This window comes from Cyclopterus lumpus, chromosome 3 (genome assembly GCF_009769545.1).
Source record: "Cyclopterus lumpus isolate fCycLum1 chromosome 3, fCycLum1.pri, whole genome shotgun sequence".
Lineage (NCBI taxonomy): Eukaryota > Metazoa > Chordata > Actinopteri > Perciformes > Cyclopteridae > Cyclopterus > Cyclopterus lumpus.
Window position 1 is genome coordinate 20,255,281 of NC_046968.1, and position 111,493 is coordinate 20,366,773.

Here is a 111,493-nt window from a genome sequence, read left to right on the forward strand (position 1 = left end):
TCATTACCAAGAGGCCACTTAGTTCTTATCAACGTGCTTCACCCAGAGCTGCAGAGCTACTCAGCATCTTGTTTTTGCATCTTCAGTTTGGGGGAGCCAATGTCTGGCTGCGTGCCACTTTATTTCTTCTCCTTTTTTTCTGAGATAGAGGCTAATTTGCACTTAGAATTGTCTATCCATTTGTTTTTGAATAACGTAATCACAATTTGGGGGGATTGGGTAGCTTAATGCATTTGTAAATTAATAGACTAAATATCACTGCAGAACAAAAAGAAAAGCAGGAAATTCCACCCATTCTAGGGTAATTCATACTGCTGAGTGGTACATCCACCTCCCTGTTGATGCAAGCCTGACTTTTGAACAAGTTGGATTTTAATCTTCTCAGAAGTAATCCTTGATTGAATTTGAGGGATTACTGAGGGCCTGGCAGATAAAGGAGAGCAACCTTGATTTGGCGTCTGTCTATCAGAGACCATATAATAAAGAGAGAGAGAGAGAGAGAGAGAGAGAGAGAGAGAGAGAGGGTGATGCCTGTCACCAAAGACAGGGACTGAGATAATGAAATGCCATTGATTTAACCCCTACCTGTCACATATATATTTCCAGTTGGGAATGGTTGGCCTTTGCTTTATCTGAGGCACAGTCATGCAAAACCAGTCAGTGAGTGACAACATTTCCATAATAAAGTGTCAGAGTTTTGTCAGGATGCAGCCTCAAGCGCTCAGCGGCTGGCTGGGTTACTGTCATCGCATTTCTGGGTGTTAACAGTCAAAATATCGGACAAATTCTCAAAATGTCACATGTCACTGAAAGCAGGGAGCTGGAGACTAATTATTAATGTCATCTTCTCCCCTGCGGGTGGGAAGACGGGCTTTGTGTAACGCATGAGAATTTGTTTTGTGTCACGATAATTTTGATTGGACGTCCAGAGCAGAAGTTGAGGCCAGGCTGGTTTTCGAGCTTTTGAAGGTAAACTACATGAAGTGTCCACAGCTTTTATTATTCTTTTTGGGGGCAACAAAACAAAAAGAGAAGAGATTAAAATGAATGGTCGAGTCTGGTTGTGTTCAAGTATTTGCCTTCTTACGTAATCCCTTGTAATTCCCTTTGTGGTGGACGCTCTCATTGTCATTCATTGTTTAACGGCTGCAGGGCAGCCCTGAGAAGAGAGAAGAGGAACAACACTGACACACCAGAGACACAGACCAGGAAAAGTCACTATCACAATCTGACAGAAGTGGCTGTGAGATGTGAGTCTCTTCCCTTCTCTAAGGCCATATCATTCAAAACACATTTGATGAATACTTTAAGAATTTGTTTTTCGAAAACAAAAATGCACACTCTACTCTACTCTTAAACAATGTTGACGACGTACTGTAGGCTATATATTATTTTTTCTTGCTGCATTTTTGGCCAACCTTTGCATTTGTGAACATTTGTGATGGGACATACTCATTACCCTTTTATTTAGTGTAAAACAACTATACTGCTATAAATTGATAACAAAAACAAATGTTGTGGAACTTTCAAATTACCTTCACAATATTTGCATAAATACTTGTAGCTCTTGGCAGCAAATCATTTCCAATAATAATATTAAATATAATATATATATAATATTAAGGAGGAGGAAATGAGTGACCATGTGCGTGTCATGCTCTTCATACACAGCCCGCTGCTGCAGGCAGCGCGTGCTGTGGGAGGAGCTAAAGTTGAGCACCCTGAAAGCCACCCGCCTCTTCAGTCCGGAGTAAAGGAGGCTCGTCTTCAAACGCTCGGATGATGGACTTCACTTCGCGGACTCACTGACGGACTCTTCGCGGATTTAACTCGTGTTACGTTCCTGTTTGGTCGACAGTTTTGTCTTTTTCTTCCAGCGACTGTGAAGACTTGAGCGGTGACCGAGTCTTTTCTTCTTCTTTTTTCTTTTTTTTTATTGCGCCGCAGCTCGTGGATAGTCTTTTTTTTGTTGCCTGCCCCGTGTTCTTCGTTTTTTTTTTTCAGGTTTCAACACCTTTCCATCGGCGAGGTATGAGACTGAGTGAATGAATCACCTCTAAGTCAAGTACGTTCGGGGTTTTTTTTCTGTGGGGAAATATTGCTTTGTGGGCGTCTTTAGGCTGACATACATTTGTTAATTGCGGAGGCAATTTATTAACTTATGGGAGCTTTTAAGCCTAAATTGAGTTTTTTCTGAGAAACTGCCAGTGTTTTGCCTCATGATAGTCGATATGAACCCATCACTGTAATGTCTTCCTGTAAAAGCTCCACAGTTTGTGTTCTTCATCTCGGAGCTACTCTCATGTCATTTCCATCAAGGACGTGCTGAACGAGGCTCTCACGTGCAGCATGGCCTGCTTGCTACTGGGCAAAGCTTCCTCCCCAAATATGATTTAAAAAAAATCGTAGTTAAAACTAATTAAATTGCAGCATTATCATTGATTTGAAGCACTGTTGGGAAATCTGCATGCATACAGCCTGAAGTACCTGTACAGCTGCTTTTTGCCTTCAGCCCAAAGAGAAGAAGCATTTCTGTGACTCTGCTTTATTTTCACCAGACGTAAAGTAACATTGGCAAGATTGCTGCTGTCACAGGTCTGTGAGCTCCATGTGCAAGCTAATGGAATTGACTCTGTCCAACTTTACACTTGCTTAATGATACCATGCTTGTTTCCTGTAATTCTCCTCCAAATAGCCGCCTCCCCTCACCTCTGCTGGCATCTGTTATGCCTCCCATATCACTTTGCATTGCTATGAAGCAAACACGGATCCACTCTGGATAAAGCTTCCCCCCCACACTCGTTCTCTGAGGCTCAAACCACGAGTGCTTATAAAATTTGGACGTTATCCTAAACTGATTGACCAAATCTGCAGGTTATGACGCAACGTGCGAGCCAAAGCCTGATTCAGTGTTTAGATGATGCTCACATGCTTTGTGGGAATCTGGACTGCAAATGACCCGTGAAACAGTCTTTCCCTTTTGGGCCTCTGCTGTTCTTCTTCTCCCCTTACCAGAGTGTGATACAGTATCAGCAACACTGATGGTCTCTCCCTCTCTTACTGTAAACAAACCTTCTCTCTGGAAGTACTTGAAAAAAGCATCTTGTGTGCTTCCACCTCGTCCTCCCTCTCTTTCTCTGAAAAACACTGGCACATGCACACACAGAACCCCCGCCCACGCAATCACGCACACATTCAAACACTCAAAACAAACACACAGACTCCACCCAGCACTCCACCCACTGTAACAACTTCAGAGGAATGGTCAGCATGTGGAGAGGTTGTGGCGAAAGAGTTGGAAGGGGAGGGGAGGGGAGTGCACTCTGGTTGTGTTTATCCCCCAAAAGGTTAGTGATATCCCTTGTAGTGTCCAGAGGGGCTGGATGTGCTCGGTACAATCCGATGGGAACTCGAATGTTCAGGATCCCTGTGCTGCGACCTGGGAAAACCGTAATTTTTAAGGCCGTGAAGCCAGCCAAGCTGCCTTTCCATCGGCCGAGTTGAGTTAGTGCAGATGGGTCTCGAAGTCTTTGTTGTCCGAGCCAGATAAAATGAGCAAAGTGTAACACAATTTGTAGTTTTTTGTTTTCGTGCAGCTAGAACATTTTTCAGGGAAAAGAAAGGCACATCAGTTTGAAGACTATGCAAGAATTCTTGTTGCGTTAATGCATCCTAAACTGTGAAAAGTCACACCTTTTGCTTTTTACACATGGGCGATGAAGTTTAATGGTTCACATTTGCATTCACTAAAACCTGACTGTAGCTAGTTGCTGACTGTCTCTGCTGTGTCTACGCATAGCTTTGTCTGCCAGTTGCAAGGCATTCATATTCAGTGTGACCTGCGCGACCTGTAGACAGGCCCGGCCAGGCCTAGAGGGGGTTCCACGTGGGGCCAAAGGAGGGCTCTGAGAGCAGGTGACGCCTGCAATTCATTGCCCTAATTTGCCTTTTCTACCTTCCTCTGTTGCCTTCTTTTAGCCCACTCTGGCATTACTTTACAAACAAATCTGTTTTTGATAGTAACAACAAGTGTTCCACTTGCATTGAGTCATCTGTAGGAGACTGCTGTCATGCCTGGTCATCACTGTTCACACGGGACTTGAGTCTGTAGCTGCAAGTCCACACACGCTCCACCACAGGGTTAGTCTTGAAATACACACTGTATATCTGCTTTACGCTGTTTACCAAATGTATCTAGCGTGTGCATATGTAGAGAGCACACCACCACTCACTGACTGTGGTTTCTGCTTTGTTTACACTCGAGACTCAACTCGGATATCAACTTTAAACTTTAAATTAGTGCCACGAGATTTTCAAGTATTTGATTAGTTGTGTTGTTTTTAGAGAAGCGTGTTCACACTCGCTTAATAAAGTTGAGGCGTGACAGACAGTTTAACTGTAGCTGGGCGCAGCCTGTGAGGCAGCTTTCTATCCCTTCAGTCTGTCTGTCTGACAAGCGTTCGGCAGAAGTGCCCTCCTCATCAACTGGGATGAAGCCGTAACTGAGGTGGCTGTCTTTGGATGGAAATATATTATGTAACATGTGCCTCTTCAGAGAGAAATTAACGTCTTACCCCCGTTTTCCTTCTCTGTAGAGAAAAAGAAACTGTGATTTAAAAAAAAAAATGGAAACCAGGCTTTCTGTGTGTCTGGAATGTTTTTTCCTTGTGACTTTGCCGATTACTTTATCGTCTATTTCAATTGGAGTAATATGGATACACAGTTGTGTTTTTGTTTTACCCCCAAGATTGTCTTTATATTCAGGTATTTACATAGGAAATTACAAAATAAAACCACATTATTTTTCTATACAAAGAAAGAACTTGTATTCTTATTTGTGGCCCGAGGGGGAAACTTGTCCTTTATTGCTTAGAAGAGATAAGCAAGCAACTTACTGAAGGAAATACAGCAGTTTTATTTCTTTTTACAATATTCTTCCTCTTACCTGTCATGCTATTTATCATTCTTGATTGTTTTGGTGCGAGTTACTTAGTTTTGGACAGATATCTGCTATCTCTTGAACATGATAAGACTCTATGGCTCTCTGCTTGACCTTGTTGAGTTCCTGCATGAAACTGCTCAAAACAAGGTCTATGGATTATCTTGAGTAACCAGGTCATGATTTCTGGAGACCTAGCAAAAAGTGTTTTTGGTGCTTTGAGTGCCTTTTTTATAGTCCCATACTATTCACAAAAGGCAGGCATCTCTACAGCAGATATCTACAAAACTATGCAACTCGTATCAAAACAATCTAGATGGATAGATGTCAATACGGGTGAGAGGAAAAATATGTATTTTCTGTTTTGGGGTGGACTTTTCCTCCTTTTTTAAATTTTTTTTAAAAGCTTATATTGTAACACATTAACAAACTTTGTTCTTCCATCCATGTGTCCACTTTGATAAAATGTATATAAGGGATTATACGAAAATTATTAGGGGAGGAAAGGAGGTCAGAAAAAGGGGATTTATTTTTGCTGTGCACCTGCAGAATACGTGCAGGTAGGCAACCAGGCAGGTAATATATTGACGCTGGGGAGGGAAACTTAACTTATTGAAAAAGTACATTTTCATTAGAAATAATGTCAAGCCCTGTATCTAATCATCTCCAATTATTTCCCTAACACGGTTAACTGTTGCAGGTGAATGAATAAATGATGATGGCATTCCTTATCTGTCCCGTGTATCGCCTATTATCAGTGGGATTGTTGCCAGGAGGGACCACACTGTGGACCTATTACTTCCTTTATTGGCGGAGACAAAGACGGTAAACAAAGCAGAAGTGCTTCAGCTGTTCCTTTTGATGTCGACATATTTGCAGAGTGTAAACCGCCAACATCCATGAGGTGACAAACCAGACAAACGGCTCGGACAAACTGTGTCATGTTTCCTCTTAGGATGATAATGAGGACAGTTTTTTTGTGTTCAAGGCCTGTCATTCAGATCATCCGCGTTCATACCTGAACTGTGTGGGTCTGACAAGGTGAACCAAGGGCCAGAAACTAAATATTGTCATCTGATACACTTTTAAATCCTATCGCCCCGCCTGTCAAACCGAGTTAAGAAATGAGGCCTCACATCGGTTTAACTGCAGGGATTATTCGTGCCCCCCCAACTCGATGTTTAAGTCATGAGATGAATTGCGCACTATGGATCGCCAGGTCTTTGGATTTGATGGTGTAATTAGCAGATGAACTGTGATGCTAACACAGCGTGGTCCAGACCTCACAAAGGCCTCTTTTCTGTGATTGCATGACTGTAAATCTTCCACTCTCCTTTTTCACGCCACAGGGTTTGTTCACAAACGTGACTGACATCATCATCATCATCATCATCATCATCATCATCATCATCAACTCAGCAAATTAATGTGATGTTGTCCTCTGTTGTGGCCATTTGCAGCTTTGGTGGCAACAGTGTTCACTCTACCTCTGCTACAACGTCACAAGGAGACCAGAGTGGTAGAAATAAATGTTTTTTTCCCCCTCTGTCCTCACTGCTGACGCCTTTTTAGACTGTCATTAAGTTGCAGTCTGTTTGGATTTAAGCAAGCGGAAATCTAAAGTCCTCTGTCTCTATTTTGTTATGTTCCCCCCAGAAGCAAAATGTTTGGCTCTAATCAAGAGGATTTCCTGATTGGTCAGCGCACTTCATTAGTCTAAATGGATCATCATGTTTAAAAGTGTGAGCAGCTTTTCAACCAAGATGCACATAATAAACAAACGAAGATTAGGGAAATCTGTTTTCCAGTGAGTTTGTAGTCTAATAGTGATCATTTTTAGACGAGGCATTTTCCCTTACAAGTAACTTGCACATCTCCAGAGATTCCCAAATGTTTTCGCAACCGGGTTGTGATCAAGTGGGACTCTGGAAGACGATGCCTCCTAACCCAACTGTACTCTGACACTCGCAGCTCATTATTGACACTTTACAATTCTTTCAAGAACCGATCTCCCACTGTTCCCCCGTCGGGCTTGAATAATTTGAGGCAAGGGCAACTCTTTATCATAGGGAATAAGGTGACCCCAACTCACCGTTAAGCACTTATCTCCTCTGCCAGTTCTACTTCACTCACTCGTTTGAAACGATAATTGCTTCTGCCTGCGTTGCAACGCTGAGCAGTATGTGCAAAAATGTAAAAGTTTGACTATTCCAGCTTTGGATCACTCTTAAAGCGGCATCACTCTTTGCTCTTGATTTCAACAGTGTGTGTGTGTGTGTGTGTGTGCGCGTGCAGAATGTATAGCAGATGTTGCAGAAAGTCAAGTCCTGTTGTCAACCTGATGAGAACGCAGAGGGATGTGGGATCTAAGTTCATCAGTGCATTTTAATGAATGTCTTTGACTCGGAGACACGGCCATGATGGGATCATGGGAGCGGTGCACGTAGCGTAGTTAAACAATTAGCACAAACCTGTCTGGTGGCTCAGGGTCATGCAAAGCCAATTACTGCATATGCAATGTCCAGCCGTGTACCCGATTATCATAAGGAAGCTTGAGTCAGTGGGGTAATATGCATTCCAATAACTTGATCATGAGCAGATGAACACCTACACCAGGTTGTCTTACTCGCATTAAGATTGCAGTTTAAACATACCTCGACTCAAATCTTTGTTTTAGTACAAAATGGCGTTTATTTGAGTATTTCCTGTTAGCAGAGCGACCGCACATCTTTTTGGACAGTGATGCAGATCATCCAGAAGCAGATCAAGCAATTCTACACATTGTGTGTTCCTAAAATAGATCATTGAACATGCAATCAGTTATCTCCAGTTTAGTAAGTACATGTTGCGTCTGTTATTCGAAAAGGAAACTTTGATCCATATACACTTAAACCAGATGTCAGATTTAACCATGAGTCATTTTGAGGTCGTGGGAAGCGAGTGGCTTATGACCTGAATAGCCTCCAGCTTCGTATGAAGTTTGATGCCTCTTGAGTAAGATCCTAGTTTGTAATACAGTATTTTCCTATCATTGTGTTGTTTTGAAAGTCATTAACTTTTGAATGCACCAGGGACATACGGCAGCAGGATGCATTACAGACAGTCATCAATAGAAAGATGATTCAATGAATAATTGATAATACATGCAGGAAACGTCAGTATCCTGATATTATCACACAAAATCAATAATTCAGTAAATGCTGTTGGTTTAAATTCTCATAAACCTTTTGTATTACTGTCAAATAAACGCAGGATGGCAGATACTGTTGTTGCCAGAGAATAAATCCCACTATCTTTTAGATTTCTGCCTTTTCCGGCACTAAAGTGTCATTTGTATTTGCATCCAAAATATATATAGTGAGTCTGAAATCTGTAAAGTAGTTTTTGAGATATTTCTATTTCTTATCTGTCTCTGTAACACCCTTTAGGTTAAGAACTGGAGAAGTGTGTTGCAACAAACATTATCAGCTGCTTGCTATCGTAAACAGAAACATATTTGCATAAAGGAAATGGAGGGAAATGTTAGATCAATGGCTCTTGATTAGGTGTCAGATCTTTATTTATTTTTTTGTGCCATTTGTAGAGATTTGTCTCTTTTCACAGGAAGTTTGCGTTCAGGGCATCAGGATAATGAATCTGTGCAGCTGTCTGATATCATAGACGTGCATAGAGGGTTTTGTTTTTATCCTGGGTTAAAGTCTCATCTGTTGAGTACTGATACACAGACGCCTCGGCTGCTTTCTACCTGCAGGGTAGAAATTATATTTAATAGAAGAAGTGTTCGTGTCTGCAGAAAACAAGCTGCTTTTGCGCAATTTGTAATTTACATTAAAATAAAAAAAACTCTCCTGTAAAATGTTTACAAAATGTTTAGCGTCTGATTTGCCGCTCCAATATGAATTTGCTTTAAGAAGCAAAAACAAAACTGTCTGGCTTGAAAGATGTTGTCATAAGGGCTGTATTGTGCTCCGCTTGTTATGACAAAGTTTTTCATATTAAAAACTACTCGAAGGCCTCCGAGAGGATATCCTGGAGATTTGTCTCTGATAGACGTGTTACCTGTAAGCTGCTGTACATTCCCCCGAACGCAATGAGCCATTTTGGCACCAGTGTCGACAAACTCAAAGTTATACAGTTCCAGTTTTATTTTTAACCCAGTCGTGATTTATTTAGGAGTCTGCTTTCTTGGTGCTGCGAGCAGTCGCTTAGCTTAAACCTTCCTCCTTTACTCCCCCTGTACCATCCCCAGGTGGGCTGGATGAGAGGAAACGTGGAGCCCCCTGTTCCCCCCCCTGTACTGGCGCTTTATTTCATAGACTGTTTGAAAATACAGAACTACTTTACCTTCCACCCTTGACTGAGGAATCCACTTCAGAGGTTTAGTATTCAAATACTTAGTTTACAAAGTCAGAGGACCTGTTTTTGTTTAAAATTATCTATTTATTTGATATCTATCAGATGGATTCAAATCTCTGCCAGTTTAGTCGTGGTAAGAAGTATATTTTGGAACTTAAGATGCTGTAAAAGTGGAATTTAGTCCAGTAAACGTAGAGCTAGCCAGAGATGTGAAGGGTTGTGTCAGCAGATCGCTCCGTCTTTAGCGGTCACTCCCTAATCAACCTTTTGTCTGCAAGCTGTTCCGAGTGAGGCTTTCACGGAGATTCGTGAAAGTAAAACTGATTTCATGGCTCCTGAGGCTCATTGCTGCAGCTGCAGCTAGAAAAAGACCATAATAGTTGTATTTTCAACATATAACCGGTTATATGCACAGTTTTCTTGGCCTTTTAAAAAAAAAAAAAAAAATACTAGATATTACAGTATTCTATGCAGATTTACAGTCTGGTGTCACCGGTTGAAATCCGTTATCTGTGGAGAGTGAAGCTCGCTTGGCTTTAGGTGTACGAAGGCCGTTAGCGTCTACCAGAACAAGAGGAATTTTATTTATTTACATTTTACATATTCAAACACTTTATAAATGGGAAATGGACTTGTAAAAACACTTTCCTAGTCTTCCGACCACTTCACACATGTCGACATTCACCCGTTCACACACTGATGACAGTATAGCTACCATACAAGGTGCCACCGGCCCATCAGGTCTAACTAACATTGATGCACCGTGGGCACAGCTACGGGAGCAAGTTTGGGGTTAAGTGTCTTGCCCAAGGACATATCGACATGGACTAATGGAGCCGGGGATCGAACCACCAGTCATCTGATTGTAGGACGACCCTGCTCTACCACTGAGCCACAGGCGCCCCTATCTTATGTACTGGTGAATCCACACATTCAGCACAAGAGCTGAACCTTGGAACAAGTGAACGGACGGGACATCGAGAAACTAATTTAAATGTTACTTTAGATAAAAGATGATTTTGCAGCTTGTGCTTAGTAATACATGAATAAACAACTCAAAGTCTATGAAAGGCCAATCATCGATTATTTTGGGACAATGGTTTACCTTCCCCCCCCTGCCATCCGCTCAGTTGAATTTAAACCAATCATGCACTGCTCACAGACTGCTATAAGTGAGAGTTATAATGGCAGACACAGCAGGCAGTCTCTGCCTTGTCAGTCACCTATTGAGCTCTTTTCTGCTCAACATAATGGCTCCATAAATCTCTCTGAATAGTGACCGGCACCCATGTTGTTTTTAGGGTCAGACTTGAGAGGGAGGGGGGGGGTGGGGGGGGGGGGGGGGGGGGGGGGGGGGGTAAGACCTATCTAACATTATTGCAAGGCAAGGACAAGTATTTGATCCTACAATTAATTCATTTTGTAGCCCTTTTTGTATATGTATTTGTAGCAGTTACTGACTTTCAGTTGCAGTCTTACAAAGTCACCCTTAAACCTGGCAAAAGAAATCGGAGAGCTGCCTAATTAAATGCAAATGCTTTTATAGTTTTCTTTCTCTCTGGACTTTAGACATGCTCATGATACTGTTAATGGATTGGACGTTGGCCTAATCTAGCCTCATGTCGAGCTCTGGGATAGCGCTCTCATCACAGGGTGCTGCCCAGCCGCTGATTATCTCCATAAGTGCCTCGGTCTGTGCCAAAGACTAAATGAGAGACGAGTCACTTTGCGGGGATGAGTTATTGGGAGCTGGTCGCCGAGCACAAAGCCCAACCGGTTACACAAAGCTATCCAAATGGTTAGCATTCACGGCGCTCCTTATCCCGTGAACTTGTCTTGACCTGGCAGAGTGTATCGTCCAATGTGTCTGTCACATCCTGTCTCTCTCTCTCAACAGATGCAGGTATTAATACGGAGCCTCCAGGGTGGTTCGGAAGGTTAATGAATCTGCAACCTTAAGCAATATGGCACCAGATTCACCCTTCATAGATACACGGGGCAGCAGACCTTCTCCTAGATGAGCAGATGGGTCCCGTGGCACTGACCGTAGCGGGTCGCCTGTACGGTAACGGCTCTAGTTGAATAGAGCTCCAATCCTATAAATCCTATAATTGTTGCTTCTAACTAGATCATTTTCTTTGGTTGAGTACTTGCTGTCAAATAGGATTTAATGCTTATTAATATTTAATACGTTTTCTTCAGATCCATGCCTCAGGATGGTTTAGGAGAATTTGACTAGAATACATGTATTTGACATGGTATTTAAGGTAAAATAATGGAAAAGAAAACAGGATAAGTGCGACATTACATCAGTTTACCTGCCCTTCGTGCCATTTGTGCCCTTGCTAAGCCCCCGTGAATCTGCCTCTTGGGTGTTGACTTGATCTCGTCTTCCTCAGGTGCTGGCTTCAGTTATCTGAACATTGTATGATTCACACCCGTGAGTCTTCCTGTAATTTGGATTCCCCAGATACCTTAAGTTTCCCAGTCTGCTGCAGGGGCCTCTTCATATTGACATAACTCTGAGTACGACTGAGCACACAACTCTTTTTGTTCTTGCTTCTAAGTACAATTTGTGTTTTTCTGTGAAGAGGCACCTGAGAGAAGTTTTCGAATCCAAGAGACGACAAGGTATAACATGTACTACAGGAATGAAGATCTATTGAATTCTTTTGTAAGAAACTGCTTCGTGGTTTTTCACACAGCAGCTTTGATTAGGTTACTTCACACCTGAGAGTCTCTCCCATTTTCAATAAGATCATCTCTGAGGTATTTTAATCACCTACATTTGGAAAAATAGAAAGAGTAATGATTGTTATAGCAATTTGGACCACATCATCGCTCAATATGCCATTCATTCAGGTCTTTAACACTCTGTGAAGTTACCCACCACTCATCACTTTTTATCTTGTGCCCATAGTGGCCTTTTATTACCACCAACAACCTTTTAGGGCACTGAAAGGTCAATATAAATGTGTTGCGATAATTATTTATGCATAACTGCATCCCAGAATTAGACAAAAAGCTTCCTAATTTAGTACCAGCAAACCCTCAGAATAGCACCCCTCTCTTTTCATTAACATTTAAAAGACCTCTGGAGTTGCACAAGGATAAGCCCTGGGAACATGGAGACATGGGGTGTGTGTGTGTGCGTGTGTGTGTGTGTGACACACGCTGGGCTGCCATGCTCGTTGTTGCCGTCTCAGCAGGCATGAGAGGCACCAGCCGAGGAGGGAGGGAGATGTTACCGGATCACGGACTCGTGTGTTAGCCTCCCACTCGGCTGGCATCGGCGTAGCAGCAGCAGCCAAAGCAGGCTGGTGGTGAATTGCAGAGTGACACGGGCATATTGGTCCACTGGTTGAGACCCCGTGGATGGACGGAGACACGGGTGTGACAGCGAGGCACAGATGCAGAGCCCACCTACCAAAATGGTAGATACCCAGGTGTTATGTAAGACAGACTGCTTGCCAGTGAGCGACAGTACGAGCCATGAACCCGCCGTTCAGTTAGCAAGCTGCTGACGGTGCCGGTCTGACGGTGCCGGTCTGAAGGTGTGTTAGACAACTGCTCTCTAGTCTTTGCACTGGCAGGGAGCCAGGGCTGTAAATCTCTGTGTCTGTCTTTCTGTTGTTGTATGACCAGTTTGATCAGAAGTTTAAAATGGCACTTTCTCGGTGGACAACCTGGGGCCATTAGCTGAGACCCACTGTAAATATTTGAATGAGGTCCTGTGGGAGTTGTAGGAGTGATGTAAGCTCTCAACCAGAGACGCCATGTGCTCTCCAGTGTTTACTTTTTAAACGTCACCACCTACGTGAGAGCTGACGGGGGAGACATCCCGTGCAATAAGTCGTGTTCACATATTACAGGAACAGGCTGTGCTTTGTTCACTGCCATCTGTACTCTTAATATATTGGTAGAATCATGTCACAATTAGCAGCTTAAAAAGACAGATTTTGCACTCGAGTTGGTGGAGAACAACAAAAAGGGAATATTGGACTTTCATTTGGCATATACATGTGAATCTCCGTTAATGCTAATGTAGCTTGGTATTAGCTGGATGTTTAAAATAGCAACTGTTTGCTAATAAGTTCACCATACCAACCTAAAAGGTTTGTTGTTGTTGTTGTTGTTGTGTCTACAACTTATTTATGCTGCCCCCAAGGGGCCAAGAAATCTGCTGTTCTACTAAGAATTTCACAGTTTATTTTAATCATAGATATGATTATTTTTGTATAGTTATTTTAATCGAATGTCCTGCGTTTGTTTCGCTACGAGGGAGTAGGACTTATTTCAACTGTTTTCCCAGAAAGGCAACACCTTACTAATTACAAGATCTCAGTATACAACTACATAACCGGGACCTTATCTGCACACTCATGCTGAGGCCAATAAAAGTCAGAGAGCAGTTGTGTTCACTGCTCCTCTTTGAGACACATTACAGACTTGTCTTGGGAGTTACTGTTCTTTCATTTATTTCCCAACATAGCCACAAAATTAGAGCCAAGATGCCATATTATCTTCTCGGGGATCTCTCGGCGATTGTTGATGACAGCGTAATTAAATACGGGGATTAAAAAAAAATCCAACATGCGTTTTATCTCGGAGAGAACCGCTGTGGGCTTCAGTGCAAATTGGACATTCACTGAGACTTTAAAGTTTGTGAAACCTTTAAGCTCCCTCATGATGTGTGAGCTCAAGTTGGCTGGCTGGTGGTCTGTGTGGTTCAGTTTTTTTTCTCTGGCAGTGTGGTGAAAGGGTAAACGGTAGGAGCATAAATATTTGTTTTTGTCATCAAGGCTTGAGCCGAAGCCGTCATCAGCGTGCTATATTTATATATTAAAGTCTCAGGACAGAGAGGGGAGGCGAGGGATTTGTGAGCGATACAACACAGTAACTTTTGAATTCTCAATTTGTTGTTTGCATTAAAATCCGAACCATTTGCCAGACTGAACCGCATCCAAATGTATCAGTTCTTTTACTTTTGTAGTTGTGGGTTATAGCGTCAGAAGTTTGATCTGGATCTGTTATCCTAGCTTGTGTTTCATCTTTTATTTATATATATATATATATATATATATTTTTTTTTTTTTTTTTTTTTACGTTCTTGAATCAAACATAAAGAAACAACTTCTCTCTCTTCTCTCCACAGAATCAAAATGACTTTCAGTGAATGGCCACTGGTGCTGATCTATCGGAGAGCACTATGAGTAGATGACAACAAGCAGTCTTTAATCCAGAAAAGACTCCTCTTCTCTGTGTAAAGAGCCTGCTAACCGTGTGTGAGGACCACTGGGAGTACAAGCATCGAGTCAAGGACACGTTCACTCCCCTCAGCCTGCAGGAAGATGGGAGTGAGAAAATAAAGATCTGCACAGTCAAGGGAGGCTTAATGAATTCCAAGGAATTTTAAAACAAACTGTGTGCATTTGCGTACGTCTGTGTGAGCGGATCAGGCAACCATGTGGACATTAGCTGCGACTGTCCACTGTCTTCTGGCTGCTGCGCTGCTATTGGCTATCTGCCTCCAATCACTGACGGCGACTGAGGATGATGTCACACCACGCATCAGCTTCTCTTACAGTAAGTACAAAAATACTTCCATTAGTCATAACAGACAAAACGTGTCAGCTAAAAAAAAAAAGTCAGACTGATCTTACAGTTTACGTGTGTCCTTTGGCCAATGTTGGCTACGTACATCTGAGAAACCTGCGCCAGCACATTTCAGCTGACATAATTAACTGTCGCTAGGAAGGAGTAGCCTGCTTCTGTCGACCTCTGTAACTTAGGGCGGTAGCCTTTAGCAATCGGTCAATTCCACATGAAATTAATGTAATTTAGGTCCACGGTGAACAAATCCAACAAAGGTTGGTGAAGCAAGCGTTGCAGCAATGCACTCACAGACACACGTCAGAGAACACAAGTGCCTGCAGGCTCAAATGTACGTGTGCCAACTTGAAGAGGCCGGAACCACAAGCAGCGCCTCTCATAAATGCATGCAATTATGTGTTTATTCCCCGCAGGTCTTTTTTAATATCAGCTATCACTTGTGTGGCTCCTCAAAGTGTTACTCTGGTGAAGACAAAAGAAAAAGTGCAACAACTTTAGGCCTGTGTTCTGTAGCACATTTAGTCTACCTTTCGTAGTTTGTACCTTTTTTTTTTTTTTCTTTTTTTTTTTAAGCACTTGGCTTTTTCTCCATTTCTTGCTGCTAATTGACTCGCTGGTGTTGTACAGCTGAATGCAATAGTTTATCTCACAAATATAAACTTAATGACTCACCTGGCAAATCCACTGATTGAATGGAAGACCTTTTTTTTGTGCACCTCACTTGAAGTAATTAATCCACATAAACTGCAGCACTCCTCTTAGTATAACGACTGCGGATTAAGCTTTTATAATACAAAAGCATGGTGCTGTTTTTCACTATTTGCTCATCTAACAGATTTTTGGTAATTTATTGATGCATTCTGGGAGCGTATGACAAATGAGGGCAAAGAGAAATATGGATGCTGTTTAGAAAATTGACTATCAGGGAAGTGTTGCTAAACCGCCATTTCTTTTAACGCCCTGTGTTGTAGCTGTTGGGAAAATAACAATTTACAGTTGATTCTAAAAAGTGGCTCTCTGGCTCCTACAATGTATTTGTCATCCTGTCCTCATCTTTGTTTTGCAACATTGCTCACGCAGGCAAATATGCCGATCCAGCAGCCACCAAAGAACCCGTGTGGATGCAGCGGTGCGTCGGCTCCTGTAAACACTACCTGTCTGAAATGGAAGTTCCTACTTCTGAAAACAACAATCTAACGCTTGTTTTCGTCACCCCTCAGCCAACTCCGCGAGGCGTGATGCAATAATTCAGATGCACCATCTCAAAATTGGCATCGCTCATACCCAAGAACAACTTGAGCCATTTCACTTTTTTTCAAAGAACTAAATGGATAAATTTTGGCTCACGGCTGGTTCCCAGCAAAGTGTTTTGCAAATCACTGATGTTCCTCCCCCCCCCCATCCCTCCCACCCTTCCTTTTTTCCTTTGCTCCACTCGGCATTCATAATCTAAATTTCATGTTTTTTGACCGCAGCAGTTAGTTATTGAGATTTTCTCAACTGGAGAGCGTAAGTAGTAGTGTGAGACAACATGCTTTTCAGCTGATAATAGGGCGTAGAAAATCGCATTTAAACCTCACCGACGCTGATCGTGTCCTTTTCATTAACAGTACGGCTTTGCATAAACGGGGTCTGCAGCATCACTGACATGCTAAACGTTTCCTATATAAACTAGCCTCAATTCAACCTGCGCCATTGATGCAAAACATTTAAAGCAGGTCTCTGCTGTAAACCTCCGTTCTGGTTTGTATAGTCTGGAGGAAAGGAGGGGGGGGGCAAGACTGTTTTCGAGAGAGGACCCTTGCCTCAACATGGCCTTTTTCCTGGGAAGGCGGCCCTGTTTCTTTTTATCTTCCTTCCTTCCCTCTCCTCTCGCTCCTTCCTTCTCTCCTAATGAGCAGGCTAATCTCTCATGTGTAGTGAGTGAGGGTTTTTGTGGTCGCTGCAGTGGGAGAGCCTTGTCTGTTTTTCATTACGGCTCTTGTGCAGAGAGACGAGCACAAAGGATCATGGGACTTGGAGCAGCAAGCATCGGTTAGGCATGCGCCATGTATCACTGTTGATTATCAGAAACGTCTCAGGCAGGATGTTACTGTCTTTCTCCAGATATGTGCTGAGGAGATGATTTGTTTCTCCTCTTTTCTATGTCTTTCACTTGGAACACGACTAACTCAAGTCCTGCCCTTACTAAGAAAAGTTTACATGAATGAGCTGTTTTTCAAAGGTGTGGTTCAAGTGCACAAACTGTATTGCATGCCACTCTTCCTCTGTTGTGATTCAGCAGTGCACCTTATCTTGTGTATTCAGAATGACTTTGTCCACCAATCTGGTGTTTATCCGCAAGGTTTTTCTCAAAGATTGGGCATCGATACAGACACACCTTTTTAAAAAAAAATATCCTGTACATACTGAATGCGCTTTTTTTCTCTCCCCGCGACAGGGAAATTTAGAACAATATGTGTTCATCAGAAATAATCAGTCAAATCTGAGTCTTTTATCGGGCCAATTTGACATAGTGACAGGTTTCCTGCAAGAGAGAAGACATTTGGTACAACAAAGCTCACGTCAACCAGATTGTAAACCCAAGTGCATCCAGAGACTGTCAGTTACTATTGTATTTACAAGTTTGTTGTTTGTTTGAACTGAATGTATAACAAAGGAAATATTCAGATTTAGAAGGAAAGAATTTCAGTTTTTATTACATTGACGCAGGCTGCGAGTGAAGAAGCAAATCCCAATGCTCCTTTTTAAGCGGAGCTTCGGAGCATGCTGTGTATGCTCTGTAGTCGGTGTCCGTTCCTGTTTTACGTTTGGTTCATGCTCAGCGAATATTGTGCGCTTTCTCTCATGCATGCTAATCCAGTGACCTTGGCAGTGTGTGGATCGCAGTGTAGAAACAGAGGAGGGGCGGGCGAGAGGGGGGGGGTCAAGCCAAATGCTCGTGACATGCTCCGATGCCCACCTAAAACCCGGCAAGGACACGCCCCCGATCCTGAAAGAAAAGCGGTTTGAGGCTTCCAGCAGAGGTGGCACTCACAAGTGCCTGCATACAATGCCATAACGGCCGCAACAATGCAGCATAATTACAGCACATCAACTCGGTCAGTTTCAGACGCTTTAATGGCTTCATCACTGCACGCTCCAGGGAATGTACAGAAAAGTTCCGTCTTTGCAGATTTCAACCAGGAACATTTGATTTGAAGACAATGGCAAGCAGCGAGGGATAATGGTGCCGCTGTTAATTAAGATGGACAGAGAGGAATGTGAGGTTCAGAGAGCCATTAGGTATTTTTTGGGGGATTGCTGGGATGCATTGTGGATTTGTCCATAACTAAAATGTTCCTTGCCTCATCGCAAGAACATCTTGCAGCAGAGATTTGCTGTTTTTACAGTAACTGACACAAAGAACCCCACCTTTTTTTTTTTAAACTGAATTGAACTTGTATGATGCAGCATGACTGATTTATATGGTTTCTGTGCTTCTAGCTGTAAATCAAATAAGTAAATCAAGTCACACATCACATTATATTGTGTGATACACCCCAAAAAAAGTCTGTCACACTTCAGTGTCCACATTCCTGTAAAAAATCATCTTCTTTTTGTTTCTATAAAATACAGCATAACGGTGCTTTTGATGCCAAGTTAAGTTCAAATGCATCCAAAACGGATTAAAAATGATTGTTCAACTATCCAACTGTCAATACATACATTTTCTTTGTATTGCAGAAGTAATGCTGGACTAGGTCATTTTTTGATCAACTTGTAAAACTCAACGTACTAAGTTCATACACATAATGAAATGTATCAATATTACTTGCCATCATTATCTGAAAACAACTACCCAGTCCATTTGAGTTGAGGCAGAACTTAAATGGTTAAAAGTAGTCGTCTCGTGTATCTTTTATTAAAAGTCTGAACTTTCCTGATTTAGTTTGTTAATGCTCTCTGTGTGTGTGTGTGTGTGTGTGTGTGTGTGTGTGTGTGTGTGTGTGTGTGTGTGTGTGTGTGTGTGTGTGTGTGTGTGTGTGTGTGTGTGTGTGTGTGTGTGTGTGTGTGTGTGTGTGTGTGTGTGTGTGTGTGTGTGTGTGTGTGTGTGTGTGTGTGTGTGTGTGTGTGTGTGTGTGTGTGTGTGTGTGTGTGTGTGTGTGTGTGTGTGTGTGTGTGTCTTGAAGGATTCAGTTACAGTGTCTGATTTTACAGAAATCCTATCAGTCTGATTTTTTTTTTTTTAGTACAGGTGTAGCACTCATTAATACATTGTCCCCATAAATATGGCCACGCACGCGCATGCGTGTGTGTGTGTATACCATTAGCAAGGAGCGTAAAACCTATGTGCTTGACCACTTCTCGTCCTCACTACTTTACATTGTGGTGGATGAGTAGAGAGGAGCAGACTCTGTGCGCCTGCTCTTCTCATCAAGGGCCTCTCCAGAGACGCACGCACACACACACACGCACAAACACACACACGGTAGAGGTTTGTGTCTGCATGCTGTGGTCACACTTAAAGGCCTTCAACACATGCCAGTCCAAAGTGAATGCACTTAGTAAACTGCACATAGCTCCACTCGTGCCCTAAAAATCGACAAGTGTGCAAGCTAGCAAATGGCAGAAGAGATTATCGAAGTGTACTTTGATGGGATTCTAGCTGTAGCAGAAACCATCTGTAAGCATGTGAAAGCCAGCTGGATCTGGATTTGGCCATTTCTTTTCTCTTCAAGTCCACTTGGCTGAGCCATAGGCATAATGTCATTCATCAAGGCAATCTTTCTTGGTGTGCCTGTGCTTTCTTTTCTTTGCGTAAGGCCATAAGTACCAAAATATAGAACACCCGAAGTAGAGGAAGGTGGTTTAGGATGTGGAAAGTCGGCTACCTCGCTGAAGTTAAAACATTTTAGATTTTCAACAAGAGCAACAACTCTTTTGAGCAGCTACTTTATTAGAAAGAGCAGCTGGTGTATCTGTTCATTTTTGATGAAAAAAAATATGCTTCACAATAAAAGTGGTTTTGTGTAGAAACGTTGAGTTTGCTTTCGCGGTAACTTAATACAGCTGTGATACAGCAGTGCTGGAAACAGGAATGCTGGATTACACTCATGCATCGTTTCCTGTGGATCTCTTTGCGTGAATGCAATTGTAATTCCTCCTATGGGAGAATAGCGGGCCCCGCCACTAACAAGGAAAACTACTACTGAAGGATGTTTTAATATTTAAAAAAATGTTAAACCGGCAACAGCTGGAGGGAAGGGAGGCTCAGGAGAACCAGAACCAGGACTGACCGGAGTAGACTGTCGGACCCTGCTGCAGTAAAATACAATGTTTTCTAAAGGGACTCTAATTCTACCGCTTTCCTCCACAAGGTTCTGTGAAAGTTTATATAAATTAAAGTTCCTTGTCGTAACTTTAACGTATTTTTGGAAGCTGAAAGAAGAATAACTGGTCCACCTTAGAGGTCGGCCAACCATAAGTGCGCCTGAGCCAGATTTCCCAACTTTGGGTCTAACCCGATACACTTTTATCAGCAGGTTGCAGGAGGCCGTGTACCAAGGCGCGGTGGTTCATGAGTTCAGTCATCGACAAATAAACTGTACACATTGTACTGCTGCTTAAAATAAAAAAATTACATCCCTACAACTACTTTAGGAAATTACAGAATGAAAATACATTGAATCGCTAATGCTTTGAAAAATGCTGACTTTAGATAAAAATGAACCGATTCTAACTTAAACCCCATTAACACGCTCGGAAGGCTCAACGAAAGTTGGCAGATTTAATTTTCCCTTTTTTAGAGGCCCCCCCAAAAAAAAATCTGCGTCAGATTGCTGTGATATCTACTGTCTTTAGAGAGAGGGTAGGAGGAGGATGTAAATAGAGAGAGAGAGAGAGAGAGCGAGAGGTTGAAGAGGCTTCCCACACATGACGAGCACAGGCACGTCTATTTTGAATTGTATGTGTGAGGAAATTATACCAACTATCCGTCTCCCTCTCACTCTGTTTCAGCCTGTGTTTGAATAACCCACTCAGATGCCACATGGAGTGTCTCGCCTCGCTAATATCCAGGATTTTGTAAGCTTTCAGCCGTGATAGACCACTGTGCTCCACTGCTTTGAGTGTTGGGTGGGTGCGTGCCAAATCTAGAGTGCATCAGGATGACACCTAAGAGCCAATAATTACAGAGCAGCGCATCACGTCTCTGTCAGACCCTAGTTTTCTGCTTTTTAGAGGTATGCAGCGTTTGATTCACAGGGGACATTTTACAGTATTTCATCGAATTTTACAGTGCACACGGGTGTTCGACATTGCTAACAAATATTCAGTAATTTCATTTTTTTTAATTTTTTTTTTTTTGCTGTTGCCCTGATTCCGAGCCTGTACATGTAACCATGTGGCACCTTTTTTTGCTGCATAATCCTCACACGCAGCAAACACTGCACTTACACACGGTCGGGCTCTGGTTATTATCTGCAAGGTGCAGCTGTCTCTCAGTATGATGTATACACTCTGGCACACACACAGCGTGCACACAGCATTGCAGCAAAGCCACACCATCATTCCCAGTGCTTACCCACAACACATCACATCTGTGAGCCTTATTGGCCCGGCCTTACAGATACTGTGGGTGTCGCACTCCAACTGATTCAGTGCTGTCAGCTTTTATTTACAGCCTAGTAAAGTGTGATTGGTCTCGGTCTTTTGTATCTATCAGGTTTTTAGAGTTTTTACTCGCTGTACATTTAATGTGAGAGTTTTTAAATATAACAGAATCCACTCACGTAACACCAGTGATTTCTTTGTTTAGTAAAATAAGAGTTTTACGTGCATTTTGCTCCAGCCCAGTCTGCCTACTCGTCATAGGGTGGTCTCACTGTGCAGACAAACTCTGCTGGCATACTGCAGCAGCTCTTGGTTGCCGGTAGTCACAGACAATGAAATAACCAGCACTTTTCCCACATGTCACGTGGTTCAGTGCCGCGATGACCTTGAAGCGACTCCTGTCGGCTTGTGTTCGGGAGCTCCTGCGCCGCTATCAAGTCCGTTGTCAAATCCTGTCAAACGGAGAGCCTTGAAGCGGTGCACTCTTGTGTAGCATCCGCTTGCAAAGGGCAGAGATGGATACTGTTTTTTGGGGGGATAAATGTGTGTTGTGCATGTAAGATAAGCGGAGCTCGGTGTGAGATTAATATCGACTGTGCTACACTCTCTTCTCCTTTTTTTTTTTTCCCCCCTTTTTTCTGTCTGGCTGCAAGCAGACCCCTCTGTCCCCGTTGCCCCCTTGTCTTGTGACTTGGCTCACACTGCTTTAGCAAATCTGGGGCTTGTTTACAGTCTGAGCTTTTAGGAGGGCCTTGGCAGGCGTATAAGCAGCCAATCAATCGCCCTACCCTCGGAGTACTATTAAACCTTCGAAAAATAGTTTGATCTTTCTCTGAAATATGATGCCTGCCAAAGTGCTGGCATTCATTTTATTTCTCTGTGACACTGTCTGCAAGCTCTCACCCTCTGATGATATCTTGGTTACCTCAATGGTGAGTGAGCGCACACTGAATACTCTCAGCTATGATGTGAATGAAGGGATTCAGAGGAAATCTTAATTGATGTCGCTGTGCTATTTTGGAGTTATCTGGAATCCTAAAAAAAGATTTTGTTTATGCGTCTGGAACATTTACTTATTTTGATGATTCATAAGCATTTTACCTCAAGAGCACTCACTTTTATATCTACACACATACAGCTACTTATTTGTGTCAAAGTATGACGAAAATAAATAGTATTTCCAGTCAAAGTGGATCCAGCAGCCGTATAAAGCTTACTGTATATAAATAAAGACAGAACAATGGCACGCCTGGCTCCATCTGAAGGTACCAACACCTCTAAAGCTCCCACATTTAAGAGGTTATATCTGGTTTAAATGTAAAAAAAATGTTTTTGTTTTCTTAGGCATCTTTTTGAGTCATTGCATGTTGCATTATCATTAAGGCCGGTCACATTTACACTAGCAACTGTATGCGGAGAATATCACACACTGTACATATGGGAGAAGATGTGAGATTTCCCCTTCACGTGTCTCTTCACGTTTGTAGCTGTTCATCGTGTGTGTGTGTGTGTGTGTGCACAGATTTAGTCTGATTCTCTCAAACATTTCTGTGATCACGGAGCAGTTGTTCTCTGAAATCCTCCGCGCTATGATTTGTTCCCGCCATCACAATAAATGAATACACTGCCAACATTAAATTTCAACTAATTAATTGCTGATGAGTTATTACATGCCAGTGGAGAAAAGACATTCACTTCCTAAATGTCAGTATGTCATGCAGACCCTGATCAGCCCTCAAACAATGCATATTTTGAATTGTGCGGCTGCGCTCTGGTTTGAGACCAATGGCCAATTTATTTTGCAGCTTGCAGGCATTCATAACCACACATAAATGAGGCAAATATACACAGTTTGACTTCAAAGAACCTGTGCTACTAACTAATTCAGCATGTTGAAACTGGCAATAAAGCAGCCATCCTTATGGAAGGTGTGACGTGATGAGCATTAGCAGAGGTTTTGGTGACAGCCGACTGATTAAACAGGCGGGTGATGAATGGACTCCGGTGCCTGGCTGTGAAACGGCCTGCAGATGCCCGGCATTCTACTGCAAGCATGTCAAAGCACACAGCTGATCAGCTGCATCGGAAAGTGTAAAAGATCTCCCAAGAACCAACTGCTGTACATGAAAAAGGGAGAAAGCCGTGAGTTTCACACAACTTGACACAACTGACGTTTGTTACTGGCTTGACCTTCTGCTCTTCCATCTCGGAGTGCTTTGAAAATAAAATGTTCTTCCCTTGTCTGCATGTTTCTTTATAGGTCAACATCTCAATCCAATCTTCCTGGTTACCACTACTCCCACTCAGTCACCCGACCTACACACACACACATATACACCCTGCCACTAAGTAGCCTCGGACTGCTCTCCTTTGCTCGTTATTCCATTGTCTGTCTAAAAGGATGTCACTGTGATTTATGTCAGAGTTTTAATATGCTGAGGGAAGGCTGTTTTTTTGGTTCCAGTGAATAGCCAAAACTCAGGGGAGCCATGGCAGTCGAGCTATGATATGTTCCCCTGTTGAGAGGAGAGATGGCACTCCTTTGTCTGCCATCGGCAGGGTCCACTGGGACCGAGTATAGCTCTCTTTATGAGCATTTAAGACCGACTTAATTCGCATTGAATCAAAAAACAGTCTCTACATTTTTCCGGTCCTGAATGACAAAGGGAAGTCTTTATTATTTTGTATCCGCTCACTGAAGTTTAAAGCCAGGCCCTCCTCTTCATTAACTCCAGATGTCACAACGTTTTAAACAGAAAGAGGGCTGTTGATCTGGAAAGGGCCTAAGATTTGATTTCGGACAAGATTAGGTGTGTGCAGCTGGTTTTCACTCCCATAAGGGGAAATGGATCATCTGCCAAAAGAGCCTTGAGTGTTGGAGGAACCATTTGTTTGTGAGCATATTGGAAAGTTTAGGTCATGGGTTGTAAACATTTATTGCTGTTTACTGGCCCCATTTGCATTATGCCCCACCTGGTGTCTTTTTTTTCTTATCAGAAGTCTCTAAATTTTGAAAGCAGCTTGCTGGTTGCACACAAGGGAAATGCTGTCTGTTAACGGTTTTAACTGCAGCAAATAGTGGTGATGACGACTCCAGATACGAAGCGGTAATCTTATTTGGAGAAGCAAATGGAGTCCGTGACCCCCGGTGCTTTGGCTTGGGGAGCACATCAAGTGTGTTTAATATGTTTGGGGTGGGAGGCAATAGATAAACAAAAATGGTCAGAAAACTGCAAAGGGTAAGTAGTATGGAAGCACAAATATTTGATTGCATATATCTCATGTCTTTGGTTGGTTACCTCAAGAAGATTGTTGGTTGTGTTGAGAGATATATATATATATATATATATATATATATATATATATATATATATATATATATATATATATATGTGATAACATCCACCGACTTGACTATTGTTTCTCTAAGGATCACAATACTTGAAGGTCTTGAATAAACCATAATCACAACTTCCTGGAGCCTCTGCTGGCTTTTATATGAGGTTGTTTAAGCAAGTTATCCACACAGTAGGTCAAACTGAAAATTGACCAGTTGTCAGAGCCTTTGCCTGTTGCAAAAATATGATCCAAACTTCTTAAAACTCCGCTTTCATAGTGGCATGCAGTACAAAAAATAAAAACTGCTGCTGATGCCTCTGTAGTAGATGATCCTGGCTTGTTTGTTGATGCCAAGAGAATTGCCTTAAATTAAATGGATCAACGTTCAAGTTGAATCTCTACTTCAAATTACTACTAAAACTACTACATTTTAGGCTTCAGGGAAGGGAGCGACGTGGGAAAAAAAGTAACTCATTTGACTCGTGGCCCACTGCCAACGGCATTTATTGGAAGAGGGTTGGCGAGCAGTGGAATGAAGGGGTTTTAGATTGGCGTTGAGTGGAAGAAGGTTTGGTTTTTTTGACACTGCTGCCAGTGCAGTGCAGAGCAGAGGGAGCCGGCCAGCACAGGAAAGTGTGGACGTGGCTCACAGGCGTTCTCGTGGAGCTCCAGTAGCTGCTGGCTGCTGCCGTGCGAGAGGGATAAACCGAGAGGACGGGAGTGAGGCGTACAGAAACGACAAGGCGCTCAGTGAGAGCGTCCCTCTCTTGTGTCATAGATTGATTTGACTGAGGCTCGCCACGATGTGTTGTGCTGTGTGTCGGATGGGATGTCTGTCCCCTTGTTCCCTGTAAGAGTTGTGGCTTTCTGTGAGCCCTTGACGGAGACCCACATATTTCCTTGGAGGACTGGAAGTAGTAAAACACGAGTTCAGATGTTGTTACCTTTCCGATCGTATATATTTGTGTTTGGCCAACGCATTGGAGTGGGAGTTGTCTCGTGTTCATGTGGTACTCAGTTGTGGTTTTGGGGTTTAATAATGTGTGTTTATTAACGTAGCGCTACCCTCTGAACAAGTATTGGTTTTTTTTGGATTCAACATACAACTCAACTTCTGGCCCAGCATACAACTTGTTAATTCTCCATTGATATATTTACTTTAATCCCTTTTTAGTTTTCAGTTTAACTTGTGGCCTAATTGTTGTTACGCAGGAACCTTTCATAGATAATGATTCACATCTGGTGCATAGAGCCAATTGGTTGATGACGACTTCATCGATTGGCTAATAAACAAGTCACACCCACAGCCTTGCATAATAATAATAATAATAATAATAATGCAGCTGTTTTACTTGTTGTTGTACAGATGTTTTTAGTGCTGTCAACCAATAATTACAAAGTGGTGATCTTGTCACCTGAGAACGCTTGAGAGTTGTATGCCAGGAACCAGATTAAATTGACCATTTATAGCATGTTGGATATGAAAAACTAATCATACAAATTATTTTTTCAGCATCATCACACAATCAATCCGTTTGACAGGTATTTTGTATCAAATAACAAGAATAAAACCTTTTTTTTCTAGTCTTTGAAACCCTCATACGTTCCTTTACATACATTTTAAATCTTAACACTGTAATATGGAAATCTTTGATTGTTTTTCTCCCTGCAGAAGGCAAAACAACATTGTGTGTGTGTGTGTGTGTGTGTGTGTGGGTGTGTGTATGTTCTTGTCCTTCCAGGACTATCGGGGTATGTTCTGTACCAGTCGGTTCCTCTCTGTTCTGTCCTGCTATCTGATGATGATCTGTGTGTTTTTTCCTGCCGTTTCCCCAGATGCAAAGGAGAGGTCGGCCAAGAGATTCTCAGTGGACGGTGTCTTCAATTACACCTCCTTGCTGCTCAGCCAGGAGGACGACATGCTGTACGTGGGAGCCAGGGAGGCGCTGTTTGCCCTCAGCCTCTCGGACATCAGCAAGACCAAGCTCCAGAAGAACGTGAGTATGGCAACACGCCAGGTGGATTATGAGAGGAAACATTGCAGCGTAGATAATTTACTCTCACTTCTGTTGTGGTTATAAATGCCATTTGTAGACTTATTAAATAATAGTTTTTTCTGAGTTAATAATGCAGTTTGTAAATACAAAATATTCAGAATGTGCTTTTCTGCATCATCAAAGGCCATTTTGTTTATTTCCATACATTTTGATATTGGAGAAATGGTCCTCAGCAGAGTCAGCGTGGTCCCCTGAATATGGCATGACTTATTAGGGGTTCCTTTTTCATCTTCAGCTGACGTGGGGCACTCCTGCTGGAAAAAGAGAGGAATGCAGCTTCAAAGGGAAGAACCTGGAGGTGAGTGGCACTTTTTCTCTGCTCAAAATGGCAAATTCAGAAAATGCCTCGGGAAGATACTCGCATAATGACAATATTGAGATCGTGGATTTTCCTTCCAAGGGTGTTTGTTATCTCTTCTCTGAATCGTTTCACTCTCGTCGTGAGAAGATGAAATGAGCATTGAGTGCTGTGTTGACAAACCTTTCCAGCAGATACAAATGCATTCATCAGGTGTGCAGACTCGCCAGGGAATTGTTCTTTTCTGTGCACCGCTTCTCGCTCTCTGTCTGTCTGTTACCTTGTTGTCATGCCAGCTGTTGTCTCCCTCGGCGACAAACCTTGGTAATCTTTATACTGCGGTGTACATCTCTGTTCTGTGTATTACAGAAAGCCCACCAGGCAACTGCTGTGTGATGCTGGGAGGTTTTCCCAACTGCGTTTGAGAAAAAAAATTGTATTCTTCATTTTTCTACCTCCTTTCTATCCAGTTTCACAGTTTCTGAAGTGTTTGTGTTTTTTATTTTTGCTCTGACAGATTTACTTCTGATTATGAACGCCAGTATTCCAGGCACTGATTTTAAGGACCTCTCCAGAAAAATACATCCAGTTGTAAGAATATCTTCTGTGGACTCATGGACCTCACACTCTCTCTCCATTTGTTCCCCATCCAGACTGATTGCTTCAATTACATCAAAATCCTCCTGCGGCTGAATAGCACTCATCTCTATGTGTGTGGCACCTATGCGTTCAGTCCCATTTGCGCCTACATAGTAAGTAATTACTGTGTGTGTGTGTGTGTGTGTGTGTGTGAGTGTGTGTGTGTGTGTGTGTGTGTGTAATCAAGCCCCCTTTATCCACCATGTCCGTATTGGATCTGCTGTTATCCAAGCGTAACCAAATGCTGCTGAGGCACTATAGCCAGACTAGTCAACAGGGGGTACACAAGCTGTGTGGTTTACAGCAAGAGGGAAGCAGGAGATCTGTTTATCTAGCGGTGGAGTACATCTGGAGTGATGGTAACCGGCAGCAGGATGACATTGATCTCCGTGATGGGGGGGGGGAGATCAAGCTTGGCGACAGCTCTGCTCTTAAAGTGAGTCATTAAACTCTCCCCTTTGACGTCGGAGTGAAAGAAAAACACGGGACGTCTCTGGATATCACTTGGCAGGACTTTAGGCCCTGAACTGGGATTCCGAGTGTGTGTGTGTGTGTGTGTCATATTAACATTTCTAAATGTTTTATTTTTATAGCTCTTCTCAAAACCGTGTCAGAGGGTTTAACAACAGAGTAACAAGACACTAAAGCCAAGAAGATACACAAAAACAAACAAAACAACCCTGAGAATAATAACTCATAATGAAGCAGCTTGGGAAGATGTTTCCTGTCTGCTTAGATTGAATAAAACACATTATTGCTATTGCTGCCAATTGCCTACATACATTTTTGTTCGTGTCTATATTAATGTAATACTCACATTGCCATATGTATATTGAGTGCTTTATTGCTCAGTGTAATTGTTCCTCCTCTATACTGGCTGCAAAGGTATCGCTTCCATAAGCCATTTCAATGCAAGTGATGTAGAACGAAATCTGCTGTCCTTGTTCTGTTTTTAAAAATGCATTGATTTTAGCTGAAGCTAATAGAAATCATCATGAATCATATCTAGATAACAACATATCTGTATTTTTAGTACCAAATCCCTATTTCCTGTTTCAAATATAAGGATGTCTATTTTTGAAAGAACAGATTGACATTTTTTTAATGGCTTGATCCTTTTGATCCTCCACTTTACAGCTGAAACAATTGGGCGATCAGTCTAACAAAATAAAATAAATTCTGATAATCAATTAATTGTTTAAGTATCAAGCAAAAATGCAAAACATTTGCCGTTTCCAGCTTTTCAAACATGGGACCTTGCTGCTTTTCTATATTCTCTGTGACAGTAAATTTTCTTGGGGTTTTGGACTGCTGGTCGGATTAAACAAGTATTTCTGAAGACGTCACCAACGCTTTCATTTGACCCTCCCAGCTTGATAGATGCCATTATGTTTCAAAATCCCTGCCTGCTATTTGTAGACGCAGACTCTCCGTTTTAAAGCCCAACCCTGAGATTCTGTCATTTCTTCTGAGAATTGCCAAAAGAAGCTGTTTTCAGAGACTGAATATTAACTTGCATACTTACTGTAGATCTCCGTGGCATATAAACTTGAGTAAACAATATCTTATGTACATTAAGTCCGATATTGAATTTAAAATTTTCTTCCGGTGTAAACCATATTAAAAACTACCTGAAGCCCGATCTTGAGAAAAATTCCTTTGTGCCAGGCACATTTAAAAGACCTAATCTTATTTTTATTGTCAATGAATCTAATGAAAAGACGAAAAACAACACTACTTAAGTGTGTCCCTATAATGCTTTCAGCTTGCCTCACTCATGATATACATTTTGAGTTTCTTTTTGATTATATTTTAATAAAGGCTTACAAAAAGAGATGAAACAGCTGGTCGCTGTAGTTCTTTTGCAAAAAGTCTATTTTGAGCAAGGGATTAATACACATTAGCGAGCATTTATGCCAACAGCAAATTGCATGCAGGGTTGACTCAATATACTGTCGCTGTGTTCATAGAAATAGTAAACGGTGAAGCTCGGTGATGTGATTTTAGAATTTTGAGGAATAAAATACACTTTTCCTTCTATATCTGTTCAACAAGCCGAGTCGTTTTTAGAAGTAATTCATGGTAATAAACCAGCCTTAGAGCTGCTATAAGTTTTAATTTTCTCGCAATGAAAAAGTAGAGTTGCCTATGACGTCCAGTACCCAGACAGACGGCTACTGTGTGTGCAAAGTGACCAACCGTGCTGTGTGGTGTGTATATTGTAGTGTGGTGTGTATATTGTAATGCTGAAGTGGAGAGTGAGCTTGAGGTCGCTGAGCTCACTTTTTACCCCAAGTAGAATTTAATTGGACTGGGCCTGAGGGACATTTTCTTGTCTTGTCTCCAGAACACGTCAACATTCAAACTGGAGAGAGATGAAGTGGGCGAGGTCGTGATGGAAGATGGGCGCAGCCGCTGCCCCTTTAATCCAGAGTATAAATCCACTGCCATCATTGTTGGTATGTCGTCATGCACTCATTGTTTCCCTCTTCGTGTCACTCTATCCATTTGCGGTCAAAGGCATTATTATGATGAGCTGTTTATGAAGCTGCTTTGATTCGGTAAGGAGTCACAATGTGCCTGCTAATGTTGTTTGTCTGCGCCGGACACCAACAAGCAATTAGTGAATAATTGAGCTGGAGATGAATGGAAATTGTTTTTTGTCTAATCCCTTAACTCTGTCTGCTCTGTTGCTCTCATTTCACTCTAAACTCTAACGGACTTCATCTGTTATGAAAAGCTCCCTGTACACCATTTCTGTGTACTCTATTATATTTAATTAATGGGAACATCTAATTCTTAATAAAATAAATCTTGCAATTGTTTCCTTTTTTGTTTTTGTTTTTTCTTCCAGATGGTGAATTGTACACTGGTACGGTCAGCAACTTCCAAGGGAATGAGCCCGTCATTTACAAGAGTTTGGTTCAGGGAACCGCTCTGAAGACAGAAAACTCTTTAAAATGGCTGCAAGGTAAACTCCATCAGACGGCAGGCAGTTTTGTTTCCCCTCTCTACTCATCTTCCGTTACGTAGTAGCGATCATTAGCGAGGCTCGGTCGCTAATGCAGCAGCCGAGGAGCCCGACGAGCGGTCCTGTCAGTCGCAGCACGTGCACTTCAAAACAGCCAAAGTTTACTGTGTGATCTCTGTCTTCTCTTTAAATTTACCACGATGCAAAAAGTGATGCGACATTTTCTTCCCTCTTGCGTAGACGATCAAGGCGTCTCTCTAACCACTTTGTTTTTAAATTCTCAACAGATCCGGTCTTTGTCGGGTCAGCTTACATCGAGGAAAGTCAGCCAGTAGGAAACCCTGTGGGAGACGACGACAAGATTTACTTCTTCTTTAGCGAGGCGGGGAAAGAATTTGACTTCTTTGACAACACCATTGTGTCGAGGATTGCTCGCGTGTGTAAGGTAAGACACCTGCGGTCGGGGTGAGGTCATTACATAAGAGGTCCATGCAAAAGTAGCCTAGAGTTTCCTCTCCTTAATCCTGATACAATTGCACTAAAACAAGGCGGGACGCTCCCATGTCAAAGCACGTTTGGTCACATTTAACCGTATGTCACGCTTGTGTCGATGCAATGGAAATATGTCACTGGCGCGGTTAAGCTTTTTCTATTTGACTGTGCAAACATGTTTTCAACAGATTTGGTTTCCCCTTGCTTGAATCATCTGCTCCTACTCACCACGCCCCCCTCCCCTCCCTTTTTCTCTGCAATGTCATCTCCTCCTCTCCCTCCATCTCCCTCACAATGTCAGCCTCACCCGTCCATCCCTCCAGCTATTTGCCTTTCTCCACCAGCGTCTTGAGCTTTGCAGGCATTATTAGTATTCAAGGGTGCTTCGCAGCAATATGAAATGCTTTGTCCACTCTACTATATGGCCGGTATTTGTTGCAGGCAAAGCACACAAACTGGAGCAACTGCAGAATTTACTTGCATCATTTAAACTGCTGACGTCATTCCTCCTCCTCCTCCTCCTCCTCCTCCCTCTTCTTCGAGAGTTTAGTTTGGTCGATCACCTTGAATAATCAAAGGCAGATTTTACCCCTTTTCACCTGGAATCAGATCAATTAAACGGCTGCCTGATATACATGCGCTCGGCACCCCTCCCTGACTGATGTCTCTTGTTCATGGAGGCAGTAATGTGAGTAATCGTGGGGACAGCATGTAATCTTAAGTGACAGCTTAATGACTTAGTCCTGCTCGGCTCTGGCACTCGATGCTGCGACACCTCCCGCAGCCAGCGGAGCACCTCCTGGGTTCTATATATGGAAATCGTTGACAGAAAGGCCCCCAGACTGTGGCAACTTGCTGCAGATGAACCGTGCCATAGAGACAGAAGAATGGCTTTCTCTACTTTATGAAGCGCCTTTATATCTCTGGAATGCAGCAGCCCTCTTTTTCCTGACTGACGTCTTTTCAGATGCTTTTCGGTGGCAGTACAGACTTGATGCAGGTGGTTTGTTCCCTAATGAACTGGAGAAATGCTTCAGAACCTTCCCAAATCAATGTATTGAGATGAATGCATAGGACATTCACATATTGACCTCAGACCGCACAAAGCTGTGTAGGTTCTTAAGTAGGACTAATTTTCCATGGTTGAATTATTACTTTAAAAAACAGACGTCAATGATTGTTGCCATGGAAACATCAGAGATATCCTGGGGGTTAGGTGGCTAACGTAATCAGTCAGTCTTTATTCGTATGAGACTTGCATTATACTGACAGCGTGGTCTGTCTCAGACACAATTTCCCCATCCCGTATCTACAGTTCCCATAATGCTTTGGGGTATGTTAACAGAAAGTATAATGTTGCCATGCATTCAGTAAGTTGCGCTGTGGGCTACAACTTGAACTTCATGGTAACAAGCCTGGATTTATTTACATCTTTGCACATTTGTATATAAAGTATGCCAAATTAGCTATCAGCTGTTTCTGTTTCCAATATGCTCATATGGATGGACAAAAGACTATCACTGGATTACTTTTATAATTAAGAATGTTTATGTGTGATTGAAATCGGATATAATGACATCTGAATGTGCAACTCGCACTGAATCTACAAATATGCATATCATATCTGTGCATTTAGATTTGACTGAGTTATGACTCAGAGAAGGAGACACAAATTGCTGCAATCAAGCTCTGAGGGTTTTAAATTACCATAATTGCCACCATGAGCGGTGTGCCGCCGCTGATCATGTTGGTGAGCGGGCCAAACTACAATAACTAACTTCCTGTTGTTTTCACCGGCATGCACTTGTCCATCTCTGTGTCTTTTCCTCATATCTCTCTTCTTCAAAATTGGAAATTATCCATGACAAACCAGCCCCTCAACTACTACCATATTTACCTTTTATTTTTCTCAGAATGTGTTTTAGTTACCTGAACACGCGCCCTGTGTCCTCCTCCAGAGAGCAGAAAGTGCTGAACTAAGATTAGAGTTGAGGTAACAGCGAGGTATGAAGGCATCTCCCTGCTGGTGCTTTAGTATCTATAACACACTCTTGCAGACTGACAGAAAAACATGTCCTCCCTTTTCTCTCTGTGTGCCAGGCCAAGGCCAAATGTGGTTTGAATGTGCTTTAATTTTGATAATCTGAAACATTTCCGACGTGTTGGTTCGTCTTGTGCTACACATTTCGCTACCTTTTTTAAAGGTGGACGAGTTTCTCGTAAGATGAGATAAATCAAAGCCCTTTCCAGTTTTTTCATGCAGGTCTAACTACTGTTTTACTTTGGCTTGCCAAGTAATTCTGCTTCCGAAGGTTTTTTTTTCTCCCCCTCTCTCCTATCTGTCCCCCTCCTTTCTTCCACTCCCTCTTTCTTGTGTTTATTCAGGTGTGCACACTGAGGGACTGTGGAAAGCAGGCAGATTCTGAACCTCGTGTGGCACCGTTTTCTTTACTTCTCGTTCCTCTACTTCAGGTTGACAAACAGGAGGAATCTGAAACGTGAAGTTCAGATAAAAATGAGAGGGAGAGAGAGCGATGTAATACAGCACAAAAGAGCAAGTATGTTTTTGGAGGACAGCTATCAGGGGGGGTAGGGGGGGGTCGATGCTATTGAGAGTACAAGCGGAGCACAGCAACAACAGCGGTGAACAGCTGAGAGAGCAGGAATGTGGTCTCCTCATTATGTCGACGGGCTACTACCACAGCCGAGTAATTGGCTCCCAGGCCGCGCGCGTCTGTCCCGCGAGGTTTCACCTCGCTGTCGTTGAGCAACATGATTGTTTGTGTGTTCGAGTGCACAGAGGAGGAAGTGGGAGAAGAGAGTTTTGCATGTTATTATCTCCTCAAGGGTGATTCACTCCTTAGGCTGTTATGTAGGAGTTGTTCTGGGTTTCCAGAGGCCGTGCTGATGAGATAGTTTGTGTCTGAGGCCGGAAAACTGTCTTGAGATTGGGCGCGACAACTTGTTTTGGTTGTGTTCTTCCTCCTCCTCCTCCTGCTCCTCCTGCGTTTTCCAGCTTGCTTGCTGTATTTGGGAGGAGTTTCTGTCGGTGTGTGTTTACAATCTCTTAGATAATTGCTAGCCCTCGCAAAGTTGTCTGATGACTGTTTACGTGAATATTGAGTGACGGCCTTAAAAGGTCTGAGTTCCTCTTTTTTCTCTCGGAGGAGAAGTGAACCACCAAAGCTGGTTTCAAAGCTGGAATTAATAATTAGCCATTGTTTATTTTCCATTTCACCATCTCCTCTCCTTCACAGAGCAACATGTATTTTGTGCTGAGGCATCTTCTATGTGGACTTTTTTTGTTGCCCACATTTTATTGTCAAAATGTCCTTTTTGTAGTTTTGGTTTTAAGGCACCACACATATGCTGCACCAAAGGAAAGGATTGAAATACTTGGATTTGCATCAGAACAATAAAATCTTGGTTGGTTGTGATTATTTGTCCAGTTAATTTCCCTAAAGAAAAAGGATCATAGCTGTCACAGTAACTACTTTCAGATTCCGTCACCTCAACAGCACCCTCTAAAGCAGAAAGGAAGGATTGCAGCCGCAGGTCTTCTCTGACCTTTCTAGAGCGCTAATATATTGCAGCATATGTAACGGCTTCCACTAAAAAATAATATTTTGCTTATTGTTACTCATCTTGGATGTTAGAGCTTCAGTGTGCATCATGATATATGCAACTTGAAGCCTCTACTGTACACTGAGAGGAAGTAGGAGACATCTTGTGTTCAGCAATTCAAATTTGGAAATTAAAACTATTTGCATAAGAATTGAGACTGATGTTTTTTGTAGTGTGTTTTATTATTGGTAGTATTTATAAATATAAATAAACATGTCTGGGGGGGGGATCTTCCTACGGTGGGTGTTGTGTACTTCCTTCACCCTGTAAATTACATGTTCTGTTCTTCTTCTCAGGATAACTGTCAACAGGGTGTTAATAAATGAACGTTTCATTCGACATAAAGCCTTCTGAAACATAATGGAACATACTTTGTTTGCAGGGGGATAAAGGCGGCGAACGGGTGCTGCAGAAAAAGTGGACGACCTTCCTAAAGGCCCAGCTCCTGTGTTCCCTCCCCGATGACGGCTTCCCCTTCAACATCATCCAGGACATGTTTGTCCTGAAGCCCATGGGGGACAGCTGGGAGAGCACCGTCTTCTACGGCGTCTTCACCTCCCAGTGGTAAGAAGCGCTTTCACGGTGCCATCGAGGCACTCGGATGAATCTGACTCATGGCGCTGTTTCAGTTTGAGTGTGCATGTTTATGCACAAATACACAGACCCCTTTAATCAACACAGCTCACACACACCATCTTGAGACAGTTTTTGTATAATATCTGCACTCAAATGTGGCAAGTTGCCTTTTTCTTACTTGGCTCCTCTTGAATTTAGAGCAGCTGTAGTGAGCTTAAACACTAACACAAGTTCATGCAACCCCAATGTCTAATTAATGTTTCATCAAAATAAAGGTTTTAATATGTAGATCATTCAGGCGCCCACTCAACAACTGTTCTTCACTGAGGAGTTGCTGCTCCAGTTTCCTGAATAAAATGACAGCTGCAAAAAGGACGTATTGGGTAAAATAATGGTAACATGCCATCAGCCACGGGGATCTTGAGTTGCGTCTGTGTTCACAGGTACAAAGGAGCGTCGGGCAGCTCGGCCGTGTGCGCTTTCACCATGGCACAGGTGGAGAGAGCCTTCAGCGGGCGCTACCGAGAGGTCAACCGGGAGACTCAGCAGTGGTACACATACAACCACCCTGTGCCAGAACCACGGCCGGGAGCGGTGAGTGGCTCCGGAAACTATACAATTCAACTTATTTTGCGTCACTCTGTGCATCTGTTCATTCAACAAGTATTTCTCTACTCGAAATGGGTTAAAAAAAATTGTACCCATCACAAATAGCAGTTTTGTCTTCATACGGACAAATATTGTAAATTAGTCTCCACCAAAACATTTCCCCCGTGCTGTTCAACTAGTGAGCTTGATGTAAAGCAGATGTTCTCCTTTTATTTTCCAAAAGTAATGTCTTGATGATGTTCCGCTTAACTCTTCACAAGTCCCTAGACAACTGCTTAAAAGCTGAAAACTAGTACTGATAACTGCTAGATTACTATAAAAACATCCATATCAGCCAGGTCTGCGATTGTACATAACCATAGTTTCCAATGATACCTCACCCCAAACTTAATTCATAAGTAAATAAAGGGTATATACAGGTCAATGCAATATCCTGTCTCTTGTATTTCCACGTCTACTTAAATAAGCAGAGATTAATTTTTCATTTCTAATTTATTCCCCACAGTGTGTGACCAACCACGCCAGGCAAATGGGTATCCAGTCGTCCTTGCACATGCCTGATAAAGTGCTCAACTTTGTCAAGGACCACTTCCTGATGGACAGCGTAATCCGCAGCGCTCCCCTGCTGTTGAAACGCAGCGTGCGCTACACACAGATCACCGTGCACAAGATCCAAGGCATGGAGAGGGCCTACGACGTGCTCTTCATCGGGACAGGTACAGTTCATTACACAGCAATAGCAAGTGATTTATTATTGTGTGGGTCTTCCCATAAATCTTTGAAAAAAGTAAAAGTATGCTTTTGTAATATCATTTGTCATTTTAAAACACTAGATGTTGCTTTTATCCCCCACAAACTGTGACTTCCACTCGTCTTCTGTGTCTTCCAGACGATGGAAAGCTCCATAAAGCCATCAATGTCAACGATAAGATGCACATCATAGAGGAGATGATTCTGTTTCCTGAGCCTCAGCCAGTGCAACACATCGAGCTTGATCCTCAGAGGGTAAATCACAACTCTTTCATTTCAGGACACACCCAGAACCATTATTGTCATACGGTTTTGTGTCAGTTTATATGTGATGTCATGTTTACTGTTTTCACACGCATTTTCAAGTTATACCAATAATGTGGAGCAGCTAGATTTACCGGAGAACAAGGTGGCTGCGGAAATGTTCTTTCCAGCGTGGCCGTTCTGTCGAGTTTTCCTTTAGGTTATGGCACCGTCTGGAAGAGTATTTCTGATCCTCTCTGGCATTTTCCCCAGAGCTGAATTTCATTACCTGTCCCTCTTTATTACATAACGGCCTCTCCCGGGCCAAAGCAGGCAAACTGCACTCTAAGATTATGTAATTCTAAAAAAATCCAAGATCATTTTTGTGTGTATATTCTTGGCTCCAAATAGAGATATGAAAGACAGACATAATCCACATGATGCCTATCTAATATAGTGGTAGATGGCCTCAATATAGACTGCCCTTTTGGGAACACGAGGGTGAGCGGTACGTCAGTATCAACGTCACATTCATAGCATTTAGCATACATTTCTGGATAAAATGTCTTCTACACAATAATACATACTGTTTGAGAAGTGATGCAAAAGAATGAATACAAATGGAGACCGTGTTGTGGAGCAACCACTTTATGTTGTTGCCATGTGTTTTTGACTACAATCCAATTCCCTGGCTGGCATCAAGCAAAAGAACAGCTGGCCAGAGTTAAAGCTTTGTTTCGGTTTTATTCCGCTGTTAGTCTGAGGTAATTGTGTTAGCATGGTTTCCCTTTCTGAATCAGAAATAAGTAACCAAAAGCAGAAGTTCTGTTTGGCACTTTGACCTTTTTGATGCGAAATTTGTATCACGCAGACTCTCACGCATTTCTTTTCTTCTCTTCTGCAGGGTCTGTTGTTTGTGTCGTCCAACTCTGGGCTGGTGGAGGTTCCTGTGGCCAACTGCTCCAACTACCTGAGCTGTGGAGAGTGCGTGTTGTCCAGAGACCCGTACTGCGCCTGGACCGGACGTCTGTGTCGGGACGTCAGGATGGCTCCACCTGACAGGTGAGAAATCACACCGCCGCAAATCTCTAACCCATTCCTAAACATTCACTTTTAATTTGTTCATCTGCCTGAGCTCACAGGCTGTATTTGTTTAGTCACTTGATAGATCTTTTTTTTTCTTCTTCAATAGACATGTTTTTTGACATTCCTTAATAGACTTGTATAAATGTATTTTGTTGGATGTATGTTTTTTTTTACTGTCCTTGGGTATACCTCCACTATTAAAATTGTGACTGTTATCGTACGGTGAAAATCTCATACCATTGCAGCCCTAGTTGGATGTAAACATGCACCCAAAACAAACGTGTGTAAAAGCATGCAAAGCTCCTCATTACGTGCTTGAACAGAAGCTTTTAAAAGAAGATTGTCCTCTTTAGTCATAGTGACGAAGCTCTCCTCACAGCTGTTACAATGACAGACCTCGGGAGAGTCAAATGAGTGCACCCATCCAAGGTTCCTCTCATTACAGTCGCTATCCCTCACCCTGTTGTTGTGTTTGGTATGCTTTGTCTCAGTCACTGGCAGCAGGATGTGGAGGAGGCCGATACGTCAGCGATTTGTAACAGGACGTTTCCCAGCACCAGATCTGCCAGACCTGCAGCTTCTCGTGAGTGTGTTCTCTTTGTCACGTGATCTGTCGCCTCACCGGCAGCACGACAGCATCAAGCAGTCAGAGAAGAATCGATCACATGTTGTTGCAGATGTATATAATGACAGGTCAAAGCGAGTGCTTCTGTATGTAAGAATTCATGTATATTTCAAAACTGTACTTAATGCAGTGATGTAGTTACTGCCCACTTATAAATGGCTCCTCCTCCAACTCTTTTAAATCACTTGCTTTTTTGGCATGAGATACAGAATAGAAAATGTAATGTAAATCTTATAGGCCTATGGACAACCCATTAAATATGAAGCTCCAGCCAGGAAACGGTTAGCTTAGCATAAAGACAGGAAACGACTAGCCTTGCTTTGTCATATCGTCGTCGTCGTCGTAAACAAGTAGCGTATTAGTGTGCTTGGGTATCGGTAGGTGGACGTTGTTACCTCAAGACAAAGCAAGGCTAGCTGCTTCCCTCCATTTCCATTCTTTTTGCTAAGCTAAGCTTACAGTTTCGTAGCTCTAGTTCATATTTCACAGACCGATGTGAGAGTAAAAACAGTTTTATTCCATATGCAATTAGGCTAGTACAATATTTCTTGAACTGAATTTGTTTGCACTTTGGAGCAACATAGTTTTTTTGTTGTTTTTATATGTAGGTGGCTCCCAATGCAAGCTCATTATAATCCCAGCCAACACGTTCAGAGTCCTGCCTTGTAAACTGCGCTCCAACTTGGCCCAGAGAAGGTGGCGTTACAGTGACGACGCCAGCCAGTTCCTCTACGCAACACCCGAGGGAAACCTGGTCGTGGTGGCGCAAGCCGACAGGATGGAGACCTACGAGTGCTGGTCAGAAGAGGAGGGTTTCCGACAGCTGTTAGCCAACTACTGTGTGAGGGCGGAGCCCCGCCAGGAAAGCACCACCCTGATTGGTCACTCGCGCACACCACACATTGAGCCCGAGGAGACCATCATCCTGCCGGGCGAGTCTCGTTCTGAGCAGCTCCACACAAAGACGTACTGGAACGAACTGATTGTGGTGTGCGCCCTGCTGGCGTTCTCCCTGGTGGTATTCTCCTTGTTCGTCATCTACAGGAACCGAGATCACATGAAGTCCATGCTGAAGCAGGGCGAGTGCCCCAACATGCAGCAGAAGAAGCCAAGGATTGTGGGAAAGCCTGCTGAGAGCCTGCCCCTCAACGGTAACACCATCCCCATCTCCACTTCTGATCACAAGGGCTACCAAACGTTAAATGACAACTACATCTGCAGCACGCCCACCCACGAGTCCTCGCCGGACAACAGCAAGAGCTTCTCCGAGTCCTCCGACAGGCGGCTGCTTAACGTGAAGGAGAGCCACGTGGAATACTCCCCGACCTGCCCTCGGCCCAGAGTGAGGCTCGGCTCGGAGATCAAAGACTCCATTGTCTGAGAGCACAGTATTCTCGAAAAAGAGGCCACCCTGTATCTCCATGAAGGATGCAGGCCACCGAGCAAAGGAGAGGAGACCCTGACATCCCTCTACGTCACAGCACATCTTTTATTTTCGTCATCTTTTGTTCTGTGATCAGTGCAGAGGTTATTTACATCGCTTAATCATTTCCACTCCATAGCCAGAGGTTGTTCTGGTTTGCTGCATCGGGCGGGAAGAGGAAGCAGCATTCCACTTTGGTTTTAACCAGGACCAACAACCATGGCAGCTGCTCAGAATAGTTATTGCAGTCTTTGTTTGAGTCATCCTCATGGCCACTAGTGTGTGTGTGTGTGTGTGTGTGTGCGTGTGTGTGTGTGTGTGTGTGTGTGTGTGTGTGTGTGTGTGTGTGTGTGTGTGTGTGTGTGAGCATAGGGCTGGGCAATATGAGGAAGAAAAAAAAAGCTTAAAGAGAAGACTTCTTCCTATATCTATATTCATCACAGTATCTATTTAGGTATGCAAGATCCAATATTAAAATGACTAGTTAATGCCTATCACATGATATCATATAAACAATACATTATAAATATTGATAAGTTTCCCAGCCCTGTTAGAGCCTGTGTAACCTTTTTAGATGCTCTGCAGAAGATGGATGCTACAGAGGCAACGCTTCAGTTTTGTATACACACCAGAACCAGGCTACAGCTACATGGTGACCTAGAGTTCAGGTTTAGGAGAATATAATACATGCATTTCATAGTCATTATGACCCACACATTATGGAGGCAAGTCAGAATCACATTTGTTCCCTTTTGCTGAATAAATGTCATGACTGCATGAGGATCAAGCTGATGAAAGATGAGACAGAGGAACAAGAATGAAAAGGATTGAAAGAAAGATGATCAAAAAATGTGATCATATGTCCAGGGCCTAAATACTGACATTTACCTCCTGAATGTATATTGCTGTTCAAAGGTGTCATTCACACGTCACTGCACCACGGACAATTTCGGGAAGCCGTCGCTCCACATCTCTGCTCGTCTGAGACAGCCCTGTACGTCAGTATTGACCTGCAGGTACCATGATAACACCGTTGACCCTGTTTTTGAGGCGAATATGGAAAGATGACCTCAGATTATGTCAGTCAAGGTGGACATTACAAGCACTGAGAGACAAGAAGAAAGAAAGAAAGAAAAAAAGGTGACGTCCACTCCTCCCATCATCAGGACAGCCCCGAAATCCTCCTGTGCACTGTGCCAAAAGACAAAAACGACTCGATTTGTTCGATCTAAATGCAATAGTGCCATTCTGTTGTGACCACTCCCATGCGTTGCAATAGCATTGATCACTGTCCAAGAGCACACGGGCCCCGAGGTGGGTTTCACGAAGGTAAAATGGCACAAATAATAAACAAATGTGAAGCGCAAGGTTGGACATTTCTATTCAGACTGTTAGCTCATAACAAAGACTGTTTGTGTTGGGCCAAAAGTAATTGACTTTCAAAGGATATGGCATGGAGGTTACTTTATGTGAAAACGTATCTTGTGGTGAGAAAATATTCCAGTTCTCCTTCAGCCACTCTTAAAGGAGTCTAATACCTTCTTAGTATACACTGAAAGAAACCGGTACAACCAGGTTTGAAACTATTAAGCGCTAAAAACACAAACTATTTGGTTAATTTGAGTGCTAAAAAGTCCCAGAACAACCAATAACAACTGCCACTGCAGTGGAGAGATGGTATGTCATATCGTCTTATTAAGACTGCACGACGTAGTGATGCAGTTGCACAGAGTGCTGTATCAGCTCGACATAACCCTCCCCCACCAGGCGACGTCTCTTACATGCATTGATGCCCACACTCACTCAGATGTCATTGCGACGTTAACGTGAAAGCACAAGTAATCAGGGTTTTGAGCACGTCGGTAAAAATCCGCTCGTACTCTTAAAGAAATGCAACTACTGAGAAACGGAAGGTGTGGTTGCTGAGGGAAATACTTCTTTTTTTTTTTTTGAAATCTGCTCTTGCAGGGACCAGTGTAGCCATTATGAACACACACTTGCACCCACATTGCTTCAACTTTTGAGACTTAGCAAGCAGAAATTCCCAAAGAAGTAGGAAGCCGATGGTGTCGTGTAACTCGGAGTGAGACATTTACACAGCCATAGGGACAATATGGCACCACGTGTCTTGGAATACATCACCAACTCACTGTATTGATCAAGTACGCCTACAGTATACAGTATATTCCAGTGTCCTACAGAATAAATGCGTAGCTCTTTCCAACACTAAGCAGAGGATGTAATGCTATGTAACCGCTACAAGTTGACACCGTGCACCGCATACTGCGCAACAGTGATCAGTGTTTCCTTGTTTTCTTTATTTTTTGTTGTGTGAGTGCGTGTGCGTGTGCGTGTGTGTGTGTATATATATACAGTATCTGTGCTTAATATTGTGTGTTTTTTCAAGGGACCTTGTGCAAGATGTGTTGTAGAGATAGTCTTGAAACTAGAGAGTGAACACTGCTGATATTTAGTTTTCATAGTGCTTTACTGCCGACTCCAGCATACATTTCAAATTGTGCACAGAGCACGGCACATGTCTCATCATGTTGGCTGGTTTTTATCAAGCATGTCCAAGCAGGAGGGGCATCTTGTTTTTATTTTCATGCCAAGCTGAATTACAGGGGTGGTTTGATCTTGGAGGAAATATGCTTATTCATGTTCCAGCGAAGAGTTAAATGAGAAAAGCGGTGCCACTTATGACTGCTCGCTTAATTTGAAGGTACCTGCAGCAGCTGGCAAGATTCTCTGGAAGACTTCTCCTGTTGCTAGACACAAATAAGTGTATTTCCCCAAAAGGCCTACCCATTGCTTTAATCTTGTCTGCTGAGACTAACCAAATAAACAAGAGTATAAGATGACCCGAATAAATAAGACTCTAAAAGCCTTGGTGCAATAGCATTGTTTGCCACCATTGTTGTTTTCTAGACCATAACATGTCTCTGGAGGAGACCCTGCTTCAGATGCTTGGTGGATAACCTCACGACGTATTTTCAAAATGCCTTTAGGTGTCAAGTTGTTCTGCCTTTAGCCGCATGCCACATCGTACACTACCCAACAGTGATGTGGTAGCAGGCGTGATTGTAGCCCTGCATGGGCACACTTCTCTCCACAACACGGGTCAAACAGTAGATTTACAGATACACCCAAGCCACCAGTACAGTGAGACTGGGAGCTGATCAAAATCCTGTATCATTCTGCAGTTTTTGCTTCCGTCAGAAGCGATACTGTGCACATGGGAAACCTGTTTCTGAAGAGGTCCATATTTAAGAATGATATATTTGTAGTAAATTTAGACGTTTCAGTACCATTTGACCTTCACAGTTAATAATGCCAAAAAAGGTAAATGCTATGAATATATATATATATATATATATATATATATACACACATATACACTAGCTTTTCATTTAAAAGCAAATAATGCCATGGTGATTGATGCTTCATTTTGAGTGGCTCCTCAGTAATCCAACATACTGGACTGGACTGGACATGAATGTAGCCAACTATTACATATTTTGTAGAACATCTACCGCTGTCTATTTTCTTAAAAATGGCTAAAGTAGGTATCCATCGCAACATCTTTCTAGGATTTTAGTCAAACGGTCAAACTACAAAGAAATGACACCATCGAGGTAATTAATCCTTTGTGCTGCACAATGTAGTGCTGCAGTAAAATGCAAGCCAGCTCCAAATCCTCCATATCGGCTCAGCCATGAGACGCACCAACAGCATTGCCTCAGCATACTGAACACCATAAAGCTTAGTGGACTGAATAACTATTAGACAAATGTGGTCTTGCCTGCATGATTTCCTTCTTTTTTTTTGTATTTGTTGTGTACAAATAACATTGTGAACTGTATTTTTTTGTATCATTGAGATTGTGACTGTTGTTTTTATTATATTGTACATAAAAAGCACTTTATTTTAATTTTTTAAGATAAATTAATAAAATACATGTTTTGACACATGCACGTGCGTCAGTCCATTTTATGCTGTTATGTGCGGTTTAGTCCCAAGGATAGGTGTATGGTGTAACACGGCATAAATATAAGCTGTAATTGTTAGTATCCCTTTTGGATTAATAGAGTTGCAGCCCAAAACCTTCTGTAGACCATGTGAGAAGATCTGAACTCTCCCTGTCTGACGCTAATAGAGTGGAGCCAAGCAAAGTGGCCGAGGCTTCAGTAGAGGCATGTTAGGGCGGAATCTTCTAATTGGTAAATTTGGGTGCATTATTGGGTTTCTGTGCCAATTGAAATTTTCCCAGGAAACTGAAACTATTTTTTACAGTTTTTATTTAGAAAAAAGCAATCAATCAGACCCCTATACATGTTCCCATTTAGAGAAAAACCATAACCTATTGCTCTATGAGGACAGATCATGTCTATATTGAAGGCCAATGCCTGAAGGAAGAGTACAGTACCACAAGGAGACACAGACCGTGTCTTCACAGGTAAGGCAGCAGAGGAGACGCTGGTCGATGCTGGAGGAGTGCAAATGGACCTCCGCGCCGTGCAAGTGAATGCAGACGGTTGGATCAGACCCTGAAAACATCGGCGTAGCCATTAGCAGCGTTGACATACCCTATATGATCACAAAACAGCAACGGTAAGACATCATTTATGGTTATAGCTGTAAAAGGTGAAGTTTATTTTTTCTGGTTCAGTCTTGGACTGTTGGAAGCGTTCTCAATTAGAGTCTCAATTAGAGGCTCAATTAGCATGAAGTTAAAAAAAGTGGCAAAATCGCTCCCACCGTCAGATCACTTTTGTGTGTGTCTCGGTTGCTCGGTGTTGGAATTGTGTTTCTTTTAGGTTAAAAATGGTCGTCGTGAGCTTATGGTTGTGTTGGTGTGCAGGATGAATATGTGGCTACATATTTGGTGTCTGTTGCAATGTAAAGTAATGAACCTAAAAAATGATTCATATGTTTGTTTGTTTTTATAATTACTGTTGTTGATTCAGTAAAGATTATTCTTATTGTTTGCTGATTATGGTGATGAGATGGTCACTAAAAGAAATACCGTAAACACAAAAAATGATGGATATATGAGAAAGGCTTGAGCCCCCCCCCCCCCCCCCCCCACAGTTACAGCATATCCATTTAGTCATGAACACACATGATTTGAGGCAGCCCTGTCATAGACGTCAGATGTGTGAATCAATAGTTATTTTTAGAACACTGTGTGTAGTTGCCAGCCAGTGCTGAATGATGTTTACTCAGTAGGGACGGAGAGAGGATGACACAGAGGCCGTGTGTCACACTGCCACACAGGTAAAGACTGGGTTTGGTTTTCTTTCCAGGGTCACCCACCAGCACTGTCCTCATTTCAAACTAGATCTCACCCCACGGTTGTTTGAATATCAAGGGCCTGGCCTCACTCACAGTTCATACATCTTTGAAATGTATTATTTCTACAGTGATTGAGTTTCCCTCATCTATTCTCAGATGCTCGTGGGCTGCATATCACTGACCATTTGCACGAGACATCTGCAAACATCCAGCCTGTTTTGGATGATTCACAATTTACCGTATTATATTGAGGTCAGGTTACAGATGGTCTGTTCTGAGAGAAAAGTGTATCATCTGTCGTGGGTTTGCAATGACGGATGTTATCTGACCATTCCATGATCCTCTGTATGGTAAAGTGCTTTTAAAGAAAGAGTGCAGTTTTTGGATTTGAATTCTGACCATCTGGACTCATAAACAAATACCAGACTCTCACAAGAACCAGTTTTATTATCAGTCCCTGACAACATCAGAACCAGGTTTATTAATCATCCTTCACAGATATTTACACATGCAGTCAAATGTAACACATTCGGCACATTATAGACCTCTTCACTGTCTTACCATAATGCCTTCATTCTCACATTAAAATTGCTACATTAATACGTTTCTATCAAAAATAACAGCTGGTTATGGTCATATCTACTGTGAAGCCCACACTGTCACTACCTGCACTCCGGTTCTGATGTCAATGCAGTAGAGCCTTTAACTTGCGTTATTTCTATTGGCCAGCAGGGGGCGACTCCTCTGGTTGCAAAAAGAAGTCCGATTGCATAGAGGTCTATGATTCAGTCTTGATTTATTACCATAGTAAACATTGTAAGCATGAGTTTATGGTCTCAATCAATAGTTTCTAGACTTCTTCAGTACAGCATGATGTTCATTTTGTAAAGTATGGTCCCATTTAGAGTAAAATAGATGATAAAGCAGGGTATGCTTTAGAGCATGGCACCTTTGTGATACAGCGGTCTGGGAGTTGTCTGTGTTTTTGTCTGACAATATTAACCCTTTCACAGTGTGTTTTCAGTTCATGAAAGTTGATTGTAACTTTTTGCTCGCCAACAAATGGGTTTAGATGAAGAGTAAAGCCAAAAGAGGAAGATGTGGGAGTTCATGACATCGTCAGCAGCTCTTCTCTGTGTAAAGTGCTTGGCCCTGGCATAACATTGTGTATTTGTTTTGTGATAAACAGTTCTGATTTACTTAATGGGACAGTTTAAATAAAGATGAATGGTGACTTGTTCCCAATCTACAATGCCAATTATCTAGATTAATTTGGTAGCGTTCACGTCTGCTGTTGAAAAGGGCATGTGAGACCAGAGTGACGGGCTGTACAGAAAGCAAGCAACATTATTAATTTTTCCTTTTGCAGGTGTGTTTCCCGAAGCAACATTTTAATCATTGTCCTTGATAGAGATCATTTTCAAAATATGTTGTTTTGAAAATGTCAGGTGGTGTATGGCTCTATTTCCACACACTACATGTGTGATGATTAGCGGGGCCTTGTAAATATACTTCTCAAATAATCTTAAATATAGGGCCTCGTATTTTCAACTCAATTCAATTCAGTTTATTTTGTATAGCCCAACATCACAAATTTGCCTCAGAGGGCTTTACAATCTGTACACATACGACATCCCTGTCCCAGGACCTCACGTCGGATCAGGAAAAAGTCCCTGTATTTGAATACAGCAGACAGACAATGGATTCAGTGTTTAGTACACAATGTATCTTGTATAAGATATCTTTCCAGAGGTGTCACTTCAGATTTGTTTCAAAGACCAGCCAGAAGTAACACTAATACACACAGGTATGGATTTATACAACTTTGTGATTGGGCCATTAATCCAAACCCCCAAAACTAAATCAAGAGAGTATAAAGAGATGAGACAGATGCTCCTACTGACATCCAGACATTACTGACGGTCTGTTTGTTCAATTTAACATTTGACTCCACTTTTCCCATCCACCAATTGTAACCTTGAAGCCAACCTGAGAAATTACGTATGCATGTGCTTGCATCAGGATTTGTAATTAAAATGTATTATTTACTTTACACGCTAATGACTAAGTGCACATTCGTGGATGTGCGAAACCAGAGTCAGGGTTCTGTTGAGCCTCAGACCCAAAACCTGCCTCAACACGGAGGAAATGTTGTGCAGAGACGGGACAGAGCTCTGTGAATAAATCACACCTTGTTGATGTCCCAACACTCATGCTAAGACGGAGAGCAGTTGCCAGCAGGAATAATGTCACAGCCTTTACTCGCAGACTGCCCATGTGTGTGAAATCTTGAGCGTTGAGAGGACACCCAGAGCCGATTGGGTGACCTCCAGCCTCTTTCCTCCGAATGACTCTGGGTTAATAAAAACAAAGATATTCTTTTTTTTGCCCCCACACTTTCAACCCGTTTCTGTCTGTTTTTCTCTTCTTCTGTATCCAGTGAAATCTTGACATATTCCCTCTCTTTTGATTGTCTGTGACAGATTCCATTTTCTTCCAACACCAGCCGCTCATCTGCTGTCACCGACCATTTGATGAGGAGCAAAGATGGTAATTTGCTATTTATTATTAACAAATCACTACGCATGTGGAAAGCGCCTTTTGTTTGCCTCAGCCTCGAAAACAATTACAGTCAGCTGGCATTTCAGCTGTGATTAAGTTGCATATTTCATGGCAACGCTTCGGTGATGCTGAAATTGAAAAGCAGATTTACTTTTCACAGTCAATGAAAGGAGATGGGAGATCTTTTAAATCAGTCCAAACCCAACTTCCCAGGTCACACACCACCTCATGAACTGGTTATTCACATGATAGTTCATTTTATTGAATGGATGCTGATTTTAATTCATCTAGTAATAATTACAAAAACCTCTCCTAATTAAAGAGAAACATCCTCTAAAATAGAAAAAAGAGTCCTTAATTTATCTTGCTTCAATGTTGATTTCAGAGTATAAGACACAGAGATACTTTGAGTTAGTATAGTGTTGTGTCACATAGTAGGCCAGATATAGATATTTAGTCTTTATTGTCCATGGGGGGGATTTGTTTTCACAGCGTGCACAAGCTTGTGTCAATATACCAAATGATTTGTGAGCGGTTTAAATTAATTTGTGCTCTTTTTATATTAGAGGAATCAATTTAATATTTTGGATAATATGCTTATTTATCACTTACTCTCATATCTGCATGATATATATGATTTTAGCTTAGCATAAAGATTGGTAACATTGGGAAACAGTCAGCCTAGCTTTCTCCAAAGTTAACGAAATCCACGACGAGCACCTCACTAATTAGGATGTTATATATATATATATTTGAACAAGTTTAAAAACTTGAGTTGGATATTTTAGATGTGCCCGACTGTTTCCTGGAGTCATAGACATTCAGCTGAGACCAAGAAATAAGCCGGCGCATTTCCCAAAGTGTCAAAGCATTCCTTTAAATTCTTATTTGAGTCTTTTTACTCCCTTTTTTAATGAGGATGATCAAATTCAGCAGCGTTTTGGATGAAGGTTACCAAATATTGCATGAACTCTTGGATTATAAGCGTGTTTTTTATATTTGTCAGCTCTAAAGCTCCACGATTAATTGCACATTTCATGTGGACAACGACACATTTGCATTATTATACTGTAGGTGTGCTAGAGCACACATTCCTCTGCATGCATATACTCACAGGATCTTGCATGTGTGCATTTTGCTTTCCAAGAGCTTAGCGTATTCTCTCTTTCATGCAGCAGTCAAATGAGCTTCTGGGTTGCCGTCATGAGAAGCATTCATGTGTGAAAGGGTTAAGAGGTGCAAGACCATTAAAACTGAGTGAAGCAAATTGTCTTCATTCCTCTACGTACACACGGCGGCGTCGATGGAAACCATGTGCTGTGAATGTGTTGGAGGTTACTGCACTCACATTGTCAGTCATGTGTCCTATTGCTCATTGGAATTTTAGTGTGAAATTATATAGACATTTGATCATAAAATTACAATTTAATTATTAAATATTTACATTCATCAAATAGAAATAGCGTTAGGTGAAAATGACAGCAGTCTAATTAATTATAGTTGATGTGTGTACCTCCTGCCTCATTAGTAACAGGGTGTCTTCAGGGTGTGTTCAGTGCTCCGTAGCTCCTACGGGAGAGGTTGTACCAGAGTGTGTTCAGGGTGTGCGCTTCTGAATGGGGGGAAGGTTGGCACTGGATTGTCTCTGTGGTCTTGACTGTCCTCTGTCGTCTCTCCCGGTCCGGTTTGGTGGCTGATCCACCACAGCACACAGTGATGGATTTCTGTTTAGTATGTGACATAAAAGTCCCAGATGAGCAGCACCGCTATGATGAGACCGTTTCTGTGATAAGGCACTCTGGGCCGGCTACATTATTTATTACAGTCATCATTCATCGTCCAAGTGGTTGCAGCAGTGTCACAGATTTATGCTTTCCAGTAAACGAGCAGTATTAAAACACTGTGCTGCCTTCACCATCAGCTTAAAGAAACCAGAGGAGTGCATGTCCAAGGCTATATTTATCAACCATATGATGATCATGATAGTCTGGCTTTATTTAATTTTTCTAATATATATATATATATATGTATATATATATATATATATATATATATATCATTTCTTTTTTTAATCAGTTTGATTAAGATAGTGAATCAGAATTAGTTTTATTGGCCAGGTATGAGTACACATACCAGGAGCTTGACTTGCTTATATTTGCCCTTATTATGCACTGAAATGGAAATACTGCAAAAACAAGGACAACACATTTAGCTATTATATCAGTGGGTGAAAGAAGATTAATATATATAAACCTGTGTCTATATACTGTGTGTGTGTGTGTGTGTGTGTGTGTGTGTGTGTGTGTGTGTGTGTGTGTACGTCTGATATATGATACATTACGAGTGGATTTGAACAGTATATTCACTATACATTTTTATTTGGCAGTGATGTGGACATGTCAGAAAGGCCGTGTACATATAAATGATAAAATATGAAATATATAGTGTCATATAACTAATGTTAAGTGTTCCTCAGAGTGACGTCCTGTGGGAGGAAACCGGTTGTTGTGGCGTACAGTGCTCCGTAGCTCCAACGGGAGAGGTTGTAACAGAGTGTGTTCAGGGTGTGAGCGTCTGAATGGGGGGAAGGTTGGCACTGGATTGTCTCTGTGGTCTTGACTGTCCTCTGTCGTCTCTCCCGGTCCGGTTTGGTGGCTGATCCAAACCACACAGTGATGGATTTTTGCAGTCTGTTTAGTATGTGACATAAAAGTCTCCAACCCCAGACCATAGTGTTATTGTATATGTGCCTCACAGACCCTAAAGAAGACACTCCTCACCACAGCAGCAGTCTGGAGGAGGTTTAATCTTGGGAAATTGTTTTTTTGACACTCTCAGAGACTTTTCAGTCAGCCCACGCACGTGATAAAAATGTAGTTCTCTAGCAGTGGCCATCCAGAGACTCCCACCTGAGCTCCCGAATACAACCACAGTGTCACACTGTTGGCTCCTGACCTCGTAATTCTGGGGTAGCGTGTCTGGGGCCAGATCGTGTGTGCTGTGACTGAGCTCTGAGCCCGGTGGGTTTCACTAGATGAGACTACTCGCTAGACTACATCAGAACAAGACATCTAACCTGTGGATATATCCTGAAACATCATACACATGTAATGTTCTTCTAAGTAGGAATGGGATGTCCCATCAGACCGATAGACCTTTTCTGGTGTCTTTGACCCAACTATTTAATTCTCTTATTTTTAAATTCAGATTTCACTTGAAGGTTATTATGGATATACATTGACAGCTACTATTTTATCCACATTGTACTATTACCTACACTTAGTATTTAGCTGACACTGACTGGATTTCTGAAGTTCAAATGTAAATAGGATTACATGACTCCATCCATCCTTGCTGTGGGTAATGTATGGCCGTATTTAACATATAAAAAGCTACAGTACATTGTTGTCCATAATCTCCCCAATTTGTTCTTTGACACTGGACTATTCAACATCTTAAATAGCATAGCAACAGCTCTGCTACAACAATACATTTGTGCGCAGTGCTCCGCTATCTTAACAAATTCAGCAGAGAAGGCATAAAGAGACGAGGCTTCTTGTATGGATTTAATTAGACGAGCTGACGCCCGTCTTTTCTTCGTATTGTGCATCTCCCATTACCACTGAGCTCCTCTCTTCGTCTGCTTTAAGAAAACTTGCCAGAATCCACAGTCAAGTCTGTTCGGCCTTATGCTTGAATTTAAGTGAGATCTCCCCAAAGCTGCAAGCAGAGTATCATGGATGATAGCGGATAAGGTTTGAATTGTCTCGAATTTAAGCATTTGCTGACTCTGCTTTTGTTCCCTTATCACTATTCAACTCTTCAGCTACTTTCACAGATATCTGAGATTGAAGAAAGCTTAGCATTTGACTTAATTATATGCCCTGTATCTGAGAACTGAGGACACTAACTCAATGGATTTAAGTAGGGACACAGCTTATTGACTATAAATAGGCTGAGCTGTAGCTTACTGAACACTATGAAATATCAGCAATATGCACTTTGTGCTTATGTCGGAGGACGACAAGTCATAATGCAAATGTTCAGCAATAGCATATGCTCGCTTATTTCAATAGTATTAATGACAAGTTAATGAAAGGCTTTTTTTCCTCTTCATAAGACCCTTTACATTTTGAATTGACACATAACGCCCAAACTGTATGTGCTCAACATAATACTCCATTACCAAATCAGTCAAACACCATTTATTGGCTTCACCATTGTGATAGATCCAATGGTCACCGGTAAGAATAGTTTTTAATATACCTTGACGTGTGCTTCCACCTAGTGGCCAGAATGCCATACAGCAGTATCATCCTGTCTGATGGACTACAGCCTCCTGCCAGAGGGAAGGGACTCGAACAGTTGGTGTCCAGGGTGAGAGCAGAGGGCTACAATCTTACTGATGCTTCAGGGTCCAGATCCATGTTGTTGCGCAACACTGTTGTACAATGACAAATATGCTGTACTTTGTAGAGAATACTATTGAATGTGAGTATGTCCACGTGTTCGCCACCTGTCAAAAAAAAGGTTCCTTAAAGGCACCAAAATCATCATAAATCAAGCCAATGAAATAAGAAACATACCAGTTTGGAAAACAACAGGTGTGTTGTATGTAGCAACTTAATAAAGAAAGAAAATGCCTGTGACAACACTGACTTTGACTTTTTAAGATTTTGGTAAAAAATGGTTCTCCCTGTGCCAGTTTCCTCTCAGTAGACGAAACTTTGTAAGGCTGGAATGGCCACTGAACTATTTTTCAGCAATGCCTTGGCTTATTTGATTGACTACTTTAAATCTGCATTCATGAAGAGAGATCATAATAAAAATAAATGGTTGTCCATCTTTGAGCTAATTGGCTGAGTGCATCATGACAAACTATTTGCGATTAAAGCCAATGACTTCCCCTAATTTAACAGAAACTGGTATGTAAATAAATGAAAAATTAGTAATAATGTTTTTAAGATTTTAACTTGTCTGTCCAGCAAATGCTATTAATAGATTGGACTGTTTAATTATGTGCCTGGAGGGCCTGGGTGAAAGTATGTCCATCACAGCAATTATCCACCTTTTGTTTGTTGAAATCTATACGGTTGCAATGCATTTTATTAGAGTTAAATTTCTATCTGTAAAAATAATATGTCTTCAGCATTCATAATAACTCAAGCAAGCATGAACTAAAAAGATACACTTTATTTGAAACCAGCCGGGGACATTTTTGTACAAAAATACACAACTTATGTAGGTGCTTGTGTCAAGAAGTGTTCTTCTTTCTCCTGCTGCTTACACCACTGATGCTTCTATGCATGCAGCACCAACGTGGGACAACCACGAGCAGCTTGCTCAGTCAAAAGTAAAAATAACAAATCCAACAAGCAATGTCATTTGTCATAGGAAAGAATGTAGGATCCTAGATTATTGAGGCTAGACAATAATTACCTTATTATAATTATCAGGAAGAATGCTAAACAAGATATTTTATTGAAGCACTGAGCTGTATTTGTCTCCGACTTCATTCTTTACTTTGACTTGGTTTCTTCTTTTCCTCCTTCAGCCGACTTTTTCTGCTTCTCTTGCATTCTCTCGGCATCCCTTGGGGAGGGAGAATAGACTTTGGTAGGACAGACTCTACTGTAAAACACATTAGGCACACCCAATAGTTTATTGTCATGCAGAGCTCTGGTTACCTCTGCTTCCGAGCAGCAGCAGAGAGTCCATCGTCGCCCTTCTTCCCTTTACCAGCGTCATTTTTTTTGGCATTCTTCAGACGTGCCAGCTCACGTTGGTTTCCTCCTGCATGACAGACAACAGGAGAACAAACAACAATAAATAACAGAACAAATAACACTTAAATGAGCAACTCTAGCTCATGGGGATAAGTGGTCGTCCCATAACCAGAAGGTACCCAGTTCGATCCCCACTCTCCCCATAGTTGCATGTCGACCTGGCGCTTATCAGCAGTGAATAAAATATGACAATAAAACTCTCTGGGAATAAAACACCTCCATTACTCAATAACTAAAAACTATTCCACACATTGTCAAGTGTCTACAAGACATTATTCAAAGTGGCACATGGTCAGTTCACATCATACGACTGTATGGTGGCAGAAAAAAATATGCTGCAGAAAAAATAAAAAAGCAGCCGACGTGGCAGAGAGGCGCTCGAGAGCAGCTTCATGTCAGAACAACAGCACAGAGGGCAGCAACGCGTCTCCTCGTTTTACGGACAGACGCACCACTCTGAAAAAACAGAGACAGGCAACAAAGGAAGAGTCGCGTTTACGGAAATAAAGGGGGGAAATTGATACACAGATATCCGTGTTATGCCCCTGGTAACTATTGATTTGCAATGGGCCGAGGCCCAGACTAACAACTGGGCAGTAAACGACCCATCGTTGTTGACAAACGTTCAACGCACGCTATGTGAAGTTCAGACACCGCTGTGTGGCACGCGCTACAACATGAGGCCACCGACCCAACTCCCTTTCACCCGACAAAGACAGTACGTCCGTCGGTGTGCGTGATTCATAAACCAAGGTGGCAATACTGGCACGAATTCCGAGAAACAAGTTACGTCCACTCCAGCAAATAGACGGAACCCAGGTCGGCGGTGGCCAATGGCTAGAAAACAACGAGACACACTACATGCAATCCAACAAAGTACACGGATGCCTTGCAGTCAAAACATCTATCGATACCCACTGGTCATTTTGGTAGCCGCCGCTTCTTTCTTCCGAAATCCAAATAGTTCAGCTCAGCCAAAGGGCCCTCGGTTCCCTTCTCGTCGCTCCAGTCGCTGTTTCGCTGCGCCTCAGACGCTGCCGAGTAGACGCGAGACTTCCGGGCGAGAACCAGAACATCTCTCCCAGATTGCACTGCGCATGCGCGAGACCATCGTCTCTTTAAAATGACCAAATCGATTGCTGCACAATCATGAAGACTATCGGGTGGGTAATACATCGTCCGAATCTTTTAGCTACATAAGTAAGAGTATGAATAGCACAATCAGTATACAACCTTTTAAATGCAAAGGCACGTGTTCAAAAAATAATTAAGTAGACCATGATATATAATAGTTATATACATAGAATAGAACATATAATTGATACCTTTTACATAATTTAAAATTCGGTAAAAGACTACTTCTGTTTTTTCAAGCTACATGTATATCATTATGCTAATTATCATAACATCATGACTATAACTGCGGTCAATTACAATTTCATAATTGATTGTTTGTTGTGCATGTTGTGTTGTATGGCTCCAGCAATCACACACGCCTACTGAGTCCGAGGCCTTGGTTGAAGGAGCCTGGCACTGTCGCAGAGTGGCTTTTCTTTCTCCCTTCCGTCATCCTGGGTCAACGGCAGCGTGGGAGACGCATATCGAGGAGAGGCGCATAGAGGCCTCCATGCTTAGTACACGGTTGCTTTGTATCCAGTGTAAAACAACTATTCAGATTAATTTGATTTGCCCACGAGTGTCTCTTCTGTTACTTTGGCCACATTATTAATGTAGATTCAATAAACTCAATTCAATGGGAATGTAAATCACACTCCACAGCTAGCTCCTTAAAAGCCTACTCCAGATAAGCCAGCAGGTGGCAGGCCAAGCCAAAGTAAATTTAGAAATCGAGGCGTGCACGCTGCCATGTGCATTTGACACACAGAAGCTAGGACTACCAATCATTTAAAAAGTATATATTAATACAAATATCAAATGCTAAATCAGATAGATTGCATGCAAGATAACTGATGATCAGCGCAATCAAGTGTGTTTCATTGTTGTGTATTACACCAGACACAACCCTGGTCAAACAATAACCAGAGGAACTGATTGTCTTACTGTTAAATACAAAATGCTTAAGCTTAAATGTGTATAACAGTTTGCTAAAATCACCATAGCATGATGCCAGTGATAATATTGATGTATGGCCTTGCCCTGAGTTAAAGTGTTGTATTCTGTTCTAAGAACCACATGATGTTTTCTCTTACAGTTTCGGTACAGGGATTTTATGGACTGTCTGCCAATTAAATAAACTAGATGACTGAGTCATGTCTGCCCATAACTGAACTACTACCCAGACACAGAAACTATGAATAGAAGACAACTTCCTGTGTGCCTAATTCACCATAGGCCATACCACAGTCAAGCAACTGTATCAGGAGTATTTTACAAGTCAGTTTCATCTGGAGGGAGACTTCTGATGAGCTGACAGCTCCATTTGATTCAATGACATGACAATTTTAAAAAAAATTTAAAAGTCAGCATAACACAACAAAACCCAATAATAATAATAGGTGTATGTTTCAAAGAAGAACTGGAAACATAAGTTTACAGTTGTTGAGATGATAACAACTATACATCCTGCATATTGCATCTGGAAAATATATCCTCCGTGTTCATTGTGGTGGAAGTGAGCTGTAGGAGAATGAAGACAGGGCTGTGTTTCTTTGCTGAAAGACAAATACTGTATTTTAAGGACATAATTACTGTTTGAATACAATGAGCAATTCAACTTGTGATTGTCTAGCCAACAGTCTATTTGGGTTAAGAAAAAAGGTCTTCTTTGAATTTAATGATATGCTGTAAGTTTCCTCTGGTCCGCAGCCCTCTGGATATAATATATAAAGATGTTCAGCTAAAAACTTAATTGAACAGATAAAAGGTAGAGCCCAAACGCTCGTCATGTTTCTTTTCAAAGAGGTCAAAACTATGTATCCTCAAACATAATGAACAATCATTTATACATGTCGTTGTGACTGGCGGTCACACATCCTTGACAGGAATACACTATAAAAAAGTTTTTTTATGTGCTGCTTTCATTGCCACAAGTGCACCATATTTGGCAAAAACCTGACCTGACAAAGACTGCAGCTCAAACTGCTGTAAAAAGTAAGAAATGCAGCCACGTGGTTAAAAGGAGGAGGATGTAAATAATAATCATAAAGTTCTCTAAATTATTTGACGGATTTAAACCAATCAATACTGAAACCCCTCTGTGTGTTGTTCTAAAGCACAGTTACAAACAACATATGTTGTAGGACTTGTTGTAAAATGTATAAACAAGACTCTGAGTCTAAAGTCATGTGAGCAGATCTGTGATGGTACACAGCTGCACTTTGATCTAAAAGCTAACATCTGTATGCTAACAGGCTGATATATAGCAGGTCATTTTATTTGACACAAATTTACTCCACATTTGAATGCCTTCACAGCGACACGTGTACATTTTCACTTGTTACATGCATACATTCTTTTCAAAATAAACATCTGTCTTCACAGGAAACTATACTCCGCTGGGTTTAAGCAAGAAAACTACTTGGTTAGGTTGAGAAAAAGATTGCGCAATATTTATATTAAGACATATTATGACCACTGACATCTGTGGGATAATCCCTTCCGGATTGCTCTGACTGGTCAGGACATTAATGATTTCCATTACCCATAAACAGTACATTTTATATACTTGCATACAATTTTATTTGGTTTATTTGACACATTTTCTCAGAGGATTGTGAACAGGACTTGACCATGGATCTATTTCTGTGAAAGGGACACATATTACTCTATTTCTAGCTCAAGTCATTCATAAGTGGTCAGTTATTCCTGACTACCTTGTATTTTAGAAAGTGAGAACTGAAGTAAAAAGAGGATGGAGTGGATTCAGTGGATTGGCTTTTTCATGCGTGCTGGAGCATGACGACTTTAACAGCGTGTTGAACAGCATGTCAAACACTGCGGTCAGTTTATTGAGCTGCTGGCGACACAGCACAGCAGGATGTCTGCCTCTGACTTGTTTTCCCCACAGCTGCTTTCAGTGACAGCATCCTGCTTCAAGCTAACTATTTTAGTCTCCACGCGCAATTATCACCACCTGGTAATTTTGACAATGTTGACTGCTTCTGCTTTCACAAAGCCTCTGAATGTTAATGCGGTCCTTGTGCGACTGCAGTTGTGTCTGAAATGTAATCAAATGGAGATGATGGGGAGGAGAAACTATGTTTTTTTTAATTGATTTCATACTAAATGTACAGGGAGATTGTATATTAACAGTAAGAGTCATTGCCCTCTCATTACCTCTAGCCTTTGTTCATACTGACTACTTGGTGACAGATATTCACGCGATCACATGGAAGTAAACTGGTCAGTTTAGGCCGACAACATGTTTGATTATTAAGTGTATATATTATGTGCTGTGGGATAATTGTCAAAGTACTGATTCAAAAGCAGGAGGATTTGTTGTATTAAGGGTTATTGTGTTTGGACAGCTGATTTTTATTTAATTTGTTTCAGTCTAAACAGGAGATAGATGAATCAGGAAATAGTGGAGTTGTTGAGTGCTTATGATGCGAGGACAAGACAACCCTCATTAATTTCTCCTCCAACATGTGATTGCACCTTCTTCATGGCTGCTCTATTTGCAGCGGTCTTCGCTGACACTGATCATGAAGTGGTTGAGGCACTGATGTGTGGCAGTATAGTGTGACATGGACGTATGGTGCATTCCTCTCTGTCTCATTTCACCGCTGCCATCCATCACGCTGCCAGAGTCCTTTCTGCAGTCATGAATGATTGATGGGACTTGCTGATCCCTTCTTCTGCATCGCCTTAATGTCCCTTGTGTCCTGATTGTTGGAGCTAATTTTGACATTTGCCTGTGAAATTATTATGTTGTCCGTTTGCTGTTTTCTTTGATGTATGGTTCTTCTCTACTGTAACACCTCTGTTCTTGCACTGTTGGAACTGTAAATATGTTCAAAGGTTATAGCTGTATTTGGTCTCCTTACATTATTATTTACTGCATTTTTTAACCAAAGTAATGTGCTACTTTCCAAAATGCTCAAACTTAATCACTTCTCAATATTTAGATATTTTTAAACCATTGACTGTGCGCATTGAACATGTTCAAAATGAAAATGTTCCTGAAAATGTAGATGAGTCGCAATGTAGGTGGTATTAGCTTCATGTAACTTTTAAATATACTTTGTGTTTTCTGCAAAATACTGTAGTTGAATGTAGTTGGATGGTTAAACATACCAAGTCTACAGCCGTGCTAGCTAGCTGTGCTGTGAGGTTGTAGTTCACAACAGTTCCCTTAGCTAAATACCATCATCAGCAGGTTCAAATTCTGAAAATGACAATGGCTACATGCTGATTTTTAGCAAGTAAAATGTTAACCATGATCACCATTTTAGTTTAGCGTGTTAGCATGCTAAGATTTGCTAATTTTGGGGGAGACTGATGGAGTTTTGGTAGATCTTTGATTTAATGAGTATAACTTAAAAAAGATTGTATGATGCCAGGCCAAAAAATATATTGTTCAGCCTCGTGCATGCAAAATAAACAATCATTGTAAAGATCAGAGTTGTCAAATTGCTCAGGTCTTTTTAAAAAAAAAACTATCTTCCGTAATCAAGCTGTAGATAAGCACATATATGACCACATGACAAGACTAAATACAATAGAAAATGAACATACAGCATATTAAATTACTGTGAAGAGGTTTTTAAATTTGCTGTTTCTTAAGGCCGGTAAAAAATGTACGCAGCTCTCATGGGTATCATCACCTACATTATGCAGTGCAGGGATTAATTTCACCTGGCTGTGTTTTACTCTGCAATGAACATCATGTTTTTAACCCAAAAAAACATGAAAAGTGGGCTAATGCGTTACTTTGACAGTGGAAATGGGGCATGTTTGCATGTGTGTTGGCCTCTTTGCCAATATGAGGGAATTACTTGACAATATAGAGATTGGCTGATGTATGGATGCACAGCCTGAGGGGATGGAGTTATTGATTACAAAGAATAATGTATATAACCTTCCGTTAGATCATGTGATCACTTTGAGCTTTTTAGTCTTTTACTTAACTCAAGACACAGTCGTAAAGAGACGAAAAGGACCAAGACATAACGGAAACATCCCTGTTAATATCAAAATATTAATGTGAACAATAAAAGGTTGTCGAGTCAGAAACTCAAAGAAGCTTTAATCCATCTGTTTCTTTCACTGATTAAAGAGGGAGGTTTTGCAGCCAGACTAAATGACCTTCTCCCATTCATCTGGAGTATTTGTACTCCCTCTCACCTTATTTGCTAGAAGCCAATTCAGTAGACCCATTGTTTCCCCTTTTATCTGAAGTTGAGCGGCCTTGCCTGAGGCGAACTAGTCAACTTGACCAAAGGTTATTTGGGGACAAAAGACACGTGAGCATCAAGGTAATTTCTCCTGGAGTGCAGATGTTGCCCTGGTTGACCCTGAGCTGTGGAAACAATGAAGCACAAGCCAGCAGGTTTGGAACTCAGGCTGGGTTGAATTTATTTCACTGACAGCACTATGCACGTAAGTAGCTGTAAGCACAGAGAAGATTTCAGTCAGGTGCATGAGAACAAAAGAAAATATGTGAAAAAGGCTCTTTGAAAAAGCCAGGGTCTCACACACATGAATGTGACTCAGAGCGATCACAAACCCAATGCCTATGACAAGAGCCGTGACACCAAGACAACATTGTGAGATTAGCAGGAAAAGTAACAAATTCAATTTGATCTGCTGATTCACTAATCGGTTTCCCCTCCGTCAGATTTTACATCACTACGTTGCAGTGTGCAGCTAAACGTGATAGCGTGTACTTTTGATGCAGCTTAATTGAATGTTCTTTCACTTGGCGTGGAACAATAGCAGTCATCAATGGGAGAAAATGATGGCTTTATTTCTCTAAATTTACAGCAGACGCACATTCCGTCGTCTTTTGTATCCTCGTTTAAGTAACTGCACCAAATGACGGAGTGGGCCACATAAACTGTAAACACAACAGGCTGTTGTTAGAAAGTCCCCGACATTGCTACTTTGATTCCTTGACTAAAGGGAACAATGCCTACAGACAAATCCATAAGGCTGTTTTATTGATTTTCATTAAGCCAAAACCGGACTCATTACGATAATTAAATAAAATCATGACATTGTCCAGATGTGTTTTCAAATGGTTGCCACGGTAACACAGCCATTTCTCTGTTAATGCCCAATGTCCAGGATTATAGGGATGACTAGATAACAGTGGCTGGATCAAACCAAGTGCCTCTGACATGGTTGCCTGGGCCAACATTAAATTGATTTGGGAAATGGGATACATTTAGACACAAACATCCTCAATATGTCAAAAATAATACCATGTCGGCTTTTATTTATTTGTGCTAAAAAATTTGCTTCGTTTTCTACTTAAGATGTCTCTGTTGTCATCTCCGTCTCCCTGCTGTTGCACGAGCTCACCACTGTCTCCTGGCTGACTCGTCTTGGTTGATTCCAGCGACAGACGATCTGACGAACGGCTCCCGCTCTGCATGCAAAGTACAGAGAATTATTCCATTTCTGTGAAATCTAGAGGACGAGCAGTGACGACTCACTGAAAATACTCAGTATGCAGGAGATGACACTGATTCCACTGAGCTCATCAGTGCGTCTCCCACATGAAATGGCTCACAACTATTGGATGGATTGCTGTGACATTTGGGGAATCAGGTCAAAATATTTTGGTCAGGTTTATGACCAAAAAACAAACACTACATTCTCATCAGCCTCAGGTGTTCTTCCTGTTTACTGCTACTTACAAATATTTCAGATTTCTTGAAGAGGGGTTATATGAGGTACTTATTCATAGTCACTGCCCTCATCAGCAGCAGTATGTTGCCTTGCACAGGAGCAAGGCAACATACTGCTGCTGATGAGGGCAGCAGTTTAGAATACATGCTGCTGATGAGGGCAGCAGTTTAGAATACACAGCTTAACCTTGCCGTTAGACAGCCCTTTCCAACCCCACTTAGAAAATCTGGGCTATTCCTTAAACGTGCATTTGCATGCTAACACCTTAATCTAAGATGGTGAATATTGTAAACATGTCTGCTAACCGTCAGCATGTTATCACTGTGAGAATGTTAACCTTAGCATTTAGATCACCAGTGTGCTTAAAAGGCCAGGTGTGTATGTAACGGTTTCAACGGCCACACCTGAAGGGGGGCGGGGAGAAGTACAAGACATTTGTGTTATTATAATGTATTAAGAAACATGTGAAGAAAATCATTCAGACAAGAAAGTTAAAAGTTAAGAAAATATGTATTGATGTATGTTTATTTTAATTATTCACTTTTTCCCCCTATATTATTCTTTGGAAAAACCCAGACTTCCAATCAAGCCCAGCTTGAGGAGCAACAAGCAAAGACCAACAGGATCGCATCAGCTCTGAAAAACAGACTGAGCAGCTGTTGAAGCGTCATAGCAGCGAGTGGCAGGAGGAAAATACTTCCCTCCTTCAGGCCTCAGAAAACATCCAGCAGACTTTGCACCAACAGGAACAAGAGCGGCAGACCAGCGAGAGCTCCTTGAAGTCCCAGCTAGAAGATCTTCAGAGCCAAGATCCCCAACACGCAGAAGAAGAAAAATAAGTGGTTCAAACGCTTGATGCCATGCTGGTGATTACAATGCTGAGGAACGTAAAACCCATTTGTTATTGTATACTTATGAGGATTAATCCATGTTAACCCCTAAACAGCCCTGTCAAACAGCTGTTTGAGGGTTCAGATTTCATTCTACACGTGGAAAGTGAAGTGATTTCACTTTTCAGGTGTAAAACTGAAAATAGTCCTCATAAAAGATACAATCACTCCACACAACCCACCAGCCATCACCAGACTGGGCATCTGTTGCTGATCTGGGTCTATTAGGCCACCTTCAGCAACAGACACACAAATAATAATACATTTAAAAATGATGTCATGCTTGGAAGTCGTTGTTGAATATTTTTAAGTTGTACTGCTGTCAGAGTTAATCTTTGAATGTGTAATAATAAAAAAAAGTAATGTATGGATTAAGGGACAACCATTGATGAGTTCTCATTTGCACCCTATAGCCTGAAAATAAACAACAAGTCGGCTCAACTGATTTGACATGTATCCATATATAGTGTTCAAGGAAATGCAAATTAATATTAGAAAACACAAAGAAAAGATAACTATCAAAAGATTATACTGACATTTTTAGATAAACAAATATATATATATGTTCCCCACCAGGTACCGATTCTAAGTTCTGATCCATAAGAATTATTATGAATTAAAAAAATGTGATTGGTCCAAAATTAATGTTTTATTTATCTCTGTGGCAAATATCTGAATTTTGGTTGTCACTTCCAACGAGGCTTGTGAGCCAACAGTATAATGAGTTTTGTATCTCTTCGACTACAAACAATCTGATAAATGGCGTGTGGAGTGTGACGGTGAGCATTTAGAGAATTCAAACGGCTCTTATCATGGCGGTCACTTAGATACTTCCGGGTCATTTCACTCAGTGAGGAACCATCCATCCATCCATCCATTTTCAATACCGCTTATCCTCATTAGGGTCGCGGGGGCGCTGGAGCCTATCCCAGCTGACATAGGGCGAAGGCAGGGGACACCCTGGACAGGCCTTCCTAAGCAAAAAGGAATATTCGACCGCAACCAGAGACAGACACATGGATCCCAATGTCTAATAGGGACTGGGCCTAATGTCCTAAGGCCCAAACCCTGAATGAAACAAGTGTCACCTGAATGTTTGACAGTTCAATTTGCTGCACAAACTCAGCCAATGTCTCTCCACTTCCTTTCTTGGACTTGTAGATTGTGACAAAGCGTGATGTGTAATGGTCCACAGCATCAAAAAAGTAATTCTGCAGGTTTGTGATGGATATCCTGTTAAACTCTGCAAACACCTAGAACACACAGCTAAAAAAAAAAAATAGTGACTAAACCGACTTGGACTATTGTATAAACTATCTGCAAACAAGAGCTACATTATTACGCTGTTCATTTAGTAGGTCAAAACTCAGTGGATATGGGTGTTTGGCAAAGGAAATATTAAAATGATAGTTGGGATTCTTACCGATATAATGGTATGTGCTGCTCCATGCGAGTGCAATACATCCATCACGTTTAGTTAATACATTACATTCTGTGAACACACCACCCATGGATCACCAGTGACCTGAAAGTTATTCTTAATTGTCCACACCTGGGTGCAAACCGCGCGTTTCAACAAAACCTTGTTTAACGTCGCCTTTGCAGAAAAGTACGTTTCATGCTGCGTTCACTTGTAACTCGGGTTTTCCGGGTGCTCAATGACGTGCGAGCAAAATGCGTTCACTGTGTCAACTTGAAGAAAACAGAACATTGAGGACTTTCCACTTTCGTTACGGGACAATTAAATTAGGTCATGCAACCGTCAAAACACGCCAGAACAAACTGTTACTTTGTAAACACTAGTAGGCCTAAGAAGTGGTATTTTTGATCGCCGAGTAAAGTTATCTTTTTTAATGTAAGTCAGGGCAGTTATTATATTTTACAGTGTACTGTTCCTCGTTGCGCAAAATATAAATACAAATGTTCAGCATGAACTTACCAGTGTTCCCAAAAGAGCGAGACTATAAGTAGCATCCCATATGTGGGAGTCTCCTCCATGGCAACTTGCCTTCACCAGGCCTCAATTAGCCAAGTGGCAGGACACATGGGAACCCATACCCATCTCGAGAGAGAGGGCTCCTGAGACCACAGCAGAGGGAAGTGAGTACAGCAGACTGGTTCTGCACAGTAAAGCCCATTATTGTTGGTCCGAGGAGTAACACATATACACAGTGTCTTTTCCCTGAGAGGACACGTGCAGACAAATATTATGAAGGGTGGAATTAGATGTCTCTTTCTGCTTTAATCTTGATCCCGCTCCCAGGGCGCTTCAGCTGTAAGTGTGCAATGTCTATAATGACGAATACTTAACACAGTCTGTGTTGTGTGGGAGTTCATTATTTCAAGCCATTTTAACCATTGTTTGTATTCTACAAAGCAGATGCTAGACACAACAACGCTATTAGCATTTAAGGATACCCAAAGTAGCTTTTGGTGTGAAAGGTTGAATGTTATAAAACTGCACATATCTAAATTAACTGTAAACTATAATCTTCAAACTGTGCACATAACCCTGCATTTGAGTTGATACTGTATTGTGAAAATCAGCATTTATTTCGAGTTGTGTTTTTGCTGATATATACAAAGTTAACTTTACGTCCTTTCAGCTCTGTTTTGGTGAAAAATATAAAATGTTGTGTCTGCTTAATGATCCTCTTTGTTCACTAGCTAGTTGCTAACTGTAACTCTATTGTTTGATTCTGAGCAGGAAGTGGACAGCAATGTTTTTAAAGACTAAAAATGAAAAAATGGAAACAAAGCTGACAAAACTAAACCAAAACAGTAAAATTGTGGCCTATAAAACCCAAACAATGAGCTGACAAGCCCTGAGACGCTCTGTAGAAATGAAGGGAGTCTTGTGATAATAATCACTACCATCAATTGTTAAATGAAATAATATTGATTATTGCAGCTTTAATTAGCCATTTTGTATTTCTGGCCATTATCATTATTTCAATGATGCATGAAACATGTACATTAATCTATTTAATATAATTGTGTCCAAACATGTATTTTAAATCTGTGTCCAGAAGGTACCATTCACTGTCTTCAGCTGAACTGATGTCAATATAAAATTGTAACTCAGATCCAAAACAGGTTGACCTTATGTGTTTCTGCTCATTTGTGTCCAAGACTGACTGGAAGAAGAGGAGTAATGTGTGCTCCATCCCGCTGTCGTAATCATGTTGTGCTGCATGATGTCCTTTGTGCTTTGTGGCACAATAGCTAGTTCATCATCAGCTGGATCTGAACTTTCACAAACATACACAACTTGTTTCTTACATTGTTCAAGAAGCAATAATCCACACTCAAAATCCTGAAGAAGATATATGTGCAAGATATGAGGCTGACATTGCCCTTTCTTCCTCAGTCTTGTTTCTTTTTTTGCACATTTAGTCTATCCGTCTTCTCTCTTTCTCTCTCTCTCTCTCTCTCTCTCTCTCTCACACTCCTCTAAGTGGCATGCAGCTGTGGCAATACGAAGGCACCTGCTCTGAATAAGATGACATCTGTGGCCCGAGTGAGTCATCGAGACCCGAAAGAGCTACGGGGAAACTAGTGGGTTGAATGTCTCTAGCCTTCCACCACCCTGATCCCTCTCCCCCATAAAGCTCAGGATGAGACAGCTCCAATCATCCAGCTGAACAACATTCACAGAGCGAGGAGGATATTAAACTCTGAGTTAAGACACTGTGAAACTATTTTGTATGTCTCTAGTCCTTTGACTTTCAAGTATGATTACCTGGTCACAGTATAATACAGCTCTTGACAAGACAAGGACTTTAATCAAGCTTCAAAGGAAGTAGCATCATGTGGTGAATACACACATATACACACTCAAAGAACACACTTTTTTTCTAGTTCTTAAAACACAGACATGTGTGAGTCAGCCAGAAGGCTTTGCTCAGATGTTTTACATGCTAACCCACTGAGCTAATAAGGGGACATGGAATAAGTTGCCTTCTAAACATCTGAATGTTAGAGATGTCATTGTGAGCTTGTTAGCATGCTGACGTTAGCATTTAGCTCAAAGTATAGCATCACAGATCTGCCAGGTCTCCCAATAACAAGTCATGTGTTTAAATGACACTTAACTGTGGCTCAAATTGTGTCTAATCCAAAGTTGAACCAGTTCATTAGTCATTTGAGACATACATAAATTCCTCAAAATTATATCGTAGATGTAGTATAATACAGTTACAGCTTACATCCTACTTGGATTTTTAAGGCATTAGATTGTAGTGTAACATTCTGGTCACTATGATCCTGCTCCTTCAAAACTGTAGACTGTGATGGTCTTTGAACTGGCGCTTTGAAGCCTTGAGTTTGTCATCTTGGTTTTTGGTCTTGTTTTTTGGCAACCAGAAGTGATACGACGGGGTAGAGTGAAGAATAACCGAACAATAAAAGCTTACAATTCACTTTTACGAACTAAAAACACGCTGTGAAAGGGTGAAAGTTGTAAGACAAAAAATTCCAGACCGGACAACATGTCAATCACAAGCTAGAAACTCTCTAAAGCATGTCCTGCAAAACATGGTTTCATATCCCTTGATATATATGCTTCAGTAGCCTGGTGTCTGACTTTTATTGGATCGCTCTGTCACTGTGCCCTTGTGGTTATGGGAAATCAGCTCCTGCTCACAATTACCCAATCCTGCTCCAGTGGCAGGCGCCATTCATTGTTGTCTATTGTATTTGTGGTGGCAGAGAGCTGGTTAAGCCAGACCAGACTGATATTTGAACCAGAAATTGTGCAATTATGTCAATTATGCTGTAAATAGACAGACATCAACCTTCCAGCTATTTCTGAAATTTGCAAAGTGTGGTTGGTATTCACTGCTTGAGTGTTTGCGTGAAACGGTTTGAAGACAGAAAGAAAACAAAAAACAAACGATATGGATGAATCTTAATATCTGTTTTATGATCATTGTTTAAACCTTGATGCCTACAACTCTGGATATTTAAAAGTGTTGACTACGTGGAGACACAAAGGCTCTGCAGATCACTGAGGGTGTGAGGATGTTTTCCAACCGAGAGCAGCTTTTGTTTGGCTGCTGTCTCTTTTCATGCGTGGAATGATCAGTCACACCTGTACAGTCACAGTAAAAGTAGTGGCAGTAAAGGTCCTGGGATCTCAATAAAAACACCAAACACCTGGGTCTGCTTAGCCACGAGTGTGTGTATGTGCATGTGTGATGGCACGCGCACACACACACACACACACACACACACACACACACACACACACACGCACACACTTTCGGTGGGAATGAAGAGTTGAATCTAAAGTCTGATTATGTTTCTTTGTGGGAAGGTTTGCACCCACCTTCACTTTGAAGACAGTAAAAATAAATGTGCAAATCTCCGATGTGAGTATAATACACGTACTTTGCTGAGTAAACCTTTAGCCTTTGTTCTTGGACCCAAGTTGAAGAAAACTTGATATGGATTTTGTTATGCTTAAGATAAGGTTTCGTGCCGTCTCATCACATTCCTTAAAGGAGTAATTTGTCGTTTTGGGAAACAGGCTTATTCTCTTTCTTGGCTCGGATTAGATAAGAGGATCAGTACCACTCAAGAAGCTGGAGCAAGCAGATCGTTAGCTTAGCATAAAGAAAGAAAATGGGGAAGCAAGTACCCTAGCACATAACCCCCCAGTAAAACAAGAAATTGTTGTTTTTACACTGCGGTTCTGGTACACATTAAACAAACAAAATCTAATGTGATAATTAGCCGCGTTGGGGGTAGTAACGCGGGGTAACAACAAGATTACATTTTGTTGGAACAAGAAACGTAGTTTGCAATTCAAGTAATCAGTTATTTAGTTGTTTTTTCAAAAAGGCAATCTGTTACAAGAGCATCACAGTGAAATGCAAACTGTGCCTGGGGGGTAAGCGTCTGTCACTCCTGCCTGCAGAGTCAGAGATGCTGTGGACCAGTGGTTCTCAAACTGGGGTCTAGGGACCCCCTGAGGTCCTTGAGGGGGTTCCATGGTGTCCTCAGTAAAATGTTTCAATATAATTCCACCCAGAAGTAACACAATGACAAAATGTATGACTACTTTGGTCATCGGTTTCATACACTTCTTGTAGTATACATCTAAAATGACAAACTTCAATCAGATGGGGAGCCCTGGGACAAAACTATCACACGGGGGTCTTATATTTGCCAGTTATGGGGTACTTGATATATGAAAAACTACGGTAGTTGTCCTCTGGACAATATAACCAGCATGTGCAAAGACACAGAAGTAGACTATTTAACGAGTTGGAAACACTGTAACTTAACAATTTACATTTAAAAGTAGCGTTCCCTGACACTGATAACTAGTGACATTTAGAGGTGCAGCTTGTTGGATTTTAGAGCCAGGCTAGCCGTTGCCCCGCTTCCAGTTGTTGTGCTAAGCTAAGCTAGCTGTTCAGCTTCATATCTACTGTATAGTATCAGTTTTCTCATCACTTATCTATTTTACAGAATACCAAACTATTCTTTTAAGCTAACAAATATTGCTTAAACTTTATACCGTGTTTGTTCTGTGGGCCTCGGACTACTTACAACAGCCTTTAGTGAGACATGGAGAGGTCTCGTTGCCATTCTTCTGCAAACATGCCTTGAAAGTAACACACTGCACTGAAATTCCTCCAACTCTGAATCACAGTCGAGTGTGGCTTAAAGCAACAATGTTAGGATTTGAACTCTCAAGCTTTACTCATAAAAACAAGTAATACAAGTTTGCATCAAACACAGTCATAAGTAACTTTCTTTTACCTGTTCAGGTAATTAAAACAAAACAATGTTGATTTACATTTTTCTTTAATTTTCTTTTATATCTTAAACCAACATTTACCATTGGGTCTCAACTTTGAGGGCACATTCCTGTGCATGGACTCATGAAGTTTCAACCAGCAGTATTCTCTAGTTTCATGACCAGAAGCTACTTCCCAGTAAAATAAATACAACAAGACTGTTTCACCAAATACTCTGTAGTAGAGTTGATGAGTTGTATTATCTACAAACTAAACTCACCATTACATTTTAATTATCAACCGCAGCTAAAAATGTGAGAGAGTTTTTGTTTTTGGAAATATTTGAATCTTCTTCACATCTTAGAATTAAAGCTTACCTTATAGCATTGGACAACACCAGTGTCATAATGTTTTCTTTTATTAGGTTGAAAATGTATTTTTGTTTGTATCAAGTTTAGTGCACATTGATAAAAAAGCTAACTTCAATTATATAACTGTTTTTAAGTGGAGGCCTTAGCCTCATATCGTATCTTGTCCTTTATAAAATGCTGAATAAAATGTAGTGTAAGAAACATCGCACACAAACGGGTTTAGTGTGTCTCGAAAAATGTGATAACCTGTGTCAGCTGGGACATTTATCTGACTTTTGAAGTATCAGAGTATATATATAAATGTCACATTGCAACTTCTTGCTGAGCTTTTTTTAGTCCAATCTATATATATATATATATATATATATATATATATATATATATATATGTGTACCCACAATATATATACAACTATATGTGTATACACACATCAGAGTATATATATATATATTCAGAGATCCTTACATGTGCATCTGGGAAATGTTGATTAACTGAATTATAGTTCTCTCACAGTGCGTCCTTTTTGACTTTTTGCCGCCTCTATACGTCAAAGAAGGTCATTAAAATAAAGGAATACTTAATAGGATTTAATTAATAATGCTGAAGAACAGTACCATACAAATCAATTGTTAACTTAAATATTCTGATGAAGCAGCTGCAAAAAAAGTCCATCCAAATTTTGGGCTGGTGAAACTTCGATGCCAGACAAACCGTTAGGGTCTCACGAAAAAGCTGTTAGTGTGTCTAACCCGATACCTTTCCCAAATTCATAAGTACTTTTTCACTCTGCCAGATACACCATCTCTGCCAGCTGAAATAACAATGTGTCCGCACGTGTGTATGTGTGTCTGTGTGCACATACACGCTGGAATATAAATGAGCGCACTGCACACTCACTCAAAGCCTCAGCCTTTGAGTCATTTGTACCGTCTTTGTGGAAATCTTCACAGTGACTTGTGCAGTGATGAGTACTGCGTTCATCCTGTGTGTCATTGAATGCATATGAAAAACACGTCACGTGTGTTTACATATGCAGTATAAGTATGTGTGTTTGTGATGACCACATTCTATAGATAAACAATTCACATAGAAAACGGTCTCTCGATGAGAGATATAGATATAGAACACTTCAAAGTTGTAAACTGTGATGTCTTTAATTAGTATACTATTCTTGCATTATGTGAAAAGTGACGGGAACAGCACATTTATTGTGCGTTCTCCACAGTCTACTAACTAGAGACGCTGATTAGGTTTGTTTGAGTTTGTTAGAAAGTAACTCTAGTCATAATGGAGTGGAAATACTGTAGATGAAGAGCAACTAACATGTAGATTGTGCAACATTTGGTGATGGATGCTACAATCCTATTTGACATATAATGGCTTTACAAATGCTACAAACTACAGCTTTTTTCCTGCCATTTTGTTCATTAAGTACACTGAAGTAGCTCAAACTAACTGAGAATGCTCCTGGAATAAATTCTTAGAGCTATATTCCATTCTTCTCTTTTGGATGCTGAGTAATAAATAAGGGGTTCTCTATTCACACCATTGCATGTTTCTTGGCTCTGCAAAACTAATACACAATCTCTTCACAAAGGTGTTTCGTCATTAACATCCATAACCTAATGCAGACAAAATGTCCTGTTGTCCTTCTCCCACCCATATGTAGACATGCATGTATGGTACATAACTCATTTCATAGACCATTATGTTCTCCTCATGAGGCGTTGATGTAATCTGTATATTCCGACCTCATGTTATCAGCCGCTTACAGTTTCTTTAGCTCACACCGCTCTGCACTGAAGAAGAGAAAACACGAAGGGCAATGATACAATATGAACAAGCTGCCTCTTACCAGTTGCAGGTGTCCCGGGAGTCACTGACCTCAGGTGTGAAACGTCACTCCCATGGGATTGGTGTGCATTAGCGGTTTCCCATGCAGCAGATGGCAAGCCACAGAGACAATGAGTGGATGAGACAGACGAGCCAGGTAAAGCAGAGGGAGGGGCTGACACGGGTTAATCTTGCACTGCTTGGATGTTGGAGGAGCAACTTCAAACCTACATGCATCAGTGGGGGAAAGGACTTCTGTTTTAAGTACTATTACAGAGTATGGAGTCACTTCTGGAGCTGAATTGTCATATATTTATTATAAACCAAGGTTTATTGGAATGTAGAGAATTGCGTGGTAGTCAGAAGATACAGGGTGTTTCCATATCTCAGATTCACAGACATGCATGGTGTAAAGATTCAGCACCACCTGTTCTCTGTTGACCTCCAGTAACCCCTCCCCCTCCTGTTATGTACTTTCATTCAGGGAGTAGCTTAGCAATTTAACTAAATAGGCTTACATGTCAGACTCATCTGCTTCGCCAACCTCCACCTTCACTTGTGCGCTTTCTCGCAGTTGTGCAAACACTTAAGTTGCTTGGATTTGCCGTTATTCAGCGTGGTCATGTTTGCTGCATGAGACACATACATTCAAGGATTATCTTCACAGATAACGGCTTTACCCAGCATCAGTTTGAGGTGCTCTGGTTTCTGTTGGTTCCAACAACCAACGAGAGAAATTAAAGTTGGACAGACTGTCAAAAATTACGATAACTAAGCCCTTTAACCCCCCAGGTTAAGCATCTTTTTGTGTCAAGGATTATTCTCAACTTGACTACTGACCCACTTTGTAAATGTCCCTTGGTTTTCCTTTTTTTGCTAACTTTAGGATTTTATTCCAAAATGTAAAACTATAGATATTTGCAGTAATGATCTAACTGCTGAACATGGCTGCTCCCATAAGCCCACAGTAAAATCAGTGCATATTTCTTATGACAAGGATGCGTAGAAATTCATCATCATCAGTTACAACACGCTACATTCAGAATGTAAAATTAACTTTGACCTTTTATATTTGGTTATCACTATTATATCACTGAATGAGACTTCTAACACTATTAATATTGGGTTTTAATAGTGTGTCTTTTCCCTGGAAGCCAGCCTTTCATAAGGTTTACAGGCAGTGTGGCAGTAAATGTCCTTTACAGAGCAATTGACACACAAAGCATATACGTGAAAGGTCAACTGAGCTCCTTGAAGCTGCCAAAAAAACTCTCCGACACACTTTTTTCAGTTTACTTAATGTCAAAATTGTCATACAACCATATTAAATGTTACACTGTTTTAGGACTAGCTGTATTGTCTGGAAATAGGCAAGCAAAAAAAGTATGAATTGGGTAGTCTTGGTATAGTACACATGATAAGCTATACTGTCTCCACCATAACTGCAGAATTAATGTTTACTGCTGTACGATTAATACATTCAGTGATTGTGGATCCACAGCAGTGGCGTGAGGGATAGTTATTCCCATCTTCATCATTATTTGAAAAAATATAGGGTAACTTTTACACTGACACAGTGTTACTCTTGTGCTATGACTTGGATAACATACAAAAAAGCTCACTAATAGGCCGTATTTGTAGGCCAAGCCTTGCCTTGTTTCATTAATAGATCATTATCCAATTAAATGTTGGCCTATCATTAAACACACAATGTGGCACATTTATTATGATTGGCACATTTAACATATGATGAGATGTTGATCGACTTGTTTGGTCATTCCTAACCTAGTTGACTCGTCATTAGATAACAATGTGGTGACCCAATTCTCACCAGGTTTTACATGCATCATATTGCATTTCCCAGGTTTTGAACAAGGAAATTTAAATCAATGGCAAAGCCTCTTTCTACCTGACAAATGTAAGTGTAATATTTACTCTCCCTTTAGCTTTGTTTTGATATCTGCGAGGTAAACGACCAGGCTCTTTAGCAGTTTAACGCTCAACTATGTTCACCGTGTCGCTATTAACTTTATCTTCCTGCTATTGGGTCCTGGGCAGGTAGTGTATAAGGGGGCTTTTACCCCTATTTCCTTAAAAACAGCTGTCTGCCGCTGCTGGTAATGAGGTGAATGAGATTGGGGGAGACAAACCAAAACAGTTGAAAGCCCAAAACAATGAGCTGAATGAAGCTAAAATGCTCCGTAGAGCTCAGGAGAATCGGGTTTGTCATCAGCACTTTCACATAATACATTGTCATTTGACCCATTGTTTGTATTAGAAAATGATGGGGCAGATCTTACAGGGAAAAAAAGGAAGATTTAAATCCTATGCAATAATCCTCCAGATGCTTTGTCAAGGGACAAACCAGGAAACAAATATGGAGATCGACAGAATAACGATATTTTGGATGATGATTTTTTTTTTTCTTCTAAAGAAACAAATAATTCTTTAGATATTACATTGGCAGTAAACGCCATGGCGAAGTGCAGTGTACAGTCTGCTGTGCTGTGCTGTTGTTGCCGTGGCTCCGCCCACCCCGTGACGTTTCAGGGAGAGTGTTGAGCCGAGAGAGGAAAGCAGCTTTAATTGCAGGGCAGAGAGAAAAGCCAGCGATGGCTTCGCTCAGGCAGGAGCACCACTACGGGCTCTCCTGTGGAAAAAATAACAAAAACAGCCCCAACAGGACGCTGTACCATGTCAAGCTCACCGACACGGCTATCAGAGCGCTGGAGGCTTACCAACAACTCAAGGTACCTTTACCTCGGCAGTTTGTGTGTGTGTGTGTGTGTGTGTGTGTGTGTGTGTGTGTGTGTGTGTGTGTGTGTGTGTGTGTGTGTGTGTGTGTGTGTGTGTGTGTGTGTGTGTGTGTGTGTGTGTGTGTGTGTGTGTGTGTGTGTGTGTGTGTGTGTGTGTGTGTGTGTGTGTGTGTGTGTGTGTGCGTGTGTGCGTTTGTTTGTGCGCGCGCGCGTGTGTGTTTGGAGATGATTTTACTCTTGTTAAAGTTGTCGGCTGAGCTTATTTGTGTTTTCAAAAGTTGTCTCACTGTCGCAGTTTTGTTGAATTACTTTTGTATGGATAGTTGTTTCTCTTTTTATTTATTTAGTTTTAGTAAGCTATAAATAAATAAATAAATGAGAGTCGCTCCAACTAGTTTAGAGTCACCTCTGAATCAATTGGCTCCATCGCTGAGGAGCATACCACGACTGAACCCTGTGACTGTCGGGAAAGAGGAGCCCGTCAGCTGTTTGCTGGGAAGCCGTCCTTGTGCTTCAAAGTAAAGCAGAGAGCCTGCATTCTGCCAAATTGATTGATAAGTAGGCTATTCTCATAATTAGCTCCAGTAGATAGTATTAAAAGCACACGGGCATCATTGAGTGCGTTACTTACGTGTAAACACATAACAGCGTATATTTTTGTTATCTGGACTCATTTAGATTACAGAGCTGTGTTAATGCGTGGAACTAAGTCACAATAAATGCCTTTTCTCTTTCTCTCACCTCAGATCTCTTTACCAAGTGAGCCATCCATTTGTTTCAAAGGAAACCAAGGGGTAAGTTGTGGTTTTTATTACTCTTGTACAAGTTTAGCGAAGTGTGCACTGTGTTATGTTGTTAAATCCAGCAACAACTGATGAGATCAAAATGCAGATAACCTTTTTTTAAACCAAGGGATATTCATCCGCATACACCAAGGCCTTAGCCCAGTTCTTTAAATTGATGGTTTTGTTAAGAAGGCAACATATCACCGGGACATTAAGTTAAGACGAGCATATGCCAAATAATTTCTTAAATTCTACCAACTCAAAGAAGCTTTCGTTCATCACCTATGGCTGTTGACTCGCGCGTCCCACCATACCGCATTAGCGCTGAGGTGGGAGCTTATAGCTGGACATCCCCAACAGATAGGAGGCATGCAGGTTACTGGGTCAGACTGGTGACTGTGGAGAGGCTTTGTTAGGTCAGTGAGCGGTGCTGGGAAAAAAGGACACACACACACACATATACACATAAATATACACACACACACACACTGACAGAGGCAGAGTCTGCAGTAGAGAAAAGGAGTTATCGTAAGTCAAATGAGGAGCCTTCAGTGACGGAGAATAACTTCGTGCACCACATCGTTCTCATTTGTGGAAATGAACGTTCAAATGAGTGTGTATTCACTGCATGTTGTACACTTAGACACTCTAGCACCAGTGATGCTCTTGAAACTGAATCATAATCTGCCGTATCTGGCCTGAACTATGTGTGTTTTGACTAAAGTCGGGAGCAGCTGTGTCCTTGGGGAATACTTTACTTTTAAGTCAATTCTAATTGCATGGGCTGGTTGGAAAGAGTTGCAACCCCCTTCCTGTCACGACAGGAGGAGCTGAGTGGTGGTGAGTTTTGTGAAGGGGCTTGTGTGGTTAACAGACTGGATTAAACCTGTAAGTGTGTGTGTGGTCTTGGAGTGTGTGTTGCTCATACTTGGGCTGAATTTGATGCTCTAAGGTACACAAGTTAGTTTTTAACTGAAAAGAGTGTCCATACTATTATTATGATCTGATGGGTGGGGCTTTCTAATTAATCCAGGTAGTTTCAGTAGAGTCTCAACACAAGCTCCAGCATAAACTGCCACAGGACTGTCTGCCTGAGAATTGTTCCCTGCTCGGGGTGTTGGAGGTTAGAGGTCAGTTGGTCAGCTGCTGGTTTTTTTTCTTTCATTTTTTGTTCTGGCTCTGTATATCCTAATTGCAAAGGCATGAGGCCTTCACAGGAATATGTGTGGCATTAAATTACGAGAAATCCATTCCACAGCTTCATAGTTTTCTTCCGAGAAGTAGTCCGCCATAAAACATGGCTTTATGATTGGATTCAGACCCATTTTATCTGAGAAACTAATGCCCGTAAAATGAAGCGCGTTTAAATGGACACGCATCAATCTAGTCTATTTAGTAGGTCACTGGCTTTGTCCTGAGTAAAATGCCTTTTAACAGAAACAATAAACAGATTACATTGATTACATGGTTCTCAATATGGATGAGACTCGTGAGCTAGTCAAATATATCACAGTGCTGTTTTAGATACTGACTCAAAACGTGTTTGGAGACTGGAGGCCTGTATCTTAGGTATTACACCGTGACAGTCCATCTTTGCACCACTGCTTTTTCACACTCTGCTCCCTGTGGCGCCAAGAGCTTGAGTTATTAGCCAAATTAATGTTTAGAGGTAATCACAGGAGGCATAATGCTCTTGATTACAGCGTGAGGCATCATGAGTTTGCATTAGCTTTCCCTGTGTGTCTGACTCAGACATTTACAAGTTCGTGTGTGTGTGTGCGTGTGGCTGGCACAATTTTGCTGCAGTAATAGCTCTGCAGATGACACGAACTCTGCCCTGCTAATTTTCCTGGCTTATTCCCAGGTTGGAGTCCCACTTTTTCTCTCTCTCTGTGTGTGTGGAGAGAGAGCGAGAGAGAATACATCTTGTATGCCTAAGTGGTGTGTGTGAGTGACGTACTGCATGCTGTGCATCCGCATTAATTTTGATGCATTAAATGCTTGGATTCGTTTGCTACTGCGTGGGTGTGGCAGGTTGTTTTGTTTTTTTATCTCTGTGTGTGTGCGTGTGTTTATGCTGTGTCCTGTGTGGTCTAAAGCCATGATTTATTCATGTCCCACCTCCCTGTTTCTATCCTGCCTCCTCTGCCCATTGTGCAGTAGTCTTTTGCCCGGCAGGACCGAAGTGGATACCCCAAGGACCCTCTCTCTCGGTGTGTGTGTGTGTGTGTGTGTGTGTGTGTGTGTGTGTGTGTGTGTGTGTGTGTGTGTGTGTGTGTGTGTGTGTGTGTGTGTGTGTGTGTGTGTGTGTGTGTGTGTGTGTGTGTGTGTGTGTGTGTGTGTGTGTGTGTGTTTGTGTGTTTGTGTGTGTGTGTGTGTGTGTGTGTGTGTGTGTGTGTGTGTGTGTGTGTGTGTGTGTGTGTGTGTGTGTGTGTGTGTGTGTGTGTGTGTGTGTGTGTGTGTATGAAAGAGAAGGGATCTTTGGCACTTGCTTTTCTATGAGTGTCTGCATTCGAGTGTATTTGTGTGTGTGTGTTTACGCTGAGATCCTCAGAGTCCCCCTCTGATTGTGTGTTGTCTCCTCTGATTTGAATAACAATGAGCGGGGGAATGCAGGCTGTGTGTTGTCAACCTCTTTGGATCACCCAAATTGAATCGAGTACAGTCAGCCCAGATGTGTTGTGGCCTGCCCTCAGGGTTTGTTTGTGCCCAACATAATATAAACTTCCCTGCTGTGGATCTAATGGAGTAGAGACCAAAAGGGAGAGCACTGCAAACATCCAGTTATTTACCCATGACCAAAGTTTGAAGTCTCGACTTGAATCGGGCATCTGCGGGTGGGGGGGTTGCACTTTTGCTTCCATCGCAGTGGGCGCTAAATGGTCAAAGACATAGGTATAGAAATTGGAATATTATCTACATGACTGCAATATAATGCTCTGTAATAAGGTTCTCTATGCATAAATCATCTTGACACATAAAAGGGCAATTAAGACTTTTTTCACATTGTAAATGAGCTTTCAGTGCACTTCAGTGATCTCTTCAGTATACTGTATAGGTTATGTATGATATATATATATATATATATATATATATATATATATATATATATATATATATATATATATATATATATATACATGGCGCGTTCAAGTGGCCCTCTGAGATCCAGCGGCTCCGGCTCTCGAAAGATGTGCTCTCTTTCCGATTAAGCAGCTTGAAGATATGGAGCACATCTTGACTAGATGAGGAACGTGTCCTGTGACACTGAGCTAATGAGGCATAAAAGGGCACTTGCCCCCCCCCCCACAAACACACGCACGCACCTACACACACACACACACACACACACACACACACACACACACACACACACACACACACACACACACACACACACGTGTTTCATGGTATAGTCCTGCATGTGTGCAAACAGAGCAATCTCTGGAAGAACCCACCTAGCTTGGGACGACAGAAGGAGGTGACCCACAATGTGTTGAAGTGTTTGGCCCTGTGGCACCTGCCAGAGACTTATCGTTTTTGGCATTGGAGGGGGGGGGGGGCCTCGGGGGATGCTTTTGGCACAGCACCCTTCCTTTTCCCCCCTCTTCATTTATGCCTAACCTCCTCTCCCCCAAATACTGGAGCTTGCAGCTCTGGCAGTAGCTCTGTCCTTCTGAAATTGCAAATGAAAAGGAATGGAAGGCGATTACAGACTGGGGCTTGATTACATGCACTGTTTCCCACTAAAGGCAGCCACATTAATCACCAAGTGCCAGCATGTGGAACTCGGTTAGGGAGAAGACCCTGCGTAGCTCCAAGCATTGACTAATTGACTGTGGGATCATAAACACACACGAAAGCACGCAGAATCTCTAGTTTCTCTCTTTGTATGTCCTTCTCTGCTGCCCCCCGTCCCTTGCTCCTCCACTCGGCCGGAGACACAGACACACATTGTGTTTTGTATGGCTGCCCTCCACTGGGGAGGGGACTCTTCTTAAATGGCATGTGTCAACTTGTGGCCCTGGGAACGATTTGTCTCTTTTGTTTGTGATGAGATGATGAGAAGTTTTGTTTAGTGAGGATGAGGGTGGTGGCTGGCTGGCTGTCTGAGCGTATGTATACATTTGTCTCTGTCCTTGTGTGTCTAAGCCAGTGGCGGAGATTTTTGGCTGATGTCTAGACTCTAGTCTTTCTTCCTCCTCAGCCTTATGAGTGGCAGTAATGCTGATTACACCCTGGTGAGAGGAGCTGGAGCTGAGCCTCTCTTTGCTCACGCTGGATTAGCACAGACACACACACATGCACACGGTTTGCATTAGCACCGGGCCCAGAGTGACTTGCCTCCTGCTGATAGCAGACAGCGGTGGTGGCGACAGGTTTCACTCCCTCCTCCTGCACCTCCTCCCTCTCCTCCTATCAACCAGAAAGGGGAAGCAGTGCCATGGCATCCCACTCTGGAGCCGAGGAGGCCAGAACAAAAGACGGCCTGTTTTCAGAAGGCCATTACTCAGGCTGCAGAGGATGTGGAAACAATAGCCTGCATGAGATCTACACCCAGACCCCACATTCAACCAAAAGCTAGCAGGAAACATAAGCCCTGTGCACCGACAGCAGTCTCTCACAGTTGTTGTTCAATCGACTTTATAGTTTGATAAAGCCAGGAAAATGAGCCACTGCCGTCCTGCGTCTTCAACTTGTGGAGACATTTATGACAGTAAAGAGGGAACTGTGACTGATTTTAAGATACTGTCGCCACACATATTAACTGTCTTTACTTTTATTGTTTTAAAACTTGTGTTGTGTGTCCATAAAAGTGATAAGAAAACAAAAAGACCAGAAGAGAAACAATCTTAATGATACAAATAAATGTAACGCGAAATTATGTTTAAAACTAATTGTAAAGGCTGACTTGTTTGCTCTACCAAATGTCCACTGCATGGCTCTGCTCGTTGTGATACCAAGTATATTTTTCGATTTCGCTTTCTACTGCAGATGTTACTCCATCACTGGGATTCATAACTGATTCATATGATGTCATTGTGACTTCAAGTGAAACTACCCTGACATCATCTTTAAGGGAATAGGTTGAGTACACATATTGTCGAAACAAGGTTTTCAAAATTGACGTTGCCATAACCAAGTTAACCACTAACTCTAACTTCAATAGTCACATGCATGCATGACATCTGACCTCTGTATTTAACCTAAGCGGGCGGGCTGCTGTGAACTCGGGGTTCAGCGTCTCGCTCAAGGACACTTTGACATGCGGCCAGTAGGAGCCAGGGATCAAACCGCCAACCCTGTGGCTATAAGGACGACCCAGTTAAGTGATTGTCTGTCAGTCTTGTGGTACATTTAGGTTGCTTTCTAGTGCAATTAGATGTCACAGAGGTCGAAATGAGGGAGATGAAAAGTAGTTGGTAGTAATAGCTTGGAGTTTCCCTCTATTCTCTTTTTATATGCAGTGCTTAAGTTTCCTGTAGGTTATGACAAAGCCTTACATTTTCGGGGGGGTCAGGGGGTAAATGGAACCACTACCTTAATGTGATGAAAGATGAAAACATTTAACCTTAAATTGTCTTTATCTTAAAAAAAGATTCCATTATTATGAATACAACAGACGTATTTTCGAAATGTACAGACGTACACCCACATGCAGACACACAATTGCAGAATAAAGTGTAAAACCCATAATCACAGATAGCACTGTACATACTAGTATTTCCGGTTTATGGATAGAGGTGCCATTCAATACTGCAGGTAACAACATATCAAACCTGAAGCGGCTGCTTGCATAAGCTGGTGGGGTGAAAAGTTTAAATTCTCTTTTCCAACATGATTAATTAACTAGTGCATGCCCAACATTTTCCGAGGCCCAAGGTAATGAGTATGTGCTGATTTATGCGTGTGTGAAATGGAGGGAGTGTTCTGTTCAGTTCAGTGTCGACTTATCTTAATGAGGCGAATTGGAGTGTTTGATTGACATCTCTCTCCTGCAAGCTTGGTCACACCCGTGAAGCAGTCTCATCTCATTCCATCTATTTGATTTGCTTGAATTTGTATGTGCATAAAGAATGAGCCTTCAGATAATTTTCCTTTGACAGACTGCATTCAAGTTTGACAATTTTAGAGCAGATGCACAGAAACAACCGAACAGCTGAATTGAAGCAACAAGTTGTGAAGCTTGCAGACGGAGAAAAACAGATGGACACAAAGACATACGCCAAAAGTAATGCCTTCGAGAGAGATTGATGGCACAGATCAAAAATGGGAAAGTTTTTAAATGTTCTGGTGACGAAGGCAGAAGAGGCAATAATGAAGACGGATCAACCAGGGGGAGACTGCCCGAGCTTTGGTAATTAGAATGAGAATGGGAAATGTTAAGAGTTACAGAGGCATGTTTTGGGTTAAGAATTGCCTGTCTGGAGGTGAATATGTGAAGTTAGTTGGCACCGGGGCTCATGATTTGGGCTCAACGAATGCATTATATGTTGAAACACACTTTTCTAGGTTTGCCTCTTTGCCTTTTGGCGTTTCGGGGTCACTGAGAATTACTCAGTCGTAAGTCACTCCCAAGTGTAGGGCAATATTTGTATTCACTTCTAATGCATAGACCCTTGCCAGCAAGTGTTTTTGCCATCTTGTTTTTTTTTCTTTATTAGTGCCTGTTTTGTTGCTTTTAGTTTTCTTTTGCTTCATTCAAGAATCTCAAAGATCCGGAGCAAGCCACAGATTCCCTGAATATTTTACTTGAAAGGAAGACAATAAATATTTCATTATTGATGTTAAGTTGAATTCTTTAAGTCCTTTTATTAACAGCGCCTCTCTGTTTGAATTGCCATGTGTGTCTCTCAGGAGAATGCACCAGGCAGTGATGCGGGCCCCAGTGTCTGGGAAAGAGAGTGCTTGTTGTAGTTGGCATGGCGGGGGTCTTTAAGGCCACCCGCAGAGGTCATACGAGCAGCCACCACTGGATTAATGCCAGCCAGTGCCCCAGGGTGCGATGCTGGGCGTTTGCAACAGCTGAAATCCTCTGATGGCACAACTCGGTGAACACAGAGGCCATACATTATTAATTGCTGTTACTGTGGAGGAAGATTGGAGGATGATCTCCTCACTGACTGAGTAGCAGAGGCTTTGTATCAAACACTAAATTAAAACTAATGTAACACACTTAATTTTCACCTAAAAGTGCTTTTCATCTGCAGCTCTTCCAGGCATCCTCAAATATGGATGTGTTAACTCACAAAAAACTCTTACAGATTGGTTCCCATTGTCAAACCTTTCAATGCACCAATAACTCCCAGGAAATCACACTTGAAAGTTGGCTTTAACTGGAAGTGTAATCCAAAACAAGCAACAGGGCTCTTCACCATTTGGCTGTTTCAAGGAATCCACATGAGCAGCATTTACTAGGCAGACAGTGAACCTTTTCTATTTAGAAAATTGTGCTTTCTCAGTACAACAGCCAAGTAGACATCGACCGTAGCCCTTTTTCTCCTTTTTTTTAGGGAGATAAGAGCTGCAACTAATGATTATCATAATTGTAGGTATTAGGAAGCTGCCCTTCAAATTGCTTGTTTGACCAACAATCTAAAACAATGATATATTAAGTTTAACATTACATAAACTTTATAAAGGGCTATACATTCTCACATTTCAGAAGCTGGAGTGAGTGATGGGTTGGTATGTTTGCTTTAGAAATGACTTAAACCTGCATATTTGTTTTGCCACATGGGGGCAGCACAATAAGCTGTATACACTTTGACGTATAGCAAACTTGTTGGCAAACAGAAGGCTTACACATCGAGCAACATTAGCATTAGTTAGTCGTTTTTGAGTTCCTCCGACGAATGTAAGTTCAATATTTACCCTCCCTTTAGCTTTGTTTGTGGTCTCCACGTTCTGGCTAGTAAATGCTCCACTATGTTCACAAGCTTGTCAATTGTGTCTTTGTGTCTGCGTGCTGACTAGCTTACAGTGGGCGCCTAGAGCTTTTTAGCTTAAAACAAGGAAAACATCGATTAGAACAGTGAGACTTAACTGCAAAAAGAGTCTAAATCCGCCTGTGAGGTTGTGCTTGGGCACATGACAACATGCCCACAATAACAACGTCAACATGCTGATGTTTATAATGTTCACTCTCTTCGCTCTTTAGCTTGTTACGACTAGCGACACCTTTAACATCACATGTTACTTTAATGTGTTGATTGATACTGAAAATAGTTTAGGATTCATTTTCTGGTTGATCAGCTAATTTATTTATTGGCTAATTGTATAAGCATTTATATACTGCTGACCCGGAGTGGGGACATCGTCGGGCGGTGGAAAGAGCACTTTGAGGAACTCCTAAACCCGGCCAACATGTCCCCCGGAGAGGGGGCAGCGCCGGAAGACTTTGGGGTGGTTTCACCCATATCCCTGGCAGAGGTTGCTAAGGTAGTCAAAAAGCTCCTTGGTGGCAAGGCGCCAGGGGTGGATGAGATCCGCCCTGAGATGCTGAAAGCGCTGGACATTGTTGGGCTGTCTTGGTTGACACGCCTTTTCAGTGTCGCATGGGGGTCGGGAACAGTGCCCATGGACTGGCAGACCGGGGTGGTGTTTCCCATCTTCAAGAAGGGGGACCGGAGAGTGTGCTCGAACTATCGTGGTATCACACTGCTCAGCCTCCCGGGAAAAGCTTATGCCAGGGTGCTGGAAAGGAGGCTCCGACCGCTTGTCGAACCTCAGATTCAAGGCGAACAGTGCGGATTCCGTCCCGGTCGTGGAACAGTGGACCAGCTCTTTACCCTCGCAAGATTACTGGAGGGGTCCTGGGAGTTTGCCCAACCAGTTTACATGTGCTTTGTAGACCTGGAGAAGGCTTTCGACCGGGTCCCTCAGGGTTTTTTGTGGGGGGTGCTGCGGGAGTATGGGGTGCCGGACCCGTTGGCACGGGCCATCCGGTCTCTGTACGCCTGCAGTAGGAGCTGTGTTCGTCTCCTCGGTAGTAAGTCAGACACGTTCCCGGTGGGTGTTGGCCTCTGCCAGGGCTGCCCTTTATCACCGGTCCTGTTCGTGACCTTCATGGACAGGATATCTAGGCGCAGCCAGGGGGCGGAGAGGATCCGGTTCGGGAGTCTCGGGATCGCCTCTCTGCTGTTTGCGGATGATGTGGTCCTGTTTGCCTCCTCGGACCGTGACCTCCAGCATTCACTGGGGCGTTTTGCAGCCGAGTGCGAAGCGGCAGGGATGAGAGTTAGCACCTCCAAATCTGAGGCCATGGTGCTCTGCCGGAAACCGGCGGATTGCTCCCTCCAGGTGGGGGCAAACTGCCTACCCCAAGCGAAGGAGTTCAAGTATCTCGGGGTCTTGTTCACGAGTGATGGTAAGGTGGAGCGGGAGATCGACAGGCGGATCGGTGCGGCTGCAGCAGTAAAAGAGGCGCTGTACCGGTCCGTCTTGGTGAAGAGGGAGCTGAGCCGGAAGGCAAAGCTCTCCATTTACTGGTCGGTCTACGTTCCAACCCTCACCTATAGTCACGAACTCTGGGTCATGACCGAAAGAACGAGATCTCGGATACAAGCGGCCGAAATTAGCTTCCTCCGTAGGGTGGCCGGGCTCAGCCTTAGAGATAGGGTAAGGAGCTCGGACATCAGGGGGGAGCTTGGAGTCGAGTCGCTGCTCCTTCGTGTCGAAAGTCAGCTGAGGTGGTTCCCATTAGAGGTTTTCCGGGCACGTCCAACTGGTAGGAGGCCCCGGGGAAGACCAAGGACACGCTGGAGGGATTATATCTCCCGGCTGGCCTTGGAACGCCTCGGGATCCCCCAGAATGAGCTGGAAAGTGTTGCGGGTGAGAGGGAAGTCTGGGTCGTCCTGCTGAACCTGCTGCCACCGCGACCTGACCCCGGATAAGCGGCTGATAATGGATGGATGGATGGATGGATGGATACATCATCTTTTATGAATCTTCATATTCATAAAGATGGTGCTAATCACCATCTTTATCTGTAGCACCACATTGGATGTTAAAATAACAAGGCTTTAAACTCATTACTATTTAGTTAATGGAAATGTCTAAGTGGTCATTAAGTACTTTTATGATCTTGTGAAATTCTAACAAAACTGTCTCATGGTGAGAAATAATCTCTCTGACTAGCTCTCCACTGTGTTTACAGCATGTTTTCTGTCCTCCGTCTCTTACAAACAATGAGACATTAGCCTTGAAGCTTTATGTGTGTATCATTGATGGGATACACAGGCAGATATTACATCATCTCGAGATCATTCGATCATAAGTAATGTCACACATGCTACAAGCAAGCTGGCCTGTGTGTTTCAGTGCTGGCAGTGCTCGGCCGTGTAGTGAGTATGAATTCCTGTGGTGAAAGCCTGCATGTAAAGACATGTGCAGCGCGCTGATAAGAGAGGAGAACCAACTTCTCTGTTGCTTTGTTGCACACTTGCATCAAAACATCTGATGTGACTTTTAAGGACAGCACAAGAGCAAAAGGCCATACTGATGAATGATTAGTTCAGATTCAGTGCACAGCCTTTTAAAAAACAAATTTATAACCAGTTTACCTGACAAATTGCACAAAATAAAGTTAAACGTTAAATATTTTAAAATAAACTTGAATTACCTATTGATTTTAAAAAAAACATTCCATAAAGCAGTATGTGGATTCTTCGTACATTAGTAAAAAAATAAACTCATGAGTATGAGGAATATTTAAACGTATGTTGTCCTTAAACCTGCTATTTTGGAGCAGCAGGACTAAGCTATAAACACAACATATTTAATTGAATATGGAAAACATGCTAGCAAACCTTTGCCTGTATACCATACATGTGAGGTCATACTCCCACCCGCTGTAGCTTATGTGGATGCCAGTGTCACACACAGGTGGACATGGTTGAATGAGTGGGTTGGCCTCATGTGGGAGCAATGGGACACAGCCGTATAAATCAAAGGAAATCCCCCAGGATAACTTTACGCTTAAAGCTGCTTCCCACACCCCCAAAAAAAGATGGCAGAGCTGCCTGCAGCGTGAAGAATGGGATTGCTGGATAACGGCTGACTTCGCTGACGCAGTTAGGAGGCAGTGAAGAATACTTGTGATGACAGTGGGGATCTCCACTGCACACAGACCTTTCACTCTAAGATTTAACTTACTATATTTCCTGAAGTTCCTGACTTGCTGTAGCCTTTTCTCCCCTACTCTCACTCAAGTGCACCCTAAAACTCCTGTGGTGCCTCTGTAGTGTAGTGCTGAACAGTTCCCATACAGCTAAATGAAAATACCAGTGAAGTAGAGAAGTATTTCAGAATTCTGCTCTCAAAAACAAGCAATTACATCTTTTTCAGTGGTCAAATCAGTGTAGATTCTTTCTTTTCTTTTTCTCTGATCCTCATTTTGCCTGATCTGTTATTATATGTGTGTGCGTGTGTTTTCATGTGTGCATTTGTCTGCCCTGGAGGTTGCAGCCTTGGCTCTGCTGCGCTCCACTGAGTCTGCCAGGAGATCTCATGGACGCCTCAGTGGAGCGGACTCTTAAAAACATTGTTTACCCAAAGAGATTTATTTAAAGTTACAGAGCGGCACAAAGTCTCTCTCTCGCTCGCTCGCTTGTGTGTGTGGCACATCTTGTTTTCATCACATCTCAACGCAGACTTGCATGTGGCTGCGTTCACACCAAAAGCGTTGCGAACTTTTGCTATGAACGCAGCATAAGTGGTGGATTGCCGTGTTTGTGTTTCCCAAAGGCATATATGACATTTTATTTCATTGTAATGTTTCTAAACCGATCATCCATTGTAAACAAAGTACTTTGTAGTCCAACTGCTGTACTACATGTTTACAAGTTCACATTATCTCGCAGATTGTCAGATTGTCTCCAGTGACGATTATCAGGTCATGCATGTCCTTTCTTCCCATCGTCTGAAGGAATGCATGTCATCTGGATTCAGTACGCTTTTCCCAACATATCGTTCTGTACTTGGATTTGTTTCATAATGCTCATTATTCTTTCTGTGGATATTCGCGTGCCTCAGTAGAAGGTTATACATGTTTTGGTGAACCCCTGACCTTTTTATATTGTTCTTATCATCAGACCAAACTTTCCACCCAAGGAATATTGGTCCCCAGAGGATGAATCCTTTCCTTTTTTTAAACTAATGAGCAGCAGATGATATATTTCCCATAATCTACTGGACTAACTGCCATTACATTTGTTGAGCACATTCATGCTCCTAAGAATGCTATTGTTGGCTGATCTTCTGATATGTCAGTTTGTTCCATTTAATGGTGCAACATCTAGTCGATACTAGCAGGCTTTTAGAGGTAGTATTATTTTAGGATGAACTATGTATTTAGGAGCTTTTAGCTACATTTGCCAGTGTCTAGTCTTTCCATTGGGCTGTTAAGTTGTAAAAAAGATGATTTATTTTCTTTTTGTGATTGCATAAACCTTGTGTTTGGATGGCCCTGTGCTCTTGGCTGCAATGTATTTGGCAGCAGAGTTTGTCTCTGAAATTCTGCTGAGTCGGTGATTGCTTTTCCCAACAAAAAGTTGACAGTTTGAAAAATAAGGAAAGATGCATGAACTTGAGAGGTCTTAAGAAAACACTGGCAAGTTAAAATAACTGTCTGGTATCATTTCAGTCGTGTATTATTATGGACACGTACAAATAACCTGTTTATACAGATAAAAGCCTTACAAAAACAGGAAGGAAGAACTGGCACACGTGGTACTTTGTTTTGGGTGTTTGCTTGTGCAATATTTTGCCAATCATCTGCTTAGAAGTTTTTGTTCAGTAAAATCTGTACTTCTCCTGTTCTTCTGCGTAGTACATCAAGATCCCAGCTCCCACACCAGAGTCACCTACTGCTCTTCGCGTCTTTTCCTTCTACTTATCCAGCGACAGCAAAGACCAACCTCAAGCCAGCTTTGACTGCATCCATCAATACGTTTCAAGGTATGGAGTAAATCAACTGAAAGTTACTACTACTGTGTTTTCATGCATTCAAGTGTAAATCAAGCACTATTTAAAAATGTTTCCCTGAAAACGTTACCCTGCTTTTATCCTGATTCAGGATCCTGTCTTAAGCTCCAAGAAAAACTTCTCAACATATATAAATATTTGCAAAGGCAAATTCTGTAATTAATTAAGCTAAGCTTAATTAGCTAATGTTCCAGATCTATCAGTCAAAACAATTTTAGACAGTGTTTGAACGGATCTACTTGACGGTACCTTGTTGTCATCTTTATTTTTGCTTTCTGTGTGTCCACGTCTCTGAGGGCATCAAGAGAGACATCCTGTACACAGGATGGGGCCCTTTAAATTTCCTGTATATTTCTGGGCTGACCCTCTCATTACTGAGACCTGTGATGCCTTGTTTATGGAGTGGATATGCCTGGAAACAGAGTTATGCTCTGTTGCTGCCTCCTGCTGCCAGATGGCTGACTGTGGGCTGAACTCTAAGTCGTGGCTCCAGTCAGCATCTGGAGCCACGACAAACAACATAACAGCGTGAGGGCGAGATCCTGCTCTCGCTTCCCTCACATTAGTTTTGATATTAAGAGGAGAAATCATCACTGGTCAGTCCTGTTTATTATTGTGTTATGAATATGGGATAAGGGGGAAAAGGCTTTCATTTTTTTTAAAACTTTGCATCATAGTATGTCCTTGATTTATTGACTGCATTAATGCGGACCAGGTTCATGGATTAAACTATTTTTACTTTTGTCCAAGACGATCTTTGTTTTGCAATTGTGCTGGCAGGAGCCACACTTATTCTGGTGATTTCCCACATGCTCTATCCTGCTTTGAACCAGGATATGTGGCTTTCTCACATGCAGCGGACTGCAGAGCTATATCTAGTGTGTGACTTAACATACAGTAACCATAGACCTGTCTGAGCCAGCTCTCACCACAAAGCCACTTTATTCTGCATGGCGTCCATGTTGCTAGCCCTAAGATAGCTTATAGGCCCTTGTCTTTACAGTGTTTGCTGTACAGCCAGCAGAAAGCCCTGCGGTTCAATGGCTCTTTGTGTCTGTTTTGCAGTGACGGCCGCGAGCAGCTGGAAGGTCAAGGCATCATCCAGGACAAGATCACAGTGTGCGCCACTGACGACTCCTACCAGATGACCCGTGAGAGGATGTCTCAGGTGGAGAAGGACAGCTGGAGTCGCTCTGCCATTGAGATTAAACCCGGAGCCACACATCCAAGTAAGAATAGACCAGAGGTCTCTGAGAAGTAAAAACACAGGCTCATAGGATGATACATCTGCAGGTTTTAATGGGGGAGAGGCCAAACAGCTTTAAGCTTGGAGAGGGATCAGATAATTGAATGTGGATTCAATGTCGTCATAAAAAAAACAAAAATAGAAATATAATAGCACCAATAAAAGCAACCGGAATATGTGCCTCACATGAGACAATCCTGTGTTCATTGCTTTAAGCTGGAAACCAGATCTTTTCCTATTTTGATGTGTAATGAAACCAGATGTGCAGGCTGCATTTTAGGTTGTAGAAATGAGACTAAAAGCTAGCTCTCCACTCTTTTATCTATTTTGTAAAATGTTTGGCTTTTGTTTGTCAGGTTGTTGTTCAGTCCTATTTAGTCTAACCTCTACGTCTGGCTTTGAAAAGAGTGTTAGCGAAATGTAAGTTTTGTATTGGTCAAAGTCAGCATCTGTGTTTAACCATCATTTCAGAGATAGAAGCGCAATTCAAAGATTCAAAGCCAGATTTCTTCATGTTTCTGCTATTGAGAAATGTAGTTTGATGGGGGGTTGCATCTCTAAAATATGGCCTACGAAGATAAAACATTAGCTCCATGGGGCTGTAACTAGTTTTTTTTTTTTTTTTTGCAACAACTTAATTATTGTATAGAAATGTCTCACTGTTATTGCAAAACTTGTACAAATGTAAATGTTACCTAGAGGTTTGCCACTAAAGTGACTAGCAGAAATTCAGAAGGGGCTCATTTGTTGCTGCACCATTTGATTTTCGACAGGCAACACATTTCATGCAACGTTTGACAAAGTGTTGCTGTGTCCTTAATTATACCTTCCAACATATTATTGATATGAGAAGAAACATGAACTGGGAAGCTACTTTCCTTCCTTCTTGCACTTTTTTTCCTCTTATCCAACCTTTGCCATTGTTATGTAATAAAGCTTCTTGGCTTGATTCTGGACCCCTGTGTCAGTGCTGGAGCTCCAGGGAAGATTAAACTCTAGGAGGTTGAGACCAAATTTAGACTGTGGCCATTGTGTAACATCAGGCGAAGATGACTTTGCAACATATATGGCCATAGGGAAACATTTAATTACTGCACCCTACATTTGCCTTTCAGCCTGAGGAGACACTCATGAACACTGCATACATCCCACACCATAACTAGCACATACTTCTGTGTATTTTTATCAGGATTAATGGCTGCCAGTAGCGTAATGGTCATGCACAGTGTTGTTATCACTTGGCAGGACATATTTTTGCGGTTGAAAGGAAAGCGTTCTTTTCCTGTAGCTTCGCCCCACTCTGACCTTCAAAGTGCAGATTAACCTGTAATGGGATTAGCACACAGAGAGAGAGAGAGAGAGAGAGAGAGAGATAGCTTTCCCTGCCCCATCGGCCTGTAGCAGCGATGTAAGCAATGATCAATGGGGTGTTTACATCTAATGACAAATAGCTGCAGGCCAACATGTACATGTGAGCTGGGTTAGCAGAGGATATTTAATGAAGGGCACCCCATTACTCAAGCCAACCAGTTAAGACCAGCGAGTATATGTGCAAATGTTTCACAGGTAAAAGCAATGGTGGGAATTGTGAAATCTGTTTGTCTTTTAACTCTCGTCTGCTTTTGTTTGACCTCCTACATAAAAATGTGAAATGCTTTATTTTTTAAAGCTTGCATGACACATTTCACAGAAGTCCTGTTGTGGAGTTTCCTTGCTCAGGGCTTACGAATCGGTTCTCATTAGCTTGAGTTTAACTCTAAATGTCTGGAAATTCCTAAGAGATCTTGTGACTTACTAAGACACATTTGAACATGAAGAATTGTTTTGGATATACAATGCATCAAAACAAACAGTTTTAAACTGTTTTGGAGGCAATGCAATACAAATACAATTTAAGAATTACACTTTATGACTGTTTCACTCGTACATCTTGTTCTCTCTATCTGTTTTTTCTTTTTTTTTTCTTCAGCTAAATGTGTCAAAATCCACAAGAGGCCAGCCCCGCTGTCTGCATCAGACAGCAGCTTCTATAAGCAGTCCACCAACAACAACAAGAAGAACGGCGGCATGGCCACGCCGACCCAAAAGCCCTTGAGGGAGCGCATCATCCACCTCCTCGCTCTCAAACCCTACCGGAAACCAGAGCTGCTGCTGTGGCTGGAGAGAGAAAGAGCCGGCCCAAAGGATAAGGCCGAGCTGGGTGCTACACTGGGGGAGGTATGCAGAAATAACTTGTGCACAATATAGAAACATATTGTACTGTATCTACTGTTTGCGCATCAAGGTTTTGTCAATTTATATGACGTGTAGAATTCAAACTTTAAAAAAACATTGTGGTCACTGTTTCCTCGTGTTGACCTAAACATTTTCACACTGCCTACGCATATGATGTATATAAAGACTACAACTTTACAGCCAGCCATTAACACATTGTAAAATGCCTTTAACACCATTAAAAACAGCCTTTCAATTCAAAAAAAGAAAATGGATGCTAAAGTTTGCTAGCTGTGCTTTTAATTAAAACTTGAGATCTAAATGTTTACTTCATGCTACTTGTGTGTGTGTGTCTCTCTGTCACTGTCACTGTCTCTCTCTCCCTCTCTCTCTCTCTCTCTCTCTCTGTCTCTGTCTCTCTGTCTGTATTTACTGCCCTTGTGCTTGTTGATGTGTGCGCCTGCATGTGGTTTTCGTGTCCGTGCATGTGTGTAATTAGGTCGATGCTGTAATTGTCTCTGCACAGATTGTGTTTGCAGTGGGGCGGGCCGCTCTGTCAGGCGGCCCCAGAAAGATAAATGTCCTCAGAGAAAGTCAGTCTGATGAGATTAGAGAGGAGGTTAAAGCCTGAGACTCTAAGTTTGGAACAGAATCTCACAAAAAGGGGTTTTCTTTTCAGGAATGTTGGATGTTCCACTTTCAGCACATCCAGGACTCTAGTTAGTGACAGTGTTAATATTTTTACTCACTTATTATAAATAAAGGCCATATTGCTGGGCCCACTGGAGGGGAGGGAAGGGAGAACCAGGACTGAGCGGGGCCGACTGTCGGACCCTGCTGCAGTAAAAATGAGGGTTTTCGAGAGGGATTCTGGTGCTCGCAAACATTATTGCTTTTATCCACAGGGCCAGCAAATTTAACACAAAATGAATGTTCCTCGTAATACCTTTTTTTTTCTTTTTTTACAAAAAAGACATAACCATAGTTTCGATAAATGTGGTGGCTGATTTATCCTGATAACACAAGTTTGGAACTGGCCCATTTACGAGTGTACATTTTATTTTACACAGACCATCAAAACTTATACTGCCCCATGCATATTTAATATTCTGGTGTGATTCTGACAGATCACTAGTCATTAGATTCCAGGACATTAATTTACATAATCTAAAATGACATCAAAGACAATAGATTGGAAATGTGTTTTTTTTTGTTTTTTTTAAGAAATTAAATTGCATTAAGACAGGAAATACTTTAATGGGAGTTAGAAGTAACATCTTACGGGGTGTTTTATTTCAGGTGGCAAAAGTGAATCCCAAAGACAGCAGCTACCTGCTGAGGGATGACTTCTACAAGCATGTGCAGAGGGACTGGCCCGGCTACAGCGAGGAGGAGAGGCAGCAGATCAGCAGGCTGCTGGCCAGGTGGGTCAACAAACCTCTAATTAAATCTACCTTACACTGTAGCTATTTCTCTTTGAGGGTGTACATACAAGTGGCTCTTCGCTTGACAATATATCTCGGAAGTGTTGTGTTGATTATTGTTAACAAAGTGCTAATTGGACATAGAAACTCTTTTCCTCTCTTCTCCACATCTTCTTCTCTCATTCTCACACACTTCTACAAGTGCTAATCAACAATAAGAAACGGTTGCATCTTCATACTCTATTGTATTAGTTCACCTGTAAATCAGCATAACTTTGCAGTGACACAAGTTTAAAGTTGAATCTTTGTTTGTCTAACCTGTGAATTGTCTTTTGTCTTTCTTTCTGTTTAACAGGAAGTTGCAGCCACTTATCGGCCAACAATCAAGGAATCTTTCAGAGAATGTGTCGATGCTGAAGACCCCAGAGGATACAACGCTACATCACAGCACAGCAAAAAACCCTGCAGTGGTAAATGGCCATTATAGTTTTTTGACAAATCTGTTTTTTTGTATTTGTTTAAACAAATGTATTGTTTTTAACAGAAAACCATCATATCTACCATCAATACTACACACATAGTCTGACCGCCCTCACCTTGGCATTACACACCAAAGCTTTCCTCCATTTCGTCCTACATACTGACACATTATTGATGCGTGTAGCCATGTATATAATTGTCAGATATTTATGGATATAATTGTTCACAGATGAAAACAGATTTGTCATTTTTACTTCATCTGTCACTGTTTTGTCATGATACGGCTGGTAATTTAAGTATTCTTTGAATGTGTATGTAAATAAGTATATATAGATTGTCTTTGGCTTGTTGACTGCTTACCTTTACACAGTACAGGTAAAGGCTGTGAATGGTGTGTTGTAAGTAGTTTGACATAAGCTCACGGGGTTGTTTCTGTGGTTTTGTTAAAAAAGTCTTACGGTTTATTTTTGTCTTTTTATCCTTCAAGAAACGTCCCGTGCCTTTTGACTCACTGGAAAGGCTAAATGTTAAGAGACAAAGATCTGCGAACCAGAAGTTGCAACAGCAGCCCACAGTAAACGGACCGTTGGACAACAAAGGACACAACATTGCAGCTCCTATGCTCAATCCCAGTTTCCACACAAAGACTGAGTTTCAACGGACAAGTAACCATACTGGTAACCAAAACGGCTCATCAGGGGGCCACATTGGCTTTCCTGTAATGCACAAACTGTCTAGCGCCTCTGACACACCTGTCTCAGAGAGCACAGATCAAGAACCCAAAGAAGGCAGCCACCAGACCCCGCAGGGGGTCTCTGACTGCGCTCAGCAGCAGCAGCTCGCCAGCAGCCAGCACAGGAAGAAGAAATCTAAAAAGCACAAAGACAAGGAGCGGGAGAGGTTAAAAGACAACAAGAGCAGTGAATGGTTGGAGACGAGTCCCGATCTCAAGCAGAGCCTGGACAAACTTGACAGTAAGCCCCTTTTTTCTTTTTCTTATTCTTTACGCAGACTGTACTTGTGACTGATATTAATTAGCATGTATACCGTTTGATCGTGTTCTGAGATCCAACACCGTGTGATGAAGAGGGCTGTTGAGGGATTTCAACTCTTTCCTCTGTTTTTCCTTCCATGGGGCGGTCGGTCTTGGAGAAAGTTCGGAGATATTACTCCATTGCTTCTCTGACTATTTCTGTCTGAATATTACATCTGTTATATGGCAGTGGCCTCATCTCCAAAACACTGTTGTCTCTCCATACTTGCCCACAAAATAACATGTTAACCACACAGACTGTGAGCTGATGACCAGTTGTGTGTTAGGTCTCTCTGACAGAGCCCACTGGTTCATTTATACAGCATAATCTCATAAGCATGACTGTGCTGGCTCTCTTAAGTCCATTCTCTTGGGTCCACAGTGTGTTATGTGGCTGATTGACTCAACAACAGCCCGACCAGTGCTTTGCGTCTCTAAGCTGACAGGTCTCCTGATACCCACAAGCTCTTAGAGGCGCACACAGACACACACACACACACACACACAAGCACGCAGGCATCCATGCACATACGCGCACACTCCAATGCTGCATTTTGCAAAACAAAAATATGTTGCTTAACATTCAGACAATGACAAAGTGTCATACAGTTGGCTGTAATGGCTCAACTTGAGCTCATGCCATTTTCGTTATCCTGTGCTTTCATTCCAGATCCTGACATCACAAATGCTGTGGCCTCTGAGGAGAAGCCAGATTATGTGCTGTGAGTGTTTTAATGTTTTAAAATAATGTTGTTGTGCTCCTCATGCGTAGTAGACGGACTGTATTTATTTCAATTGTTAACATTCATAACAGTTTCTACTGAAACATTCAATAAAAGATTGTCTCCAGTGGTGATAAATGGATGCACCCCTGTATCTTTATCCTTAGCAGCATTCCAAATCACGTAATTTTACGTTTTGCTTGTGTCACACTGCAGTGGCCCTTTCAAAGTACACACTGTTGCATAAAGCATGCATCAATTGGGACTTATATTGCACCTTGAACTTGGACCCTTTTGCACATATATGAGAGTACTGAATCTTCTGGGGAACTAAATAGTATGTTAGTATGGGACTTGGGGTGCACAGCATATCTGTATCTTTATGCTGCCATCTTGTGTCTTAAAGAGGTACTACAACATTTTTTTTTTGAGGAAGTGGCCTTTTTTAGAATAAAAAAGTATTGTTATATACGTTATAGTCTGTGTGTCTTCTTGCAGAACATATGGCGCCATCATGAGTTTGGAGCAACGTGGAAGGTACCAGGAGGATTTCTGTGCAGAGTATGATGAATACAAAGACCTCCACTCCAGGATCGCCACCATAACTCACATGTTTGTTCAGCTAGGATCCAAGATGAAAAGCTTGCACCCTGGCACACAAGAATATAAGGTACATATTTACAACCAGATGTGATCTGATACATGGCATGCATGCAATCATTTCAATAGTATTGTTTTTTATGTAGCACAATTAATATTATGTATGTAAATAACCCAATTGTGTTTTGCATCATTTAGATAATGGAAGACCAAATACTAGAAAAGTACAACAAGTATCGAAAGGTAGGTCAAACATTTAAATGGTTTAAGTTATTTTGTTGGATTTGTTTCATCCTCACACCTGCTACCCCATGTAGGGGTAAGGGACTTTAAGTCCCCCTTCTTGACCCGTCTGGTCCAATTTGGCTTTGCGGCCGTGTGATCCCATCACATGATGGTCTCTAGTTTAAAATGTGTTTGAAACTAGACAATTGTATTCAAATATATTCTGCAATTGCTCCATATATTTACACCTTTTCTTCATCAGTGAAGATACAGTATTTCTCATCCTCGATATACTAGCTGATGTGACAACCTTTTTTTGGTGTTAACTCTCTCTCTCTCTTCTCTCCATAGAGGTTCCCAGGCTATCGGGAAGAGAAGAAACGCTGCGAATATCTCCATGAGAAACTGTCTTACATCAAACAGCTAATCATAGACTATGATGTCTCTCAGGCTTCTTCATAGCATCGGCTCTCCCCTTTATCAGATTGTTTTATATGGAACGCACTTCTTTGCAACAAAATTGCCCTAATGGTTTTTGCCAGGTTGTTAAAACCAGTGTCAGTGTCAGCCATTTTATTGGAAATATGTAAGAGGAAGTAAATATGACTTTTATTGACTTTGTTTTTGACACATGTTGTCATACATTGCTCGATGCAGTGTTCTCCTTTCCATTTTTCTAGATTTAAAGACATGCAGTGTCATTTTAAATTCCATATCAACATTGCCTCATTCATGATACTCGATTTGAAATGGCCCAGTGCAAAAAAAAACTGAACTGTTTGAAGTAATTTTATTTCAGGTTTAGCCTTCATGTCTTATGATATAAATGGTGTGAGATCATTTGACTTGAACCCTTAATGTTTCAGGCGTTTTTCTGGAAGCAAGACTAGTTTAAAGCCGTTGCTGCATTTGCATCAGGATATTAAAACTTGATTTTTAATAAAATCTTTAAAAGAAGTTGATTTTGTATCGGAAACAAGTAAAATTATTTTACTCCTTGGTAGAAAATAATATTTTTAGGTTATGTATAAAGTGTTTTTGCAATAAAAGCAGTAAGGGGCTTGTACTTTCCACCTGAATTCATCTGAATAGATTTTCAAATTATTGCTAATAAAATACTTGCTAACATTTTAAAAGCAGCTGATTCCACTGAGAAAATGGTTTAACATGTTAAGATTTAGTTGATGCTATCTCCCAAATGCACTTGTGTTTAAAGTATTTATTCACCACACCCCTTTCTTTTGAGTGACTGGTAAAGGGACCATCATGCTTGGCCTTGGATGGCTGTTGTAATATTTGTGTGAAGAAGGACCATTTCCTCCCCAAAGCCATTAATGACATTGTTTATTGGTCCCCAGTTCTAGTTTCAGTATTCTAACCCACTGGGTGTCTTTCTCTCTTGTTTTCATTCTTTAGAACTACTGATGTATTTATTTATAAGCCACCTGCCTTTATTGTGCTGTTTGTCTCCTCAGCTTGATGCGTCAGGTCTTGTTAGATCAAAGTGTTTGTCCGTTCCAAGTAGCTGGATTGGAGTTTGTGAGCAGATCAAAGGTTTTACGAACATGTTACGTAACTGACACAGTTGTGACGAGTGAATGGGATTATCATAAAAAGTTGTGGTACTATGTCAAACACTTGCCTGGAGGGTTTTTTAGCCTTCAGTTTCCAGTTAATAATCATTGCCCATTCATTTTTTTGTTGTTGTTGTTGTTGCACTAAACCCAGTCTGAAAAAGGGGACAGTGGACTAGTTAAAAATATTCATGCAGATTGTAATTGTCCAGAATGTTATCATGCAGTCAATGACATGGAAGCCTTAATATTACACTTTTATAGGACAAAATCCAAAAAACTGCCAATATCAACAAGGAGTCATTATCCACACACATCTGTTGTCTGCCTTATATTATTGTTAGCTGTAACATTTAAACTTGTTTTAACCATTTCTCTGTTCAAATGAATGCCAACAGTGGCTTTCCCATATGTTTGCTTTCTAAAGGAAATGTTTCATCATTTTAATAAAAAAAAAGAGTAATGCACAGTTTGATTGGCTATGACGTCATTCCGCATTCATCCGTTGCATTTGTAATCCTTCTCTGTTTTTCATAATCATCATTGAGATGTGTGGTCAGGTGCTTTTCATTAGGACTACCACTTTGGTTTATATTGCGGCTGATATTCCTGTTGACAGCTCTGAGCACATGGAGAAGTTTGATTGGATGATCGTCTCCTGTAGGATTCCTGTAATTCCTCCAATTCCTGCACAAAAAAGATACAATAGTTCAAATAATCTATTCCAATCATTTAGTGGGTGGGAATTATTATAAGGTTTCAGAGAGGGGACAGTTATAATGGCATCAAGTGGTTGATTTGAAGACCATAATTATCTGTGGGTTATTGAGTTTGATGGAGACCATAATTATCTGTGGGATATGCGAGTTGGATAAATTAATCACTGGTGTTGAAGATGGAATATTTTTTCCAAAAGCACTAAATTAATTTTATTTATCTGTGCAAGTCTTAATCACAAGCTACAAAAGAAAAATCATGAAGTGTTTTGTTTTTTGGACTGGAGCTATTTATTTATAAGGCACCAGTACTGCACAGTAGGTGTTTTTGTTTTTGTACTACATGCTGAAAGGAAAGCCTCATCTTAGTCACAGGAGTCGGAGAAAAGAGTATATGTTTTATGAACTGCATTTTACAGATGTGTACCTCTTTTATGTTGTGCAAAGTTCAAAGGAATAAAAACATCAAAGTGATTTGATTTTGTTTTGAGCCTTTCTCTTTGAATTTCCGATGCAGGTAATCTCCATCATTCATTGATTATATAATTAATGTTTTCTTTAATCCCAACATTGTGCAGTGGTCTGAAAATCGACCACACTGTGATGCTTTGCTGCATTTGCTGGTTTATTGATTAGGTGTCTGAAACGAGAGAGCTCATGGAATGATGAAACCCCAGAAATGATTGAAGGCAAAAAACATGCAATATTTCATAGAACTCAACACTGTAAACTAAATGGTACTGCTTTCTAACAATTTACCATTTATTAAGGGTTTATAAATTGTAAATAATGACTTCAGTAACATTTTATGCATAATGTATTAAACCACACTGAACTTTTGGCTTGCCGGTTCGTGGGAAAAAAATAATGTCATCTGACAGCAAGTTCTTATTAGCTCTTCAATTAATCTCAAAGGATCTATAATGCAACTTGTGTACCTGCAAACGTGATGGCATATTAGAAATATTGAAACTCAACATTTATAATTTATTACCCAATATATTTTAAAGTGCCAGAGGGATTGTTCACAAACTGCAACCCAGAGAGAAGTTGTTCTTATTAATGTTTTTTAATTATTCAACGGCAATATTCCCATCAACCATTAATATAACCGTTAGTTACGTTGCACAAACCTTTTATAGAAAAAAAGCTCACTGTTGACTCTACAGCTTTTTATTTTAGGGAGTTTTTTTGTAATACCTTTTAAATTGTGCATATTGATCTTGTGAGATAAATACGATTGAAGCTTATGTTTGACATATACCGGAAGTGGTTTATTCGTGGCACCATTCGAACCGTAAAGAAGACCAAAACAATTATGTGGAGAAAAAACAACAACATTTGACTGTGATAGTGTAAACAATACCGGAACCGTAAAATTAAAAACATTTGTAACTGGAGATGTTGTCTTGCAATTGGCCTGCTTTACGACCGGTTGTCATGACGCCCGTTGTAAACAGCAGCTGGCTGGAGGGACACAGAGGTAAGACCGCTGGCTCGCACCGACGGGAAAGTAAAGAACATTTAAAGGACATTTCACAAGGTCACTGTGAGCGCTTACTTCCTTCCGTTCGTGCTGCCACGTTATTTTTTGCGTTATTGTGTGGTGTGAAGGACGGTTAACGGGAGAAGATAACGTGCCTCTCTTTCTCAGCCGGATATACTGACAGCTGCCTCCATGTAGCTGACGTCATTTCATTTAGTTGCATTATATTCAACAAATACAACGATCATATTTGTTTCGTACAGTTCTCTACAGTGTTGATGTTCTTCACTTGGGCATTTCAATGTCATGCTACTTTATACTTTAACTTCACCACGTTTTTCTCCACAACTTCCCCTTGACTATAGCTGCTCCGAAGATTCACTTACAAAACATCCTCTTATAACATGTGGCATTGTTACAGACTACCCAATAGTACACAAAGGAGTGAGAATGAGCTCAGCTCATCAAAATGTCTCTGGCATGTTGAGTGAGTCAGTAATCATTTATCAAATCTAAAAATACTCACCTTACAGAATGTGTTTTTTTTGCTTTACACATAAGAATAAAGTATAAATTAATGCATGTCCATGTACACAATAGAAGGTACCCCGGACTCAGAAATGGAAGCAGCCTGCAAAGCAGAGACGTCCAGAAAGAAAACACCTAGTTTGGATCCGTCCGCTGCAACACAGGTACAAGATATCTCTGAAATTAGTTCATGACAGTGATGTTAAACGGCAAATATTTGACAAACCATCTTGCAAAACGCTTCTTAAACTTTGTATTATTTTTGAATAATTTAAAATACAGTCAAGGATATTTGTGGAGCCCAGTAACAAATATGTCCGAAAGGCACTACAGGCACACAAAGCCCTCGCTTTTTATTCTGTTGAAAATAAAGTAATTGAATAAAAAGATCAGTGTTTTCTAAAAACATGTGGGAATCTGTCAGCTTCCGGTGAGCACCAACTGCCTGGCGTGCTCAGAGGACGGCAGGTACCTCAGCCTGGGTCACTCCCAGGGCTTGTCTGTGTGGTGCGCATCTTCTCTGGTCTGTGCTGCAGAGTGGAAGCAGGACGCACTGGAAGTTACATCTATTCAGATGACCAGAATGGCTGAGACCGCCTATCTGCTCGGCGCTGTTGACGACATGGGTGGGTAGCACGCCTCTCTCGTCCCCACCTTCGTAAAAAATAAAAAAGCCCTGTAGATAGTCAGATTTTCACAAATTAACAAATACAGATTGACGCTTGATCCTGAAGACATGAATTATTACTGCACTGAGGTAATAACGCCTGGCTGTAAATTGTATCATCTTACTGACATCAGTTGCTCTCATCTTTTCCTGCAGGTGTTGCCAGAGTCTTTGCATATCACTGTGAATGTATTCACCTCCTTAGTGTTATTAACATCATGGTGCGTATATTTCTACTGTTACACCACAAGAAATGTAATGGGTTTTTTACGTGTTCTTAATAAGGGTACTTTGTTCTTTTTTGTGATGGTTTGCAACATGATGTGTATATTTATAGGATATACTTGTCTTTTTTTAAATTAATGTAATACTTTTAGGAATTGAATAAATTGAAAAATAACAGTTTAACTTTTTTTTTTCATCACCAGGATAATATCAACAAAAGGAGCATTTGCTTGACATTTGAACTGTCTGAAGGAGGTGATTATGGAGCTGCATCAATCAGCTGTAAGTAAGGAGTTACTTCCTGTTTGAGCTATTAGTAATATACGATTTTTAATTAAAGACTTCACATTCAAATATTCATCCACATGAGTTTTACCTCTGTCAGGTAACGGTGCCGCTTGGCTCCAGGTTTATCACTTCCCCTCAGAAGCATGGCTGAAAGAGATGGAGACGGCACTCTCACAAAAGCAGGTAGTGTACCAGGAGGCTGGTTTGAACATGACCTTTTACTAACAGTTACATTTGATTGTCAACTACTGTTTGAATCTGAACTTAGTGTGGTTTTATTATTATTTTTATTTTAATGAAAAAAATGCTAAATATGCGCACAGATACAGGCATAAAGGATAAAGAATAGAAAAGGTTTGGACTCCATGCTGCCTGAGGGAGAGCATTAACTTTGAAACCGGTTGCAATCCAGAGAGAGAGCTGTCTTTTTATGTTCTTCATCTTTGTGCACATATTTAGCACAATAACTATGAATACATTTACGCCTCCTTTCTTTACTGTTATTATATATTTTAAATACAATGTATGCCTGTTTAACTGCTGCCAACAATATTACATTACAAGGTCAGCTTTAGGCAGTTGGAATTTGTTTTAATCCTCAGGACCCAAACTCATCTGAAGATGTGGATATGAAATGGTCTCCAGTTGCAGTTGTGATTAAAATAAAGCCACCCAAAATGCCAGCAGGTATAATTTTATCAGCAACAGTGTTTACAATTATAGTGTGTATAAAAATCCAATTACAAACTGTATCTCTTGTTTTCACGACTGAAGATTCCCCAAAGTTTTTTTCCGTTTTTTAGGTTTTGCAAAAAGTAATAGAGCACACACTACAGTGACGAATCAATGTCCCAGCATGTTTCTGCTCTTTTCCAGGGACGTTGGATGGTCCACTTGAGGTGTTCAGGATGACAGATTGGTTTTCACGCTGTTTGGCTCAGGAAGTCGACACCGGCAGCAGTCGTCAACAGGAGGAACAGTGTTTTGACAGAGATGCAGGAAAAACAAAGGAAAAGAAAGAAAGCCCACAGTAGGATCAAGTTTACACAAACGCATTCAGCATTTCACTGCTAAGCTGCTTTGACCTGTTGTAGATTTAATACATTTAATTATCACATGGTCCTTGACGGAATACTTTGCATGAATAATATTCAAAGTTTAATTTAAAGTTTACAAAATATATTCATTGAATATATTCATTGAATATATTTTTTAAACTTTAACTATCTATTTAATAATTTGGTTGGGCTTAGGACCCCTTGACTCCATCCCCACTTTTGAAACCAAAATTGTGCTGTTAGTTATATTGCCTGTTAAACATGTAAATGCAGATGCTCAGCAATCTTCTTGTCTCATATCAGTTACATGGAATCTTTTTCAGACGTTGCACCCAGCACTTCCTTTGGCCTTGTGGTCAGTTTCCTGGTGGCGGTAAAGCAAAGCCAGGTTTGTATTGGAGGGGGAGGGTTAGCTTTTTTCCTCCAGTATTTTGATTTTTTATTTAAACCTTTATGTAACCAGATGAGTGCCATTGAGATTAAACATCTCTTTTTCGAGGGAGACCTGGCCAAGACAGGCAGCAACATAAGAAATATCTGTGATTTGAGTGTTTTCCATTTTCTATGATTGGCTGCTGTTTGAGAGCCCTTTCCATTAAAACATTTGCCAAAAGTAGTTGCCAGCTAATGAATCCCGTGCGCTAATTAATGTCACGTTTCATCTCTGATCTTCTCTCAGCAGGATTGCCTGTTGCTGTCAGTGTGTGGTGGAGTGGCAGCCATAATCTTCTTCAGTATTTGCTGCAAAAATCACCAAAGAACAAAACAGGCACGGTGTCATTTGCTCAGTGTGATGGCTGTTGTTACAAGTTTTGGTCCACTGTACTTTTTTCTTTGTATTTTTCTACTAGATGGGTAATAGGCATACTTCTCTGGTTTTGACCCTTCCCCTTTTTGACACAGATGTGGAACCCATGCCAGATGTTTTGTGGCCAAATGCAAAGAAAATCCTCTGCTCTGCTGTTAGTAGATGCAGCCGTCACATAGCTCTTGGACTCGATGATGCGTTGGTGTGTGTGTGGGACAGGAAGTCTGGTGAGCAAATCCTACATTGACGTATTTCTAAAATATTATCAAATCTGACTCCAGTGTTGTTAATCTAGCGCTACAATTCTTTAAAATACTCTTAATTGAAAGCTCTTGCTTGTAATGTAAATAGTGTACACATGGTAAGAACATCATGATGGAAAGAACATTTCTACTTTCACTCTTTCATGATTTAGTGTATGAAATCAAGCTCTGTGTCTCAGGTAGTTGAGATATATATTTAGGATTTCCCAAAAAGAAACTTTACTGAAAAGCAATAATGAGGCTGAATCAGTTTGTGGGGGAAAATGCAATAACACTTAAACAAGGTTTGATTCTCTTCTTCCTGTCTTTCCGTCAGGTTCTCCATTGTCGATTGTCTTAGTGTCAGCAGCAGACAGTGCCTTCTTCAGGATGCAATTTGTGGAAAACTGGCCTGAGCATGCTGATGTTTCCCAGACTTTTACCACAGCAAAAGTCTGTCTTATGTTGTTGTGTAAAAGTGGAGCCACTCATACAGTCACCGCAGGAAGAGGGACACAGTCCTGCATAGTGCAGCTCTCTAAAAGGTTACCTGAGTTTGACATATTTCCTCATTTAAAGGATGCATCTAACCTTTTCCTGTCAAATGAAATACAATCATATGATTATATCAAACAAAACAGTCTCACACATTATTTCCTATATCTCTACAGGCCAAAAGACAGCGGGGACATTCCAACTGTCACTGCATCAGTGCCGTTCCTGCAGAGTTTGGTAAAAACACGGACATTTTTGATAGTTGATAGTTAAACGTTCATAATACAAAAGTAATTTCTATCTAACTTTCAGTCTTTTAATTTTGAACTCCTGCTGTCTTATTTTTCTTGTTTCAACTAGTCGCTTGTGGTGCAAAGAAACGGAAAAATGTTCCTTCAAGATGTCATCAACAGATCCAGTGTTTGCTCCTTGAAGCTTCCCACAACTCATCGGATTGCAACTCCATGCCATCCTGTTTATGCTCTGAACACCAAACAGCAGACTCTGTTCATACAAGGTAAGCTTTGTTTTGTTGTGCAATACATCATAACAGGAAGATTGATGAGGGAATCACTGGTGTATATCTGGAAGAGTATAACTTTCAAACAGTTCCTGTTGACACGGATATGTCATCAAAAGGACTGTAACAAAAAGCTTTCACGTCTCAAGCAGGTGACCAGGACTCCAGCTGCACTGCGTCTTCTGAAGTAGGAAGCCAGAGTCAGCTTTTCATCTTCCGTTTTGGAGAGCCAGATATTATCAAGCGGTATATTGTTTCACTTCCAGACTCTCCACGACAACTAAACACACTGAGCTGCGTAACGCTGGAGGAAACCTGCAATCTCTACTTCCAGCAAAGGTGGCCATTTTTAATGTTTTAATGCCACAATCATCTGAATATGTAATATCAAATTGTTTTTTAAAACCGAGGAGAGTATATTCCCGTCCCGAGGACAAAGCAAGAACAATTCATAGTTGAATGTTAAAGTGGTGTTTTGTCATGTGTTTCCTATGTTTTCATGTGAAGAGCACTGTCTGTGGATGAAAGGAACAACGCTTTAATGCAGACATGGAAGCAGCTCCCGGAAACTGCAGCGACGGTGCAACAGACACAGCAGAGCTGCAGCCAGCTGAAAAACTGCAGCTCTTGATTCTTTTGCACAGTACTATTATACGTTTTGTTTGTGTGCACGTTCATTTTATGTTGGTTAAAAGCTTCTTCTAATTCCCACCACCTTTAACTGCACTGTTCATCTTAACGTATATACAGTGCTCATTTACACACAGATGGCATTTTCCATGGGAAAACACAACAATTAGTGCAGTATAGTAATGGTGAATTGTTGTTTATATTTTTAAACAAATGTTTAAAGTAAGTGGAAAAATATTTATATTCAAATGTATCTGAATCATCATAAGGTTTTGTCTTGAAAAAAAGTTTTGAACAAAGAAATCTCTTCTTTTTTTAATATATTTCTTCCAAATTTGAATTTCAGGCAGAAATATTTTTCCAATAAACCATAGATGTTATATGTTTGGGAGTAGCATTGAATCCAGTAACTCATGTTTAGCTTGCTGCTAATTAAAATAAAAAAGATTCTCCAGGACTATATTTTCTTCATTTCAAGACAAATCAAACATAGTTTGTGTACTAATCCTTTATTGTACATTGTTTATTTTGTTGAATTTGGCAAAGATATCTGTGGTGCTGGAAGGGCGTATCTCATATGCATTTTAAAAGGATGAGTGTATGAAGGCTGATTATGACTGGGCCGCATTCCATCATGCCACGAAGGCTTTTAGTTGCCTTTGGGGTCTTTGAATGTTTCATAGGTTACGTTTTTAATATCAGAAGACACAAAAAAACAGGGCAGGATGCAGAGATTTTGCTTTATTGAATTAAATTGATTACAATTTATAATACTCTGTGTGGTTTGGGTTGGGTTTGTGTTTAGGCTGCAACAAGAGAAGAGGTATGTACTTGTGCAGCTAAACCGTCGCATGCCACTAATACAGTTTTTCATTTAATGGAAAGAAAAACAAACATTTGATTTAATTATTTGACCCCTTTTCCCTCCTGAGAGGTTAGTCCAATATGTAGTGAAAGAAAATGACAATTCAAAGGCATAAAAATGCACACATAAAACAAATGGAGGTCAGTGGGTCGCATTAGTTGCTGGGTGCTCTAGTTTTTAACTTCTAAACAATGTCCATCATTTTTTAGTACAAGGTTCACAGCAAATTAGTTGAGAATAAGTCAGAAGATCTTAATCTATCAGAGATATCATTTTACTGAGCTATAACCAATCAGCAATGTGTGTCTGTTGAATATGTCCTGATTGTCTGCAGAACATTACTGGGAATTATTTTTGCCAGAATGTGCTTGCTGTGTCCATTTGATGGAGCGCTTTGTGGATCATTTGTATGGCGTCTCTCCCATTGTTGGCATAGAAATGTGTATCTACATTATTGCATCATTTGTGCTCCATCTTCACCGGTCATATCAGATCACACTGTGGCGTCTCTCTGTGAAAAGGAACTGATACAGATTTTAATATGTGCTTGAAAGCCTCATTTAAATTTCTAAAAAGCTCTGCTGAGTGTTGTTGCCAAAGAGCCAAATATCATTTAGAGCGTAATGAAAGCGCAGGTGCTGGATTCAAAGAGCCTGGCAAGTGTTGTTGTCAACATCAGACAGTAAAAGCAGCGCATGTGGCCTCTTGAATTAAATGAAGCACCTACAACGAGGCAGAGACTTTTCTCTAATCCTTGTCACAGTTTGCTGTCGTTTCAATGTTTTTAAGTAATTTGCTTTTGACGTTTGTGCTTCATTTTCTTTCACGATAACATGCAAAAACAAACCTGCCATTACTTCCAACTTCAACGCCATTTTATCCACTTCCTACCAACATATTTTACTCACAAGGACTACTGATTGTGGTCCCTGGGGGAGACACCAAGAATAAACTACTATGCAATTCATGCATAAAATGTAACACAAAGTGCTTAACATAAAAGCAGATAATCATAATGATACAATTTATGATAAAACATTAAAAGAAACAACAATAATGTGAAAATAAATTGTATTAAAAGAGCACTTAAAGGAGAAATTGTAAAATGACTTATGTGGCAGACAGGTAACCAAAGTAAATATTGTAAGATTGGAGTAATGTGGGCTCTTTGTCTGATTTTCGACATAATAATATCAACCCAAAATGTTCTTCGCCACACCAGACAGTGTTACAGTAGTCCAGCCTGCTGGAGACAAAGGCATGTATTAATAATAATGTTATACTTAGTAATAATAGCCTTTTTATAATGTGTTATACCTGGCATGAGCAGACAAACAAAACAACATAACAGGGACAGGGAGTCACGATGATAAGAAGTTGATACAAAGAATAGTTGGACATTTTGTGAAATACGCCTTCTTGCCAATAGTTAGATGCGGTGGACTTGAAACTACAGCCGTTAGTTGGACACAAAATATTTTACGATCATATTTAAAATAAAGACAATTTTGTTCTGATCCTGGTGGCACACTGTATTTATGTATTTATGAATGACATAATTTGGTGTCCTCAATGTCACAATCAAGTAGATTAAATAGATGCGGGAATGCATGCAGAAGAAGTTAATGGAAGATGGGGGATAAAAGCTAATTTAAAGAATGGATAACGTTTCTTATTTCAGTTTACAATGAGTATGTCGCTTAGCCACAGTAACGTAGAATATCTCGCAAATGAGGCTTAGAGAGCTGAAATACATCCTTGTGCCCGGATTAAATACTTTTTCTAAATAAATGATGTATTTTGTAAGACATGAAAGAAGCGCGATAACCTGCAATTTTCAATTATTCAAATTTCCCGTTAAGAGTTATGTGTATATGAAATGTTGCTCAATAAATCATGTTTATTAGAAAACTTCATAAAGTTTTAAGTCTCTACTTCTAAAATGACATGTTATGCCGGTTATGTGAGTCTCTGCACCTTGACCCACCTCTGTATCATTCTGTGTTCTGAACAAAAGAAGACAAATGGATGTTTTTTTTCCATTGAGCTGAGGGATGATTTGAAAGTTATTTGTTATCTTTGCCACACATTAATTTGATAGAATTATAGGGTAGAAATGGCCTTTCCGTTTGAACACGGTGAATCATCACTGATTAACAGCAGCAGTCCCCTCAGGGATTTGACACATCACTACAGACTAGATTTGTGTTGGCATAAGACATTGCACAGAAATTGCATGGCACTTCTGTGTCACCTGAATTTGTGTGCTTAGAATGTTAGCTATATTTGAGACGGCTTGTTTCCAACAGCAATGGATTCACGAGAGACTCCAAATTCCAGTGAATACATTTAATTCAAGATGACCAAAAGTTACAATGTACAGAGCTCTAAACATTCCTTTCTAACAGAAGCTCATTATGTTAGTGTTTTGTCTGCATGTTTATTTTATGAAGCTTTCCCCCCTTCAAGGAAATATGAAATTCTGTGTTTATCGGCAGCTATGATTGGCTTTGTGTTTTATACAGAAGCATGTTACGAATGAAGTAAATCCAAATGACACATAGTATTCAGGGAATACAGGACCCCACACAGCAGACAGTCAGACACTAAATACATTGGAATAAATACAACAGGAGTAAAAATGGTCAGGAAGCCTCCACCCTGTCTTCTCCACATATGATGCTCTCCGGGCTGGACTGGTTCGGATCTCTCTCTGCATCATTGTCTTCTGTTAAAAAGCTGCTTCTTGGCGACCTCAACTCTGCTTTGCTGCGGTTATCGCCGCACAACATGAACCTCTCCTGGATGGCAGGGCTCACCTCTCTTTTCAGCTGCAAAGAGTTGGCAGCACAAGTGAAAGATCCAGTTAGAACCGTGTTGTTGTCGAGGTCGGACACTGTGGTGGCGTTGCTGTAAAACCTCCGGAGCCCCTTTCGGAAGTGGATGGTGAACAGGCCGTAGATGAGTGGGTCCAGGCAGGCATTGACGAGGCCAAAGATGAACAGCATGTGGGTCAGTGAGTGGGAGACCTTCCCCTCAAGGTCGTTGGGGAAGAACCAGTACCACAGGCCCAGCAGGTAGTACGGAGTCCAGCAAATGATGAACGACGAGACAATCACAATACTCATTTTGAGAGTTCTCATCCGGGCTCTGGGGATGTTATTCTTGGAACAACGCAAATGCAATTCATTGGATGGCACTGGGAGCAGAACAAATGACACAAGCATAGTACGCATTATAAAAGGCTTGAATGCAAACTAACAAAACATTGTGTAAAATATAGTGAGTCATCATGATGAGGAGTGATTCAGTCTTAGAGGGATGTGGTAGAGAAGGGGTAGTGGAAGGTTTTGGTACAACTAGTTTCTCAATGTGACTTTTGTGACCAGATGATAACAGCTGAATTTAATTATGTGTATGTACGGCACAATAATTGCTCTCTATCCTATTTTAAATTGCCAGTTCACAGTTCTAACTTATGTTGCAAATAGTTTTAGTTTTATTGGGCCGGGTTTTAAGGTTTTTATCTCAGGGCATTGAAAAAATACATTTAAATCAACAGTCGCACTAGCGTTGTGTTGAGCTCAATTACTATTACGACCAGCTTGCTAACATGCTCTCAGTTACAATGCTTACATGTGGTATATTATGTACCATGCCTACCATTACTGTGTTAGCATGCTTACATTGTCAGAAGTCAGAAATCAAGTATAGCAGCACCAATGTTATTACAATTCATTTTCTGACCACCATGGATATCTGCACCAAATGTAATGTAAATGTACCCAATAAAAAATAAATGTCACTAAAACTGTATTTGCTGTATATATATTAATCACTTAAGTAAACTGATTCACAGAGATTCAGACACTTACTGTGGTCCTTTTTCAGCCGTTTGGAGATCTCGCAGAAGATCCTTGTGTAGCAGGTGATCATGATGACCAGAGGAAGCAGGAACAGGCAGGAAAAAGTGAACATGTTGTAGGACGTTTCATGCCAGTGAGTGACAAAACTTCCACGTGTGGTACATTGAGTGAAGTCTTCGGGAAGGATGATGGTCACATTGTGAAAAAGAAACATCTGAGGAGGGGAAGGATGGTAATTAGACTTCATTCATTCATTAATCACTTTCCATGCTCTGGTTGACCAGCTGTCAAACATAACGGCTGTCTCAGGACATGAAGCTAGCATTCTGGTAGAAAACACATATTTGCTCACCTATTAGAGGACCTAGATATGCAGATTGTTTTTGTTTTATGTGCCCAGGTTTCTGAGATTGGTGTGGGCCTGTTAGCTGCACTAGACAACATACTAACAAAAATGTGTCATAAGTAAATGTCAGTCTACAGAATCTAGCATAATGGTAATTGAGCGACAGATGGCTCAGATCAACTGTTCATTCAACTTTTTGGATATCATTATGTTTTTATTATGATATTATTTAGTATAACATATTAGTCCAACCATGATGTATGGATTACATGAGACGATAAGTGACCATGTTCCTCTGTGCATGTTAATGTTCTGGACATGACATGTTTAATGAAAACCTGTTTATCTAATAAAAAACGTCCTGACCTCTGGCCCTTGTCGTCGGCGTGGACACCTGACCTTACCTGAGGAACTGACAGCACCACGCTCATACCCCACGCCACAGTCAGCATGACTCTGTTCCTCTTTCTGGCTTTACTGATAGCCAGAGGATTGAGTATGGCTGACTGCCTATCCAGACTGATCACCACGGTAACAAAGGCGCATGAGTACATCGCCTGCAGCTTAAGAAACATCAGTAGCCTGCAAGCAAAGTCCCAAGCAAGCCATTGGACAGTGATGTTCCACACGGCGTCCACAGGCATCACGATGAAGGTGACCAGCAGATCAGCAACTGTCAGGTTGATTATCAGCACCGTGACGTGGGATTTGCGTTTCCCATCTCTGCATGCTGCCCACAGCACGGGGAGGTTGCAGAAGGCCGATATGCCACAGAGAATGCAGGTGATAATCACTCTGACTTTGGCTGCTGTTGTGAATGTAGGCAGCTGCAGGGCATCATACCCCACCGTCCAGTTGGAGGAGGGCGAGGAGCAGTTGGCATTCAGTTGGTGCTCCGTTGTCAGGTGGTGATACTTGGTCGCTGCAGAATCACACAGAGTGGCGTTCATTTTCTGAGGCTCGCAGAGGAAGCCACATTCTGCTCATCCACCATGAAGATTATTGCTGGTAACGAGAGTAAAGCAAAAAGAGACAATCAACATAGTTAAAGATGAATGAGTCATGGGCCATGAAATGGGCGCCAGCCATTCAAACACATTTGTGTGACTAAGAAACACAAACACCTTATGAATGAATAATGCATTTCTTTACATATTATCAAGAGGAAGAG

The 111,493-nt window shown here is 41.4% G+C and overlaps 5 protein-coding genes across 13 annotated transcripts; 3 read left to right on the forward strand and 2 right to left on the reverse strand.

The window, feature by feature from the left end:
• The first annotated feature begins 1,737 nt into the window (after window positions 1-1,737).
• Window positions 1,738-43,579, forward strand: LOC117728173 (semaphorin-4B-like). 4 transcript variants are annotated; one of them, XM_034528968.1, is made up of 16 exons: window positions 1,762-2,065; window positions 11,193-11,360; window positions 14,451-14,881; window positions 26,678-26,838; window positions 27,134-27,196; window positions 27,850-27,948; window positions 30,183-30,294; window positions 30,690-30,806; window positions 31,094-31,251; window positions 35,305-35,486; window positions 35,942-36,092; window positions 36,613-36,823; window positions 36,997-37,112; window positions 38,005-38,162; window positions 38,678-38,769; window positions 39,420-43,579. In XM_034528968.1, exons 3-16 carry the CDS (start codon window positions 14,761-14,763, stop codon window positions 40,190-40,192), a joined length of 2,514 nt encoding a protein of 837 aa, XP_034384859.1. In that variant the 5' UTR covers window positions 1,762-2,065; window positions 11,193-11,360; window positions 14,451-14,760; the 3' UTR covers window positions 40,193-43,579. The 4 variants fall into 4 exon arrangements, with proteins under 4 accessions (XP_034384849.1, XP_034384859.1, XP_034384840.1 ...); XM_034528958.1 differs by lacking the exon at window positions 11,193-11,360 and having other exon boundaries at window positions 1,738-2,029; XM_034528949.1 differs by lacking the exon at window positions 11,193-11,360.
• A 9,685-nt stretch (window positions 43,580-53,264) lies between these two features.
• Window positions 53,265-54,943, reverse strand: serf2 (small EDRK-rich factor 2). Its single transcript, XM_034562901.1, has 3 exons — window positions 54,796-54,943; window positions 53,779-53,884; window positions 53,265-53,683 (listed from the first exon to the last, which is right to left on the reverse strand). Exons 1-3 carry the CDS (start codon window positions 54,800-54,802, stop codon window positions 53,611-53,613), a joined length of 186 nt encoding a protein of 61 aa, XP_034418792.1. The 5' UTR covers window positions 54,803-54,943; the 3' UTR covers window positions 53,265-53,610.
• A 19,204-nt stretch (window positions 54,944-74,147) lies between these two features.
• Window positions 74,148-98,661, forward strand: LOC117728881 (RNA polymerase II elongation factor ELL2-like). Its single transcript, XM_034529805.1, has 12 exons — window positions 74,148-74,285; window positions 75,038-75,085; window positions 87,910-88,037; window positions 89,130-89,293; window positions 91,280-91,527; window positions 92,824-92,948; window positions 93,304-93,418; window positions 93,916-94,402; window positions 95,132-95,183; window positions 95,682-95,853; window positions 95,982-96,026; window positions 96,360-98,661. The coding sequence occupies exons 1-12, from the start codon at window positions 74,148-74,150 to the stop codon at window positions 96,468-96,470; spliced, it is 1,833 nt and encodes a 610-aa protein (XP_034385696.1). The 3' UTR covers window positions 96,471-98,661.
• A 949-nt stretch (window positions 98,662-99,610) lies between these two features.
• On the forward strand, window positions 99,611-105,700 carry wdr93 (WD repeat domain 93). Of its 6 annotated transcripts, XM_034526846.1 has the most exons (17): window positions 99,611-99,781; window positions 100,206-100,271; window positions 100,385-100,476; window positions 100,737-100,938; window positions 101,136-101,200; window positions 101,408-101,486; window positions 101,590-101,675; window positions 102,095-102,179; window positions 102,369-102,522; window positions 102,874-102,938; window positions 103,230-103,319; window positions 103,454-103,585; window positions 103,938-104,145; window positions 104,272-104,332; window positions 104,456-104,612; window positions 104,765-104,954; window positions 105,123-105,596. In XM_034526846.1, exons 1-17 carry the CDS (start codon window positions 99,700-99,702, stop codon window positions 105,244-105,246), a joined length of 1,938 nt encoding a protein of 645 aa, XP_034382737.1. In that variant the 5' UTR covers window positions 99,611-99,699; the 3' UTR covers window positions 105,247-105,596. The 6 variants fall into 6 exon arrangements, with proteins under 6 accessions (XP_034382737.1, XP_034382745.1, XP_034382722.1 ...); XM_034526854.1 differs by lacking the exon at window positions 100,206-100,271; XM_034526831.1 differs by having other exon boundaries at window positions 99,771-100,271; window positions 104,768-104,954; window positions 105,123-105,700.
• A 3,055-nt stretch (window positions 105,701-108,755) lies between these two features.
• Window positions 108,756-111,275, reverse strand: LOC117725110 (putative gonadotropin-releasing hormone II receptor). Its single transcript, XM_034525095.1, has 3 exons — window positions 110,727-111,275; window positions 109,986-110,190; window positions 108,756-109,309 (listed from the first exon to the last, which is right to left on the reverse strand). Exons 1-3 carry the CDS (start codon window positions 111,270-111,272, stop codon window positions 108,756-108,758), a joined length of 1,305 nt encoding a protein of 434 aa, XP_034380986.1. The 5' UTR covers window positions 111,273-111,275.
• Window positions 111,276-111,493: the final 218 nt, after the last annotated feature.

Coding starts and splice junctions, on each gene's coding strand:
- LOC117728173 (XM_034528958.1), top strand. CDS start 14,761: ATGTGGACATTAGCTGCGACTGTCCACTGTCTTCTGGCTGCTGCGCTG. Junction 36,824..36,996: donor CGTGCTCTTCATCGGGACAG/GTACAGTTCATT, acceptor TGTGTCTTCCAG/ACGATGGAAAGCTCCATAAA. Junction 37,113..38,004: donor TCGAGCTTGATCCTCAGAGG/GTAAATCACAAC, acceptor TCTCTTCTGCAG/GGTCTGTTGTTTGTGTCGTC.
- serf2 (XM_034562901.1), bottom strand. Junction 53,684..53,778: donor GCTGCTGCTCGGAAGCAGAG/GTAACCAGAGCT, acceptor TCCCTCCCCAAG/GGATGCCGAGAGAATGCAAG.
- LOC117728881 (XM_034529805.1), top strand. CDS start 74,148: ATGGCTTCGCTCAGGCAGGAGCACCACTACGGGCTCTCCTGTGGAAAA. Junction 93,419..93,915: donor CAGCAAAAAACCCTGCAGTG/GTAAATGGCCAT, acceptor TTATCCTTCAAG/AAACGTCCCGTGCCTTTTGA. Junction 94,403..95,131: donor GAGCCTGGACAAACTTGACA/GTAAGCCCCTTT, acceptor CTTTCATTCCAG/ATCCTGACATCACAAATGCT.
- wdr93 (XM_034526824.1), top strand. CDS start 100,091: ATGCTACTTTATACTTTAACTTCACCACGTTTTTCTCCACAACTTCCC. Junction 100,477..100,736: donor ATCCGTCCGCTGCAACACAG/GTACAAGATATC, acceptor GGAATCTGTCAG/CTTCCGGTGAGCACCAACTG. Junction 103,320..103,453: donor ATCACCAAAGAACAAAACAG/GCACGGTGTCAT, acceptor TTTTTGACACAG/ATGTGGAACCCATGCCAGAT.
- LOC117725110 (XM_034525095.1), bottom strand. CDS start 111,272: ATGAACGCCACTCTGTGTGATTCTGCAGCGACCAAGTATCACCACCTG. Junction 110,191..110,726: donor TGGTGCTGTCAGTTCCTCAG/GTAAGGTCAGGT, acceptor TCCCCTCCTCAG/ATGTTTCTTTTTCACAATGT. Junction 109,310..109,985: donor ACGGCTGAAAAAGGACCACA/GTAAGTGTCTGA, acceptor TTCTGCTCCCAG/TGCCATCCAATGAATTGCAT.